At 47.7% G+C, this 144,179-nt stretch overlaps 2 protein-coding genes across 2 annotated transcripts; both read right to left on the reverse strand.

Moving 5' to 3' along the window:
* Positions 1 to 16,807: 16,807 nt before the first annotated feature.
* On the reverse strand, positions 16,808 to 42,821 carry LOC149370621 (uncharacterized). The gene is made up of 10 exons (XM_089578249.1): positions 42,693 to 42,821; positions 33,877 to 34,261; positions 30,061 to 30,268; positions 28,695 to 28,898; positions 28,581 to 28,585; positions 26,780 to 26,978; positions 26,015 to 26,278; positions 21,681 to 21,911; positions 18,087 to 18,504; positions 16,808 to 17,200 (listed from the first exon to the last, which is right to left on the reverse strand). Exons 1-10 carry the CDS (start codon positions 42,819 to 42,821, stop codon positions 16,808 to 16,810), a joined length of 2,436 nt encoding a protein of 811 aa, XP_089434375.1.
* Positions 42,822 to 44,750: 1,929 nt separating this feature from the next.
* On the reverse strand, positions 44,751 to 81,472 carry LOC149370622 (sodium-coupled monocarboxylate transporter 2-like). The gene is made up of 13 exons (XM_089578255.1): positions 81,078 to 81,472; positions 77,156 to 77,221; positions 76,195 to 76,246; positions 71,991 to 72,058; positions 71,636 to 71,793; positions 70,772 to 70,912; positions 68,825 to 68,954; positions 67,369 to 67,467; positions 58,445 to 58,531; positions 55,279 to 55,451; positions 49,964 to 50,067; positions 45,105 to 45,205; positions 44,751 to 44,759 (listed from the first exon to the last, which is right to left on the reverse strand). The coding sequence occupies exons 1-13, from the start codon at positions 81,417 to 81,419 to the stop codon at positions 44,751 to 44,753; spliced, it is 1,530 nt and encodes a 509-aa protein (XP_089434381.1). The 5' UTR covers positions 81,420 to 81,472.
* Between the last annotated feature and the right edge of the window lie 62,707 nt (positions 81,473 to 144,179).

Consider the following 144,179-nt stretch of genomic DNA (forward strand, 5'->3'; position numbering starts at 1 on the left):
AGTGAGGGCGACGAAGAAGCTGGACGCGGCAGTTGATGCGATGACAACGAACACGAGTTATTAATTATTTCGATACACAACAGGTTCCTGACGAATAAATCTCGAATTGGCAGATTACCATTCGTATTCGGGTACTGATTCTAAGGAAAAAAACGCAAGAACGCCCTTTGTAACGCTAGCAAAGCGGATTCATTATGAGCAGGACATCGTCACACATTCCACACCTTGCAATCTTGTGCCTCTAGCCACTTATGTTGCACAAAGATAAGAGACTGACCACAAGTGAAGCATGCTGCGAATGCACCCTTCATATGAACACGGAGGCAGCATCAATAAACTCCTAATGTGAAATGAAACTAATGACATTGTCATTATTCTGCGATGTTATGGTGACAACCAAATGGCTTCAACAAGTTACGTTTAAGGTCTTTTACCGAAACAGTCACCAAGAGTGAGTACACCTGTGTCCAATGTTGGTATGCGATCTACATAGTCGTAGTTAGGGCTGCGGTGGGCCGGAGGAGAGGAGGGCAGTAAAGCTATGTCTCACACTCTTTTGCCCTGCAGAGGAACAGAGGTCGGGGAGTGACTTCTTCTCCCTTCTACAATGCCACTCTTCCTTGAGGACGATATAAAGTAAAGTAGGTTATATTTGGTATTGACGCAGATCTCATAAATAACAATGAAAACATAGATAAAAAAGCGTTAAAGTGATCTCCACCAAGATGAACATTAGGTAAGAACAAAAGCAAAGAGTACGTTTCGCGATTGTACTGCTAGTATACTGCTAGTATAGGTTTGGTTTGGTTTGGTTTATGGGGTTTAACGTCCCAAAGCGACCAAGGCTATGAGAGACGCCGTAGTGGAGGGCTCCGGAAATTTCGACCACCTGGGGTTCTTTAACGTGCACTGACATCGCACAGTACACGGGCCTCTAGAATTTCTCCTCCAAAGAAATTCAACCGCCGCGGCCGGGATCGAACCCGCGTCTTTTGGGTCAGCAGCCGAGTACCATAGCCACTGAGCCACCGCGGCGGCAATACTGCTAGTATACTAGTACTGCTAGATTGTACTGCTAGTATAGTAGTAGGGAGGGAGCCGGTTCCGATTCATTTCAGCCTCATAGGCTCTTCAAGACGTCAGTAGAAGGAAGCTTTAGGTTTTAACCGAGATCTCTACTTGAGAGCACGTTCCCAGAAGCACAGCGCCGCAACCTAGAAAAAATAAAACTGGCTGTTTAGGACCAAGCTGAAGAGCACGTCACTGGTAATGATTCTGGGCCGCTACACTGTGTGCGAAGAGTGGAATTAAAGAGAAACGCAGCAGTGCCAGGAAGTTCACTCTTGGCAGCGCTTCTAATGTTGAACACTGTGCGCCTGTTTATTGAAAAAAGCGCTCTGCCTTGAACAATGCAATGACGAATCTTTGTTGGCTGCACCGCTGCATACAACACTTGTGTCTTGCATACAAATATAGCTGTAGTCTGGTAGCATGGTCTTCTGGACATACATAGAGAAAGCGAACACGATGGAATGGCTGCCCTGTGCTTACTGTTCTGCGGTAAATAACATAGAAAATATGCAGGAGTTCTGTAAATGAAGCTAGTTTTTCCCTATAGTAGAGGTGCCGAGAACAACGCCATATGTGAGTGTTTCCATTGTGCAGGGAGGAATGTATTATATCAAGCTGATCGATGCCGCCGTAAACGTGAACATGTTGCCGTGGATCGCGCTGGCCGAGGTGGTCCTCATCACCTACGGATACGGTGAGAGATTCAACTCCAAAACTGCGACTTCTTTGCCTTTGTCTTATTTTCGCTCCTTTCCCTACACGGAATGGCTGCGAGAGGCAACACAGACTGAAGGTTTGCAGTAAAACTAGAATATGTGTCTTCTGAAGAAAAGGCACTGCAGCAGGCTGATGAGTTACAAGTCAGTGCATGACAAATGCTCCAGAACAGCACAATCGTTGAGAAGTTCCGTTCATGCATCTGGGTTCCAGTAAAAAAAGTAACGTTATAGGGACACTGTAGACAAATGCATCCAATTATTGGTCTCTGTAAAATTTGACTCTGTCGTTCTTTCTTGGTATGCTCCCGTTCATTCAGAAGCGAAAGGATGAATTTATCGCTCATAAAATTGGATTTCAAAATGTTTCGGCTAGTTTACTCAAACTCATGACGCGCTTTGAAGGAAATCATGGTGTAGCGTAGCATCTGGGATCCGCATTAAAAAAAATGGTTGCGACACGCGCTATTTGTGAGTGCGGCCGGTGCTGGCGGCACTTCTATTTAATTTTTTTTTTGTATTTGATAGCTTATAAATCAGAATGCTATCGCTTATCGATACAGCCCAACTTCGAAGCTCAGCTGAATGGCAATAAAAGGACACCCATTTGTCCTATCGCGCACAGTGTAAATATATGACCGCATTTAGCGTAAACGGAATAAACTGCCGCGTTGATGGGGTCATACGTTGTCCATGCAATCTAGGTGAGCTTGGAAGAAGAGGGGAAGGTTGTAAACAAAGAAGATATTCCATCCGAGACATGAGCTCTGTGTGAGTCTGTTACTAGTCGCAAGTGCAATTCGTGGGAATGTAGCAGGGCTTAGTCAGCGCATCCCAGGAGTGTCTCTAATTTTTTACAAAAATTTCATGTGAATACAACGGAAAGGTAGAGCTGCGCGAATAAGACAGAACAGGAGAGAGAGAAACAAAAACGGCCCCCGGTGTCCTTCTTGTTTCTATGTCTTCTGTCCTGTCTTATTTGAGCAGTTCCACCTTTTATTGGAATGAACCAACTATGAGTCCACAAGAATGTTGCACTACAACGGAGAGCGAAGTGTGGTTCCAATCCCGCGCATGCAAACTGACCTGAAGCGTCCAAAGCGTGTTACTCGCAACTCCTGCCCTCTTGCGGCGCTGCTTTCCAACTCGCGCGTTGTGTGCTACCGAGAGCTGCGTGATCATTCATGCATGCCGCATAAGTTCCTACGTGCACCCACTTCTGTCACGTCATTCGCACTAATGTCGTCCTGTCCTGCTGCTTCGTCCCGTGACTTCGAACTTCGCCATCCCCAAGTCGCACAAGGAACATTCATTGCACTTTTCTGCGAGCAGTTGCCGGCGCCTCAGCCCGCCTTCCTCGATGCTCACCACGTGCTGGCACGCTACTTCCAATGCGCACGGAACAGTTCGATGCTGAATGAAAGATGGGTGAACTGTGCGAAAACATGGCAGGAAACCATGGAATGCCAGCATCTTAGCAGTGATTATGGTTTATCGTTTATTGGGGTGTTTAACGTCCCAAAGCGACTCAGGCTACGAGGGAGGCCGTAGTGAAGGGCTCCGGAAATTTCGACCACGTGGGGTTCTTTAACGTGCACTGACATCGCACAATACACGGGCCTCTGGAATTTCGCCTCCATCCAAATTCGATCCCCGCGGCCGGGATCGAACCCGCGCCTTTCGAGTCAGCAGCTGAGTGCCATAACCACTGAGCCACCGCGGCGCCTTTAGCAGTGATTAAAGAGGTGATTGGCTCATACATTGCTCTTATTCTGAATGCCTTCCTTACATTACGCATACCCGTGGCTGAGCATTGTACTGCGTTTGTTTGGTCCTGATGATGCCTGGTATGCTGCCAGTGTGTTTTAGTATTTTTTTTGCGCATCGCCGCGGCCTCATTTAGGCGGACTACTTGAAGGCGTGATCACTGTTGTATAAACTGGTCCATGGTAGCCGCTCCGAGGTACGCGTGCGATGCCTGGCGCTGGCCGCCTGGTTCGAGATTGGTTCCCCAAGAGCGCTACGAGCGGGGATGCTGCTTGCACCGGTTTCCGTTCGAGACAGAGGTCTAGGTGGAATGCGGGTGTCGAGCGGCGACGCTAAATCATTGCATTAGAACTGCATGAGCGCTGAGCATGGGTCATTTCATTCTGGAGCCGCGAACAGCGCTACGTGCTTTGTCATGCTGAACAGTCATTTAGACAGCGGCATATCACTGATGTCATAGACACGTGGCGCACGCTTAAATCGAATCTTGTGACTCTGGAATCAGGGAGGCTTGCATCTCATTCACCCACGAATGGAAGCAGCCTCCACCCTTGGCCAGCCGATCTCGTGCACAGCGGGTATACCATCAGGCATTGCACGCGCAGTTTCGAGCGACCACACTGCGCATGCGTCGACAAGGCTGGCACCGGTGAGGACGGTGAGTGGACGCGGATGCCAGCTTTCGTATGTCGTCTTGAATGAGCAAAAATCTCCATTAGGGAAGAATAAATTCTCGTTCGGGGCGCTGACATGATTGGGATAGCCATTCGAGTGAATATGCAATCAAGTAGAACAGGCTTTGTAAATTTATCTCACTTAAAACATAGAGTTATGATCCTATTCATCGACAAAATAACGCCCGCAAATTTCCGCCTTGCAACGCCGTTCGAAGAACGAAACGAAACGAAAAACGAGCGGAATAATGACGTGCCTATAACATGCCTTTTTCACTGACTGCGTGTCGTATGTGTAATTAAACAGATTTACCACCCCCGACGCGTATTAGCGGAGGCTTATACCGGTTTACCGGACGCCGGCTGTGTAAGAGCAGCAGAACAGGTGTGGCCAGGCCCACTGAACGTGCGCAGAAGGCACCCGGTAAGCTGCTGTACGTCTACGCTAGTACGTCTCCGCAACCCTAAATCTCCATTGCGATATCGTTAAAGGTTCGTTTCGGCGGAAAACCTGGTGTCGGCGTTTGCTGTGTCTCGAAAATTCTGAATGGTGGAGAGAATAGCGGCGCAGAAAAGCAGTTTCGCTGTAAAGATTAAGGGAGTCAATCGGAATCGAACCGTGGGGCCGCGAGCCGTGCACACGGTACCTCTACACCAGTGAGGAAAGATCGTTCCGTGCGATAAATCAAGGCCTTGTACGAGAGCCTCACACCGGACAGCAGGCGAATTGCAATAGAAGAACATTTATTAATTAGTGTCACTAATCAGCATCACCAAATATTATGGACATTGATGTGCAACAAAGCGATGTATGACGGTAACAAGCGTGCCAATCTCTGCCAAAGGGTGCGCCATGTGGCACTCAAGCGAACATAGGGGCCGTTGAAAGCTGTGTTGTAATACCCTTAAGGGGCAATCAAGTGTCACCCAAGGTTTTCTTACGAGCTTGCGGTCAAAATGTATGTTTTAGCATGCTGCCGCTATAGAATGGAGAGCGGCGGTGCTCAACAGTGCCATGTTTGCGTTGTTTGCGCATGGGTGTAAGTACTTATATAAAATTAGAACGTACGACTGCTGTCTCAGCTCGTAGGCGCTAGGTTAAGTCTCCCACTGCTGTAGTTTTGACTACTACTTTGTCAGTTTGTATACTATCCGAAAAGACAGATCCTTGCATGGCTTCCTTGCCTTCAAAGCTAGTGTGCCTTTTCTTTGCAGGACCTGCCTTGATGACTTACTCATTGACGCGTAACTCAATGTCCGGTGACCGATGGTCATTTATTTTTTAACAGTTTTAGGCCCCCTGCATTATATGAGTTTTTAAGTCATGTCGCAGCATCCGCCCTCCGATAGCATTGCATAAGTTATACTGAACGTTTAGGAGGCCCCAGACACAGCTGTTCCTAGTAACATTTTAGGCCTACGTTCACCATTAACATTGGCCTTGGCCCCTCTACAACCACGGATTACATTGCGCCATGAAACTGCATCATCACTCAGTGTCTAGTTTCAGTGGTATGGCTGCGATAAATGCAAATAATAATTGCTGCGTACAAAGTGGTGTTTGCACGAGCGAAAAAAATATTTTGACACAACGCACTAAACGTAGTAACAGATAGCTCAAAGCGTGCACTGAAGTTGGTTGAAATGTATACTAAGCATGTTAAACGCAACGTTAACTTTTTCACTTCAGCTATACGCCATATCAAGAGCAGCCTACGTACCTTAGAGCTCAGTGTTGGATGTTGGAAACCCTAGAATGAAAGCCGTTTAATTAACGAGTCTCTATAACCTCCTTTCCGGTCACATAGCGCGAACTACGGTTAGATAAATTTTCAGCCTCTTAACGCTTTGGCTTAACACCTGGCTTGGTGTGATCCTCCTCAGCTGTCTGAAGAAATACGAGCTGTGTCTCCGCGTCATCTCTCTCTGCCAGTGGTGCCCTCGTTTGTCCATCGGCCCTCATTTTAGGGACGTACAGGCGGCGGCAATATGAAAGGGAACACGGGAGCGCGTGGCCTCCGCGCATCGCGAAAGCCGGCGAGAATGGGCGGAACCAGGCGCATGCGCGGAAAGAGCAGCCGCCCGTGGTTACTTTGCATGCGCCTTTGTCGTCGATTCTGGCCGGCTGTCGGCGCTTCGCGAAGCGCCAAGGCCAGGAGCTCCCGTTTTCTCTTTCATACCTGCACTTATGAACTGGTCTTAGGATACCATGAACATTAAGCTCTCGTTGACATAAGTGGTTGACGGATCACTGTCCCTTTTTCTGCTGCAGGTATTAGCCGGCTCACGACAGACATACACTTCATGACGGGGTAGCCTCCAGACGCCTACCTCACCGTGTGCTGGCGCTTCGTCTGCCCCGTGGCACTAGTGGTAAGCTGCAGAGGCGGCATAAAATTGATACACACTGATGACTGTGCCGCCACGCTCGATATGTACCGTTCTTCAATGGCGTTCTCTCGCTGCTAGGGAACATTTTTGCTGCTGTACAGTGCCTGTCATATCCTCTAAAAGTAAACTGCCCACCGTGGCTGGTGGCAGTTAATGATCAGCCGTGAAAGGTTGCTCGGTGAGAGCATCCTGGATCGCACAATTCCCACCGGTGGCAGCATCTGACATAGCAGGGCAGTGGCGCATCGCTTAACCGCCGCATCACTGCGCCAGGAGTGCATGAGGACTGCCAGTGATCTGTGAATATAAAGTAGGCAATGACCGATTCCACATATATGGGCACTAACCCATCAACGCTATAGCGTTACACCCTTAAGGCGGAGTTTAAATGTTCCCTTCAATTTTTTTTTTCATATTATCCCAACGTTGTCGCACGCTTGAGGTCAAGAAACATCGTGTAGGCAAGGTGGCTGCAAGGTGGTCGAGGGGTGGTCATTAAGAAAAACCATCAAGCCATACTAGATACGCATAACTGCGCCGCATCCGTCCCTCACGATCCCAGAGACCAGCGTATGTCACAGAATACTGTTGAAATTTCTCCAACCCCTGCTTTTATATACCTATAGAAATTTCACAGCAGCCTCATATCCCTAATAAGAACGGTAAACTGGGCTAGTTGGTAGGAATTCATACTGAAAACTGCGCAAAAAAACGAAGACACAGAACGAGAAGGCACGACACGGGCGCAGACTATCAACTGAATTTTTATTCAATGAAGAGGCCTATATGTGTATCTTCTACCCACAGTGAGACAGCACAAAAACACAACAACCGCGATAATCAACCCAAAACACAATCACCCACTATCCCTTCGCGTGCACCGTGATGCACCCGTCAATTACACTTCCATAAAACTGCGCACGAACAAAATCACGACAACCTTAACGGTCACGCTGATGTCACGCCAAAGACCCATATCGCCTGCTCGCCTTAAGAAATCTGGCCAAAAAGGTTATCTCCCTGTCAAGCAAGGCCACAGATGGTGATGCCACACAGGAATCCGAGTCTTTCTCGATTAGGTAAGCCTCCACCATCTCCGCCGGCGGATGCGAAGCATACCGCCGGCGGAGGCTGCGCGTCCGCAAGCGAGCGCACGAGTTGAGCCCCAGCTTTCACAGCTGTTGTGACGTCAGCGCCCCTAGCGGAAGGAGCGGGAGTTAGGCCGCCGGTGCAGGCTGCGCGTCCTCAGGCGAGCGCACGAGTTGAGCCCCAGCTTTCACAGCTGTTGTGACGTCAGCGCCCCTAGCGGAAGGAGCGGGAGTTAGGCCGCCGCTGGAGGCTGCGCGTCCGCAAGCGAGCGCACGAGTTGAGCCACAGCTTTCACAGCTGTTGTGACGTCATATCACGTGGTGCGCCGATGTAGGTCAAGTGGTAGCTACGCGGACGCGCGCGGCGCAGCAAGGAATAGCTCGGTTGTGCGGCTAGTATGCTTCGCATAAAAGGTAATGCACGAGTGCGTGCTCGCGCGTGCACAGCGTTTCTTATTGTCCTCGTCTGTTTGTGCTGAAGTCTATGAAGTGACTCCCACATGTCCGGTTCACAATACAGTGCCTAGGTGCCGTGTGCACATAAGGCACAATGTTGAAAGGATCCACTTGCCGGCACATCTGGATAGCGTTGTAATTGCACCGTATGTGGTGGACGCAGTTTTCGATTCGAACCTTTACAATGACGGCGACAGCAACACTACGCAGACATGGTGTGCCGCACGAGAAGCCCCGGACTGAGCGGTGGTTTTAAAAGGGAGCTTAGCCACTGCGACGTGATGCGGTGTTTCTAGTGTTTCTAGAATTGGAGACAAGTGCAGCACGCACGACTGCGCTGTTCGCCGCAAGTGAACCCGCAAAACCGCCTCCGCTGCTTTTGCCGATCTCTTCTCCTGGCCGGAGTAATTCTTCTCGGGGATCAAACTCGAAACATCGCTCGAGGAATTATTAACCTATCGCAAACACTACAACATGTCGTCTTGATATTATACCTTCACTTCAACACCCTTGAGGACTTGGACGAGCCAGGCTCGTCGTAAGTCGACTTCCATTTCTGGCCCCCGACGAGTCCAGCTTGGCGTTTGTTTTCTGCTATTCTGTGTTCAGTTTACGAAGAGTTTGGCTCCTCCAAAGAATTTTTTGGCTTGCTGAAAGATTGCATCACGGGCATTAAATGGCCATTTTGTTATCATTAAAGAAAAAAAATGCGTTCATTAGAGCATAAGAGCTAGCTGCAACAAAGCTCACCAGGGCAGCTGTCAGAGCCAGTGTCCCCCTCCCTTCAAAAGGAAAAAAAAAAGTTGGCCTTTCTGATAGTGGCGGCTGTGTTCGCAGGATATCTACGCAGCTATGGAGCCCGAAGCAAACTACGGCCCCGCCGATTCCGAGGTTCTGATGCGCTACCAGGACTTCCTGGTGGTGGGCGACGTGCTTCCCTCCTTGGCCTTCAAGCGAAAGAGGAGCGGCACGCGCACCAGCGTGTCCCTCGGTGTTGTCACCGAAGGCACCAGCACTGCGCCATGAGCGCCAGACAAGGGGGCAGCGCTGTATCCTGGGCGCACAAGCAACCTCGTATATTTATGTCATGGCATATCTGCATATGCTATGTAACCTGCCGAATGTAGCTGCACCTCATAAGAACTAAGGGAACGCTGATAGTGTTCTGCGAACTTATAGTGAACTCATGCGCTTTCGTAGCAAATATGTTGGTAACGATAGGCATGTACAGTACGTGCGTTTATTGTGCTCTGTCAATAATCGCACAATGACTGCTTGCTACTTTTATTTATTCCTGAAACGCTGGCTATCCGCTTCCTTGTTCTGTTATGGTTGCCTACTTAAGGCTGTATCGCAGTGTGTAGCCAGCTTGCCATTGCTGTCTCCGGAGCCAATAGCAGCAGTAATACCACGATCAGGCTTTCCGCAGTGTCATCTAGCGTCTTTATTATGTCTGGTTGAATACCTATTGCATCTTGCCGGCGCTGTGAAGCCTCTACATGGCCTATACGGCAGAACTCAGCAGTGGGGAAGAATCTGATTTTAAAAACATTTGCATGTACTTGCTCAATACAATAGGACGATATAGACAAACTGTTGTAAGAAGCACTGAAAGATCCTCAAAGAGGCAGTTTGTGCCTCTTCAGTTGGTCAATAATCATGGCAGGTACAATGAAATTGCCGCTTCGTACTCACTTCTCTTCCAGATCTAGAACTACTTATTCACAAACATAACCCTGATTTCGTGATTTTACAAGAAACTTGGTTATCACCTTATAAATCGTTTTTAATGAGAAGCTTTCGAGTTTTAAGATCAGATCGAAATCTTAGCAGGGGAGGTGGATGCTATCTAAGCATATATATCAACCATGCTATCTAAGCATATAATCATCAAGCATCTATCTCTAAGAAAATCCTTCTCCTCGACTGAGCTTCTAGCGATCAAAATTTCCTTTCTGCAATGTGCCGATATTACAATTGCTAATGTCTATTTTCCTCTAGCTGTACACAGGGCAGAATATTTAGGCAGCTTGGTGGCTGGCGCAAGCAGTGTAGTCATTGCAGGAGATTTTAAGGCGAAAGCCTTTAATGGCTCATACTGTCGTCCGTCCGTTAACAAACCGTGTCACGCGCGTTTAACTCGGAAACTCAAAAAGAAGAAAACCAATGGTTGCTTCAGATATATGAGGAAAAAATAAACCTAGAAGCCAAGTTTGATGACTGTAGAGTGATTAATTAATTAATTATAGTAAAAAAACCGACCAAAAGCGCCCGTGGTCGGGGCGGAAGAGGTGTGAAATTTCAATCGCAGGAAGTGCAGTACCATGTGACCGGAAGTGTTGGCGCAGTCAACGTGTGGCGCAAAATTTGAATGTTTAGAAGAGTGTGTAGATGGAGCGAGGTGGTTCGAGTAGAGTAACTGTGAATTAAGTATAATTATTCGGAATCATTCGCAAAAGCAGCATGCCAAAAAGGCTTTCGCCTCTCAACACTTTAGTTGCCAAAGTGTCGTCAAAATTTTTAATTCCCACGATAGTGATTGGGGAAGTCGTACTGACTCCTGCGGCCAGCTTCTCTGGTCGTGGTTGTCTGCAAATTCTGTACACTGCTGCCATTCCAGAGAAATATCCTTTATGCCAGAAGTTGCTCGCTCAGCCATTGGCTTAACATAATTAGCAGGTGGGCAGAGGTGACTGATTGGTCGACAGAGGATTCGGGCACATCTAGTGACCACTTTCCTATAACTTTCGCTACGCTGTTATCTCCACTCAAAAATAGTTGTGTAACCCATAAATTTGCCAACCAAAATAATTAAAAAATTTGATGTCCGCCTGACTTGCCTCTATAGCTAGTACAAGCCGGGATGAGAGAGCTCAGCAGACGGTTCGTTGCATTTTTACAAAATGCAGTAGACCACTCATTCACTGTGCCCGAAGCAGCCTCTAATAAACAGCCGTCTCATTTGTCGACAGAAGAATGTGAAAAGGCCTATCGTCGCAGAAAGCGGCCTAGAAGAGGCTACCCTGCAACCAGAGTCCAGCAAATTGGTTAAATTACAAATTTTTCTCTGCATCTTTCAAAAGAACAATCGCAAAAGCCACGGAGGAGTATAACCAAAATTTAAACTCATATCTTTCAAGTCCTCGTAATCGGAAGGACCTGTATAGATTCATGGAATGTAACAAGAGTTCTCCGGTACCTCACCTCACTTCAGCAGTGTTATCACCAGATCAGGCTCAGGCAACCCTGGAGCGTATTGCTGAGGGATTGGCGTTACATTTCCAGACGCAGAGAAACGTCCCTTTGTCTTCGGAGAAACGTCTTCGTATTATACCGAGGTTGACGGATCAAAGCTCTTCTCAGTCCTGGCAGTGTTGCATCCTGCAGCCCCAGGACAAAATGGTCTCACTGTTGGTGTGATTAAAATTTTAGCCCAAGATTTTACAAGCGATCTCTTAAATATTGTCAACGCTTCGTTGAAAAATGCATTAAATCCAAGCATTTAGAAGATAGCGAAAATTATTTTATTGTTGAATGATGCAGAGAAAGGATACGTCTTAGATAATATTCGGCCAATAGCGCTAACTTCAAATTTAGTCAAACTAATAAAAGGAATAGTGCATAGTCACCTCACAAAACATGTTCAAAATGTTAACCGTCTCAGCTCAGCACAGACTGGCTTTCGTCGCGGATACTCTATATGGTCCGCGCATGTGGATCTAGCGAGTAGAATCAGACTTTTGATACGCCGAAGGGAAGTGTTTGCTTTGATGACTCTTGATGTAGCAAAGGCTTATGATAGTGTAGAAAATACTGTTTTACAGACTTGCTCAGTTACATCCTCCAAACTACATTCATGCGTAGTAGTAGTAGTAGTATGTTTATTTGGCCATATTATACACAATATGCCCTCGAGGTGAGGCTAAAGGAGGTAGACCAAGCATGCCTCCTGACAAGGCCTACACCCCGATCACACATCATGGAAACGGGAGCCGAATGGACAAAAGATAAAAAACAATGAGCAAACATGATCACGATAGAAAATAGTTAATGATACACAATAATAAATATCAATTTACAATAAACAAAACATTTCATAATATGCACATTAAAAAAAAAGCAGAACACAAACACACACTAAAAAAAACTAAGTATACAGAATTAGCTAAATTTAACCGAGGGGGAAAATAATCGTCAGTTTTTTCTTGAATACAGACACACTATAACTTTCTAAAGCAATCTGAATAAGAGACTGGTAGGCATTACACAATGTTATAATTTGATAATCGGTTGTTTGTTTACCATAATTTGTTCTGGGTCTTGCAGTAGATAGGGCAACAGAACGTAGACCATACGCAACGTTTCTTGAATTTAAAGTCATGCTTGACTTTATAAAAAATGTGAAGAGCCAAACTAAAATTGTATGAATGAAAGAAATTGCGAACATGAAATGTTTCGAAAAGATTTGCTTCAACAGATGAACTTGAACTTAATAAACGTAGAGCTCTTTTCTGGAGAGAAAGCAATTTGTATGTCTGAATTTCTGATCGTATATTTGAGCAGCAGAAAGTGAACAAGGACGTTGAAGGAACATACAGACGAGGACGATGCTGCAATGACAAGTGAAGAATTTATTTGCAAAAACCGCATATTTATACTGAATAATAGGCATTGCTTCGAAAGCTAATCTATCCACTTCTGCTTACATCGCCGCGCAAATACTTGATCTCTTTTTTCGATAGGCAAACTGATGGCTTGCTGACGCATTGCTCACCCGAATCACGGGTGGCCCAGGCTTCCAGAATCTCTCGTGCCAGCTGGTCTTTGTTCTTTTTCAGCACCTGCACGTGGTTAAGGTCAGCGGAGCATGTGAGCTTTTTGCATGATTCGCAATCCCTGCAGTGGATCGCAAGGTTGGTGCCGGACTTCCCTGCTGTCGCTGTGGTGTGCTCTCTCGCTCTGCCATTAACACACCTCCCTGTTTGTCCGATGCAATGCTTTCCGCAGAAAAGGGGGATGCGATACACGACGCCTTGAATGCGCTCGAAAAACTTCGTTCTGGGCCCGATTTTACATGCGCATTTGTTTTCTTGTCCATTCACTCGCGTACACATGCTCTCCGGTTTGTTAGGCACCGAGGGAATGATCTTGATGTTGTATCTCTTTTTTCCAATCTTTTTGAGATTGTAAGTCAGCCCATGGACATATGGAACCACGGAAAACTACTTCGTTCTCTCCGGGGTTGTTTCCGGAGCTATATTCTTTTTGTTGCCATGCTTCTTCGGCCGCACGATGTTTTCTGCTATGTTGCATAGCAATGAATCCGGGTATCCCGCTTCTTGCAGCCCAGTAATTTGCTGCTGCAAGCTGTGGCTCATCTTATGGGGGCAGGACTTGTTTAGAGCAGACACCAACTCCGCCCTCGCAATTCCTCTTTTGGCCGTCTTGGAGTGGTTCGACTTTCTCCTCTACTGTCCAAGGTTCGCACTTCGGAGAAAGAATTACCTTTAGGTCTCTCTCTCCAGGTTAGGGCTCCCGATAACTCTGCCAGTGTTGTTATCGTTCGGTGCGAGCGCCAAAGGATCTACATTGGGTTCAATTTGTGGGTTTCTTCATGATTACATATTTGCAACTGGTGGGTTTATTTGCTAACTCTATTAAATTCATAGAGCTCTTTTTTCCACAAAATGCGGGTTATTATTTCACTTTAAATATTTTTCTGTCGCTTTTCATCGATACATTTTTCAAAATTAACACTCGGCGCTAATATTTACTCGTAATCGCTTATAGAAATATCCTTGCTAAAGCCGAAGAAGAAGAATCGATACAGAGATAGCCTTAGAATGTGCCATTGTAAAGAGGATGAGGAAGAAGAAGAAGAAGAAGAAAAGAAGGAGACAGCCTTGTGCTATCGCGGAGCGGCCCGCGAAGCTGATAATTTCGCTTCGCCGTGGGCTCGACTTCCAGTTGTGGATATTTGATTTCTTTTCCTTTGACTTGGAACACAAACCCAAATACACCGCAAGCATACAAACAGCGCGAGCATAGAAAAATCCCAAAATCTTGCTCGGAGTTGACCCATAGGACTAGTGCTTTCGCACTGACGGCGTTGTTCCAGCGCTACCATCCTCATTGCATGCATGCGCCAGACCGTCCTTACCTGCTGGGAACTCAGCTAATTCCAACCAGATTCCGGCGAATTATGCGCTAAGCCGGTAAACTTACGTCTACTAAATTTTCAAAGCAGGCGTTATTCTAAGTTTACGTTTGAAAATGCATATAGTCTGCAAATTATATCAGCAAAAATGGCTGACCTCCACGACCCAGCACGACGCCTGTGCCATTAACATGGTAGTTTTTGATCGGATTAGTATTTGCATCAGGAGTTTTATGAAAGTTAGCGTACGATAGTTTTTCTGTCGCAGCGCGCCCACGCATAAATGCAAGATGTAGATTATCGCGCACTGCCGAAACGGAATGCGGCGAAAGGCTCCGGCTCCGGAAAGGTTCCCGTCCCCGGCTTGCACTGCTTAAGCTGCGCGCTGCACCACAAAACGGCTCCCGTGACGTCACGTGAACACTTCCTATACGCCTCCAAGTAGAGACTGATCCAGAAGCGGTAGCTTCCATAGACCAAAATTCGCGACTTAATGAAGGTTCACAACCACCACGATACCAATTAGGCTCAAACCACAGTCATCATCATCATCATCAGCCTGACTACACCCACTGCAGGGCAAAGGCCTCTCCCATGGCTCTCCAATTAACCCTGTCCTTTGTCAGTTGCCGCCACTGTATCCCCGCAAACTTCTTAATCTCATACGCCCACCTAACTTTCTGCCGCCCCCCCGCTACGCTTGCATTCTCTTGGAATCCACTCCGTTACCCTTAAGGACCACCGGTTATCCTGCCTTCGCATTACATTCCCTGCCCCAGCCCATTTCTTCTTCTTGATTTCAACTAAGATGTCATTAACCCGCGTTTGTTCCCTCATCCACTCCGCTCTCTTCCGATCTCTTAACGTTACACCTATCATTTTCCTTTCCATAGCTCGCTGCGTTGTTCTTAACTTAAGCTGAACGCTCTTTGTTAGCCTCCACGTTTCTGCCCCATAGGTGAGTACCGGTAGGATACAGCTGTTGTATACTTTTCTCTTCAGGGATATTGGTAAGCTACCATTCATGGTCTGAGAGAACCTGCCATATGCGCTCCACCCCATTCTTATTCTTATTCAATCTGCAGTAGTCCTTCGTAACGCCGCCATACTGGATAAGTTGAGGCACCCTTTCTAGATCGTGAAAATCGCCAATGCAAGTACGAAAGTCTGCGTCGAGCAGATGCCATAATGCAGAATTTCCGCAGGACCCCCTTTTGCGCGGAATACTTCACACAATCCTGCCTATTCGGGTGCTGGTAACAGCATTAACTCTTGCGTTATGAACTGCTACACAATAAAGTAAGTCCCGAAGACAGGCGTGTAACGTTGAAGTGCTTTATGAGCTATAGCATGAAATGTAAGATGCAAAGGAAACCACGTAAAAAACTGCCTTACTGCACATAGAACAACACAAGAACACCAGAACACAATAACAACAAAATACGCTTTCACTTCGAGGTGCATGCTCGCTCGTGAAGGTAGTGTTCAGTGCACAAACTCCCTTGCCTCAGTCTTTTAGCACCCGCTTTTCCTTAATAAAAATTGTTCTACAGGCTGGCTACTGCGCACAGCTGAGGCAGGTTCAGAATTCCTTTTTTTCTAGGCAATCAGCAGAGCAGGCAAATAAAACCGTTCCATTTCACAAACTAGCAATAGTCGTGTTGAACAGGTAGGACAAATAAACATGCCTATGCGCTCCTGGCGAGTAATGCCCATAACACACTTCGAAACGACTCGCTCGGTTTCTTAGCACAGCAAAGGGTTGTCTAGCAATGGGCAACGCCTGCGGCTTATGGGGACCTAAGAGCTTGCGTATATGACAGCAAAGGTGCAACTCTCCGGACCATTTCCATTTTAATAAAGTAAGTGCAAGGAGAATGGGTCCGGCTTTACGCTATGCGTAGAGAAAGATCCTTTCCATTTTCAGAACCGTCAGATACAGGAGGCGGAGCCTCCGGTAGCACGAAACACTTTCCTTCGAAATCACTTGTTCCTCAAAGGTTCTGCCAGTCCCCTATTGCAGAAAGCTTGAACAGTCTTGGACGCGCTTTTAGGCTTAACATCGTGCACAGGGGTGGGGTTACTAGCAAACTGGGAAGTAGTGTCGTTCTAGAATGTGATATAAGAGAACGCTGTACTTTTCACGGAGAGGGTGTTATACTCATTTAAACTATACAATAACAGACAAGCGATATTTAAACTATACAAAAGCAGACAAGCGATAAAAGCACATAGCAGTTGCGGCACGTATATTGCCACGAGTGATGGTTTTCTCAAAGGTTTTGTGAGCTGCAGCAGCTTTCATGATTTAAGATTTATGCTAAAACACGTGGCCGTTGTGACCGTATAAAAGAGCACAGGACGCGAGACACATAAGAACGAAATGCGAAGAAAACTAAAAAAAAAGTAATTAGAGCATTAAACTGCAGCAACCGGCGATAACTAATAGAACACTCCCTCGTGGAAGATGTCCAATGCTCCACGCCTTCAGTGTCCAAAAAATGAGCACTTGGACGTCGAGGACGTCATCTTCGACTCTCTGGGACACTGGAAGGCTGCACCGAAGGGCTCCAGGTGCTTGAGAACCTCACCACAGCGCAGTCGTGATCCGCAGGTGCCGCGGCAGTAGACGAGAAAAATGAGCATCTCCGGAGAGAAGGCTCCCTTCACGCCCGGGAAAGAGAGGCGCTCGTCTCGCTCCTTGCTGGCCCCTCCGTTGGATGAGGCGCGAAAAGCGGTCAGCGCGACCTCCAGCGCGGCAACCCGGGTGAGCACACGGCTGTCGCCGCCGGTGCAGGCGATCTTGCGCTGGTACTCCTCGCGGCTCTTGTGGCCGATCCAGTCGCGGCGTTTGCGCTGGGCGTCTAGAAAGGTACCTCGCTGAGGGAGTGAGAAAAAGGAGTGGGGAAATATGTACATTAAAAAAAAAAACCCACGTTTCCCCCGGGTCGACAGTCATTCCGAAGAAAAAGCGGTCCCTCAGGCCGGCCGGAATGACCCAGTGAGAAAAAGAAACACATGTTTGCGAGCCAGTGACGAAGTACGCCGTGCTAATATCTAGCATTTCAGCTTCAGTCAAGCAGGCGTCTTTTTAATCTCTTCTACCCGCTAAGATTAATCCCCTCCCTCCCCTTCCTACCAAAATCTAGTGTTTGTCTTCAGGCCTTAGCCAGGCAGCTGTACAATGGTCGGCTTTCTTATCTTTCAAGAAGAAACAACGGCATTCGAGGAGCGGCTTGCGGATTACATAGCACTGTTTCCTCAAAAACTGCAGAGTCAATGTTACTCTATCGTAAAATATTTTAGACAAGAGGGAACACTTTTTACCCTCGTTTTTAGCGACGGCACATGTCTTACGTTACGAAAGGCATATATCTTACGTTACGAGCAAAGGTTGAGGAAACGTATTCGCCGTCAGGGCGTATAGCACGGGCACTGCCTGTCCTCTGTTAACCTGTGGGCTTCTTTCTATAAGGAATAATTGAAGACCGCATGGCTTCGGGCTGCCATAATCTGCTCATTACTTGTAATTTCACAATTCAGTGATAAAACGGCTTCGAGATCGTGACTTGACAAGCACAAAAGATTACTTATGCTGTTTTTCAAATCTAGCGGCTTTATAATACAGCCAACCTAGCAAAAACGCATCTGCGGCAATAGTACTGATAATAAACGGCCACTAGCAACCTGTCCAGAAGCCAGAGCTGTGCAACAAGTGATTATCCAAGAAAACAATGCTCCGGAATTAATCAAATATGATGCGCACCGTCATATCGAAGGCCGTGACCAGGTGTCTGGCGACCACGTACCCCAGGCCCCCGTAGCTGGCCGACATCGAGCTGTCGAGGTAGAACAGGGGCTCGGCGAAGGCGGCCATCTTGAGGAACAGCGAGTTCCACCAGTAGTGGTACTGCGCCAGGAGCGCCGGGGACAGGTGCCGATGAAGCAGCGAGTCGTCGAGGGGCCAATTGGGGAAGGTGCGCTTGTATTTCACTGCCGCCCGAATCCAGTGCTCGATGGCCGTCGCATGGAGCGGCGTCGCGCGCTGGCGGTTCCAATCGAAGGCGTCACGGTCGAAGGCCGCCGATCTCGCGAGGGCCTCGGTAAACTGGTGGTCAGTGTGGGGACCAGTACCAGGCTCCAGAGGATCAGTACCAGTCCCCTGGTCCGCTCCGGTTGGTGGACTGTGAAAAAAGCGGATATGCGCTCTATACCTAGGCCATTTGCAGAGCCTCAAGATATAACCATGACGCGATGTCTTTGTAAGAAAACCAGGGCAGGGTCACGTGACCAGTGGGTCCTATATAACCGATGAGTTACAATACATGCCCGCTTTGAAAGTTTAAAGTGACCGTACTGAGAGTCTCTATACTATGGCTTCCTGCGTGTGATACTGCGTGTGATCTTTTCACGAGTGCGCAGGTAACTCAGCCCTGCATATTTGTATCCTGCAATCTAACCTGTATATCTATACGCGCTAGAGCGGCCCTTGCCCATGAATTTCCGATATTGGGGCGATTAGCTATGGTGCTGGGGATTGCATGGAAGAAGGAAAGAGCAAAGGCCGTTACGTCACATTTTTGAAGCCGCCTCAGCGTACTTGCGCATGTGCAGGAGACAATGCAGCAGATGACATATCTCTGTTGCCTTAGGCCAAAGGCTTCCAAGTAGTCCTCGCAAAAACAGTTTCGGCAGCACTTTTTGGCGCGCAGCTGGGATAGCAAGGGCTCACCTCCTGAGTTTTCCTTCATCCATGATTCGTCTTAATCCGAGTTGCCGTCTCTGCCTAAACTAACGCGGATGCTCCCGAATGCCTGAAGCAGCCGCAGTTATTGTAGGCTTTTGCCTGTGTTTTGCGCCTTTTTTTCTTCTTTGTATTGACACCTTCGGCGGCTTAGGTTCGATTTCTGATGGTCACCTTAGCCACAGCTCCGCACTAACAGAGGGGCGCGCTGCGGCGGTTTTCCCGCTGTTTCCCTTTCGAGATTCCGCCGTGATTTTTTAGGGCGGAAACGGCACGGTTTGATTCCTCAGTTTGTTTGGTTTGGTTTATTGGGGTTTTATGTCCCGAAGCAACTTAGGCTATGAGGGACGCCGTAGTGGAGGGCTCCGGAAATTTCGACCACCTGGGGTTCTTTAACGTGCACTGACATCGCACAGTACACGGGCCTCTGGAATTTCTCCTCCAAAGAAATTCAGCCGCCGCGGCCGGGATCGAACCCGCGTCTTTCGGGTCAGCAGCCGAGCACCATAGCCACTGAGCCACCGCGGCGGGGCCCCTCAGTTTGTGTTAGGATTGCCGGATACACCGAGTGCGCAGTTGTGATAAAAATCACTGCGGATCTGCGGGCCCCTCTCTGCGAAGGCAGCATTCTTAGCTTCCTGACTTATTTGAACGCGAGAGCGTTAAAAGCTTCACAGGGAAAAAAATGTTTCGCCGTTCATTAAATTCGCCTATTGGCTGCACGAAAGTGACGTCACCAGATTGAATAATTATCAATGGCTGGAGGGAAATGACGTCACCAGATGGAAAGTGGCGTCATCAGACTAGACATGACGTCACCGGAGGGGGAGTGACGTCACCTTCGGGAAAGGCAACAACAGCTTCCAACAATATCGCACGGCCAACACAGTGTAATTGGTTGTAGCTGTGAATTTTTTTTGGGATGGGTTTAGTTTGCTATGCAAGCGTTCTGAACAATCGGCCGGTGGCTCCGAAAGCGCTTGCCGAACCCTCGGTATCTACGAGGCACAACATTGACTGGTAAAAGGCACGTGTCCTTGCAAAAAGAAAAGAACCGAACATCGCAGCTCTCTCTCGAGTCGCAGATTATCCAAACGGCGACAGATACGCTGAACCGTTGTGATGGCAATCTACCCCAAGTATACGATAGGTGTCTGGGATCTAACATGCGCCGTATTAAAGGCAACGATTTTCCGTTTCGCCTTCAATGTGAACAAGGCACCCGTGTGGGAGCCGAAACGTCATTAGGTTTTTTTGTTGGCCAGTGGATTTTATTTTTATTTTTTCGCCAAGCGTTCAGTGAGACGTTGATTTTTATTTTTGGTTGCACATTGATCAGGACTGCCGAACGCTTCGAGTACACTAATGAATGGTTTGCATGAGCTTCCTAATTGAGTAATTTTTTTGTGTGGAGGAAATTCTTAATAGCGATGGCGACCAATATTATTGGCTAATTGGCACTTCGGTGTGTGGCACGCTTTCCTGCCTCTACCTTTACCACAGCTTTTGTTTTCCCTTGAGGTTTAGTTAAAAGTACAGAAGTCTATAATCCCTTTATTTCGCACAGACTACTTGTAAGGTCTGCCTGGCTTAAAGGCGTCTCATCTCTTGGTGCCTTATCGAGTTTATGTATAATTTGAATACGATACTCCACGTTAATCTTGGCTACCACATTTTACTCTAATTGCTTGGGAGATACCAAGCTGTAGGCTAATGACATAACACTGATGGTAGTTGCTGCACCGTACGGACACTTCCAAAAATTACGCGGACACCGGCGAACACAGAATTCAGCAGTAAAACTTGACCCGTACTGCGGTAGTTCCTGTTGTCTTTGGTCAGTTCCCTTAAAGGGGCTATGCAATAAATTAATTGAGATTACGTAAAACAGACGAGAGATAGGCATTCCATCACTCGTCACCCCAGCGCAAGAATTTTTGAGCTAGCATCAATAATAACTAAGATATTGACGATTAAAAATTACGCTCCTCCTCTCCCCCCTCAACTCGTACGCGCGGGGCACCAGAAAAAATAAAGGAAACAGCTCTGGGACTGGGCCCCACCCATGAATACGTCGCTCGCTGACTGTCGCACCCAGCACCCCAGCAGCAGAGTCGGCAGCTTCTCTCCGGTCTCTCTCCGCCTTCCCGGAGAAGCCGCAGAGGTAAATTGAAGCCATATGCGCGAAGGCAATGCGCTGGCTCGCGCTTGTCGGAGGGGGTTGCGCGGCGGCACGAGCAGACGGTTTTCACGGCTACCGGAAGTGTGCCCGTGGCGTCGTGGCTGCCGTGGCTCTAGCGAATGACAGCGTGCGGTGGCCTGCCAACGTCCCGGGACTAGTGATGTCTATTTTCACGATTTTAGTTTAAAAATCGGTCACTACGAACACACCAATCGGCCGGCGATTTAAAAAAAAAACATATTTTTTAAAAATTCATAATAAATTGCCGGCTCAGTTTCGAAGACTCTTACTTGGCGTGAATGCTTCTTAGCATTAATTGTAAGCACTGAAAACATTTACAAGCGACTTAATTCTTTGCATAGTCTCTTTAAGTTAATGCTCGTCAGACGAAGTGTCGTCTCTTAAAGGGTGACTTCAGACGTCCCGGGACTTACATTGCTGCCTGTGAAGATTCCATTACGGTTCGGGAAGCTGTGGAGACAAACGAAGCCGTTTCGCCTGCGTTAGGTATTTCCGTCTCGCTGCTGTCTTCTGGGCCGCTGCGGGGCGGCAGCGGTGAGCCTGCGATGTTGAAGCGGAACTCCGAAGTCCAGGGCTCGAACTCCGTGGCCTCCACAACGGCGATCGCCTCCTTGCGGGCCTCCTCGTCGAACCACGGCAGTGACCTGCTCGAGCGGAACAAGGACATAGCTGGATTACGTAACCAGAGTAATTTGCATTATTATGATGAATTCCAATGGCAGATCGCGACCGCTCCGCCGGATCACGAACGGAGCGCGTAGCTCCGGCGGAGACTGCTCCCTCCAAATCTGCGAATGGAGTGCTTGCGCACCCCCAGTTAATGCAATAAAGGTTCTACGTTCCGGCAACATGGCCGTGTCCGTTGAAGCGGGGCCTCTGGCTTCACTGCTAAACTTGGCACCAGCGTAAGTAAACGACAGACACAGAAGTGGCACACGGGACAATCGCCGCAGCCGGTCGTGATGGGAAGCAAACGCGGGGAAAGGATATGCATACGAAAAAAATTTTGCGCAGAAACACGAAGACCAAGCATAGACGAGCACAAGGATGGGAAAGGAAGACGTCACGCGGGTCGCTGCTCTACGGAGCGATCCGGGATCGACGCCTGATCCCGATTTGCCATTGGAACAGACGACTCGCGCGCTCCCATTTTTCCATTGCAATACGATTGCTCCAAACAGAGCAGAAAAACTTGGTCCGCACCTGCTATTAGAATTCAACATAAATCATGACCGCTTGAAGGTGGGCCCACGCGATCCGGAAGGAACCGGAATCGTCGGCCGGAGTCTCGGTTCTTCAGTTGTTAAGCCTAAAATGCTTTAAACTTGGATTTTGAGCAGTCTCTCTCTAATATATGACCCAAAAACATCGAATGCATAGCCAGAACCGAACGCTGAAATAAAGCCGGAAATTGAGAGCATTTTCATCCGAAATGAAGTCATATATCAGAAAAAATTGACGGACGATTACCATAGTCCGTAATGCGAAATTTGAGCGCAGCTCTTCACACGCCACGAGCCAACAGTTGCAGGTGACATGTTACACTGCTAGCCACTCCTCCGTTATCTTCTCGTGGCAGCCACCTTTTGGTTGTCCAGTCCTCCGCTCTCGCCGTCGCAGGTGGCGCTTCGCTGTCACGTGGCATGATACGCCGACTACGGCGACGCCGACGACGATGACTACGATGCGGAATCGAAAAACTGGCGCCTATTAGCTGCGCTCTAAAACAAAACCAGAGCGCTCAAAGCTGCATTCGAACGGACGTCGGTGCGAATCCAGTAACTTGCTTTACTGACACCACCCGATAGCAAGCCCTGTCTTCAACTGACGGTACAGCTCACCACGGTCTTCTCTTCTTTAGTCTTCATCCACTTATTCGTGGGACATTAAACCACCCATTTCTTTCCACTGCATCGGCTTCTCCCAGGTGCTCGTTCCTCTTCTTTTTAGCACCAGCGCAACTGTTTCTTCCCAGGCCACTCTCTCGATGCCTTCTGAACTTGCGTAGCGTGCTGCGACCTCGTCCTGACACCCAGCGTAAAACAGAGGTTTTCTACATCTCGATCCTATCGGCTGCACCAATCGCGGTGTTAATTTACTTATGACGCCGCTATTCCCCCCCCCCCTTCAGTGATTTCATTCGATGTTCAAGCGAAGGTGTAGAGCGTGGGTCCCGTAACGAACCTTGGAGGCGCACTTTGCGACTGACGACTTCGGCACATTGCGCACGTCTTCTGGAGGTGATGCGGTCCTAAGTGTTTCATGTAGTTTATTATGATGTATACAAAACTTGATAACATTAAAAGCGCCTCATGAAACTCGCTTCAAAACTTTCCAGGTAAATAGTTCAATTTCACTCCAAAACCCACGACTCCCGACCACTGCCGACTCCACAAACGACAAATCCTTCCTGACCGGTGGAAACCAGCTTCCTGCGCTCTTTGTCGTGCACATCCATTTTGTCACCCTCCCTTCCTGTGTTACAAAAACATAAGAGAGCCGAATCTGCATCGCTTCGCTCATTGTTTGAAGGAAATAAAAGAAATTGCGACGACACTTTGGCAACTAAAGTGTTGAGAGGCGAAAGCCGAGGACACTATGGTGTGACGACTTCCGGTGGATGTGACGTCACACCGTTCGCGTGGCTATATTGATACCCAAATTATACATCTTTCGGGGATCTTAAGTGTCAATTACGCTTAATTACACATTTTTTCATCTAATTTGACACAGATCCGACGTTTTTCCGACCATTCTGTGACAATTTGCACTATGCCGCGATGACTTCCGGTGGATGTGACGTCACGGCGTTCCTGTGGCTATATCGATACCCAAATTATACATCTCTCGGAGATCTTAAGTGTCAATTACGCTTAATTACACATATTTTCATCTAATTTGACACAGATCCGACGTTTTTCCGACCATTCTGTGACAATTTGCACTATGCCGCGATGACTTCCGGTGGATGTGACGTCACACCGTTCGCGTGGCTATATCGATACCCAAATTATACATCTTTCGGGGATCTTAAGTGTCAATTACGCTTAATTACACATTTTTTCATCTAATTGGACACAGATTCGACGTTTTTCCGACCATTCTGAGACAATTTGCACTATGCCGAGATGACTTCCGGTGGATGTGACGTCACACCGTTCCCGTGGCTATATCGACGTCCGGGCTATTTCGACGCAATTTCGCCATTTTTGCCTAGTATTAACTGATTAATCTACAGTCATCAAACATTGCTTTTGGGTTCATTTTTTTTCTCCTCTATCTGTGTAACCATAGGTTTTCTTCTATCTTTTTTAGTTCTCGGGTTAAACGCGTGTGAAACGCTTGTCTAACGGACGACAGTAAGAGCCATTAAAGGCTTTAGCCTTAAAACGGTGAAGAGGAAGGGGGTCCGTATACAGGAACGGGGAAGTGAAGGCCCGTGGTTCTCGTGGTCCCAGTGGCTGGACCCATTAGTCGACTTCGAAACGGGTTTAACTCAAACCTCTACGACTGGGCGCACTCCTCTGGCTCAAAGCCCGAGCAGCCCGACTGTACGCACAAGAATTCAGTGCAGCACAGGGTCGTTTTCTTTCCAGCAAGAGCCGCTTATCCTCGGCGGTGCTTGAACAGCTGAAGTTGATTAGTGCCTCACTGCGCAGTGACGTCTTCACGTCGGCTGGCGCTAAAGAACGCGAGGAGCTTTCTCATGTGCCGACCACAACACCACGCAGTTAGTCCTCAGCTACATCCCCGCTTTTCCATTTGAGCTTGGAGTTTACTCAAAAATACGAGGAGGAGACAAATAATACATAAACGCGAACTCCATTTTCACACGCTCGGGACAAATGACTAAAAAACAAATACAGCACCCGTCTTCGCCACTACATGCACTAGTTTTTGTACCACCCAAGAGCTCGGCAGGGCCAAGAAGCGAGCTTCTAAAACACTTCGAATTCTTGGTAGCCTACTGTTCCCCACATTGGTCAGCAGAGACGCGAAAACTCGATAACGCGGTAGCCCCTCTGGGGGCCGGTCCATAGGTTTGTCGACTTCCCCTTGCTTCCTCGGGACCACCATATCGGGTCTCCAGCGTGCTTCGATTCAAAACTGGAAGAATGAGTTCATGGCCAACGACGCCAATGACGGCTTTTCTGAGACAGGAGCTCCTTAACGCTATAAGGTTGAAACCGGCTCCTCCGTGTTACATGCGCCCCAAAAAGTAAACTGCAACTCGATAGCGATGGAAGAAGTGCTTCCTGCAGCGCCCTGTAGCAGCGGAAGTGCGTAGAGACAGCAACGTTCCGGTGGACTCATCGTGCGGGTTTGATTCTCATCATATCCCCGCCATGGACGAAGCCGCATTCCAATCCACGTTTGTCAAGGAGACGTTTAATTCGCCATGCAAGGATTTATTTTTGATGTATTGATTCTTTGCCGCTTACTGAAAACTCAAGAGAACAACTACTTTCCGGGAGTGTCCTCGCTTGCCCTCCACGGTGTGCTATTGATAAATACTTGTACGAAGAGCCTTGAAAGCCCCCCTGACGAACACTGATGGAAGTACCGCGTGACGGCGATAAGGCAAGCATAAAAAACGCACGACGGGTCCGCCGTGTTCTCGCTTTCTGCTTGCAGAAAGCAATTTGGCCACCGCTAGCATGCTCCATTTTACTTTTGGGGGCACCTCTATAGGACATGTAGAGATCGTACAGAGGATCTCCAGAGTTGCGCGTGAACTCGCGTGTACCTTAGCAGCGCTGTGGTCGTGTTCCGGATATGCGCGAGCAGCTGGGCCGCCTGACGCATCCCGTCCGTTCCCAGCGACGCCTGCGCCCTCTCAGCGAAGAGCTGGCGGCGGAAGCGGCTCTCGGCGAGCGCGTAGCAGTCCATGGGCCGATTAGACTGCGCCAGGCTCATGCTGCCGTACGAGGCGAGGCCCCCGTCCAGCGAGGCGAACACGGCGAAGTGCTGCGCGAACCACCAGCCCAGCGTGTAGAGCACGTCGTCGTTGCTGAGGGTTGGAAGAGGAAGGCAAGGGTTCGGTTTTGCCTCAGTCGGTTCTCATTGGTGTCTAACTACACGCCCGTGGATAAACGCTCGGTAGCTTATGTGAACGAGTCATGAATCTGACGCTAAACATGCATGTCCGAAGCATGAACTAAGGGTTTATGTTCATGCTTTGACGCTTCATGCTACCACGCGAAATTTCTATTACAAACTTTTTCATCCTATGGAGACTTTGACCCCCTTGACAAAGCAAAGTATATTTGCGACGCCAAACACCAGCTGTTAATTTCTAACAGGTATTCATAAAACCTTAAGCATAGCATCGCCGCCTTTGAAAATTCTAACCTCAAAACACCTGGGCATTATAAAACAAGCACCCGACAGGATATTTGCTGTACGGCGCCGGTGTCGTCCAATGCGTGTTTCGTGGTGAATACATTCATTGTGCAGTTTGACTTAATTTCAGTGACTCCATTCACCCTAGGTTTAAGTTCGTGATTCTCACCTGAAATTGCCAAATATCTGGTTCATGCTGACGGCCAGATCAGCGTCGTCGACTAGCACGTTGTCGTTGGCCTGAACGCGGTGCGGACTCAAGAACTCGTTCAAGTACGCAAGCCAGGTCTCCGTGCCGATGTTGGGCGTGATCTTTGTCGCCAGCGCGATAGGCACCTGAAGCACCGTCAGCGCGTCGCCTTGCTGGCCTTCACTGCGTCCAAAGGCGTAAGAAAATGTTGGGGAATTAGTGTTTCGCCAACCCGCCTTTTCACCTAAGTCTTCAAAACGCCAACAAACAATTTATTGTTCAGCCACCCAAGATCTCAATCACTGTGCACTTTACAGGCCAGAAGCAATTTACAGTTGAGATGAAACATGAGTAGATTGTCGCAGTTGCTTGGAATTATTCAGCACATTAGCTTACAGAAGTTTTCGAAACATGGAAGCCGGTAAGAAACTCGATTTCTTGCTGATCTAAGCGTGATCTCTTGGCCAACTAGCTTTTCACGGGTGGCGTCAGTGATCTTAGCAAAATACGAGTGCATCGTCATTAGTTGGGAAGAAATGTGGAATAATTATCTACATGCCTACGATGTCTGTCAACTAGTCTGTCAACAAGTCTTATTATACATCTTTCAGACTTTCATTGTTGAAACTTCTGGCCTCCTACATTGCGTTCCCTTTAATATTCTGAATGCTATAGAGATGAACATCGATGGTGAGGGGGCACTTGGGACTACTTTATTACTTTCGTGTAGCTAAATGCTGGCAATGCCATGATAACAAAAAACAGCTGCATATCAGGGGTGGAATTTCAAGAGCATTGACACGTTAGAGATGTCCGTGAGGGCCGACGCTTTGGGTTTGGTTTGGTTTCGTTTATGGCGGTTTAACGTCCTAAAGCGACTCAGGCTCTGAGGGACGCCGTAGTGAAAGGCTCCGGAAATTTCGACCACCCGGGGTTCTTTAACGTGCACTGACATCGCACAGCACATGGGCCTCTAGAATTTCGCCTCCATCGATACTCGGCCGCCGCGGCCGGCATGGAACCTGCTTCGTTTGGGTCACCAGTCGAGCACCATAACCACGGAGCCACCGGGGTGGACGTTCTTAAGTTGTATCTGACTGCAGTCAAGTTTCAGGCTAGCTCATTACAGGAGTCACGGCGAAAGCCTTTTATGGCTCACACTCGCGGTGTTCGTCCATGCGCTGGAATTGTGCCAACTGTGGCCTCTTCTCCGCGCAACGGCGCAACATCTACCCTCCTTAGCAACCGGCACGTCGATGGGACACAGTAGCGGTAGAATGAGCGCGCACGCGTCGGCGGTGGCAGCTGCACCGCTGCTCTTTCGACAGACGTCTCGTTGCAGTCGAGTAAGTGAGACGCATGACTCCGAAGCGGCCCAGTGATACCGCTCCAAGCAGTTCGGGGAAGCGGCAGCGGACACCGGATTCCCCCTATACCAAATGCCAGAAGAACAAGGAGCGAATGCGCATGCACCATCTGAACATGTCACCAGATGCGAAAGAAAGGGGGGCAGAACGGACGCGGCTTTCGCAAAGCACACTTTAGAATTTCCGAAGTGTTTTCGATAATTTTTCGAACCGAGTGTCCGAGTGTTTCACTCTGATCTTTGTGGATTCAGAATTTGTTGAATGAGCGCTCGGAGGCGTGTCCTCATTTTTCAGTGCGCAACCTGCATCGAGGTGTAACGCTCACCATGAAAAACTAATGCTTTAGCCTTCACAGCATGTAAGCAGTCTTAAGCGTCCCCTGATATTTTTTCCCTCTCAGCTAAGATGAGAACTTCCTCTTATAGCGTGTCTTTATTTGTATTAGCTTATGTGCGCCAGCAAGGCTTCGGTTCATTTTAAGGAGAGCATTCCGAGCAATGTTCGCCTCATTTGTATCTACCACGCACCTCGTGCCCTCCGCCCTGATGATACTGTCCATCTGGGCCTCCAGCTTCAAAAGCTTTGGGATCCGAGCACGCGATGCTTCGGAGGCATGAAACACGTTGTGGAGGTCCTTTGCGTACTGCAGGAGGCTGTCCACGTCGGCGGAAGCCTGCTGGCGCTTCTGCCACTTGTCCATCGTCTTCACGTGGGTGAAGGAGATGCTATACCTGCAATAACGCGCGCATGTTAACAGAAACAAATTATATTTACCAAGACGGCTTATTCAAGCTGTTCTGATTGGAAGAGTTGTGCTTGGGAACTCCGTCGCGCGCTCAAAACCCACCTCACCCATGACGACGGAAAGTAGACCGCAATGGCAGCTTTTCGCCCAATATGTTCAGAGTATAATGAAACTGCGAGGACCGGTAAAATTTATAGCAGTTACTCCTTTCCTATGTTTTCTTTTAACGGTGAATAACATGCGAATAAAACAAATACTCTACGTAGCGAGTTTTGCCAATGGCCAGGACGGCCACTGTGCACAAACGAAAAACTTCTTGTGTCGTTCCCTGTTCGGTGTAAAAACATTAGACTAAAACAAAATATTCGACAGAAACACGCCTGGTAGGGAACGCACTGATTACGCGGGAGTGCTGTGCTTGAGACCCAATCCCGCAAAAAAGCCCGCAAAAAAGGCTGCTGCTTGAATCCAAGCATAGTCAGTCGACGCAGAGAAGCGTTATTACTTCCCTAGGCTGGATTCTTCGTGCGTACGCGCATGCTTAATGCCGACAATCAAGCAAGCAAATTTGGCCGTGCGCGTGTTTAAAATCCTGGCTTAACCTTGCCCCAACCACGCACTGATGAGAGAACCGAGCAGGTTTCGAACGGTCCGGTTTTGTCTCAAGAGTCTTGGTTGGCACTAATTTTCTTCTTTATTACCTTAGTTATTTGGCGACACTGCGCAGCGTATTAAGGCACGTGCGGCCAGCACGCATCTCCCGCGCATATGCTCTGTTAAACAAATGTTGACAAGAGAGCAAAAGAAAGGAGCTCGAATCGACAGCTTCGAGACGTCTCAAGTTGGCTCCCGAAAAGGCTAATTGCGGAAGCAGTGTCCCCCCGCTGCGCAATTTTGGTACACAGCGAGCACGTTGCAGGCCTTGGCATGAACTCGCAGAAGACCGCACATGAAGGGCAGACATGGCATCTGCATGCGACCATGCAGATGGCGCTTCTGAACTGCCAAGTGATCATGCAGCATCTCTGCCGTGATGAAAACGAGAAAGTGCAGTCTGACGCTACGTCTTCACTGCAGCATGCACTCCTTAAGGGTCCGGTTTAGCTATTCGAGCGTTCACTAATGTCGAGCGTACGACGTCCGCGTACCGGGTCTCGTTGGGCAGCTTGCGCAGGCTCATCTCGAACCAGAAGGGCACGCCCCAGTTGATGACAAGGTCGAGCACCACGTAGAGCGCGTGGCGGCCGGTCGAGCCGTACTCGGGCCACAGCAGGCCCCGGTCCAGAATGAAGGCCCTCAGGTCAGAGATGCCCTTCTGGCTGGGCTCCATACACGCCTGGTACAGCGCGAAGGCCGCTGCGAGGTCCAGGCGATGGAAAGCGGCCAGCTGGGCTGCCATTACTTGCACTACTGAGAGTGTACTCTGAACTCAATGAACGCTCGGGGATACTCACTGAACAGACCCGCTACGAATTGCTGCTTATTTTATTGGCATGTGTACAACCCTAAAGAGCTCCTAAAAGTGTCACTAAGGATTTTTACACCCACCACTACCGTGGCATCTCTCTCTTCTTTGAATCTCACTTTCATCCTACACCCCCCGCGGTTCTGCGTCTTTCCTTTCCTCCCTGTTCTTCTCGCCATGCCAGCTCAGGCGGCGGCTGGGTCCACGGAGATACGAGGCAGTTACTGTGCACTTTATTTTCCTCAAAAGCCGCATCCGCGCTGTTCAATGTCACGCTTTGACGAGCTGCGCAGCAGTCCACAACAGACGTTTGCGAAAAGTGTACGCCCTGCAGTATAAAGAGAAAGGAGTGAAAAGGGATTAAAGTTGTCCTCTAGCACATTCCTTTCTATAAGAGGGACTGCGCTAGAGGACACAGATTACTCCCTTTTACCCCCATATAGGCGCATTCGTGTTTGGAATGTGGGAAGCAGCGACCTTTTTTTCAAGAACGTCCGAAATTGCACCAGTTTCCCGAAGACAATATTTAAAATAGTTTGGTAAATTGTATGAACTTGAACTAACTTTGGAGAACGAAAAAAGTGCCGTAAACTAAGATACGCTGCTCTGAACAGCAAAGAGGTGGTGTCCCTGCGTTAGCCATGCCGTCTTTTTTAAGAACTTGGTTACATTTAGCCGGGACAATACGCATTTAAATTTGATGTCAATGTCTTCTCTGTTCCCTTACTAAACAATTCTGGAGAAAAGCATTTTTTAGCTGGAAACCGTTTAAGAATGTAATTTTTCACATAATGAAAGATTTCACTGTAACAATCCACATATCCGCAATGTAGCGAAATACATTGCAGCTTAACGGCTCTTGACGACAACACAGTCTCTAGACGTTACCGAGAAATACTTGTAACAAGAGAAATCTTCTATGGCTGCTGCATTTGCCACTCCTTTTTCCAGGATAGTGGACAAATTTCTCATTGGGTATCAGCAATTTTCACGCACTCTTACCGATAAGTGGAACATCTACCTTCATTCGCGATTTCCACGGCCCGTCCCTTCTATAATAGTAAGCAAAAGACAAATTCATACAATTTTAATGCGTGAGCAGTAAAGTCCTGTAAAGAGAAAAAAAATCACGGTATGTGTGAAGCCTTTCACATTCCGGAAGCGCCCACCGGTGGGTGCACAGCCGGGCATCCTCCGGGAATAATACATCCGGGATTAATAAATCTCCCATTTCCGTGACTTTGCCAAACCGTGCCCTCCTAAAGGCCTCCCGCCCACGCACCCATTTACTTATACCCTCCAGAAGCCCAGGGCGCACGAGACAAAATCAAACCTCCACCCTCTATACACCTTCCTGAAAGCCTTCTCGCACATAGCAGAGAGGCGAAAAAGTGCAGCCCAAATCATATTCAAAGACGCAATGGGCCGCCACGGTGGCTCAGTGGTTATGGTGCTCGGCGGCTGACCCGAAAGACGCGGGTTCGATCCCGGCCGCGGCGGTTGAATTTCTTTGGGGGAGAAATTCTAGGGGCCCGTGTGCTGTGCGCTGTCAGTGCACGTTAAAGAAGCCCAGGTGGTCGAAATTTGCGGAGCCCTCCACTACGGCGTCTCTCACAGCCTGAGTCGCTTTGGGACGTTAAACCCCAATAAACCAAACCAAACTAAAGATGCAATGGGAGACGGTCACTATAAAGCCGAAAATGAAAAAAAGCGCATAGAAAACCAGTACTTAAATGCATATTTGTCGCATCACATCGTACGGTCGCCTACTAATATTTTTTTTCTCAGTTAAAATCAGTTGTTAGGCTTGCTGTGGCTATGTTTATGGTTGTTCAGCAGAAAAAAAAGAGAGATTTATTACTGAGAGATATCGATTTCTAAAAAGAATGTTTTTTTTTCGGAAAACTCGAGGCATCAAAACCAAACAGGATTCGGTGACCATCGTAGCGTAGCCTCACATATCCGGCATAGAAATAGCTTATGGCATCGCCGTAGTAGGTATGCAAAAAACCGCCGATGGTGGCGATAGCTGTACTTAAAGGCGCAGTGAAGAGGAATCTGAACTCGTCTTTTTGCCGCGGCAACTCGATCTACACGTTCCGAGCATTCTTAGAAACTTCGATTTATTGCCCTGTGTGGCCGATTTCCCTAATTAAATCGGATTAACATCCGGCTCCCGCCTTTCTTTTTTTGAATTCCCCGCGTTCGGTGGGAGTCGACCAACGCGTGGAGTGCCTTTCAGCCAGCTCCGTGGAGGCTTTACTTTCGCTTTATTTTGTTTTTTAGGTTTCCGTTACTAAATAGTTTCATTCGCAGATAATATAGCCGCAAAATAAACCCGCAGCAATAAAAATACGCGCGGACTATTTTCTACTACGGATTACTACGTATTACTCCGCCGATGGCAGAGCGGCAAGCCTCCACGGAGCTGGCTGAAAGACACTCCACGCGTTGGTCGACTCCGCCCACCGTACGCGGAGAATTAAAAAAAAAAAGGCGGGAGACGGACGTTAATCCTATTTAATTAGGGATATCGGCCACACAGGGCAATACATCGAAGTTTCTAAGAATGCCCGGAACGTGTAGATCGAGTTTCCGCGGCAAAAAGACGAGTTCAGATTCCTCTTCACTGCACCTTTAATTTTCTCCTCTTTTTTTCTAGCTATTGAAACCTCTGCTTTCAGCCAACTTACCACCTTATACTTTGCGGTGAAAGTAGCAATTTTCTTTTGTTGTCATCTGCCCAACCATAGCATTTGTTTGTCATTTCAAAACAGTAGAATCGCGATAGAGAACTTCAGTTTGTCCTGAGCTGTTTGATAAATTTGGGGGGACACAAAGTCGCTGATTACGCGCTAAAATGCGATATCATGGCTCTGCATCCACCAACCAGCTTGCGATATGGGACTGGCCCACTCCCATAGGCACCACCTTTCCATTAGTTCGTCGATGGTTCGACTGCAGTTTTACGGTTGACTCAAATTACGACCTACAATTCTGTGCTAAATTATACGCAGATTAGAGAGTAACCCTCCCCGTACTTGTCCGACAATTTGGAGAGTTACGATCTTTGAGCCGAAGGCACAGAGCTGGGCAAGGTGCATTATCTAGGAAGCGATGATGCGTAACATCTGAACGGCAACGGCCTCTGTCATTTTTGGAGTCGACTGACGACATTGAAATTCGATCGGTTTAAATTCTATTCTCCTTATATTCCTTCGTAGTTGGCGCAGTCGCCAGTACCAGTACTGGCTATTGTCACATAGTGCTGACGGCAGTCCAGCATTCAGGAAGGCAGCGAAGCACAAAGATTCGTGGCGCTGTTATTGGACTTTTCGTAGTTTGCCGCCTTTGATGACGTCGCACCGTTTCGACCCATCGCGACTTTTGTATCGCCACTTTTTGGGTGATGCCGAGTTTTCGTCTCGAGGAGTCACCTGACTATCTCGAAATAATAGCACTGCCCACATTATGCTCCTCAACGAGCGCGAAAGCTCACCTTCGGGCTTCCGCCTGGTCTCGAGGTAGGCGGCCCCGCGCGTCTGCCACTGGGCCACCATGTCCGTGACCGTGTCCATGGCCAGTCCGCTGCCCCATCGCAGGTGGCTGCACACGTGCGCCTCGATGTCGTCGCAGGGGTGCACGCTGTGGTTCAGTCGGCTGAGCACAGCGGCGGCCAGCAGGTGGCACGCCGCGCTGTTGCACGACGAGCTGTGCGCCAGCTTCCTCGCGCCGACTGTCCTGCGCATTGCGAGGTATGCCGGCAGCAGGAACAGCAGCAGCGCCACCCCCAGCGCAGAGGCCAGGGCTACGGCCTTCCAGTGGATGCTGCGACCTAGGCTGTGGTCCTCCTTCGGACTGCTACCGTGCGCCCCCTCAGTGGCCTGCAGGAGGGTTCGGGTAAAATGATAGGCACGTTGGAAAATGCGAAAAAGGGTTTAAGACTCTCAAAATTTCGACCATGTGGACATAGCATGGCAGTTTCTGCCCTTTCAACCCTCCGAACAGGATATCTTGCTTTCTAGCCATGTTGTTTATTTACACTGAGTACAAGCTGCTCGTGCGATGCACATTTGGCGTGTGCACAGGCACTGCAGGTGATCGACACAGTGCGAGGTAAGGGCTTGCACTACTGCGAGAGCCACCTCACATCAATATTCTTTAAAAGCCACCAGCGAGGAAAGAAATGCACAAAAGTCACTAATACACAGCGGAGGTAGGGGACCACTACACCTCAGGCAAATGAAGCTACGGCCGGCCCGCCAGCCCGCCGCTCATGCCAGCATGGCGGTTGTGCTCGGGATAGTAACGCAATGGGGCTATTTATCCAACATGGCGGCGCCCACGAGAAAATGGCGTTGGCTTGGTGAGAGCGGAGGAGTGTCAACCGGAGCGTGGTTACCAGAGGAACCATTCGGAAAGTGCTTATCGTCGAACGAAGAGATTTACCGCGTAAGCACGAGGGTATGGAGGGAGCTCAGGAACACTCAACCAGGCGTATTTGCCAAGCAAACCACCCGGGTGATGGTTACGTTGGTAGGAGAAAGAGGAGAGTTACTGTTGAAGGAAGAGGCTGATAAAGTATACTGGTCACTGACCATGGCCAAAAACAAATGGCCTTTCGGAAGCGCTACGGCTCTCTTGTTCACAATGAGGCAACCGGCTGGATGCCGCCGGTTTTTGTAGCTCTTAGTAGTGCTTTTAAATAATTTGTTATATATAGGGTGCAGGGTGCCATCGTTCTTCTTTAGTCTGTTAAGTGTCTGCATGATAAATTACTCGAAGTTTCGTCGGTTTGACACAATCTTTTCCATTGTCACTACCGTTGCTTCGTCCCAGTTAATCTTGAGGCCAGTTTTCTTCGCACGCTCGGCGATTGCCTTCGTTGTTATTTTTGCGTTACGTGCGTCGTTGTGGTGTTCTTTCAGGCGTCTCGTGAAGTCTTTTGTTTCTCCTGTGCACACTGATGAGCAGTCGGTGCAGGCAGTTGTGAAAATGACGCCAGGAAACTTACCACTAGAGGGCCGATCCTTCACGTTGACAAGCTGAGTCTATATCTTGCTCATTGGGACATGCGCAATAGTGACACCATGCTTGCGGGAAATAAGCGCATGCTACATGCTGATTTCTGGAACATACGGTACCGGAGATCGTTTCGTTATCGTTGTGTCATCACTTCAGCTTTCCCTGGAAGCAGGCTCCTTCGGAGGAGCCAATCTCCTTCCCGAGTTCCAGATGAACGGAAACGGATAGCCGTTCCTTTCCAAGTCGTTTTCGATTATTTCCATCTCGTGGTCTAGAACGACGTCTTCACAGCATACTTCCCTAGCACGGTAGATTAGAGGTTCCACCGCTAACCGCTTGTGATTGACTCGGGTGCACTAAATAAAGATACAGTGCACTCTAGTGCACTGTATCTAGGTATCTTCCACAGTGCGTCGGTTTCCGTAGACGGGAAAAGTAAGGCCGGTCGGAGTACGGGTTACCACAGTGTCGAGGAACACAAGGCAGCCGTCGGCCTCTTGCCCAATAGTAAAGTTGGCTGAGGGTTCATATGCGATGAAGTGATCGAGAAAAGGGCCCATGTGCTTTCGGTCTATGACGCAGAAGCAGTCGTCCATGTACCTCAGAAATATTTTTGGTCGCGGCTGGAAGGCGGCCAAAGCTTTCCTTTCGATGGCTTCCATCGCTATGTTAGCCGTTGTGACCGAGGTGGATGCCTCCATTGCTCTGTCAAAACAAAAGTCTATTGGTGGAAGCTGCTGCTGTATGTAATATAAGTGTTGCCGACACAAAAAAGCAAAAGTTGGCAAAGTTTCTCTGCATCGAAAGGCGTCCGCTCTTGCCACGAGCTATCATTTTCGAGTCGTTGCTTACATGCTTCAACTGCAAGATCAACAGGTGCGCTTGTAAACATTGAGCAGACATCGAAAGAAACCCACTACTTGGCGGAGACGAGTCTTAGGTTTATGCACCTTTTGACGGTGCACTGTACCGTTCATACACAGCAGCTGATAATAAATTGTTTCACGGACTGGAGAAGTCCGTTCAAGATTTTTTGCGAGCCTCTTTTGAAGAGACATGTGCACGTTTGTCATAGGGCCTTTAGGGAGCCGGCAGTAAGTGGTCTCGTTTTGCAGCATGGCCTCCATTTTTTCTTTGTATGAAGATCGGCCAAGGATAATGATAACTTTACCCTTATCTCCCCTTACGATGGCTATATCCTTGCTAGCCTGCAGGCTCCGGATTGCCGAGCGTTCATCTTGATCGAGAAAGTGCTTTGACGGCGTCTACTTCATGCAGGACAAGAAATCTACCGCCTTCGTCCGAATTTCGTCCAGAACGTTTCGTTCCAGAGATCGTACTGCCCCTTCTATGGCGCACGCAAGCTCCCAAGCAGCGCAGATGATCGGCTCAATACTGGAAATGCATGGTTTCACTCTGGTCCTACGAAGGACCGGAATGAAACCATCCATTTCTAATATTGGGCTGGTTATCCGTGCTGCTTGGGCTTTCGTGATTTCGAAGAGGGTACGAGGAGAGAGGACCGGAGTGAAAGCATCCATTTGCAACTCTGAGCCTATAATCAGTGCTGCTGAGCAGAGCGCAGGAACGCGGAAACGAAGGGCAGCTGCCGTGGTAAGAACCCGGACGGTAGCTGTCGTGGAAGGAGGTGGAAGAGTATGCCGTCAGCGGAGGGCTGGCACGCTCCATCTGCGGCAGCTCTGTCAAACGCGCCGCCCGAGTAGAGCCTCAGAGGTGATGGCAGCGCACCCGGAGTCCTAGGAGTCCTAGTAGGAGAACGACTACGTGTGTAAAACAAAAAAGAGTGTTCTAAATGTGTACTTTTATGCATCTCGCTCTCAAATACTCTGCCTTAGTTTATAGAAAAATGAAAATACCTAGGCAGCTGTAGCTGAATCTCAGGTCGCGGTGTTAACCTGACGGAAATAATATACGTTTTTTTCATTGCAAGGCTGGGCCGCGCCTGCAGGAGCTCCACTTCATTTGTAGGGAAATAATTGGAATTTCGGATGCACACCTGTCTTCTTCTGTTTTGGAATTATAAAGAAAAGCTAAGGCTGAAGTAGATATATTCGTCTATCATCACAATAAAAGTCAATAAAAGTCAAAGCCAAAGCGGATGACATGATAACCTTGATTGACAGCTCTTCCAATGTTATTCCAGCTAACGAATGTGCGTCTGTACTTAACGAAGTTTTCCTGCGCAACTTTTCTTCAACTGCCAATATTACGCTCCAATCTACGCACAACAATGTTTATCCAGCAATGTTTCCCATAACCATTGAAGCAGGAGGCGTCGAATCAATAATTTCATCTCTAAAACCATCTTCCGCTCCTAGGCACGATTTAATCAACGCGAAATTTCTGAAAAACACGAGCTGTTATTCTTCCATTTTTCTAACAAAGATATTCCAGCAGTCGCTCGAAAAAAGTTCTTTGCCGGCTGAATGGAAGGTAGGGAAGGTGATCCCACTCCATAAATCAGGTGACAAGCATTGTCCTTTTAACTACCGGCCTATCTCGCTCACTTGCATCCCATGTAAAATTCTAGAACATGTCCTTGCCCCAAATCTAGCTAGCTTTCTCGAATCTAATTCATTTTTCTCACCATCGCAACATGGCTTCCGCAAGACTTATTCATGTGAAACACAACTAGTATCATTCACGCATCAGCTAAACGTCATCCTTGACCGCTGTTCACTTGCCGACTGTATATTTTTAGATTTCTCAAAAGCATTTGATAAAGTATGCCATAACCTTCTAATGTTTAAGTTACATCAACTTAACATTGATCCCAAACTGCTTGCTTGGATCGAATGCTTTCTTTTTAACCGTTCGCAATTTGTTTCTGCTAATGACTCAACCTCGCAGCCAAGTAAAGTACAGTCCGACGTACCTCAAGGGTCGGTACTTGGTCCTCTACTTTTTTAATTTACATAATGATCTACCCTCTTGTGTTTCCTCTAACATTCATTTATTCGCAGATGATTGCGTCATCTACAGGGAAATAATTTGCGACGATGACATATCTTCTCTTCAAGCAGACCTTAACGCTATCTGTATTTGGTGCCAATCATGGTCAATGGAATTAAACATCAAAAAATGTAAATTTCTGCGTGTGTCAAGAACTTCCGGCCAGCTACCTTCCTATCACCTTAATAATGTCCCTCTAGATCCTGTTTCTTCTTACAAATATCTTGGTATCCATATTACTAGCAACCTCACTTGGTCCATTCACACTTCTTACGTAATTAATAATGCTAATCGCATGCTGGGATATCTAGAACGTAATTTCTCTAAGGCACCTTCTTCCCTAAAACTACTTCTATATAAGACACTGGTCCGCTCAAAGCTAGAGTATGCTGCAGCAGTGTGGGATCCCTTTCAACAAAACCTAATTCACTCATTAGAAATGGTCCAGAATAATTCTGCTCGTTTTACTGTATGTAATTATAACCGAACTGCCAGCATCTCTGCAATGAAATTAAATCTCAGCCTGCCATCTTTAGCAACTCGCCGTGAAGCCCTTAGACTCTCACTTTTTCACAAGATATTTTATCATCCTTCACTTCTCCACGAACTGATCTCCCCTCCCCAATACATTTCATCAAGGCTAGATCACAATAACAAAGTCGGAATTCCATTTTGCAAAACCAATGCCATGTTTCAGTCATTTCTTCCGCGCACAGCTGCTGAGTGGAATCACCTTCCTGCATCTACCGCTACCATTACTGACAACCAACGCTTCAAAACAGCATTAGAAAACTTTGTATAAGTAGGAGCATCATCTATTTTTTTTTAATTCTATATTCCTGTTGTTTTTTTGTACGAGCGTTTTGTTTGTTTGTTTTTCACTGTATTGCTGCGCTGTATTTTGTGTATTATATACTATTAACCAGCACACCAAGAACCCAACAGCTAATAATGTATAACTAGGAGCAATCATTTTAGTATTACTAATTAGTTTGCTGCACTGTACATTTTTTTTCTGAAATTTTTGTAACCACTCCCCTCTATAATGCCTCTGGGCCTGAGGGTACACGAAATAAATAAATAAATAAATAAATTGAAATTCTAGCCTGTCTCATCCGCTCGTTCAGCGCAGCGGTGGCCCAGTGTTTGAGGTGCTTGGTTCTATCTCCAGTAAAACCGGGTACCCATGGCTGAACCAATGAGTACAGGCTTTCCCCTGGCCTGGTACTCGGCTCCTTTTGGGTGATCGCATGGCGTGTGGGTCTTCCTTGAGTAGACGAAACACACCTTGTGCCGTGGGGCTGTCTGGCTACAGATGCCCTTACGCCACAAAAATTGATGATCATCTTCGTCAGCCCGCTTGTCTGTGTCGCTTGCCATTAGCTAGTCCAACCGCCGGACCTCGAATGCATTTTCCCAGACAACAGTACGTACCCCTCCGTATGTCTCAGTGGTAATGGGTTGCCTGCCGGTTCTAATGCCATGTTTGAAAAAATCAAGATTGGCTCATAATAAGTGGAACTCTCCTTGAACCAACATGCCATGCACAATTAACTCTACCTACACTTTTTACTAAAGAGTACATAAACAAAGCGGACCCGAAGCAAACGGCAGCTGCTATGATCCGTGTGGGGACTAATCAGAAGGCCAGATTATTAAGCTCTCAGTAGCGTTTGCTTGCACAGTAACATCTTTAATGACCCGTATTGATTCTAGTGAAAAGATATGCAATCGTGCCAGGAAACCTAACGACCATTACAGACTGGGGGTTCGAAACATTGAAAACTGAAATCTGGAATGGTAACTGCAAATTTTTATATGAACTGGTTCGTTTACAATGGTGGTGGTTAGGCTCGTGCATCAAACACTATTAAGACACTTGGCTGTATTGCCATTTTGGTAGGACCGCATCTAAAGTTCTTTCCGCTGCATGTCGCTAAAAATGTCAGCATGTCCTTTTTAAGAGGAGGAAACTGATGCAATCTCTTTATGAGGTGATGAAAAATGACGAAGTTATTCTGATAAAAATATTGCAAGATTCTACCATGCTCGTCAGTTCAAATGTGTCGGAAAGAGGGGGGCATTATGCGGGGTTACACGCTACCAAAACAACACTATGGAATGCTAGCATTTTTTTTTTCCAAAACTTTTGCCAAACATTGCACATCACGTAGTGTCAGCTGAAGGATGACTCAAAGAAGCGGAGCTTTACTAAATCTTTTAGGCGAAAAAGTTGCCGTGATTGAGACAAGACTGCAGAACGAGGGTCTTTTTCTATAACCCTAATCGCCGATTTCCAACAACGTTTGCAGTCACCATCATTGTGCGAAGCACCCTACCTCACCACCGTAGCGGATTCTCTGTTGTTCTTTGGCAACGTTTTTCTCATCTGTGCCTCTGTTTAGTGATTCTTCCTAGCTCCGATATTTACCTTTCGTACCAGTTACACGTCCTGGCAAAGGACACGTAGTATTTAAAGGCTTATTACACAAAAAAGACGAGCGAAGCTTGAGGATCTACACAAAGGTACCAGGCCTGCGCTAACATCGGCGAATATCTAGACCCTCCTTTCTAGCGCAGCTTCAAAGCCAATGCACCCACTTTCATGCGCTGCAGAAGGCGTTCTTGCTATGAAATGACCAGCCGTTTCAGCGATGGTGGCGGCACCACACGGCCTATTTCTGAAGCAGCAAACTGGCGATTCGTATTCGTGGCGCGAGCGAACGCAGGGCTTCGAACTGTGACCATATGCGCAAGAAATTCGAATATTCTTGCTACTTAATTTGGCATGAATTATCAGCGGTCACATAAGTAGACGTATTGTTCCTCTCACTAAGACAAAAAAGTAGAAAAAGCGATCATAAAGTAGGTAGGAGCGCAAAGAAGCTTGTTTCAGTTATTTAGAGTGTGTACGTCAGCGATGTTTCTTGACGCCTTAACTGCTGGGCGAGTTGGTGCAAGAGAAAAGAAAAAAACAGCGAAAAAGGACGCAGAACCAGAAGAAGTGCGTGACTGGCGACAGTCTGTGCGTGTCTTCTCATGGTCCTGCGTCCTTTTTCGCTGATTTTTCTCACGTGTACGTTCTTGACGCCGCGTAGCACGTTGTCGTGCTTTTCTGTAGAGTGTACTGTTTAAAACGAACGCTCATACGAAAGGTATGCTGGTGATGTCATGATTTTTCCTTCAGTTTAGTGTGTGCTTGACTGCGACGTTATCGTGTCGCAGTTCTGGCACGGCTGACATGAAGCTGCAGTCCATTCACATCGCGAACAAAAACATCTGATCTGCTCGGCCCTTCCACTGATCCGGAAACGTGATGTGAATGGCGGGAATTCGGCAGTTTCTCGCATCATATGCGCAAAGTGGCTGAGTAACAGCAAATGTTTCTTGAGGATAGCGTCACTCGATCACGTCCTCAAGTCCAAAGCACATTACGATCGCTGATTCATATTGTCCAATAAAGCTCGAACAACTTTCTTCACCACTACTTCCCGGAATAAGATGTGGTATATGGTTTATGGGGTTTACGTCCCTAAGCGAATGAGGCTATGAGAGACACCGTAGTGAAGGGTCCCGGAAATTTCGACCACCTGGGGTTCTTTTACGTGCACTGACATCGCACAGTACACGGGCCACTGGAATTTCGCCTTCATAGAAATTCAACCGCCGCGGCCGGGATCGAACCCGCGTCTTTCGGGTCAGCAGTCGAGCACCATAACCACTGAGCCACCGCGGCGGCTGGTATAAGGTTTATTTTTTTCTTCTGTTCCCGGAAACATGACCGCTCTACCCTCCATCTAAACTAACAGCAGCTATGGTTGGTATAACATCCAGCGCGCACCAATTATAATTAATTGCTTCACGGGAATGCGCCAGAAAACGAAAATGATATAAGCTTAGGTAACATGCGCTTTCAACGTTTTACTGTGCTTAGTTTGGAGCATATGTCAACCTGGCAAAAATGTCTCTAGCACTTCCATGCTAGTGATTCGATGCGCATCTCGGCAAAGATTTGTTTAGAGCCTGCAGTTCTGCCAAACTGAACCGTAAGCAGTTTAGGATCTGTGGCGATGACTTATGCTGCTGACGCAGCCACTAAATCTCCCCAGAATCCTACTAGGGCGTCAAGCAACCGCAACGCTTCTCAAGGCGCACGCTTTATCAACGCCTCTAACGGGGCTATCAACGCCTCTACCGCCGTGCCGTACTGAAACCGCATCACCTATGGGAGCTGGAATGACCGATTGGTGGATGAAGGTGCCTTTTCTCTCTGTTACTGCCGGGACAAACAAGAGCTATTGTTTGCGGACGCCTCACCAGGTTGCGTAGTCGGCTTATCACTGCCTCGTCCAGGGCCGTTTGTCCTGATGACGCCTTGTGGCGGGCCAATTGGACGCTGCCCGCGGACCGGCGCCTGCTGCGGTCCGGAACCAGCAGTCCCTCCATGTCGCTTGCCGCGTTGCGTCTGCCTCCCACTCGGTCTTGCGTCTCCTTCGCCCCGTGGTGAGACCGAGAATCGCTGTCTGCATGTGGCGGTGCCGGCGACTTGGCGTCGGCGAGTGGAACAGCCTCGGAGCGACTCGAGGGCTGCGTTCTGCTGCGCTTGCTCTTCTTCTGGTCTCGGCGGCACGCGCGCACCGCGTGGCGTGATGGCGATGCGAATGCACTTCTCAGCGTGAACTGCGCTTCTCTTCTGAGAGTAAATACATTTAATTGCAAAAATATACTGTATTGAAGAGATGGCTATGTATTGACCTCTTCTTAGTTAAACCTTCATTCATGTTAAGAACAATTTTAACGCGTTAATTTAAGGAGCTCGTGTCACGGAAAATCCGGCGTCGTCGATGTCGTTGACCGTGAGCAAAAAATTAAAGAAAAATTCCCAGAGAGGCAACCTAGGAGGTAGGTGGGCATGGGTCAACTAACCTTGTGGTGTCACCATCACAACCTGCCCACCGGATTATGAGCGAACTGCGCACCGTGGAACGTGGAAGTTAAATTAATGATCGGTCGCTCGGGAAGTGCAAGCCGGATCGCACAAGCCCCACCGATGACAGCACCTGCCATCGCACGACAGTGGCGCATCGCTTAACCGCTGCACCACTGGGCAATGAACGGTATGAGTATTCTCAGGGATCCATGAATGTTAAGTAGGGAATGACCAATTTTGCATATATGGGCATTAACCTATTAAGCTGTCACGTTATACCTTTAAGGCAGAACCTATGTGTCAACTCCCATTTCTTTTCTCCGTCTTTGAAAAGTTTTTCATTAGGTGTTCAAGCCATCGGGAACATCATGTTGCCAGAAATTCTAAGTGATCTTGCGTTTTTAATGTATTGCCTTTCCGACCTCACAGTCAAGTTTCGCCTAAAAAAAATCAAAGGAAGAAAGAACAAATCTGGCATCATCAAGCCTCAAACTGCCAGTCGGAAGTCCCAAATGCGCTCACGAAGTACAGGGCAGCTTGAGTGCACCGAAGCTCAGGTTTTGAAGTGGCCGTACTGCAGATTTGAACAACACGGAAAGACTGGGACGAAATGAGCTATGTGCAAGGGTAGAAGAAAGGAAAAAGAGGAAGAGTGAGGTGAACTATAGAATCCGTACAAGGAGGGTGGCGGGGAAAGTCGAGTCCGTCCTTGCGGGAAGCGGCTAAGGGCGCGGACACTTCGTGAACTCAGTGCTCAGTCACGTGAAAAGTAAGGCTTCAAGCGCATCACATGCACGAGTTCAGAACGCTCACGCAGAGGGCCAACGGTGACAGTTACATCAGGAACAACTTCGCAGTTGACGCTGTTGAGGCGGTGCAGGACTTTGTGCCGACCAAAATACCTATGAAGGAACTTTCGGCATAGCCCCTTGCAGCGCACTGTGGTCTACACCCACACCTGGCCGCCCGGCTCGTAGTGCACGCCCCTGTGCCGAAGGTTACAGCCTCGGGTATCGGCTTGGCTCCTGAAGTAAGCTGTGGCCGGTAATAGCTTTTCCTGACTCAGGATAGGTTGCGAGTGAAACCAAGGTGGCCATGAAACTTGCTATTGTGAGAGAGGTACAACAGACCACTCATCCTATCTCTGCATGTTATACCACACATGAAGATTTTCTTGCGGGTGTTGTTTGGTCTCCAATCCACGCTTTTTCCTTCCGTGAGCTTATTACCATGGTGAAAGTTTGAACTGTTGCTAGACTGTTGAATTCTCTTCACATTAATCATTAGGCTACAAGCCGTTTTCACCAGGTCGGAAAAAAAAACGAGCCCAACTTTGGTTAGTTTCCTATCGGCGCAATGTATGATAATGATACAGTAAAATCGTCTGACGCCGTTAGCAGTAGCAAAGATAAAATTCCCTGGTAAAAACTGATAAAACGCTTGAGTCAACACACCTGTAAAATAAGCGGGAGTCGACAACTCAGAGCCCGTTTACGCTGTTAAGTGGAGCTTTGTTCCTATCAATTTGATGGCCGTAGCAGCATGGGCAACAGAACGAATACAAGTACGACTGCATTTGTTAAAATGACTTTTATTTTACACGTTATCGGTGTAGTAGGATAGCAAATCCAGCTTGCTTTTAAACATCAGTTTCTGTTATCTTTGCGATGAGGTTTTCATCTTCGTTATGTGGCCCTTCGTTTGTCGTCTTCTTGAACTTTTCTGCGTTCACTCTCTGGAAATAATATGGACATCATTTTAATTCCTTTGTTCAACAGTTCTATTTGTCGGCCGCTTACCTCCGGTTTCGCTTCTGTGGAAGGTTGTCGCTGCTTCTGCCATGAGCTTGTAAGAAGGTGGCTGCACAGCTGTGGTCGCGCATTCTCGTTTCTCATTTCGCCTAAAAGAAGAAAGAGGTTGATTTCACCTTTTTTTTTATACATTCTACGAGTGGTTCCCTGGCATGGAATATTGTGCCCATATAGCGGATGACCAGCTGAACTGGTTATTTTTTATATAGTTCAGGTTTGTCGCATTCTCAGGATGCTTACGTTCAGTTTTCTGGTTTTCCGATCTCATTGTGATCGCATTTTGATCACATTTGATAGACTGCAGCAAAAATAACACTGCATGGTTGGTTGTTAGTACGTCATGGAGGAACGGAAACGCTGCAAAACTGAAAGTTTTTTTTTTGTTCAAGAAGCAATGCACACGTATCGTCTACTAATAACTAAAAGTCATACTGTAACAGTTCAAGGGTCAGGTAGCAGTTACTTTACTGCGGTACCTACCGTTCAGGGTAGCCTCGCAAAAATTGTTCATATGTAACGGCTGCACAGTCACATTTTCTGTTTTCGTGAACTCTTAGTAAACTCAGCCGACGACGGGGATGTTTTCGCGTAATTTTGTCGTCTGTTTAGCGTTGAGGCAGCTCATTTAATTGCCGGCAACCTGTTAAGTTGTGCGGAAAACCCCAACAGCGTAATGCAATATGTTTGCTGTTATTTTGGACATACAAAAGCAGAATTGCTGAAGGAAAGTTCTGTATTCAGCAGGGAAATAATTGTGTACCAGCTCTTGAAAAAAGCAACCTAAGTTGACCTTAAGAGTACGACGTGATAGCATTATTGTGACGTCGACACATTTGAATAAAAATTTATTAGTAGTGATATTCCACTTCTCTTCGTTTGAATTTGGCTTGAGCCACTAGTTAGCCTCCCAGGGCCCTATTACAGCTGCTAAATTTACAGGCGGTACTCTGGTACTGCTGCGCATCCTGCCATGCCAAGCGCTACGGCACACATCAACATAGCGAGTCGACGAGCTCGTTAAGCTGTTCCTTAAAACTGCACTCATGACAGAGATAGCACAAAACAAGTCAAATGCTGTCATCAGTCGTTGAAATATTTTGCTTGGATGTGATAGGAAGCGGAAACAGTCCTTTCAAATTAGAGCATCTCTCAGGCCACCCTTAAAGCAGCAGGGTCTGCCCATCCAAACTCGTGCCAAACTGAGCCTTCGGTTTCTTTGAGCTCTGCTCCGCATGTGCCTGTTCATCGAAAGCGGTGGAAAGCTGCGCAAAAAAAGAGTGACACGCAGCATTCCTCTTTAGGCAACCGTGTACGGAAGTCGCGTGGCTGCGCATTTTAGCTGGTGATAAAGATCGAGTTTTCCAGCCAACATTCACTGCACTTTAGTTGTGCTACGTTATTTGGTAGCATCTAGCTGTCAAATTGCTTTCCGCTGCAACACGTCTATCTGGCAGCAGCTCGGACCTTGAGAAAAAGCGGCTGCTATATCGAGTGGCACCGTCCTGACCTCGAACTTCACATATTTTCGGTGACGTAATAGCTGCATGTCTGTAATGCATATATTCTAAAAAAATCTGGACACATGCACCTGGTGTCAAGCAGACACACATACAAAACTCATATCATCATGTGTGTGTGCGTGCGTGCGTGTAAGCGTGTGCGCGCGTGTGTGTGTGTGTGTGTGTGCGTGCGTGCGTGCGTGTGTGTGTGTGTGTGTGTGTGCGTGTGCGTGTGTGTGTGTGTGTGTGTGTGTGTGTGTGTGTGTGTGTGTGTGTGTGTGTGTGTGTGTGTGTGTGTGTGTGTGTGTAAGGAGCAGCACTGTAAGGAGGCAGACCAGCTCGGAGAAGGGAGGAGTAGATAGATGATCTGATGTCCGATGAGCAAAGAGATTTTAAACGAGAAACTAAATGAGCACTAAGGTAACAATCCCGTAACAAGTGACGGAGGTCTTCACATAGCACTTCACAGGAACAAGTTGAAGACGGAGAGCGGCCAAATGTATTAAAATAGAACGGAAATATACCACGCCCAGTAAGTGAAGTAAGGAGAGGATTGCTGGGTAGACGAATGGGGGGAATATTGTGTATCACGGATCCATTTCAATAATTCAGTGCCGCCGTTGCACTCGAGGCAAAAAATGCGCCAAGAACTATGTAAATGGGAATTCACGCAACGGTGTAAAGGGTAGAAGCGTGCAAACTGCCACACTGCGCTGCGCTACGAGCAGCTTGGTCGGCTAACTCGCTACCGAAAATTCCGTAATGACCCGGGATATGAAAGAAAAGAAATGAGGAGAGAGAAGACGAACGATAGAGACCTTTCTTAAAGAAAATAATTGTCGGGTTGTAAGACGTACCGAAGACAGGCCAGAAAGCAGAGATAGAGAATCAGAGTAAAAATAAACAGGCGTAGAGGGAGGGTTATGAATAGCATAAGCAACAGCAGAATGAAATGGAACAAGCACAGCGGCGTAGGTATTAGAGGGTGGTTCTAAAGAGAGATGATGAACGTATACAATCTTTTGTGCTCAGCTAACAACAACAAAAGGAGCACAAGCTGAGCAGCGAGTGAAAGACCCGTTAGTGTTAACATGCAGTGCTCGTTGACAAGAAAAAGATAGGGCTTCCTGAGAACTGATTTTAACAAAAGAAAATCTGAATTTCAGTGAGGGATGGTCGGACCAGGGATTAAATAAGGGTTGAATTTCAGATGGCTCATAAAGTGTATTGCCATACTACGGACTGCCGTAACATGAAAAGCATGAACTCTGCACATAACTGGTCTAGATAAATAGGAAAAGGAAAAATGTTTGCAGGAACATGAAGAGCAGCGGTTCGCGTAGTATTATAGGCACCAGTAAGAGCCAGAAGGAAGGGAAATTAGTTGAAGCGATAAAACGCGATCTCTTATTCGGGAAAGGGGGCAATGAAACTACCAGTCTGGGGCGGCATACGTAAATGTGAGAAGAATAATCTGATGGTAAATTTTGCGCATATGAGAAGGAGGAACACGAAAATAGAAATGGAATCAATAAAGTAGCTCGAATGTACATGCCAGAATTTTCGTTTGCAAATGGTTGACATGGGCAATAAAGCTTAAGCGAGAGTCAAAGAGAACGCCTAATTATTTAATACTCGGTTCACACTTGAGACTCTAAGTGTCTAGTCGAATAGTAGGCTTACGTTTCTGTAGCGCCGGGACTCCAAATAAAAACAAAACATGAGAACGATTTTCTGGGTTTAACTGAACGCGGGATATGGTACACCAGCTTTGGATTGAAGTTAAAACATTTGAATCTAGCGTTGACAAATCGAGGCTAGTTTTACCAGAGACAAGTATAATGGTTTTGTCTGCATATGCCTGAATGTAGATAGGTGAGGAGACAGGAAAGTTAATGCGACCGTAAAGTAAAATGTTCCAAGGTAATAGCGAAAGTGGAGAACCCTGAGGACGGCCGAGGGAAGAAGGCACAGAAAGAGTACACGAAGGAGATTGATAGGTCAAATGGCGGCTACGAAGGAAAGGCGCCAAAAAGGAATATAGACTTCCGTAACAACAATGTTTTCGTACAAAATACACAACCAAGGGGTGCCAAACACTACCTAATGAGCCTATAAAGTGCAAATAAATTAGAACCACAGAAATTTTTTTGTTTATAGTTATGCAAGAACTCCCGCGAATAATAGAGAGCCTGAACTGAACTTCGGCCATGCGTGAAACCATACTGATTTCTGTGAAGTAGTTTATTTTGGAACAGTAAGTAATGCAGCCGACCATATAGTAAACGCTAGAGCACTTTACCGAAAGGCGAAATAATGCAAATTGGTCGGTAAGAACTCGGAAGGTGCTTTGGCCTGTTTATTTTGAGAATAAAAGTAATCCTGCCAATTGTCCATGTCTCAGGAAAGTGACCCAAGTGGAAGGCAGAATTAAAGAGCGAGACGAAAAACGAGGGATGAGCGTTAAACAAGGCCACAACAAAACGAGGAGATATAAGATCGGGCTCAGGAGAAGACGGCAAATCTTGTGAATTGATTATAGCTTCGATCTCCGCAGCAGTGAATGGTAAATTTTGAACTGAGTTATTTTAAGGCTGCCCAGTAATGTCCCGAAAGTGTGGAAAGGAAGATCGTGGGAAGAATCACCTGTAGCGACGTGAGTACGAAGGAGCAGCTTTATACCATCAGGAATGTGTCAGTAAATGTGCCATCGGCTTACTGTAGAAGAGGAATAATGTAAGGGCAACTGAGCTTGCCAAAAGCATGTTTATATGGCTTACCAAAGAGATATTTACGTGTAGCTGTGGAGCAGCTCTGCTTTAATGAACTGTCATGTGTGGTTCTAATGTTAGATCAACATTCTGCTAGAGCTTTATAATAAATTGTACAGTGGAAAGTTCTCTGTGGAGCAGCTCTGCTTTAATGAACTGTCATGTGTGGTTCTAATGTTAGATCAACATTCTGCTAGAGCTTTATAATAAATTGTACAGTGGAAAGTTCTCTGCTAAGGGTCTGAAATGCTTTGGAAACGGTGACGAAGAGCGCTCACACGGGACCTCTCCATGCACAAATTAGACGTCCACCAAATGCGTGGCAGTCTAACGCAAAATGTGTTCGGTTGTACATCCATGCAATAAAGAAAAAATGGCGGCGATAGCACAGTGCATTCGTGCAGTGGCCAGCGAAGCTGACCTGTTCGCGCCACCGCGGGTTCGAAATCCAGGTGCAGGAATGTTTATTTTGCTTTTGCAAGTGTATGAGAGGCTTCAGACAAACATCGGCATTTTCATGATTGCTAGTGTAGTAGCCCTTTCGCACTAAAAGATTTTATGCGCAAAACTGAGGTACCTGTGAGAGCACTGAGCAGCACGCCGATGGCAACAGTTCCGACGAGAGAAAGTACACCGCTCCATAGGTACGATAGCCGAAAAAGGAAGAATGTCTCCTGTGATCTAAAAGAGAAGGAAAAAAAGCTTACTGCGTTGGTTTAAGCAACCATGGGATACTTAAAATTGTATTGCAGTCCTCTCATAGCGAGAGACCAAAATATAAAGGTTAATAATAATAATAATAATAATAATAATAATAATAATAATAATAATAATAATAATAATAATAATAATAATAATAATAATAATAACAATAATGTTTATTGCCACTTTGTAGATGATACAATATGGTTCAGGCCCGTCAAAGCCAACCAGTGCAGTGGTTGTCGCGCATAAAATACTGACAATACACAATTTAGTTTACAGTGAGATCGAAAAATGGACATCTTCACTTCTCTGATCGCCAGCAAGGACAACATTCATTCATGAAGATTATTCAGGAACCTCGGTACATAGCGTTGGGTCCGCCGTGATGGCTCAGGGGTTATGGTGCTCGGCTGCTGACCCGAAAGACGCTGGTTCGATCCAGGCCGTGGCGGTCGCATTATGATGGAGGCGAAATTTTAGAAGCTTGTGTTCTGTGCGATGTCAGTGCAAGTTAAAGAACCCCAGGTGGTCGAAATTTCCGGAGACCTTCACAACGGGGTCTCTAATAACCTGAGTCAATTTGGGCCGTTGAACCCCATAAACCAAACCAAACCATAGCGTCGACGATCATGCTCGGCGTATATGCTGCTATAGTTTCGGGCAATAAATATCGCTGACGGGGTCGTAGCAGGAGTACAGCACTTTGCGCAGTTCAATATTCTTTAGACCGTATGTACCTTAAAAGCAATTTCATTGAATACAAGATCACAGTCGAGCATATTTAGATACTCATAAAACTTACATTGGGAGCAAGAGATACGGTAGCTAACATTGGTGAAAACATCGTTTCAAATCTGTCTAAATGAAAGGAACAGCAAGCATGAACGATCAGCTTGCGTGAAAGAAAATTATGACAGTGGTTTATTAGCAGAGATGCGCGTAAGGCTGTGCAGGCTTGCGCAATTACCCGAAATCTTTCTCTGATTGGCTATACCGCGCCATTCAGCAATAAAAAATGACAACTTTTAACTATTACAAGTATTTCACACTTTTCGAGTATTCCTAAGGTGCACAATCACAATATTAACACGTAGGCACATGAAAGAATACAGCAATGGTAGAAGCAATATGTTTTCGGTAACTATACGCTTTTCTTTTTGTTAACAGATATGAAGCTATAGAAAAACTATTTCAAGACATTCTGACATTCTACATGTAATTTGGGAGCAACAGTATCATACTAGGTATGACTCCATGGCAAAACGGTGTCACTGGTATAGTGAAATACCCCCCAGTTGGAAAACCCATCCCTTAGATCATATGGATAAACGTTGCGGAGCCAGAATAGAACCCTGTGGAACACTTTCGTTTAGCAAAACACTTTGGCTGGCAATCTTTTGAAGCCACCTTGATCTAGTGCGATCAGGCAGGTAGTCATTACTGAGACAGGAGGGGACCGGGGAAATCAATGGGTTTGCGATTTTGTACGCAGAACACTCTGATCAAGTGAATAAAAGGCGAAGAAATAGGGAACAGATTAACCCTCCCTGATCGATCGCATCCTAATAAAATCGCAGTGCTCGTAGAGCGTCTGGTGCGTGCCGGGATCACTGGTGAAACCGAACTTGCTGCGTGATAACTTGTTATGAGCCTGAAGACAGCTCTGCATAATTATGGAGAGAAGTTTTTCTAATATTGCGTCGATAGCTGGCAAAATTTCAGCAGCGCGGAGTTGTTCTGTTTGTTTGTTTTTTGTTTTTCTACAGTATACCTTTGACTTCTTCATGCCGGTCCGTACAATCGATGTAGTAATAACTATACTGACATCTGCAAGCTTTAGTGCTCGACATTACGGCGCATTACATCATCAGACACATTACTTAACCCCAAAGACTTCCTTCTATGAAAACTAAATAAAATGGCAGGAACGTTTCTATACATTCATGCAAAATGGCCGAACCCGACATATATTTCATTTCATTTCATTTTATTACCTTAAAGACCCCCGAGGGGTATTAGATAAGGGGTTGGTACATATATTTTAGTGATCAAGTGTTAACACAACGAAACATGACTGGTGACATTACTGGCGAAGTTGGATGAGCACATCATGGCTGCGATGTCGCTGGGCAGATCTTTCCAGTCTGCTACCGCACGGGGAAAAAAAATGATGCGGTAAAGGTGGTAGTACGGGCACGAGGTCTGGAAACGAAATGGATGACGAGTGCGATGAGATATGTGGGCTGGAGGGACGATGTAGGGTGCGCGGCCTAGTGAACTATGGAAAAATTTATGGAGCAAGCAAAGGCTGGCAATGCGGTGACGAAGTGATAAGGGCAATAAGTCGGATTTAGCTTTCAACGCTTATACACTGATGTATTAAGAATATGATGATGGATGAATCTGGCTGCTCTGTTTTTGACTGGTTCAAGTGCATTTACAAGGTAAACTTGGTGCGGGTCCCAAATGAGTGAGGCATATTCTAATTTTGGTCTGAGAAGGGATTTGTATGCTCATTACTTTAGATCCTTAGGGGCTTGGGGGAGATGTTGTCTTAAAAATCCAAGTGTTTTATTAGCAGATGAAATGATGTTCGTAACTTGTGTGCTCCAGGACAAATCGCTACACAAAGTAATGCCTAAGTACTTGAATGATAGAACCGGGTGTACAGGGACGTTAACTATTAGGTATGGGAAGTGAAGCGGGTTGCGGCGACGCGTAAAGGACAAGATTTTATATTTATGTGGTTTAAGTTCCATTATCCAATCGGCACACCATTCCTGAATGCGGTTAAGGTCGTCGTAAAGAGATAAAGACACATATCACAAAGCATAGCGGCAACTGTATACAAAGGCGATGACAAGAACGAGTATAAAATGATAAGGACGTAGCACCGAAGTTTTGGCTGGCATTGTCTGAGGCAAATGTCGAATGACAACCTCTTAGTACGCTGATAGAGGACCAACTTTTGGATTGGTTGACTTCGACTATTTTTGTTTTCGTATAATACCGACGCTGTTCGGCCCAGAGCAAAGCAGAGGCGTGATTACGAGCCATCTAATAAGCTCTGCGAAAATTTCAGTTTTAAAACACCGATGGCAGCGCATCCTGGCTGGTTCAAAATTTTTGTGAATGCGGAAAAAACGGTTGAAGTTAACAAAGGCTCCGCTGTCTTTTCGGTCAAGATCCGAGTTTTTTTAAGTGACTGAGCCTTTTCCCTTTGCTACGCAATACACAAACCATTAATTTCTCTGTCGTCAGGACAAGTCAAAAACACATTCAAGTCGCAGCCACCTCTTAATGAGTGTATCACTAGTATATCGAACAGTTATATCTTCACGAGCTCCTCGGTGTCACTCCCGTGAGCATTATTGTCGCACAAAGTATGACACCTAAAAAGAAATAGTCTGGTATCCTTCACTAAATTACAAAACTGAATGTATCGCTTGGCTATGGCACACACTTGCCTAATCAGGATATTGAAACACAAAGGCATCGCCAAGAAATTAAACTTTAGTGGTGCAGAATTTATGGTTGCTTCGACAGCGTGTCTACCTCTCTGGTGGTCAACTTCCCGAAGCGACTCGTCGGCTCTGAGCAACGTTATGTGGAGGGCTCCGACTAATTAAAACCATGCTGGATTTATTTACTGCACACTAACATCGCACAGCACGCAGACGTTTTTCCGCCTCACTTTTTTCAAAATGCGGCCCCCACGGCGCCACGTTTGATCACAAGCTGTAGTTGATGTCAGGAACAAGGTCGAGAGGCAGAAGAACAAAACAGGGCAGGCGCCAGGAGAGGCGTTCTTGTTCCTCTCTCATCCTTGTTCCTTTCGCGCCGTCCTGACATCAACTACATCTATGAACTAACCAGCCCAAACCAAAGTACTACTCGATCACAAGACCATGGGATCAGCAGTGAATACAAAAGTCACTGAGCCCCACCGCTGCAAATCTGGTAGCTTTCATGTCTTCCCCCCCCCCCCCCCCCCCCCCAGCGCACACACACATCCTTTTATTTGTGGAACCTTTGCCGTAATTGCCTGCTTCCTGCTCTGCAACCTGCTCGGCTCATCATACGCATATATTGCAACGAGGCTTTCTTATGTTTGTTCATTTATGTTCCCTGTTTACGATTCCGGTACGCGGCCTTGCATAAAGTGCTGTGGAAGAATCCCAACCACGCGCGGAAGTTTCTGCAATGTTCGAGATATTTTTTAACTTTTCGCGTGTGCTATGGCGAAACTGCCTGGAACAATGGACATTTTTATCCCGATGACCGTAGAGTGCGCTTGCTACTTTCGCTGCCACTAGGTTGTGTTCGGTTCCTTGTCTTGCGGCAGCCTCACTTCATTATTTTGGGTCCCTCTTTGAGAGTGAAGAACATGACACCATGCTCTCTCCTCTCTCGTAAGCTCCAAGGAGAATGCATACCCGTCCCCTAACAGTGTATTTGTCGGTTGAGGTCTACCGTCGCTAGTATTGCCTATTAGATGCAAGGAAATGTCTGATAGCTACTGAAAGAATTCATCTCGGATAGCCTGAAACGCGTGGTTTTTGTGTTGAACACATCGAGCTTTTGTTTCCAATCCCTTTTCTGCAGTTCAATGTCTAAAAATCCTGAGATCATTGGCGCCCTCTACAGCATCGTAAGTCTGAACCGCGCCTTGGTCAGTTACTGAGCACCCGATGGCACCTGATGCCCCAGGTTCACATGGGAGGTGGCGGCCAAGTACATCACCCGGCGACAAACTTCCATTCTGATATGGAAGCGCGTTCAAGCTGTTAATGAATATCTTCAGAGTGATTGCGCCGAGGCTAGCACCGCCTCGCTCAACTTGGGCCCCGTTTACTGGGATCAGGCCGTACCCGAGAATATTTACATCGATACTTGTTTTTTGCTGCGAATATTTTGTCGCTATCAAGTCTTGACACTGGTGCAGGTGTGGCAGGTGCTTTACCTTTTTGCGATTGTTGCTTTCAAGCTATTTAACGTTAATGACTCCTTCTTAACCCGAGTTCTTCTAGTTCAGTAGCCTGCAGCAAAAGAATGCTTCAAATTTCACAAAGTGAATAGAACAAAGAATAAACGTGTTTAATGGCTATATTGTCCGGAGTTGTTCGTGTTGTTGCTTTGCTGGGCAAAGAATCCCCACAGTTATAATGCTATACGCATTGATCTTACGGAAGGGGTGATGAGAAATTCACGGTGTTCAGTGCTGATGCGTTCGCACTCCTGTTCCCGGGGCAGTAGTCGAGCGACATCGGCATTCGTCGAGGCTTCCTGCCAGTTCTAATCACCTGCGCCGTGTGCCAAAGCTGATAGATGACTGTTATCAGCGTCGCCAGGTCAGCACTCTGCAAAAAGCGCACTTATGATGATCTCCAGGCAGTGCTTACACTACAGAAAGTTAGTAGGCGTTGTTATATGAGTTTATTATCAGTTGCGTCTTTACTGATGACCGTTATCGAAAGGTGTAAGGCGCTTGCTTGTTTCAAACACGCTACATTGATTACTTTATTACTTGCGCAGCCCGATTTGAAAAGGAATGCAATAAATACGCAAAATAGAGTGCGAGGCTAAAAGTAAAACCTTTCCTTCAGACGACCTGCTTAAGCAAACAAAGGATCAATTGGCTCTATCGTGCATTAAACTGTCTTTCGTTCGTCATGGGTACGTTTTGAAGAGAGCTAAATTCAACTTGGGTCCTCAGCTGCATGTAGTGGGGCACAGACAATGCCGCTGTGCCTTTCTCGTCAATGCTCCAAACAGTCAGCGAGAAGACTCCCGTTGGCAGCGGCGCCTTCCAGCTGTGTGAGCTACCCGATCATCCACACGGCAGCAGCACACCGCGACGAACGGAACAGAAATCGGTGCACTAACTGTTCGGTTGGAATCGGTGGCACTAGCGCTAGAACTCGCTACATTAGAAATAAAACGTGTTAACAGTCAGCAAAAAAAAAAATCCAGATCATTTACAGCGTACATGGTAGTGACGTTCCCATCACTGATCTAATGAGGCGATCTCGCTCGAAGCGCTTTCAATCTTGCCGCAACTTTTTCATCCTCTTACAATGCTGCATTGTTCCATCCATGTTACCACACAAATAAATAAATAAGATATCTTGTGGAACGGACAGAAAACATAACGCAACAATTTTGCCACTTCGGTGCAGAGAAATATTTTAGCACTTTTCTTTGTCCCAAACACGATACAGCCCTGGACGATATCGGAATGGAAATCGCATCTGCATGGTATACTTTACTCCTCCAATTCTGAATCCTATCCACACTCATGCTTTTTTTTTTAAACATAGTGCGTTTGATTTTGCAAATTTCGCTTGCTGAAATTAAAACACACCGTTCTTTTTTCATTTTGTGCTTACTTTTTTGTTTCCTTGCGGCATCGCGACGTACAATGCAGTCTGCTTCTGCACCTCCTATCTTTGCTACCAAAGTGTGGCTAGCAGTAGTGGACGAATAAAATAAAAAAAAATCCGCTTAATTGCAAAAGGTACAGATTATCTTGATCTAGATGTTCTGAGCCCGATGACTTAGCGCAGATGTCTCAAACTCGTTTCACACTGCGGGTAGCACTGAATAATGTTTTCATTTCATTTTTGGGTTTAAGCTAAAAATTTTCGCCGTTATAGTGATTTATGTTCTCTCTTAGGTGTATTTTGTTATTTAAGCCACTGCTTAAGATTCTTATGAGCGTGAAATGTCAATGCCTTTTGAGGCCGCGTGGCTGTAGAGCCCGCAGTTGGCGATTACACTGTCAAAAAAGTGGCAGTGGTCAGATTATTCCCTGTTCGAACTCGTCAGCGTTCAAACGTAGGCTCCAAGTAAGGGCAGGGGCGGTGGGGCCGCACTTGAAGGGCGCGGTATCCATATCTTTTGCAGTTCTTCAGCCCAGACAAGTAGTAGGGTGTATAACTCTTTTTTGTCCAGCCTGAGCGAGTAATTTATAAAACCAAAAAGCAGATCTCTGCTTTTGGATATGTCCTAGTTGGATATGAGATTTGAGGCAGTACTACGGACGCAAATTCGCTCACGCACACGAAAGAAAAAGCCGTCGCATAGGAAAGAATTACCCTCCTGCACAATTTCGCAGGTCAACACGTTTATAGGCATCGCACACTCATCCTGGTGAAAGGACGCCTTAATTTATCAGCGCACTCTAGGCAGAATATGGAAGCCTCTTTGCGATTTACCCTTTCTGAAAGTACACTTGCCGAATAACAGTCATCACTGACTTATTCTAAGGCAACGGCCTCACTACGGTCGCTTATGTACTACCTCGGAAGGAGAAGATTGGTTACAGGCGACCCTTAGAATTAAAAAATTCAGAAATTTCATAATAGTCGGGATACGCAACACGGTCCTTTGGTCGCTCAAAAATGTAAGTGATGATTACACTAAACCCTAAAGAGAAATTTGACGCTTAATCTGGTTTTGAGAGCACAGTGAGAAGCATGCCGGTTTTTCGCACAAGGCCTCTAAACAATCGCACCGAACAAATGTTCCTCATTGGTGTAGAGCGGCGCGTTAGAACCACTTCCCGGTAGCGGCGTCCTGTCCAGCCTTTGCTGCTCCCTGCACGAAAGCGTTGTAGCGCAAAGTCTCATAGCTTCAAGGAGGAAAGCTCAGGCCACAAAGGACACGCCCGTGTTTGGAGCGGGTCACAAGGCGCGTGGCCCTAACATTCAGTACAACGCCTGCCGTGGGCGTCGCAAACGGCGTAAACAGCGTGGTCTCTACAAACGGCGCAATAGACGCTCATGTATGTGTTGGTTGGCGGTTCGAAAGCCGATTAATGGCGTACTAAAGTTGCGACTGGCAGTTTTGTGGTGAACCTTACGCTCATACAAACATAATCAGCCACGCACCTGTGTGGCATTAGAGGGGCCCACAATCTTTCCGCAAGTAATTGCCTCATCTGGGCAAGGCAGTGCGTCGTTTTCAAAAAATCCTCCACCGTGCGCCATTGTTAAACGGCGGGATTGTTGGGGTATCTGCCTGCTACCGCATCTTACGTAGTCGCTTTTGCGCAGGTGGTTGCAGCGCACGTTCTGAGCATGACGGCTGCCTGTAAGCACGTTGTAGGAAGTGATTACGCTACAGCCGGCGCGAACTGAGCGGGACCCCTCTCCCCTGCTTCACCACACCCTCCTCTATGCGCTCCTCCACCTTTCTATTGCTGCCCTTGCCTGGTTATTACCCAACCTATATGATTCGCTGTGCTCTTTCCTTTGCTATAGAAGCGAATTTTATGCTTTCCACGAATACCGAGATACATTACTATAACGCAATAGATTAGACGGCAACAGAACACAAAAAAAGTACGTACCTTTGAATGGACGAATGGAAACAACACCGCCAGAATGCACAAGCCCACAAAGGGTGCTGTCAACCCAGAGTTCACCATCATGAATATCTGTCGAGAAAGAAACTACTGATTGTCGTGCCAGTAAGCGGGCTTCAGGCAAAGGTGATAATGTCGGCACTATGGTCACCGCCATCTCTCATCAGCAGAGAACACAGATAATTGCACTTTACGACTGAAAACAGCTCCTACGAAAGCCCTTTTATAACAGCCACTCAGTAGCACTATGTTGAGGGCTTTACACCGTCAGGTATTAAACAGTACCATTCTGGCATAATGTCATGACTGACAGCCGTTAAAACAGCCTTTGCAGCAGAGGAGACTGCAATGTAAGTAGTCCACGCTTACGCCCCGGACAACAGCAAAGAAGAGAACTTTATTAGTTGGATGGGGGATGGCGAGATATCCCTCCCTTGCAATACAGGCTTTATTAATTATTTCATTCATTGGTGAGATGAGGCGTCGTAAGCAGCCTTGTGTCGAAACATTTTACTTCGGGGTTCTTTTTAGGACAGGCCTATCCGAATGGCTTGGAATGTCGAACTCAACGAAGAGCTCAAAACAAAGCATTGTTTCGTCTAAACAGTTACTACTGCTTCTTTAGCGCGTGTATTAGATCGACAGCAAAACCTCCTCTCTGCTTCCGCAGTCTTAATGTTCCCGAGTCAAATGTAGAAAACTTGTTTCACCGTTATAACTGCCGAAGCGCTTCTCGTTGGTGCCTTCTTCAGGCGTCTCGTCTTTTTTTTTTTGCTTTCGCGCTACTGTGCCAGTCATATTTCGCCAGGATTCGCAAGCAATTTTGGAACGCTGAAAACATTTTGTCGCCCAGTGACATAATAAATGTCAGTCGACTACTAATATCTCCACATAAGTCCGCTTTTTGTGCTTAAATAAATGCCTTTAAATCTCCGATATCGCCTGGCTTATTTACAAATCATCGTCAAGCAACACAGGTCGCTCCCTGTACCTCCTCTGCCGGAGTAATAGAAATAACCGGTAAGCCCAGCTGTCATCTATTACTCTGGTTATATGGATACCGTATAGACGCACACTTGCGAGGCTTCCTTCCCTCGCGACTAAGTGGAAGTACACAACCTTTTTTTTTTGCCCAGTTCTAAAACTGACAAGAACCTGACACCTGGCTGTAGTGGGTCTTTCACCAGACAGTTTGCATTCCATCATGCTCGGACGCAGGCATCGCGTCATCTGTGTCTTCTATACCTGATTGAATCAGCTAACCTCGATCCCGGCCGCGGCGGCTGAATTTCTTTGGAGGAGAAATTCTAGAGGCCCGTGTACTGTGCGATGTCCGTGCACGTTAAAAAACCCCAGGTTGTCGAAATTTCCGGAGACCTCCACTACGGCGTCTCTCATAGCCTTAGTCGCTTTGGGACGTTAAATCCCATAAACCAAACCAAACCATCGTTTCCTGCATATAACCCGCACCCTTATTTCACTGATGTACCAATTTCCCCTTTACGCGCAGCGTCAATAAACAGGGCTAAAAAAAGGTACGCAAGAGGTTTCTGCCTTTTGAAGTTTGAGCAGCCTGCAAATAGTATGAATGCTGAGATCACCTAAAAGAAGGCAAAATTCAGGACGGCTACAGCGAACAGGCTCTGGTCGGAAGTGCGCCTTGCTACCCTCTGTTCGGCGATGTGCTCAACAAGCAGCTATGCTGCTCATGAGGACCGAAGGAAAATGCTGGGAAGTATTCTTAGCTTTTTTTTTAAGTGGTTGCAAATGCGGCTCACTCTGCAGCAACGTGCGACTCCTGGGGCTTCAGTGCCTGGGCACAGCGACCCACCACAACAGCGCCAGGGTAACGGCAAACGAGAAGAGAGATTGAAATTATTGTTTCACGTTTCGCACCTCATGTGTCCTGCTCTGCGCACTCAATATTTTTTCCAACAACTCTCACCACACCTCTGCCACCCTGTGCCGACATTAAGCGCCTGATTTTTTGTTTTACATTCATAGATTTATATTAAAAAAAAAGCAAAAGAAAAGTTGGTGACGTCTGTGCAAGTGGACTGCACTGCATGGCGGACGTTATGTATGTCGCAGAACTGAATAATTAGAATCATAATTAACTACAAATAACTACTCGGGACTTTTGTTTGAGATATAGGAGCCAAGGTTATACAGCGAAATGGAAAGCCGGCTACATCGAAGATAAGCTTATTTTTTAGATTTTCTTAATCGGCAGTGTACTTCGAAATACCAGACTTCAAAAATATGCATTTGAAAGCTAGTTGGGTTGAACTTCCCGCATTGGATATATAGGGTGTTTCAGCGAACGCTTTCAAAAATTTTCAAAGATAAGCTTTTTGGGGTGAAAATATGGCCTTTGAAGCATAGAATCAACAGTGTTGGCGGACGTCAGAAAACCGGTAACTCGTCTCATGTATTAAGCTGGTTAACTAATTTTTAGTTTGATTTGTTAGGATTTAACGTTCCAAAACGGCTCAGGCTATGAGAGGCGCCGTAGTGAAGGGCTCCGGAAATTTCGACCACCTGGGGTTCTTTAACGTGCACTGACATCGCACAGTACACGGGCCTCCAGAATTTCGCCTCTATGGAAATTCGGGCGTCGCGGCCGCGATCGAACCCGCGTTTTTCGGGTTATCAGCCGAGCGCCGTAACCACTGAGCCACCGAGGCGGGTTCAACTAACAAATTTTTTAATAATGAACTTTTTAACTGGTAAAGTTAAGTGCCTAGTTGCGATTAGAGATTTGTAGCCAGCCGTTAGTAATAGCCTTATCAGTTTTTAAAATTTCGAAAGCGCGACTACCCCGATTACCATTGGAGGTGCAGCTCGACAAAATTTGGATTTTTCGACTAGTCAGGTGCACTGGAGGGGTTGCTTTGCCTGCGTGCTTTCGAAAGCGCATGAATTTTTGCTTGATACAGTCAAATTTTGTCCAGCCACAGCAGCGAGAGTAATCGCGTTTTCGAAATTCTAAAAACTGATATGCCCCGCCGCGGTGGCTAAGTGGTTACGGCGCTCGGCTGCTGGCCCGAAAGACGCGGGTTCGATCCCGACCGCGGCGGCTGAATTTCTTGAAGGCGAAATTCTAGAGGCCCGTGTGCTGTGCGATGTCAGTGCACGTTAAAGAACCCTAGGTGGTCGAAATTTCCGGAGCCCTTCACTACGGCGTCTCTCATAGCCTCAGTCGCTTTGGGACGTTAAACCCCAATAAACCAATAAACCAATAAAACTGATATGGATATTACTAACGACCGGCTACAAGTCTAATTAAAACTATTTGCCTATAAATGACAGTTAAAAAGTTAGTTATCAGAAGTTAGTTAACCAGCTTGCTACTTAAGTCAATTCTCCGGCTTTCCGGTGTCCGCTACCACTGTAATACTACGCCGCAAAAGTCATAATTTTACCCTAAAGAACCTATTTTTGAAAATTTCTGAGAAATGTTTAATGTTAAATATTTAATGCTTGACTGATGCTTGGGCGAGTTGGTATGCCGTGTTAAAGAAGAACAGCGCGAAATAGACAAGGACTAAAGGAAGCGCCTGTCTGTGTGTATCTACCTTTAGTCCTTGTCTATTTCGCGCTGTTCTTCTTGGAGTTGCGCGTGCTTTTGTCGGGAAAGTTAAGTTCTTCTACATCGTCAAATACAGAAACACCGTCTGTATTTGATGCATAAAAAGTGCGACAGACTGAGTTTTAGAAATATGCTAGGCGGGAAAGCCACCTTCATGAGTTTAAAATGCGCATATTCGGCCTCCGATATTTCGAACCATACTGCGGATTAACAATATTTAAAACCAGGACTCACCTGCAATGCAGGCGGCCTACAATTTCGTAATATAGCCTCGTCCCGTAAATCCCAAATAATGTCCACCTTGCTACAAAATCCGCCTGCACAAACTGCAGCGACGTATCTCTTACTGTTTTGTAAAATGAAAATCTGTACTGTAAACTTTAAAAAAAATAGCAGAGTGTATTTACTTTCTTTCGTGCTTTGACACAGTTTTACGCGTAAATAACGATGCTAAAGTTTTCATGCAGAAATATATTTTTTGGCTCATGTTACGCTTGATTTCACAATGTTTACATTCCCAGCAATACTGCTTAAAAAAAAATTGGAGCTAATAAATAAAATGCATATTGTTGCTGTCTCTGCTGACACACTGTGTCATACGGTTTCTTCTTGTCACACGTGTTACAGGTTAAGGAATGAAGGAAACGCATGTATTGTAGGGTGTTTATATCTACGAACAAATCCGCTTTCGATCAAGGCCATTTTGAAAGGGGGCCATTAAGATTACGTGCAAGAGATTGCTCATAGTATCTGGTAACGCGTTCGTCTTACCCTTGTGACCGATCCCATGTATACGCACAGTGTGCTGTAGATGGTCATTGTGACCCCCAAGATCAGTGCTTGAAATGGAAGAAAATACAGCGCTGTAAAAACACGAAAGTTTAAAGCAAAAGACGACTGAAAACTCAAACACTTGGAAAGTTACTTGGGAATATTTGGCACATGTTACACGGCGGATGAAACAGCGGTTGCGCTGACAACCACGGTTATCAGGAACCCAGCTTTGCTACCTCGGTTTTGGCCTTTAACCGAGGATTAGTGATTGTACAGCCAACTACTGAGAAATTTTGGGGGCTAACCAGCAAAAGTGTATTGTCAGGGAAGAAACTGTGATTTTTATTTACTTTTCTTCTTCGATCCCGGCCGCGGCGGCTAGAATTTCTTTGGAGGAGAAATTCTAGAGGCCCGTTTATTGTGCGAAGTCAGTGTACGTTAAAGAACCCCAGGTGGTCGAAATTTCCGGAGCCCTTCACTACGGCGTCTCTCATAGCCTGTGTCGCTTTGGGACGTTAAACCGCATAAACCAACCAACCAACTTTTTTTCTAACATTTTGAGGGGTTTTCCATGTATTTGTATTGCATTGTATTTATTTGCATTTCTCGTGATAATTTATGAAGTGAAAAGGTGATGATTATTCATGCGTTATCTTTCTATTGCCTTTTTCCAATGCCTCTTCAAATTGTCCCCATAATTGTCACTGTCCTTTTTGTAGTCTTGAAATAGTGTTTATGACTGGTCGACTGCGGCCAAAACCCACTCCTGTAAAAATCTCTGAAGAAGGGATTGGCACTATAAATAAATAAATAAATAAATAAATAAATAAATAAATAAATAAATAAATAAATAAATAAATAAATAAATAAATAAATAAATAAATAAATAAATAAATAAATAAATAAATAAATAAATAAATAAATAAATAAATAAATAAATAAATAAATGGCGGCTTTGTCGACAGAGCTTGATCGTCGGCGTCCGAGGGCGAAAAGCGCACACACTGGCCGGCTTCAACAGTGCGCATTTTTCACACACTAAAATGGGTAGCGTCTAGAGTGCCGTCCGACGGCGCTTTTGTAGAGCCTTCGACTACCGTAAGACGGCGGAGCAACAGGGTGCTGCAGCGCCGTTCCATAGCGCTCAAACTAAGCGTTCTAGCTCCGTAAAATCGAAAAAGGTCCTGTTCTTGTCGCATCATGAAAGTAGGCGGCAAGATCGCAACGCTCGGTGCGCAGGATGCCGCCATCTTACCGCAGTGGCGCAGCCCGTACGCATGGCTGAGGACTGCGCGCTGCCTTACATTGCTTTTCTCAAATAGTGCTGCATGTGAACGTGCTTTTGTTGGATATTCAATTGCGCGGTTTGATGTGTCATGAGTGGTTTTCTCCATATTTGCCGGTATGCATCTGAAGTCTGTAGTGAGGCACCCGTAAGAACCTCACTCCTCTACGCGCACGCAATGAACTACGTGAAAGTGAAAGAGATAAATTAAATTCATGCATGCATCAAATGCTTCTGAGTACCAAAGGCAAAACGTAGGCTAAAATTGTTATATCTTCGAGGACGTGTGCTAATTTCAGAAGTCTTGTTTGTATCCAGAACGTCAGAAGTTCATATAAAGCGAATGCTGTCCTGCCAAGCAGGAATGATTCTTGATTCTACTTAAGCCCTGAAAACCGGAAAAACCAGGACAGGGTTTAAAGAGCGAATAAAAGTCGAAACTTAAATTACCTCTCGCCATCATGCAGTTCTTAGACAGAAGCAGACATTACTTATTGGAGTCACGAAAAAAATTTCGTGCATGCCGGATGCGTTGCAAATGTGGGATGTGTGAAAGCACACTTGTTCAGCATGCAGTTGCACACCTAGAAGGTTCAACTGGGACCAGCGAAAATAAGGAGGCAGGCGCAATGATGCACTTAAGGCGGGTAAAACCCAGTGCGACCATTCCACAGAGCAGCTTGTGACTAGGTCTCCTGAAATATGCATCGGTATCTAATCATTCATGTGTAACCTCCCTAAGCCGTAGAGGCTATGTGCAGCGTCACAGTGGAGGGCACCGGGGAAGAACTTCGACTTCTTGAGCTTTTTTTTTTTTTTTAACGTGCGCTACCGTCGCACAACAAACCAGTGTTTTTTCATTCCGGCTACAGCGAAATGTGACTGCCGCTACCGGCATTCAATGCCGGATCCAAGGGCCCAGCAACCATATGCCAATGCAACTGTTCTACCGCAGTGGGTGTCAGCTATTAGGCTAAAGCAAAGTGGAGAGCAGAATAAGCCGTTAAAGGTCCTTTTGATTGTTAGGGATGATATCAGCCAAGCAAACGAAGGGAAGTAGCTCCTTCCACAGCACATGCTTCTCAGCCTTTTTGCTTCGCGGTGAAATCACATCGACGTACAAGATGGCGGCTTGGGAGTTAATCGTAGATGAGACGGTGCTGAAAGGAGGGGAGGTGAAACATAGTCAATAATGCTGAAAGCTGCTCGTGGAATAATTGGGATTCAACGTAACATGTACTCGAAAACATGAAAAATAACATTGCACATGGTGGGCATATTTCGTTTCCTTTGGAGATGAAACTCTTATTTTTAAAGAAAAGAATTCCTGGAACATAACAACATGGAGGGCACAGTAGAGTGTGGCATATATTTATCGAGCGATAGAAAGAACCCCCTCCCCAATTCCCGATATCACCTGACTACGTGGCAAGTAGCAGCAAGCAACACCACTTATATTATTAAGCTGAGCATGTTATACAACAAATAGCCTAGGCAAGGTTTCATGTGTGATGGTTAGCAATTACTAACTACGAAAACTACAGCCGATATTACACTGCGGCTAAAGGGCGCAAATGGTGTGGATTTCCGAGTCACTCCGTCGTATTGGTACAGATGACTAGTTCCTCAACTGTTGATGTGTTTAAAAGCCGCCGAGAAACACAACATTCTGATGGAGAAAACTGTGAATAAAACCCCGTCACAACTGCTGTTTTACAATTTTTGCTTTGCTCAGGAAATATTTGAAAAGTTTATTTGGTCGATCAAGCAGCTTTCGAAGCACCATCTCATTTCGCAATGGTGTTTTGATCCTTCATGCGCAAGCCTTCGAAGAAGTTAGTCCTTAAAGTGTTTAGCCTTCGTGATAGCCGGCTCCTCTAGCATTTATAAAAACCACGAACAGCCGAGCGCACTTTGGACGGTCATGTGTTCGGGCCATTGTTGTTCCTACATACGAGCATTCCCCCTACGTCCTTGTCTCTTTCTGGCGCGGCTTAAGCGTTGAGCACAGACACACCACTCAGCATTAATGTTCCCGTCCATATTCAGACACTATAGATTATATATTATGATGCGAATGGCTCAATCGTCGACGTTGCCATCTCACGCTGAGAACAAAAATTTGCGTTCCCCTTTCTGCAATTAATGTCACCAAGATGACCACAGGCGCAAGGAGCAAGGTGTCCTGTAATTTGCGAAATATATGTGCGATCTATCATTTCATGATACAGATTGACTTTGGAGCGGGCGCTGCAGAGTTGGGGGGGAGGGCAGGGGATGTATAGCAGCTGTAAATGGCATGCTCCTCGCAAAGAGCTACGGGGAAAGGTTTGGGAGCTCTTCTATTCCTCTCCCTATAATTTTAAGGATGAAATGCTTTTAGCTCCCGTTGTCGGCAGTGTGGTGACGTCACGCCGAGACCGAGAGCCAACATCCGGACACTGAATTCTACTCATCCGGGCACTGAAACGAGAGCAGCTGGGCACCGTACGAGATTTAACGAGACTGTCTAAGAGAGGGCCTCTTAGAGCAAGAGGGGAGCTCCAGGACGTGAAGGGCTTTGGGCGGACACGGCCGGGCTGAATGCAGAGGAGCGCATTCAGCCTTCAGCTCATGACACTTCGCCCTTTGGCAGGCAGATGTATACACGCTCGCGGGGTATTCGAACGCGCTGCATATACATTCTTGTCAGGCCAGCGTCTCGTCGTGTCCGCCTACGCTTCTGCCTCGTCCTGCATTTCAACGCCGCCACCGTTAGAGCTGCTTAAGCCGAGCAATGGAGCCTGATAAAAGGAGAGGTAGGAAGCGTCTTGCGGAAAGCGATCGCTTTGCGAGTGATACGCCACAGCAGAAGAGTGCTCGCCGTAAACATTTCATGCTTACTCTACTCTCGGTTACGGGAGAGGCAGAGATTTTTTTTCAGTGTGAAGTGACGCCAGAACGGCGGCTTGATCTTGAATGCTTCACGTTTATGACCTTTCTTGCTTCATCAAATGATGTTTCGTTTAGCTAGCCCCTAACACGAGCCAAAGCGAAAATCTCTTAAACGTCTCGAGCTCCTCATACGCGTCCTTAAATAAGCCGAGTAACTTCAGAAGACACGAGCTGCGAAAACGATCAGCAAAATGACGAAACGGGAACTGATCCAATAACGCGGGGATTATCGCAGTTTGAAAAGAACACGTGATAAAGAACAGTGCGAAATTCCAGAATTCCATCGCATCCTCCCAGCGCTCAGCGTAACGACGTTTATCTTACGTATAAGCATCTTGTTGCAGCACTGACAACCCCGGCGAGAAAAAGGCCGACGAATCCAGGAATATTAACCAGATAAGTGTTGATATAATACGGCAAGATCTGTAAAGAAATGTTTCACAACATAAAACACAAAGGTATGGACAACAAGGCCTTACGGCAGAACCCGTTCACAACTTTCTAGTGGCCGAGGGGTTTATGCTGTGCTCTTATTTTACTCTCGGTGAAGTAACCTTTTTGCGTAGGAAAAATAACTGCCTGTACGTTAGAATTTCAGCTATTCATGGCTGCAAAGCACTCCTGAGAGAACATCAGATAAAAAGAGCATAAGATTCTAGAAACAGAATGCCGCAGGAAAGAAAGAAAATTCGGGGACAGCTAAGCTTCGATCTAGGGCATGCCCTGATACCGTTAACGAGTTCCTTCAGCGGCCTGCGGTCATCTCAGCGTAGCACTTCGGATACACGGACTCTGTTTTTTTTTTCGACGCAGGTTCCCCATTCGAAAAGACTTTATACTGCTCGCGCGCCATCTCTTGGTGGAGCGACGTACACGAAATCGCGGGGTTTTTCCGGTGGTCGCCGCATGCTGGCTCCTTTATGCCGCGTCATGCAAGGAAGGTATAAAACTCCAAAATGCACTTTGCTACTCGCTCAATAACTGCTGAAATAACCTTTCTAATTACACACATACTCATTAGCATACAGTTACGTGAATGACCACACGACATACATATACATCCACGCTTGTACCCACATCATTCAAGCGTGCCTGCGAGGCGTATGGGTTGCGTGTTTGACTAGCAACCCAAGGAACGCAAGATCGAAGTAAAATTGTTGAAATCTTTCTCTATCCGGAAACCATTAGCTTTCCAAAGCTACGTCATTTAGAGATACAGTTACCTTTAGCCCACATTACATGTCATGTAATCCCTTCCATGTCATGTAATGGAACGTAATCACTTTCGTCCCATTGAACCGCGTGTGACGTCATGTGCGACGTGAGTTTCGCTGCAGAACGACGCCGAAGGGACGATGCCGCTTTTTCCCCTGAACGGAAGCCTTAACGCTGCCGATTTTTTTGTTAAGGGTTATGTTGCCCTGCCTTCACATAAAGGTATTAGCGACTGCCCGGTCAATGATTTTTCACAACCAGTCTACCAAAGGTTGTTTACTGTGCGTATGCATCAGATATAGGGCGTATTTGCACATTTTGATAAAGCTACTCCAGGAATGCAAGTGTCTTTCATCTCCTCGTAACGTCTTCTTCTTTTCAACACTCTTCTTTTCTGTCTCGGCTTCAGGCGTGGCTAATCTTGCAATACACAATTAACAGAGTTTGTTCACGACTTAGCCTCGGTAGCTGATAAGCAGCAAGACGTTGACTTCGTTCTCTTATACTTCCGCCAAGCATTTTGGTTTACGACATAATAGAGAAATGTGCGAAGTTTCAAACTCACTTGATCAATGCTCTGGATTTCTCCCAGCGGAGTCGGATCGCAGCCACGAAACCAGACTGTCAGTGCCACTCCCATGCCGAGGCCCACAATGTACAGCAGAACGAGGAGGACTGCACTCGTGACGGCAGTTCTGCGCAAGAGATCAGAAACACAACTCTGGCATTAGTTTTGCGAAAACGCACCTGAAATACCTACGCATTTTCTATAGAACGGACCTATAAAATGCGGCATGCGACGATCGGTTTGTGGTACTGCTTCTGTTCAGAAAAAATGACGGTTGTTTGAAGTGAAGGGCAACTTGAAAGTGAAGGCGGAAACATAGAAAGGTGCAGGATGAGACATCAGAAGAAAGCTCAAGACGGCATCGGCATCTGAATAAGCGGGGCAGACAAATAACCGTGCACGAATGTCACGCTTGGAGTGATAGACAGCTCAATGTGCCTTAGCAGCAGATGCATCTTTGACAGAAGGCTGCAGGCGGAGATCGTGGTAACTAGTGCAAACTTTGAATGAGTGCCACAGAAAGTGGAAGAGAAATTTTTCATTGCGCGAAAGGTGCCTCAAGCGCCTTTACTTTAACGAAATACGTCAATTCGGTTTTACTCATTGTGCGCCTTGAATAAGGATGTACACGAGTTACCCACACCCTAGTCGAAACCAAGAGGAAGAAATGTGCTTGGGCAGGGCATGTAATGCGAAGGCAGGATAACCGCCGGTCCTTAAGGCTACGAGTGGATTCCAAGGGAAAACAAGCGTAGCAGAGGGTGGCAGAAAGTTAGGTGGGTGGATGAGATTAAGAAATTTGCAGGTATACGGTGGCCGCAGCTGGCAAAGGACAGTGTTAATTGTACAGACATGGGAGAGTCCTTTGCCCTGCAGTGGGTGTAGTCAGGCTGGTGATGATGATGATGACGTGAAAGTCGGGGTCGCGCAGAGCGAGAAGAGCATTGATGAAGTTGCCACGGACATATTTTATTTTATTTTTTATTTTTATTTACGACGCACTGCAGGCCGTGAGGCCCAAGCAGGAGTAGATACAGAAACAGATCACAAATTGAGCAATACCAAAGTGCCAAAAGAACAAAAACAGCGGGAAATGACATTGAAAGGCAAAAAAAAAACTATGAAAAGAAGCTAAAAAGCGTGCTTACAGTGGTCACTTATCATGTCAAGAGACCGTACGCATAGCGTATATGTGCGGATTTCATTCAGATGAATGTAGCTAATGTGACGTTATGTGAGAAGGGATTCGAAAAAACGGCATGGCGTCATAAAAACATCATAAAACGTCATAAAAACACTTTCCGTTCTTTTAATATGTTACACGACAGCGTGTTCAGCTCTTTCGGTCGAAAAGCCGTCGGCGCTGTCGGCACCGCGTATCGAAAATAATTGGGGGGGGGGGGGGCGTAACGGGGGGGGGGGGGCGTAAAAAATCGTATCATGCCAACCGCCTGGCGCAGAATGTTCCGAATGCTTTCATACGATTCAGCGTTTCTTGTGACATAGACTGACTAGTTGAGTTAGATAGACCCTATCTCGCGGCAGGGATTAGAACGACTGACCTATGATCGGGGGCTGCGACAGGTGCCCGTCGAGGTAAGTGAGACAGTTAGTGCGTCATTTCTCTCACTCAAAACCTCGAACGGGCGATGGTGTTCCGTGCACTCCCTGGCAGCGCTGCAGCACGCCTTCGCGTTCCACTCTTGAAGGCGAAGCTTAAGCGTCCTCCATTTTTTTTTCTCCAGCAGTACCCTAACTTAGGTTTTTTGAGCAGGTGACGCCTTAGTACAACAGCAACTGAGCTTTTCTGGATTAATTCGCACAATATATTTATACAATTCAGTTTGGTTAACTTAGCAAGCCTTATGCTGCACTACCCCAAACATCTTTCAAAAGGCACCCTAGCTTCCACAAGCGACATCCTCCACACAAAACGTAAAATACCTTCGGGCTTCCTGGAGTGTCCGAGAAGCGAGGAGTCTCTGAGCGACCATTTGATCGAGACACAGTCGATAGATGGTTGCTGCCATCGCACCCCAGAAGCAGGACCAAACATTTTCGTCGTTGGTCAGGTCAAAGCTGAAGCTGTTGGAGAAAGATGAAAGGGATTCTCTTCTGAAAGTGAAATGCTGTGCGTTGATCTCTTAGTTCTTCGAGTTTATTAAATTAAGTGTAGATCTAAGCGCAACACAGATTCGAAGAGCGCGAAAAGGGATTATAACAGGCGAAATACCATTACATTAACACAATAAATTAATTAATTACATGAAGTTACAAGAATCGACTACAAATACTTAAAATAGACATTGGATTTCTAGCGGCTTTCATTAAAAAAAAAGGCAATTTTCGAACAATGAACGCCTACTCTATATCAGATGCTGGGAAATGTCTTTTTATCATGCTTTCATGCCTTATATGTGTCGTATTTCGTTTTTGCTGTCTTTCTTTTGTCTTGCTGGCTCTATTTTATTTCACTTAAGCTCTTCTAACGATCTATCATTACACTGTGTTGTTTTCTACTTTGTGAATAATGTTTAATTTTTCATGCATTGTATATGCTGCATTTTCAAGACTACCAATATGTCATCCTACTGAGCACAGTACGGCTGGTGAAGCCTGGTCAGCCAAAAGTCGTTCGACTTTGTCCTGTCACCCTCGACCTAGTGTGCCGGAATAAAATCTCAATCAATCAGTTAAATCAATGGAAAAGTGGCATCTCCGTGCGCGTGGAGAAACCAGAACAAATCTCCACCTTTTACAGTGTGATAACTGCAGATCATGCAGGCAAAAAAAGGGAAACAAACTTACTCGGCAATGTAATCTCCAAAGTTCAGATCACTTATTGGCTGAACTGTTGAGTTTGAAGAGAGTGAGTCTATTATAACCTTCGCTATAAGAGTGGTCGGAGCGACCAGAATAAATAAGAACTGCATGCAATCTGTCCACACCACGCCACGAAGTCCACCCTGGGTACAGAAAAAATAAAACGGGTGGTTTCGGCATGATTTGCTTCAGTGAAATAACTGAATACACAGATATATTTTAACAGCTTCAGGATATTCTGCAGCAGCTCGAACATGGTTTGAAGCCATCGTGGTGAAGCATTACAAATGCATCTGAACACAGGGGAGCAAGCAAACAAAAAAAATCGTTGCATTCTTACCAGTGCCGTGTACAGCGTTCCCGAAAGTCCTATGAGTACATTGCACCAGAAAAGAGGGGCTTTGAACACTGCAATATAGAAGAAGAGCAATTGACAAAGGCCACAAAAAGGGGAAATGGCATGCATTTCATTATGGTTATTGGTGGTGTGATATACAAAACATAACGTTGCTAATATTGCGACTGGCCTTCAAAACGAACGCCTCAGATGTCAGGAAAGTAAGACAGGTTTTTCAGTTCGGAAGTTCATAGCAATTTCTTTAATGTATTTCATCTCTTTTTTTTTCAACACATTTTTCTGCTTTTTTCACATGTGACGCTTATTGTCTTCTGCCTTTGCATTTCACTCTTCTTTTTTTATTTCACTCACTACACTACAATTCTTGCAAATATTTTCCTGAGTGCGTCGGGAGTAAAAACATTTTTTCAAGAGACCCACATGTTGTGAGATCTGCACAAGGAGTGTAGGGAAGCTTTCACTACCAAATCCGCCGCGAGCACAAATGTATTTCAGGCGGCATCAAGCGCGCAGTTGCCTCAAGGTATGCAAATCCCTTACGAAAAAAATAGACGGACTACAGAGTTTCTATGGACTTCTGTGTATAAAGTCTATAGACTGTCTATAGATAAATATTAGAGAGCAGTCTATAGGCAATACAAATGAAATAGTCTATAGACAATCTATAGATTTATGGCCACACACTTTTAGTAGAGATTTTTCCTATAGACAGTCTATAGACTACGAATAGACAAAAAGCAATATCTACTGGAAGTCAATAGAGTCAATAAGAAGTCTGTAGACTGTCTATAGACCATTTTTATAAGCGCCGCGCTTCGCGTGAGTATTGCGCGAAATCTCCGTGCTGACGCTGATATGTTTTGTCCGGCTAGTAGCGTGTTCCACCAGGAATCGGGTCCAGGAGCACCGCCGCAATGCCGACGGAGGAAGGAACGTGGGCCGGAGACAGGGATGAGGAGAAGCAAAGGAAAAACTGTATTCACATATTTACAAAGTTATTTACAAGCAAAGACAAAGAAGGTAAAAGCTGAGAAGTCTCAGGGAAACGCTGAAGGAATCGCTCAGGGAATCGCTTATGGAATCGCCTCGGGAATAGCTCCTCGATGAACGTGACGAGCGCTTTTAAATAGACCCTCCCGAGATCTTCCCGCCTTTTCCGACCAATCGTAAGGACTTCGTCCGGGTGCCCCTTAAGGTCGTTCCCCGCTTCGTCGTCTTCCTCGGCTGAGGCACTTGGATACTCGGAAGTGTCCAGAAGAGCGTGTTGTCCGGCTAGTCGGATGCCATATCTTGTTTCAAGGAAACGTCAAAAGGCGAACACCTGCAGCGTCGTCACCCCGCTTCATCCGCTGAGGCACTTGGATACTCGAAAGTGTCCAGAAGAGCGTGTTGTCGGGCTAGTCGTTTCCGGCCAGGTGGATCCTATATCTTGTTTCAAAGAAATTCCCCAAAAGGCGAACATCTGCTGCGGCGTCACCCTGCTGTTGACAAAAGAGCGAGGCGCGGTTGTATGGCAGACGCTCGTCTCCTCAGGTGGCAGCTGGCGTTGAGTCATGTCACCCTGGCAGATGCATACACAAAGTCGCAGGGTCAATACTGCTGCGTTGGGTAGAAGTGGTGGTACGTGGAATCCAGGAGTCGTATCTGTCCCATCGTGTCTGGTTCCACCTTTCAGGAGGTCGCATAGAAGCGCGTGCATGAGGAAAGACCACTTTCGCAGAACCACACACTGCCTCTGGGAATGGACTATGTGGATACAGGTGTGACGGGAACACACAAAGAGAGCTGGGGGGGGGGGGGGGGGGTAGAGTCATAACAACGCTCACTCTGCCTTAAGGATGGAGACTGCAACGTTTTGCACGCAGAAAAATTGGGGGCCTTATTATTCACATCCTTAAATGTTTCTTCTTTCGTCGTCATCATCATCAGCTTGACTACGCCCATAGCAGGGTAAAAGCTTCTACCGTATCTCTCCAGTTATCCGCGCCCTGTGCTGGCTACGGCCACCCTATCCCCGCAAAACTCAATCTCACCCACCCACCCAACAATCCCCCCACCCCTGCGACCGCAAGCCTTCCCTGTCTTGACCCGCAAGAATGGCGACCTTGACTCTCTGTGCATTTTATAAAGATATCCGTCGTACAACACTTGCAGCAGCAATGCCGACGGGGAGTAAAGTAGCAAAAACCAGCGACTGTGTGTTTAGTTTCCGCACTTGAGTTGCTACAAACACAGTATACACCTCTGTATAAGAAGGAAGAAATTTTTGCGCGATATGCATTGCAAGGTAAGGGTTTTTAGTCAGCCTACCGCGCAACTAGGAGTAGTTGTACGAAATGGACACAATAGATATTGTCACAAACGCACAACCATACAGATATCACAAATTTCGACGCTGCCTCAAAGAATGTTAACATAGAGTTTCCATGTCGGTAGATCTCACTTATTTGGTTGATTCCTTAATACCTTAGAGGTTAAATATATAGAGAGTTTATTTGTACTCTAATACCGGCTCAGTCTTCTAAACCTTTTCCGTGCCGAAGGCCCTCCTTAAAAGTTTTGCCTCAAGCGACATTGTTCTTCATATGTCTATTCTTATCGGCACGCTCATGGTCATTTTCTTTTCTCGGATTTGTTATCGCTTTTTTGGTGCCTACAACATTTATTAATGAGACTATCTTTGCAGCATGAAGCGGCCGCTTTCGGGAAGATTCATCATGCTCCGGGTCCTTCAGCGATCGGTGCTATTATTAATCGGCTAAGACAGGCTCTTCCCTAATTTTAGTTCCTTTTGCTCGGGCCAAAATGAATGTTATGCAGCAAAGATTAAGGCAGATTACCTGACTGGCCCAGACGATCACCGAGGAAGCTTTCGCTCTTTCTTTCTGATATAAGGTGAAAGGTGAACCCCTTTGTTATCTTTGAAAAAAGCGTTTGCATGTTCACATGCCATCTGGTCACGGCTTCTCAAAATTTTTGTTGTAGTCAGCAAAGGCTGCATGGTTTGTTATGCTTGGCTTTAGAGCAAGCGGAGCAATGAGGGGAAGGGGGGGGGGTGTAAAATATACTCTGCATTATTTGCCACACAAAGCTGTCGTTCTCTTAGTCGTTCATTACGGTTATGGTCGCTGTGGCAGAGAAGTTTCTGCAGCAGTTGAAGGATAGGCCATGAGAGGAAGATGGCCGCTCCAAATAATTACTTATTTGGAGCTGGCCTGATGGCCAGCGGTTCTTCGCTATGAGTGTAGGGTTTCCCACAATGTGAAGAACGTGCCGAATCAGTACGGTGCGCTCGTGGTGTTTCCTGCTCTGTGCAAGTTGGTCTCATCGTGCACAGATCATGCCAGAAACGATGAGCGTTCTGGACAGTATGAAGCCTTATGCCACTCGGGATGTAAGTGCTTGTCTGGGGCTGCATATGAAATCCCCCTATCCTTTGGAAAATCATACAAAAGTCTAAAACGGACCGCTGTAGAAATCAGTGGCTGAGGGAACACCAGCTTTCTATGGAAAACAGCCAGGTACTAATTTGCCCCTGCACTGCTGCGCACGTTCTGAGGCTATGCGCAGCAAACCATGCCAGCCATTGCCGGCCAAGGCAAAACTTCAAACAACATGCCTTGACCAGGTGGCACGTGAACTTCCCGAGGAATTTTTTTTTCACGGAAAGGAATTGGACAACTGTGTGAGCGAACCGTCTATCATCCTGTATCGGAAGACGGTTTTTGAACTTCGCTTGAATCATGATTGGGCATATGTAGGTACAAAATGCATTTTCTTCCCACTAAAACAAGTCACGAGTTTTGCATGACCCATACCGTTCACTTCCATGTTTATTTTGCATAGTTCCTTTGTTAATAATGCATGAGGCTTGCCCTTCAGCGCGTTCTATTGTGGCTTATATCCGCCCTTGTGTCTTGTTATTTTTTCTTCTGTGGTTACATGCATTAGCGCTGCTATTTTGCTTAGACTCTCTTCAGCTTAGTTAGAGACGAGGCGATTATAGCTTACTTTTCTGCATCCTTGCCTCCGCCAAAATTACAGCTACTAAAGCATTCTGTGACCCCACTCCCATTTAGCCCAATACGTGCGTGAGTATGACACCCTTGTAACGAGAAACAGTTCCCACATTTGTTACTGGTAAACTTCAAATCATGACCGAACGCAAAAATCTGCTTAGCCTTACCGGTGACAAGTGTCAGTGACGCTGCGAAAATGGAAATGGCACCGATGCTTTGCTGAAACGAAAAAGTATCGCGTGAGTAACTCTTACGACACATGTTATTACTTATGAGCTTTCAAAGACAGGAAGGCAGTGGTTTAAAATAAAATGGTCAAGTGGTCGAAATGGTCCAATAATTATTCTCCTGAAGCAATGCCTACCAATTCAATATAGCGTACGAGTAAATAATAACTTAATTTTTACGCAAGCAACACCCCATAATTAGTAGCAAAAAGCATGCGATTTGCACTATGGGTACAGAAACTGAATTTTGCGCATTAACATGTAGAGGAGAGTTCACAATTTTAAAAGAAACCTTGATTCTTTTCATCTGCAGAAAACAGGTATTGTTATTTGCAAGCAAATTTCCGCCCGGTGTATACTTAGCTGCTTTCAATTACGTTTTTTTTCTTTGGCACGGACTAGTGGAAACACCCTCAGCGCAGAGTGACACAGTCGAGATAAGCGCATTTGCATCTGTATGCGCGTGCCGCATTTTTCATCGAGAAATGTAGCCTCTGATGCCGGAAACAAAAAACGTTATCGGTCAGTAAAATCTGTACTTCGCTTTATCCAGCAAAGCCGTCGACAGGAACCACTTTGCACTATACGAAGCGCAAATTAAACAATGAATTGAACTAGACTTAAGAATTACATTTTAGATTCCATCCAAATTGCCCCAGCCGCCTATCACATTTCTCGCACGGAAGCGGACACTTTTTTGGAAAATCTTCCGCAGTTTCCCTTTTGTATAAAGAAACTCACTAGTGATTGCAAACCAAGAAAAATATAATGTGCATCAAATAGACGGAGGCGAGAATTCTTGAACGGAATTCACAAGCTCGGATAATAACCTATGATATAACTCGCCGTCACCCGACCAGAAAAAAAAAGCCAATTAAAAACGTAATGAAACGTCGATTACCGTGAGGAAGATGTATATAACGCATGCCGTCAGCGAGATGGTGGCGTTAAACCGCAGCCGGATGTACTAAAAAGAGTTAAAAAGCAATACCTGTATGAGTATACGAAAGGACCTGCCCGCACTGAAACACCCATTGCGGGAGTAAGCAGATTTAGCGGACCGACAAAACACGAGCCGAAAAATGTTGCATTTGCAGCTCTTTTGAAATCTCTAGCTAACATGAGGGAATATTAATAAAATTAAAAACTTCTGGCAATTGCTCTGTCGCGCTGTATGCGCTCTTCCGTTTTTTTTTTTTTTTAATTAGCGCCTACGCAGTCATCGTGGCAAGCGTATCACGACACAAAGCACTCACCGTCTGCCACTCCACGAATGAATAAAGGAACAACATAGAAAAGCGAGCGTTCAGTGTGAGCTTATTCTGTGCCTACATGTTGTGCGGATCTAGCTTCAATATGCCTTCCACGACTGTCTCGCACAGCAGAGTAGATGCTCAACTAAACAACCGCAAGTGGACTCTTTAATAACATTCCCGAGGGAACCTTTAAGGAACTTACGCGTGATAAATGCAAGTTCAGTGCAATTCAATTTAATTCAATTCCAATTTCACTGTAATTCAGTACCAATTCCATTCTAATTCCATTCTATTCGTTTGTAGTTGGTGCAGTTGTAAGAACTACTATTAACTATTACTGGTTAACGTTTCATATTTTTCGCCCTTGACGACATCAAACGCGTGAGTTTTATAACGCCACCACTGTTTTGGGCGATGCTGAGTTTTCGTGCCGACCAGCGCACGCCAACCGACGTCCCTCACAAGTATGAATAGTGTCCGTGCGCAGATCCGCTTCGGCGGCGCGCTGTCGGGTTGCAGTGGACGTCAGGTGCGTATTTGCTCAGGGAGGCCAACACAGTGCTTCTATTTGCAACACAACTATCTGTGTAATGGATTCGTGCAATGGGAATGTTTCTAGTTCTCTCGGAGAGAGAGCGCACGAGCGCGGCAAGACCAGACCGGATCCATTTCGGCTCGGTACTCGAAACTCGTAGAGAATCTTTCTTCGCACGCCGCGGGGCGTGCAAGGACGCCCCATCTTTAGCTGCATACTGACACCGTGTGCCGAGGCATTTAAGCGCAGGCCCACACCACGAAAGGCAAGTCGACTTAAGAGCCATGGCTGCTCCCAGCATGACGATGAGGAGCTGCAACGGCTTCGCACGCTCCACAGCTCCCTGGTATGTCTTGTTCCCTGGATGCGACGTTGATTCCAGTGAAGCGCTCAGCGCGCTCGACTGGAGCGAGCAGGTTGGGATTCGGCAGCTACGTGTTCAAATCAGCGCCGCCTCGGACTTGCCAACGGCGCCGCTCTCTTGCGGTTTACCGATTCCTTGTAAAACTATATTTCCGGACTCCAGATACCGTCTTAAGTCTGTGCTTTCTCTTCTACAAGCCAATAGCTAGCTGTAAGAAGCTTCCGTGTATGGTCGCGGTTGTTCTCATTTATCGTATGGGGCCAAACGCGTAAGAACTAACGGTAGCGCTTATACAGGAACCGTTTTCTGGAGATAAAAATATGCTTTTTGATCAGTGAGCAATGTTGGACTCATATTTCGTTCGAAGAAACTGATCCCTGCTTGTGCATAAGGCAATCGGCACAGAGGATATCTCAAACTGCTTGGAGGTCTGGCAACATCATACCCGCAGCTTTCGGTCGCCATCTTGGCTTGGCACAGCCGGTGCGTAGTCAGCTATGCAGGCTATGCTGATATCACTGAAGCTGCCATGAATCTTGACAGTAGAAATTCAAAAAACCAGGCTTCAGCCACTGCGCTGTCTCTATTCCTCACATCTTATCAAATGTATGCGCATTTCTTGTCGTTAAACGAGATTGAGGTTTAGCTACTGTTAAGACGAGAGCCTTTAATGCCTCATTGTTATCGACAGAAGGTTGTCAGCAGAGGTGTCACGCTTTTCTAGTCAGATCACAAAAAAAGATCTTTGTGCACATCAGGATTCGAACTGCCACCATTCCGTTCCGCAGCTGAGCGTGCTAATGGCTACGCTACTTCCTGCCAACGCGTATGTATTTCTCCGTGTCTAGGACGGTGGAGAGTGTTTGCAGAAAGGCGTCGAATTAGGCAGATGCCCCACAAACTGAAAGGCTTTCGCCTCACCGCACTTTAGGCCAGCAAAGTCCCCCCTGAATTTTTTAGCTTCCGATTATACACTGGCGATTGCTCCACCGTAGCGACACTTAGATGTTAACAGAAATCGTCAGTTTGCGGCACTGAACTGTGACCTCGCAGATCTACGTCCCCACGCCCACAATCCACAAATAATCATGAACTGCTGCTGTTACCAGCTGCAAGGAGTCCATATTAGAATCTCGAATGAATACTAGAATAAAATGGGAAGCTTCCTTTCTATGGGAGTGGTGCCCACGCTAGCAGGCTTCTACCGCGGCCTCGACGTCGGTCGGGCTGGTGCATAGTCTGATGCTGCATTTTCTTCACATCGGTGAAGCTGTCATGAACCTCGCGAGTAGAATTCCAAAGACTACCTTCAGCCGCTGCGCTGCTTGTATTGCTCATACCTTACAAAATATAGCTCCTTTCATGTCGTTAAGTCAGAGCCAGCCCGCTCGTCTACCATCGTCGCTTGAAAACAGGGGCTGAAGATTGTAAGAATCGACGCTGGTAACTTCATCGGCAGTCGAACTCGTCCCTTCTCATTTTAATGCACGAATCTGGGCATGTGCTCTAGCAAACTTCATTACCACCGCTGTTTTTTTTTTTTTGTCAGAAGTGAAAGAGCGTTTGCCTGGTAAAGTACTGCGCAGCTATACTGGTTGTGCTTTGTGGACAGCTGCGTTGGCCGGGAGCAACATATTTCTATAAACGTCCGTGCGCGCCGGCGTGTGCAGCTGCATATACCCCTACACAATCCTCTGCCAGCTGCCTAAGTTCATCCCTTCAGCAACACCGTGCGACGCACATCCGCACTTTTCCACGTGACGATTGCAGAGCGCTGCGGAGTTGCCAGCGTTGATTTTCGCAGTCGTAATTTCTAGCGCCACATTTTAAACGAGGCTGCAGACGCGTGTGGAGGAGTTTTTGCACTGCTAGCAGTCGATTTAACAAGAGGAAAGCAGGTAAATATTGTTAATAATACGTTACAGCCAGTCCTGTCTTGTGTGTGTTGTCTCCGTATTTTGGCGCCATTACGCTTTTTGCGTAAACATGTCATGTTAATAATACTACGCGCAAGAAGGAGGCCTTTTTTTTTTTCACTCACATTTCCTTCTTGAAATATTGTAGCGACCTTTCTTACGGCCATGAAAAGCGCGCTTTACTGGTGAAAGAGCCTACAGCAGTTACTGCACGGGCTTGGTACGCTGGTCGAGCCGCGGGTGCAGGCGTGAAGTTAGCATTTTGTCCTCCGACACTTGGCCGGTTCCCAAAGCTGGACAAGCTCTATACGGTTTCCTCGCAGAACAAGTTGTCGCTCCTTGGCACAGCGGCAATAGAATCGATAATAAAATAAACCTAAGCAACTGCGCACGCAGGAAACTAAGCAATAAAAATCGGCACATGGTTGCCCTTGAGTGAACTGTGGCCTGCCAGAAGAGAAACTTTTTGAGGACAGGAAAGACGCACAAACTGGCTTAGTTCTCGGTGGCCGCCTTAAGTGCCCACCGTAATTAGTGCTACAGCACGATATTCCGCGCTAACCATGCTAAACCGTCTATTTTTTTAGGTTACGACACGCACTAGCTGTTCGAAGAGCGGAAACGACGCCAGTACAGAACGGTCGTCGCTGACCGACTCAACTTTTCTGTACTACGGCCGACAAAGATTACGTCATTATTAGCAATGCTACTAGCAGCGAAAGGTAACAGCAACAACAACACGCACCACTCACCTCAAATATAGACGTGACGCCGGCTCTGTACAGCAAGGGTACGAATACCTTGGTGACCAACGGAAGGAGCAAGAAAGTCATGACGATTGCCCAGTTTATGTGCCAGCCGTAGGCGTAGTAATGCGCCGAAAAGCCGACAAGCCCCGTCGCGGAGAAGAGCGACGCCACGGAAGATGCAGCGAGTGGAAGGGTCTTCAGTGATCGGCTTCCGAGAAATATCTCCGCCTTCGCTGCGGTGCTCCCTTGGGGTGCGGATCTCTTGCGACAAGAGAAGAACATGCCGAGACAGAAATTGGCACAAATCAGGACTGCGAAGAGGACCAAGTCGAGAGCATGCAGCATGGCGAACACCGCTGCGCTGCCACAGAGCGCGCTGTACTGCACGTCTGACGGATGTAGGAAATTGCTCTGTTTGCGGTCGCTACCGTCGACAAGCCCGTAAAGCTGGAATAATGAGGAGACCTGGTCGCGCTTGTCGTCATCCCATTTGTGAGCGCGGCATCCTCTCTGGGATACATGCAAAGGATATTGAACTGCATGCTATAGGCGCTGCGTCTGCTTGGGCGTCGAAGCTCTTAGGAAATGGCACAGGCAGCGCAGAGGCTCCCATTAATCTCTCTCCCGAAATGGAACAAAGCTGCGCCACCCGCATTCCTGAAAAACGATGTACGCGGTTATGTTCCACACGTGTGAGTCTCATGATTCGAAGCTAGCATTTTGCTCAACTTTGAAACATTTTGAAGTGACCTCATTTTCTCTCTTTGTTGCTGGCGTGAGGACGAAGCACCGGGTCTTTACAAAATAGAGCCTAGAATGAGCGGAAGGAAGTTGAAACCTGCAGTTACCTGCAGCTGCAGTCAACTGCGCACAGCTGTTGTTTTTTTCAATACCGATACTCTGCTATTGGGACCGAGCCACGTGATGTAATTCGTGCACTAATTATCCCAGACATCGGTAGCTCAAAGTTGCTGTGCGGCTCACGCCTGAGGATTTTGAACTTTTCTCTTTGTTTAGTTTTATATGCTTTTATGGGGTTTAATGTCCCGAAGTGAATCAGGCTATGACAGATGCCGTAGTGCAGGCCGCCGGATGATTTCGACCACCTGGCGTTCTTTAATTTCCACTCGCATCGTACAGCGCACGGGCCTCGAGCATTTAGTCTACATGCCACCGCCGCGGCGAGGATCAAGCCCGCATATTTCGGGACAACTGCCGACCACCGTAACCACTGAGCTACCACGGCGGCTCAGTGCCTTTTTGGGCCAGTGTGACCAAAGGCGTCACTCTGGACACCGCTGAACCTCTTCTAATATCCATGAAAGTCCATGTGGTTGCCGTAACGCCTGTCCTAGTCCCAACTGCAATGCCTTCCCCCCGCCGTGACCACGTAACCACCTCTGCCCCACACGCTTTTACGCAGCTAGGCTACCCCTCCTTGGCCTTTGTTCTGCTCCGGCTTGTGGGGATACTTCGCCGCATATATTGTTCACGATTCTAAGATAAACGTCGCGGCAGAGATATACACTATTCCTGAGTAATCTACCCTTGCGCGTTCTTCGACTCTCTTTCCGACAAAAGAATCGAGAAAAGAAAAGAAAAAGGAAGAGTCTGTGGTACCAAGCATGGGCCACCATTCATGAGGTGTGCCGAAGCGGTAGTTTATGAAATTTCCCTCTCGTGCGGTCGTTCCTATGTAGGACAAACAGGGCGCTGTGTTAATGAGCTAATCAGGAAACATGGACGAAACGTAGAGCAAAATAAAGAGGGCCCAAGTTTGTCGAAAGATATCAGATTCTGCCCTTCCCGCTCTTGTGAGGCATGCTTCTCAGCCGTGCGGATCCTTGCTAGAAGCAGCAATATCAAAGCCAGAGAACTGATTGAAGCATTCAGGTTTAGGTTTGGTTTAGTTTATTGGGGTTTGACGTGCCAAAGCGACTGAGACCATGAGGGAAGCCGTAGGTGACGGGCTCCGGAAATTTCTACCACCTGGGGTTCTTTAACGCGCACTGACATCGCATAGTACACGGGCTATATCAACAACAAAGGCAGTTTGTGTGTCAGCGAAACATCGGTACCTCTGTATCAGGCGGAAAAAATGTTTTTTGAGCGTTCGTTATCATGTAGAAATTGATGCGCAAATTTGTTCCTTGCGCAGGCGCTGGCCGAGTGCATATATGTATATGGGTTCTGCAAAATAAACCGGTTGTGAGTGGCGCTCTGTCCCGTTCTCTTGTCTTGTGTGTGTGCGTGGTTTTTGGCGCCTTTGTGTTACATTGTTCTCAATCATCTGACGACCCGGACACTCCTCGTACTTAACGTTCCGCAAAACGAAACTGCTTTCGTGGTAGACGGAACTGGTTTCGCTGCGCTTATCCAGGCTAAGCTGTACTAAGCCACTGCCAATTTGTTTTCCCTGTCGTGCCACCTGCCAGGGACGCCTCTCTGCCGTTTCCGCTGCAATCAACCCGGATATGGCACACACGTAAGGAAAATTGCTCTTTATGTAGCCTTTGAAAACGCTTCCTCCTGCCTGTATATGTCTGGGGAGGTAAGTCTTGCTTGTGCAGGTTTCTTAGCGCTGAAATGTTAGGAGCAAGCAGCTCCAGGTTGTTGACTCCTACTCTTGCAACATGTCATTCCGTGCTACACCTCTGGGTTTACGTACTTTTTAAAATCGTCCAACCATTCCGACAAGGGCAAAGCAACGTAGCTCACGAAAAATAAGTCTCGCTTTACCAAAGTTGCTGGACAGACTTTAATCTACCTCTGTAACTTAATCACGTGCTCTAAATAACAGCTAAACTCAAACAACTAAACTTGGGTAAAGTAGAAGTGCGGAAACAGCACAATTCGAGGAAACCATTCCTGAACGGTGTTCAGAACACTGGCCCCCTCTGCGGAGTACAACTTGACCTATCAACTATGGTTGGGTTCAGAGGCCTTCCTGCTCCTGCGAGAAGTGCTTACCAACATCCCCTGAGGTCACGAACATCTCATCTTGGCCTTAGATTTAAAGGGCGCATTTGACAACATATCCCACGAGGCGATCCTTCTAGCCATAAGTGACCTTAACGGCGGCGCAAAGGCCTTTGCTTACATGCGTGCGTTCCTCACGGGCCGCACAGCCACAATAGGCATCGGTCAAACCCGCTCCGACGTCAAAGGTATGCCACACAAAGGGACTGTTCAGGAAGCTATCATTTCTCCCCTTTTTTTGAGCATTGCTATGCTCAGGCTATCGAGGGCACTGCAAGCACTTTCAAAGGTAGGCTTTACCATATACGCGGATGATATATATGGGCCCTGGGCCATAAAGAAACCACCATACAATACCAGCCCGGATAATCGAGGACGTCTCCTCTCTAAGTGGCTTCCATTGCGCCCCGGAGCAATCGGAGGTCGTACGAGTACATGGCCTGAGATACGTCTCTCCAGGCTCCATCAATCTCACAATCGAGGCTAAATCCATCAGGGAAGTTAACCTGATCCATATTTTTGGTCTTTGGATATCGGGAAACCTAAGTGTCACCCCCGCCATCCAGACTGTCAAAACCATCGCAAACCAGATAACTCGCATGATCAACCGCACTGCCAAGCGTGGTCAAGGGTTCCGAGAAGGAGACACTCTTCGGCTAGTGCAACCACTGGTACTTAGTCGAATCACATATGGACTACCCTTTTACACGCTAACAAAAGGAGAGGAGCAACAAGTTGACGCCATCATAAGGGGGTACACATGATGGCCCTTAACCTTCCCACAAACACCTCGACGGAGTATTTGACCGCCCTAGAAATCTTAAAACACTTTTTCAGAACTTGCGGAAACCATCCATGCATCTCAAACACTAAAAGACTTCAGTTCACCCAAGATGGACGAGCTACCCTACGCCGAGTAGGCACAATTGCGGACATAGGCGCACTGGATGCTCAATCCTCTGTAGAAAAATAGTACAGGAAATACATCGGCGTGGCCCCGATACCGAAACATATGCTTAAGGACGTTCAAACAAGCAGACGACAAGTGCGAGTATCCTGCACTGTTAATAAAAAACCAACCAAATGGGAGTAAATAGCTTGCCATTAACGTACACCCAAAAGGAGGTTTTATTTACTCCTTGTAAATGGAGTATTCTATTTACTCTTTTATATAAAGAAAGTATGTAGGAGTACAAAGGAGTAAATTTTTTATTACCCACAGAAGTGGAGCCCAAAACTGGCGTCATGTTTAATTATCTTTATTCAGGCTCACTTTAAAAGCAATGACAGAAGCGGAAACGGGCAGTAGGTGCGGGGGCCGCTGGCAACCCAACTTCGGAAACTGCGCTACCTTAATGTGACCCCTCCATTACGCATTCTTTTCGGCGTCTGCAAGCCCAACAGCGGCGTATAGGCGGCAGGAGTCGTCTGCTTGTCGTCTGCTTTTGCTGTACGAGCTCGATTGGTTGTTCATGTTCGTAGATAAAAAGATGTAACATTATAATCAATCGTTCAAAACTGAAAAGGTGTCGCTGGGTTGTTTTCACGGTGATGCACCACGCTATAAGTGACTAAAAACACGCGCAAAAAAAGTTGCAAATGAGAACACCCATGACGATATTTTGGTACGACAGCTTTTGCTTACATATTCACTTCTTTAATGCTTGGCTTTTCAAGATGACTTAGAAAAAGTGTAGCCTCATCACCTCAATCAAGAGCTCAGCGTTGAAACTATGTTCTGTCACAGTTCCATGTTCATGGAACGCACCATCAAATCAAATCAAATCAAATCAGTTTATTTTGCCACAGAGGCATTTCCAGATGAAGGGGAGGTGCAAGAAAAAGCTGCCCGTTGACAGCTTGACTGGCCCGCAGCAGCCAGTTAGGCACAGCGGCAGCATCCGTTACCAGCACACATACACGTAAAAAGAGAGATAACTCAGGTACAGTACAGCGTTACAATTCAATAATCATATTGAAATAATATCGAAAATAGAGCAAGAGACGAAAAAAAAAAGGAATGAAACGCAGACATACACGCTCACCATGAAAACATTCAAGTGTCACAAATGAAATAATAAAAAAAAATTCTCTTTACTCATGGATATGTTACAGCACCCATGGAGTTCACAGGTAGGTAGCAATGCTCAAAATATTAGTTATGCTAGAATGTGTTCGTGGACAGCACGAAGCTCCTTATACGTGCACGAAAATAAATTAACGCAATTCAATTCATACTCGTTTAGTAAACACATAAGTAGATAACAGAGCCCTTCTTTTAACAAATTTAGGCGAGGAGTGGGCACGAGCCAGGTCTCTTTATGCCTTGTTTTATACGCGCAGTCTCTTGTTTGCATTGTGGCTATCCTATGCAAGCTGTCGGTATTGTTTCTTGTTGCTCTTGCAACTCTCGAGCTTAACCGATATTTATAAAGGTTTAAGATTTTCATTACTCTTGAAGCACGGAAAAGGTTCGAACTGTGCGCTGCATAAGGGGCATTGTATATATGACGTGTGTATTTCTTTTGCAGTAGGTGAATCGTCTGTAGGGTAGAAGGTGATGCTTTTGCCCAGATCAAATGGCAGTACTTAATAAGATGAGAGCAAAACAGTGCGTTGTATGATAACAGTTTCACCTGTACAGAGAGTAGGGATCGCATGCGACCTATAATTCCAGTAAACTTAGCTAGCTTTTGTGATACATGATTTACATGACCATCCCACGACATATTGAATGAAAATACCACTCAAGGACATTTAAACTGTTCGACAATATCAATTGTATTGTTATTGAGCAGATATTTAGGTTTTGAGGGACATGCTTATTTTTTTGCTCGAAAGATTACTGCTTTGTTCTCTTTTCATTAATCCGCATGGTGTTAACAATGGCCCAGTCATGTAATGATTTCAATGTAATATTGCAGAAATAAATTATTTCTTGCAAATCAGATCCTGAAAAGAAGAGGCTTATATCATCGGCATATATTACATATTTTGCAGTCGTGTATATATTAACAATATCCTCGAGGTATATATTGAAGAGCAACGGCCCTAAAATGCTCCCCTGTGGCACTCCGCCATCTAGAGACGTAATTTCAGAAGTTTTGTTGTCTATCGGAACAACTTGTTTTCGACTGGAGAGGTATGAGTGAAATAGTTGCAGTGGTAGTCCACGGACACCGTATTGTTGAAGCTTTTGGGGCAAGATATTGTGATTGAGAAGATGAAAGGCCTTCGAGAAATCTACAAACACACCAACCACAAATACCTTATTCTCAAATTGAGACACGATATATTATTTTTGCTGAAGCAGTGCCAGTTCTGTTCGATTTATTTTTACGAAAGCCATATTGGAATGGTGTCAGCAAGTTACAAGATTCAAAGAGTGCTGATAGCCTCAAATGTAAGATTTTCTCGAACGCCTTTGAAAAAATAGGCAGAATGGACACAGGCCTGTAGTTGACCAAGTCGTTCCTGCCGCCGCGGTGGCTCAGTGGTTACGGTGCTCGGCTGCTGGCCCGAAAGAGGCGGGTTCGATCCCGGCCGCGGCAGTCGAATTTCGATCGAGGCGAAATTCTAGAGGCCCGTGTATTGTGCGATGTCAGTGCACGTTAAAGAACCCCAGGTGGTCCAAATTTCCGGAGCCCTTCACTACAACGTATCTCATAGCCTGAGTTGCTTTGGGACGTTAAACCCCGTAAACCAACCAAGTAGTTCCTGTTACCTTTTTTATACAAGACACTAACCTTCGCTATCTGCATTATATCTGGAAAGACTACGGCAATCAAACACATATAAAAAAATCAGCAAGAATCGGTGCAATGACATCAGCTGCGTACCTGACAGGCCGTTTCTGGATGTCATCGATATGACAGCTGGCAGAATTGTTCATATTTTTTAATAGGTCTATCACTTCCTCTGCGCTAGTAGGGTGAAAGAAAAGCGACCCGCCGTTCGTAGTATGCACATATTTGACCGCTTCAGATGGTACTCGATGCGAACCCATATTTGAAAAGAAATCATTAAATACATTAGCTAGTTGGCTGCCGCACAAAAGACCATCATTCACTTGCAATTTCATTGGGACAGCATGAGACTGGCCGCGGTGAAACAGCATGTTTAATCGAGACTGTAATGTATCAAACCGCCCGTTTTTCACCTGAAGGAACGCAAACTTGTACGCTATTCGCGCCGAGCGCAACTTTCGGGTTAATTTTTTTCGAAACTGTTTAAAATGTTTCAGGTCTTCAGGTTTACGCGTAGTAAGAAATTTCTGATACATCCTATGCTTAGCGTTAATTTCGCGATAAAGTTCAGGGGTTATCCATGGCTTACGTATATTCCGATGTTGTCGGCGCTGCTTTAGAGGAAAGTGGATGCTGTAAATGCATTTAAACATTGAGAAAAAAAAACAGTTATATTCCTCATTTGCTTCACGGTGATCATCGCTAATATAGCAAGACAGGACTCCCGCATGAAGGGTAGATGATAATACAGAATCGGTGATAAAAATGTCTAATACAGATTTGCAATGCGTAGTTACCCGAGTGGGTTCATTAACCACGTTAACAAATCCATTGAAAAGTATAATTGTATTAAGTTCTCTCTAAAGAGAACTAGGACAACTCATGTCTATGTTGAAATCACCACCTGCGATTAAAATGTATTTATTCTCAGCAATAAACTGAAGAAAGTTGTCATAAAAATTAAGGAAAGCTCGAATATTACCCTGTGGTGGGCGGTAGCAAACTGATGATACTGTGAGATCAGTACACAAAGAAAGTATTTCATAGTCAGCAGTAATTGTGCTATGGGGTTCAAGCAAATGGCCAGCAAAACTGTCGTGAAGTAGAAGCGCCATTCCGCCTCCGCGACTACTACACCAGTTAAGAGAGAAAGAACTGAAACCAGTATTCTCAAAAACGTCATGATCACACGTGCTCCACCAGGTTTCAGTCAGCATGATGCAAGAAAATTGAAAAGAAAATCCACCAAATAATTCCTCTAGGCAAGAGAACTTGTTCCTTACAGAGCGTGTGTTTAATTGCGCACATTTTAGAGACCCGAATGGAAGTTTATCTGCAATTGGATTAAGTTCTGCTTTAACACACCGCGAGAACCACACTGAAAAAGCCTGTGTTAATTAGGCCTAAGCGGGGCTTGTAACGGGGTAGCGACACTAACAAAGGAGGGTCCGGTATGGTTAGAGCACTTGAGGCTTCGCAGGACCAGTTCAATCATGTAACGTATTGTGGCTGAAAATGGCGACAAGCCGATATCTTGTACCGCAGCAGGCGCCCGTGAAGGAGCAGAAGTGAGCAGAGATTCAGCGACGGTGGTAACCAAGGGGTCTTCACTCACCGCCATTATCAGACGACTGGTCAGAAGCAGACGAGACGCTAGGTGGCGGGGCGGATTGCGGGAAATGGTGTTTTTTTAGTCCATTCAGGACTTGGGGTGCATTAAGACTAAGAAACTCCATTTAAAATTGGGAGTTACAAGGAGGAGAATCCTGATTTATGTCTCATTACTGAGCGCAGGAAGTAAAATAGGTCATTTAGCGTATTTTTACTCCATATTTTGGAGTAAATGTTTCCGCATATGGGGTTTAAAGGTGGATGCTAACCATTTAAACTACGAATTGAGTTGATTCTTTTTTACAGTGTACCTATGCCGACGCCTAGCCAGTTCCCCGAACGTGGTTTACGTGGACGCCGCAGCATACCCGGGCCATGACAAGTACGCAGTGGCGGCAGTAGACCACCGCTTCTCCACTCCATTCACTGCTTCTGTAAGAGCCGAAACACCAGCGGCCGCGGAGACAACAGGCGTGTCCATTGCCACTAGGCATTACGAGTCCCCAGGCCAAAGCGCTCATGTGTTAACAGACTCACAACACGCGTGTCGAAACTTCCTGAGAGGCCGAGTTTCCAAGCATGTCAGCCGGCTCATGGGCACTTCACCCCTCACTAAGCACTACCAAGTCACCTGGACCCCAGGCCACAAGGGACTGGAGGGAAACGAGAGGGCACATGTTCTAGCGTGAGGCACCATCAACCAAGCGGGGCCATAAACAGTGCCCGCTTTTACTCCTCTACATGCCAGGTATACCGAATGCCTCGAGTTTCAGCGTCTTGAAAGGAGACACTTCCGAGACCCCATAGGAAATTAGACACCCCAGATGCCATCTCTTGGCAGCAGATACAGCGCACACATTTCCAAACCTCCACAGAATACATCTCATATACTCAACATTACACCCCGACACGTGTCCCTAGTGTCCTGTCCGCCCTACACACTTCTACATTTCTTAATTATGTGGGGCCAAACCAAACACTCTACAGACCAAAAAAGCGTCTTTTGAGCGGTGGGAGGCGCTGCTGACCCGCGATAACCTGGAGGACCAGCAGGCCCTCATACAACAGGTCCTCAGGGCAGCTGAAGCCAATGGAGCCCTGGAATGAGGACCCCACCCATAAACTCGCACAACTCCCCTTCAGTTTAATAAAGGTTTTCCTCTTCCTTTTCCTCCCCGACCAAAAAAAAATGTACCCGTCGTCAGCGGTACGCTGGTTCTATATTCACTGATTGTCGACAGCTCATCCATTCGGCAGAATCGGAGGCGTAGACCACACGAGCCTAAAATTCGTGGCCCATATTTAAGCGGATTCTCTAATGCTTGCCCTAAATCTGCTCCTTTCAAGGTCTGAAGCCTGCTGAGCGTTTTTATTTGCAGGTCGTTTTATGACACCTATGCTTCATTTTTGAGATACACTATTTCTTTATTGGCTTAACTGGGTTGTTCAGTGGTACACCAGGACTAGCGCTTCACTGCTATTTCTCATTGATAGTGGTCAAGGAACTTGCAAAGCTGTTCAAGAACTAAAGCTCTAAGTTGAGGCTGCAATCAAACATCTAAGAGACACTAGTATTCTATACACCAGAAAGGAAATTAGAGTCCTTAAATACAGACTTCTCTTCATAAATAACCCATTCTGCGCGAATTATTATCAAATGTGGAGATTTTCCAAATACCTAAATTTTAATGATCATTCCATGGATTCACAACAATATAGTGCGCGTGTTGTTGAGTCTCTAAAGTCTTCTACGAGGAACTCCTGCGGTTTCTGGTGGCATGTTGTTTGTTTTGTTTTTTACTGATCTACGCTGCATTTCAAACAGTTTATGTTGACCACGCCAGTGGCGCAGGTCGTGAAGGAGAAAAGTTGTTTTTTGCGGAAAGAAAATAAGGCAGTATCTGTAGGGTGGCTTTATGGGCTTGTTTGTAGTACATAGCTTCAGAACAGTATAGCGCAACCAAAGACGAGGACAAGAATGAACCGAAGGAACACCACTAGCGCTCGTAGTGTTCATTCTGTTAATTTTTGTCCTCTTCTTTGGTTGCGCTACAGTGTTTTGAAGCATTAACCGTGTCACATCCCGGTGGACACGTTAACCGCGCCGTAAGGATAAGGATAAATGAGGGAGTGAAAGACGGATCGAAGGAAGAAAGAGGTGCCGCAGTGGAAGGGGCGTGCACGCTTTACGACCAGCCGGCTGTTGTGGCGCGGTTCGTGGCACTCCTGCTGTTTCCGACAGTGGCAAGGGGGGAAATGTTTTCACCCAACTGCTCTCCATTCAAAGCAGTTGAACAGAGCACGCCGGCCAAGCTGGCAGGTGTCACGAACTTCGCAGTTAGCCGGTGCCCGCTGGCAGCTGTGACGAAGTGGTTTAGCATTGGCTTTTAAACAGGGAAGCGACATTTTTTATGGCTTCTGGAAGTGGCAAGTTAAAAATTTTTGTTTTTTTTTCTGTCTGTACGTTGAATTGTAAGCTATTTACGCAGAGCATGCCACCTTGCCGGTTGGTGTGAGAGACTACGCAGTTAGCCAACGCACGCCATAGTGGCGGTGGTGGTGTAAACTATTTATTTGTACTATTTTAAACAAGATGTATTGCTTGGAAGGGGCCTGAAGGGCCCGGCCCTCACAATCACTAGGAGGGATCCCTGTGTCCTCTGCGGCGGTCCATGGCGCGTCGGCTGCTTCGATGCGGGTACTTTTGCTTTCACTCTTACGGGGATATGCTTTGTTTTACGACCCCACTAATGCATAAATTGTTTTAGTTCATATGTTCATGGTGGGGCAAAATGTGGTGAACTTGAACAAAATGGGAAAACGTGTCGAAGGCAAGCGTTCTGTGGCAGCACAGCAGTGCGCTTTTCAAGACGGCCGGAGAAAAGATGACATGTAAGATTAAAAGCAGTACAACCGGGAACTTATGCATCGAAAATTTCGTCGTCTGCGCTATTGAAAACATGCATTTGTTCTCAGTCTCCCCGGAGGCATTATGTGAACGTCTGGCTGGTAGTCAGTGTTGCGGCCGCCCGTCTGTGAGATATTTTTGTCGGACAAAACGCGCAGTCAGCTGTCCATCTAGCATTTAGGGTGTAGAGAATAATTTAGGGGAAAGAAGGAATGCTTAAAAATCATTGGGAGATGTCATCTTGCATGTGGTTCATCTAAGTTCCGCATGCGAGGTTCGTAAAAGCATGTTGTCCGAGTTCGTAATTCCATTGCTTCAATTGTTTCTGGCGTTTCGCGTGTTAGCAGAGTTTTGGTATAAGGTTTGTCACAGTGACACCTGCTCGTAGTTTACATTTTCCAGCTGACGGTGGCCTGTGGGAGTGACAACCGTCGCTGTATACCGTTATGCTGTAACAATGGAAGCACCAGAAGCCCCGAAGACGCTTAGTGGTGTGCCAAATGGCGACGTCAACTGTGTCGGTTTGTTTTTGTTTATATGGAGCAAAATAAATGTTCATTTCACAAAGCATCTGCTGTCTTTTTCTTGAATGCCACTATTTGACAAAGGCTGTGGTGCAGTTGCGCTAATGGCCCATCAAGAGCACTCAGAAGCTGATTTTAATTTTCCTAGAACGAAAAGAAATAGGAAAACAACAGGAGACCATGCAGAACGGAAATAATGTGCTAGGGCGCGGCAGGGAACAGCGCTTGCTAGCATTTAAACTGCGCGCGCCTGAATCTGAAACCGGAAGTTGTTTCTAGCTTACATGCCAGGCGCTTGGTGCTCTACAGTCAACTCGGCTGCTGGGCCCTACGGGAGTGCCCGCTCTCTATGATATTTCTTTATGCCACAGCTACAACTAGCACATGTCTCTACGTTAACTGGATGGTCATTGCGCATGCATAAAACGACCGTTTTTTGTGCACTGCCAAAGAGTTTCAATGTAAATGCTGGCATTGCTTCAATATACGAGAAACACTAACGAATGCGCCAAGTTTGCACTTGCCTAGTACAGCACAGGCGAACCATGGGTGTCATAAATTCAATCTCACACTTTTGATACAAACCTGAAAGTTCAGGGACCAAACTGCTAAACACCAATTATTATTTTCGTTGAAGGAGCATGGCTTGCCTACAGCGGCCACGGCTTGCTGTAAGTTCGGCGCTTTGTGAACGCCTCGCCAGAAGATGTCAACTTCGAATATTCGTCTTCGCATTAAGTTAATCCTCTGGGGCCGTATTCTATCAGGTGTCCATTTTCCGTTGTCCATTCCACGTCCATTGAGTTCTTTCTCATTGGTCGCTATGATATACCCGCTTCTTTCAAGCGTCTGTGGCTAGCGACCCAGCCATTGGGTGGTTGGTGACCGGGCCTCACCATTGGCTGCATATCACGGCCAATGGCAGGTGGTGGTCAGGTCCAGTTGTCTGCGGTTGACAGAGCGCTGCGATGCACGTCACCACTGACGGCATATTGCATCCAATTTCAGCCGATGGTAAGGTCCGGTAAGGTGCAACCACCCAATGGTCGTGTCGCTTACCGCAGATGCTTGAAAGCCGGGGGTATATCTGAGTGACCACTGGAAAAGGACGGAATGGACGCGAAATGGACTATGGAATATAGGTAGCTTATGGAATACGCCCCTGGCGCCTTTTCGTCGCTACAAGTTTAGCGTTACGCCGCACAAAGGTTTACAGCTGCACTGAGAGTGGCGTGGTGAGCTACAGAATGAAAAGTAGTATAGGTAACATTTAAAGACCGACACAACAGCCTATGCTAAATAGATGAGGGTAAGTTATAGCTTAGCTAACTGCTATCTAGACTATGAAATGGGCGTAGGTGGGTCACGTGATGCTGGGAAGAAATAATCGATGTTCTTTCAAGGTGTAAAAGGGTCAAGACGAGAGTTGAGATCTCAGAATAGCCTAGAATAGGATGAGCTAGACTGGCACAGGAGGGGGCTGGGTGACATTTGGCGGAGAGGCATTTGTCTTGCATTTTAAGAGACCTGCTTGATTACTATGACGATAACAGTCGTGGTGCGCTTTACGGCAAGAAAGGGCAGCCTTTCACTTAAAGCACTTTAATATAGGGAAGACATTGGCAGAGACCGGTCGAGCCAGTGGTCAGAAATGAAGACCTAAGAAGACGCCGCTGCTGGAGAGAAAACATAGTCTCTGGAAGAGGTCGGTCAGTTTGCAGTAAGAGAGGGGGCCGCGGCACTCAAAACACTGAGAAAGGAAACCTGAGATAATTAAATGCAAGATTCTGGCAGGCTCTGAGGAATGTGGACATTGAGAAGTTTGGCAAGGATGGATTTTTTCGGAAGTTAATTGGTGTAATGTTAAGGCAAGAGCTGTGGTGCTCGTCGGCGAGCTCAAACGAATAAAGCCTGGCCAAACATGTCAAGAAGAGCCATGTAGAAGCGCTCACCGTTTTCTTTGCTGCCAAAACACAGAAGCTGCAAGATGTGACCTTTTTGAGCCAATGTTAGAGAAGGAGACAGCTGACAAGCTCAAGTCGGCAAATTTTTGGCACGCCAATCACTTAGCCTAGTCCAAGAAGTCCTATTCAAGCTGAGCAGCTCGAAATATTTCATAGGTATCCTAAAGGAAGGACTGCCTCTTGGCAACAATGAGTTTTGTGCTGACGTTGAAGATTTTTTTTTACTAAGTACCACAAAAGGACCCATAAACCACAACGGATGTGATTGAATGGGCGGGCGCTATCACCATTCAGAACGCGTGTGAATGGTAAGGACCTTTTTAGAACTTTTACAGAACTGCCTCGGATGTACAGTTGTGAATTTTAATGACAAGGTACGTACAGGGTGCTTCATCTATGAGTGTACACAATTTTTTTAAAAATAGGCTTTTTGAGTTCGGCATAGCATTGTCAGCGGTTTAGTACATCAGAATACAGCAAAAACGGGCTAGCCAGCAGGCTGGTTAAGAAATATTCAATACTTGAGTTTTCAACTGTTACCTTTAGCCTTTAGGCTTCTTAATTTTGAGATGCGCATAGCCCACCGCCAGAATGATCCATATTATTTTTTTTTTAATTTAGAGAACGTGATTATCCCCGGCGCTGTGGCCCTTCAAATTTTGGCTATTTCGACGAGTTACGTACACTGGAGAGGTTGCGAGGTTGCGAGGTTCTCGAAAGCGCATGTATTTTGGCGCGATGTAGGCAGAATTTGTTGGGCCACAGCGCCGAGGGTAACTGCGTTTTCGAAATTCTAAAAACTGATATAGATTTTAAGGTCGGCCACACACCTCTCAATAATTAAAGAGCCTAACCGTAATACTTAGAAATTTCACCATTCAACATTAGTTAACCAGCCTGCTAATAGCACGCCTTGGCTGTATTCTGATGTATTGCACCGCTGACAATGCAATGCCGAAGAAAGCGCTCTCCTAACTCAAGAAGCCTAATTTTAAAAATTGTGTAAAGTCTTAAGTGAAACGACGTGTATACAAATAAACTCCTTTCCAATGGTTCCAGTGTGTCACTGTTCCCTGTGAAATGTTTCGCGCACTACCTCACTGCTAGATTTCAGTTCGCTAACATACCATCTTTCCGTGAAAGTATTAAGCTATGTTGACGAGTTTCTTGGTTGTTTTTCGGAAGGTGACCGCTTGGAATCTATTGCTTAGGTTTGTCGATGAATTTCTTGCTATCCGTTTGTCTTAAGACGACTGCTTGGAGTCCATTGCCGATTTTATTTTAGATATGTCCTAAAGGTCTCCAAAACAAATTGAAAATTGGTTTTGGGGCGAAGGAAAGGGCGCAGTAATTGTCTCACATCTCGGTAGACACCTGAATCGCGCCGTAAGAGAAGGAAGGAAGGTGGCAGTGAAAGCGAGAAAGAAATGTCGTAGTGGAGGGCTCCTGAAAGATATCGACCACATGGGGATCGTTAACGTTCACTGACATCGCACAGCACACGGGCGCCTCTTGCGTTCCGCCTCCATCGAAACGCGGGCGCCACGGCCGGGTTCGAATCTGGAAGCTCGGGCTCAGTAGCCGAACGAGGTTTCTTAATTTTACGCATGAACTCCTCAAAAATAGGTACGTGCAATTTTTAGATGTTCGTTGAGTATTTCAACATGGACAGTCATGTTTACTGGTAGCGCGAAGTGAGATCAACAAAGGCTATTATTCTACCATATGCATCAGCGCACTATAGGTTACTAATGTGCGGCGTGGTCTTCTCTTGTCTCCAGGCTACACTCGAAAAATCCCACCTTTTCTAAACAACTCCAAAGGCAGCAGGATGTGGTACCCACCACCGCACGAATGCTTAAACAAAGAAGAGGCTGTCACATGGAGACAACTACAAACGGGGTTACATCCAAACCACAACACACCAAGTAAAATTCACCCCACACTTTACGAACACAATTGTCCGTGGTGCCATGAAAAACCTACACTATCACATAACATCGGCATGTCAAAAAGTCGACGTTGTTCCAATTGTACCAAACCCAAGTGCGGAGCAGTGGGAGGGTACGATCTTCAGTGACTGCCGCGATGACATCAGTCTGATACGGCGAGCTCAGCTGACGGCAGCATCCAGCGGAGCCCTGGACTAAGGGCAACCGACCGTTGCGGAGATGAACTCATCTGAACCGCATAAAAGCCCTTGTGCGAGAGCTAAATAGAGTTATCCTATCCTATCACAAGGAGAGCGAGAGCTCTGCACTGAAGCTGCGACGCATCTGTTGGCGCGGTCGTGGCTTCCGTCATACGTTCTCTGAGTCATGGCTGAGCCGATATCAAAGAAGCTGCAAGTGGGAGCTATGGTCGGAAAAAAGTAAAGAAAAAAGCGGCTTTTCCCCTTCAAAGCACCGCCTTGCAGCGAATAGCGTCGGTCGATTCTCATGAACCTGCTAGCGTGGGTAGAAGGAGTATGCAGGGAGTACCATGGTGGGGAAGTGAGGGGACTGTCCCCGACAATGCAGGGAAGGTACTGTCCCTTTTCATCTGCAGATCTCTGCATTGCAACGCTAGCAGGGTCATGAGAATCATGAAATCATGAGGCTGACGCCATGGCCTGGAAAGGGGTCATTTGACGGGGAAGTCACTCTACTGTAATAGAGCGCTGGAAATGAGCGGAAAGAAGCCTGTCGCCCCACCATATGTGCAAAAAGTATCGCATAACCTAAAACAAAATATCGTCTGTATCATTTGTTTCGGGTGATAAAACATGACATGATGTCAGGTGCGGCGAAATGGACCCGAAGCATTTATTGCCCGCCAGATTTATAGCCGCTAATGGTCGGGGTCTGCCTTTCTCTCACCGAGAAACCCATTGTGCGCGCATGGCACGTGGCTTCCGGAGGAGTCAAGTCCAGGATTCTTGGTCATTCATTTTAATTGTGAGGTAACTGTTCGGTATTTTAAAATAGTGTTACGAAAATATTGAGGGTAATGGTCGAGTATTCATATGCGTATCAAAATATTTTGTTTAATCTTTGTCCATCCGTTGCATAAAGTAATTACGACTGCCGTAGAAAACCGATTCCGAAGGTTTTTCACGACAGCTAAAGCGATATTAACAAAAAAGCCTGCTGAGGGGTTGATAGGCAAATATATTAATTGCTATAGTGCAATCTTGCAATATATAAAAAATAGCGTTCATAAACAATTTCCCGTTGAAAAACGCCCTTGTTGACAATTTCTGCGTATGGATTGAACTGCCTATACAGTATTCTAGTTCCAGCTAGATGTTTTGCTTAAGGAACATTTAATTTTTAAAAACTGTACGCAGTGATGAGCTTTAAAAAGGTCAGAAAACTTTCCTTCACCAAAATCCCAAGGCGCATCAAAAAACAAACTCTCCTGTTCCAAATAAATTTTTCACTACCACCACCTTGAAATTGGGTGTTATTTGAAAATGAAAATGTATTTAGGCCGAGCCTATATAGCAAAAACGAGACGTTGTCTAAATCACAGGCTCAAGAACATGCGTTGTCCCTTGGGAGAAATTATGGCTCACATTTACCAGCGCCCTGCAAGCAACTACTCTTTAAATGCGAGGTAATTGCCCGCAGGAAAGGAAAGCTGGAAGGAGAGATTTTGCAGACGGCCCAACTGAAGGAGCGTGGTCCAGAGCCGTGCATTAGAATGGTGTCGGTTCAGGTGTATAAAAATAATTCATGTTTATTCATTCAGATTGGCCAGTCACAAAGGGAACTGCCACTTCTTTATTAGCTGTAGTACATTAATGGTGCATTCCATTTGCAGAACCGGAGCAGAGGCAACGAGCTATAGTTCTATCTCGAACGTGTCATGAAGTAACTGCAACTCGCGTTGCACATAACCGTCTCGCGGAAAAACGACAAGCTGGCTGTTCCGGCGGCATAAGCGTGTTTCATTAAGTTTTACTTAAGAAGGCGAGTAAGAGACAGCAAAAGTATGTTCGGCATTAAAAATCTGAAACTAGCCAGGGTCCATACATGTGGAACAGAGGTTTTAACTGGAACCTATATGGAATCAGAAAAGTTCACATGGAACCTAGATTATGAGTGTAGTTGCCCATATTCGTTTCTGCTATTTTTTCTGGCTTTGCCTCCTATATTTGTCCTCTCTACCTTTCGTCTGCTCCTTTCATGTCCGTCAACTGCTGCCCTGTTTCTTAACATAGATGGCAGTAGCTGCCACCGGCAAACATCTTTTCCCTCTTCTTCGTTTCACTTTATTTGCAGAAAATGTGGCCACACACAGTGTTTATGGAGCCTCACTTTTCGTTCAGTGATTACTTTTTCGCCGACAAGAGCTCCGATGAGACACCGCACGTATTCAAATTATATGCATCTTGACACTCTCCATAGATGGAAGTGGTTTCAGTAGTGCTTACACGCGGGCACTGTGGAGAGGTACTCAGATTTTCCTGCCTGTCTCCTGACAGTTGGCCGTAGTTTGGACAAATGCTTGTTTTCCATGTAGGTTCACCTTATCTTGTTGCTGAGAAGCCCTCTAATACGATGGGCTCGACAATGGAACTGTTGAAATGCTACAATGGGCAGCTGAAAGATGCAGGCAAAGATGGTCTATACCCAGCGGTGCTCAGCGAGTTATTGCTATTGATTACTTGAAAGCGGTTTTAATTGCCACCACACTGCTTAGGCCTGTGTGTCCAGAGAAGAAAGTTTTGTACATTACGCGAATGTCGCAAAAGCCGCCAGCACACGTCCAGATAACAGGGTGGGCGGAAGCCGCCCATCACACATGCATGGCCCAAGAACGTACAGGGTCGTCCAAAAGTTCCCAGGCCACAGGGTCTGCTTTAGAGCGCTATAGTTGGGCAGCTACGACACCCCTGGAGCCAAAAATCTCTGTAGAGGATAGTAGAATTACTATTCTCACCTCTGAGAACCTTGATGTCTTTGATGCTATCGTAAGTGGCAGTATACGCCGCTTGAAAGCAGACCCTGTGGCCTGGGAACTTTTGACAGACCCTGTACGTGCTTGCGACTAAATGCCGACTACAACACTGAGCACAGAACGTCTTATAGATGTCTATAAAACTTCTTGCATTCCTAAATATTATAAAGCTGCATAGGAAGTGAATAAGAGAGGTTTTTTTCGTCGGCAGTAATGCATCCTTTGCTCATGTGTACAGGACGTTTTAGTAGACATTTTATGTATAATGCCTTTGGATGTGGTTATAAAAGAGCACCTTTGAATTTTGAGTTCGTTTATTTTGTGTTAACGCTGGAATGAAGGCTTTCAGTCAAATGAATTTCGCATTTGAATGTAATTAATTTTACGGCACAAGGAAAAAATTATACCACAAAAATAGAGTACATAAATTTCTTGATCAGTAATTCTTAATGTGCCCATATAAGGACGAAATTTTGATCAGGAGTATAAGGATGAGAGATGGTTTCCTGCTAGTCTAATGTGAGTGTGGGGCTTCTATTTTGATGCTTCGTGTGCTTGCGTGAACTATTATGGTGTTGTTTTTGTCTGCGAAATCAGGAGTTTGTATAGTGAATCAAGAAGGCATGACTAGCAAGGGGCGGCAGAAAGTAGGTCATTGGATGAGACTAAAACAACAAGAAACATGAATCTAAAAAAAATTGCCGACGATTACGTTACTGCCTAATGCTAAATTTCAGCTTTCACCTTTTAGCTGTCTCACCTTTTTGATAGATTGAGGCAAATAATTCGATCATAACAGGGATATGTGTGAAAAATAACAGACCTTATTTTTCACACACATTTCTTTTTCAAGAAACAGTTCTTGATTATCATGAAGGAAGCTTTGGGGTCGGAGAAATAGATGGATATATGCTCGAATTGCTGCACCAATGCCTGGTTCTCAAAGACGAGGTCTGCACAAGTATTTCGCGAGGTCGTCAGAGCATTGGCAGGCGTTACGAGCGAGAGGAACAGGATGTTCTCCCTCATAAATGGTAAGAAATTCCTGTTTGTCTTTATATCGACCTTAAAGTCCCCACCCACCCTGCCACCCTGGCAGGTGGCAGCTAATGCGAGGTAGATGTACTATGGTAGCGTAGGCTGCATAGAAGCCCATACGTTCAAAACATGGCGGCTCATGGTGCGCAGCCAGCGCCGTCTTTGAAATGTGTGGACAACTAAAAAGTGACGTCATAATTAAAACAAAAATGCGACGTTGAAGTCACGTGTTTTAGTGACGTCATATTCGTGACGTCAGCGTCACGTGCTGCTTGGCGGGAAAATTAAACTGCTGAACGCCGCGACGCTTCAGCGCGACACCCGACACGAGAACGAAGAAAGAAGACACGACGAGTGCCGACCACCAACGCTATATTTAGGTAGCCTGTTCTCGTTGTGCCTTTTTCCTTCGTCCTCGCCTCAGGTGTCGGGCTGAATGTCGCAGGTGTAGCGCTGAAGCGATGAAATGTGACGCCGCCAGACAGGTTATCGCTCGCACATCATGCAACCGCACACCTCTTTTTTGCGTACGGGGGCCCCATGGCCACAGACGATGCCCTTTTGAGGCAAAAGCGACAGAACTGCACCCAACCGAACGAAACTACACAGAAGCGCTGGCAAAAGGGAAAAGCGGAAACTGTACACGAACGATGCACACCAAGAACTCGAGCAACAAGCAACGAGGAAAAACTAGGGCTAGCAGAATCGAGTTTCAAACAAAAGCAAGCAGAATGGTCAAAAGATATGACAAGGGTATGACATCAGAGCACCGTCAACCTTGGCATCGTCCCGCTACCATTGCCGCTGCTCTGAGCGAACGCTGTCATAAAAATGTTTACAAAGCAAGCGCTTTACTTTCTAACAAAATGGACACAACTAGAACATTTTAAAAAGGAATCACTGCAATTGTTTTCGAATGCTTTTGGATGTATTTGTCTTTCAGGGTAGCGAGCAGTTCCTCATTTGTGCCCTGAAAAGCGTGTATGACACGGGTGAGGTTCTTGTGAGATGTGGATTTGGTGTGAGTTGGGTCCAGTAGATGTCTGAGCAAGAACCACGAGTTTTTGCATCCTAACTGGCCGTTAAGACGGTCGCAGGTTTGATGCCATTGCTCCTGACTCAGTTTGATGGAGTAAGCTTCGATCTCTCGCTCGAGGCGAACGAGACGGAGCTTGAGGGATCGATTGTGTTTTTGGCTCAGCCAGCGAGCGCTAAGACTGCGCTGGGCCTCCCACGTGTGTATGAGTTTGGCGTCGGGAGTGGGGCCATCCTCGTCCTGGGTAGTCGTGGAGGTGGCATTGGCGGTGTCTTCGAGCAGCGAGTTTGTCCATGTGTCCAGGTCGTCTATGGGGGCCGAAGTGCGTTTGGCGCGCACGTATCGGAAGGCGTCCCAGTTAGTGTGCCTGATTGTTCGGTTGGGGGCTTTGCTGTGTGTAGCCGTGAAGGTTGTGCTGAGAACATAGTGGTCGCTACCTATGTTCATGCCGAGGTTTTCCCAGCGTGCGTCTGGGATGTTGCGGGCGAAAGTGCGATCGGGGCAGCTGTCCTGTGTGACACTGTTTCCAATGCGAGTAGGCCTGTCGGGGTCTAGGAGTAGTGTCAGGCCCAGTGTTTGGGCTGTCTCCCACACTTTGGCTCCCTTACGACCGCATGCTTTGCGGGGGTAGCCCCACTCGGTATGCGGCGCGTTGAAGTCACCTAAGATGAGTAGCATCCCTGTTTGTGCAGCCGCGCAGGCCTTACGAACGAGGGTTGCCACTCGTGTGCTTTTGTCGCTAGGGGGGCTGTAGACGTTGAGGATGTGGAGTGGGGCTTGTGAGCGGCTGTTCGGTAGGACCTGTACGAAAGTGTGCGGAACCTCGGGGTAACTAAGGTCTATATGATTAGCTGCTAAATTTCGGTGGACCAGGATGGCGGCGTTGGGCCGTTGGTCTGGTGCCGTTTGTTGGTTATATGCGGCACAACATTCTCAATACCTGCAGCCCACAACTCTCTGTTATCACCCAACGTACCTATAAGCGCGATTCAGGTGTCCAGTGACCCAGTGAGCCAGTTATGCGCGCTTCCTTTCCTTAAAATTATCGGAGTGTAAAACGCTGTCAACGCCAACGCCAATGAACACAATGAACGCCGACGGCGTATGGCATCAGCGCCGCGTTTCTGGCACAACATTCTCAATACCTGCAGCCCACAACTCTCTGTTATCACCCAACGTACCTATAAGCGCGATTCAGGTGTCCAGTGACCCAGGGAGCCAGTTATGCGCGCTTCCTTTCCTTAAAATTATCGGAGTGTAAAACGCTGTCAACGCCAACGCCAATGAACACAATGAACGCCGACGGCGTATGGCATCAGCGCCGCGTTTCTGGCACAACATTCTCAATACCTGCAATCCACAACTCTCTCTTATCACCCAACGTACCTATAAGCGCGATTCAGGTGTCCAGTGACCCAGGGAGCCAGTTATACGCACTTCCTTTCCTTAAAATTATCGGAGTGTAAAACGCTGTCAACGCCAACGCCAATGAACACAATGAACGCCGACGGCGTATGGCATCAGCGCCGCGTTTCTGGCACAATATTCTAAATACCTGTAATCCACAACTCTCTCTTATCACCCAACGTACCTATAAGCGCGATTCAGGTGTCCAGTGACCCAGGGAGCCAGTTATACGCACTTCCTTTCCTTAAAATTATCGGAGTGTAAAACGCTGTCAACGCCAACGCCACTGAACACAATGAACGCCGACGGCGTATGGCATCAGCGCCGCGTTTCTGGCACAACATTCTCAATACCTGCAATCCACAACTCTCTCTTAACACCCAACGTACCTATAAGCGCGATTCAGGTGTCCAGTGACCCAGGGAGCCAGTTATACGCACTTCCTTTCCTTAAAATTATCGGAGTGTAAAACGCTGTCAACGCCAACGCCACTGAACACAATGAACGCCGACGGCGTATGGCATCAGCGCCGCGTTTCTGGCACAACATTCTCAATACCTGCAATCCACAACTCTCTCTTATCACCCAACGTACCTATAAGCGCGATTCAGGTGTCCAGTGACCCAGGGAGCCAGTTATACGCACTTCCTTTCCTTAAAATTATCGGAGTGTAAACCGCTGTCAACGCCAACGCCACTGAACACAATGAACGCCGACGGCGTATGGCATCAGCGCCGCGTTTCTGGCACAACATTCTCAATACCTGCAATCCACAACTCTCTCTTAACACCCAACGTACCTATAAGCGCGATTCAGGTGTCCAGTGACCCAGGGAGCCAGTTATACGCACTTCCTTTCCTTAAAATTATCGGAGTGTAAAACGCTGTCAACGCCAACGCCACTGAACACAATGAACGCCGACGGCGTATGGCATCAGCGCCGCGTTTCTGGCACAACATTCTCAATACCTGCAATCCACAACTCTCTCTTATCACCCAACGTACCTATAAGCGCGATTCAGGTGTCCAGTGACCCAGGGAGCCAGTTATACGCACTTCCTTTCCTTAAAATTATCGGAGTGTAAAACGCTGTCAACGCCAACGCCAATGAACACAATGAACGCCGACGGCGTATGGCATGAGCGCCGCATTTCTGGCACAACATTCTCAATACCTGCAATCCACACCTCTCTCTTATCACCCAACGTACCTATAAGCGCGATTCAGGTGTCCAGTGACCCAGGGAGCCAGTTATACGCACTTCCTTTCCTTAAAATTATCGGAGTGTAAAACGCTGTCAACGCCCACGCCAATGAACACAATGAACGCCGACGGCGTATAGCAGAGAGAGAGAAAACTTTATTTACAGAGGAATTCGGAGCACGCCCCAGGGTCCCCGCACGACCCCACTGCACTCAAGTGTTTATGTTCCGAAGGTCCATAACACAGACAGCACGGCCGGTGGCGATGGTCTGCACGGCCGGGTCCTCCGAGCGCAGCAGGGTCTCCCAGTCCTCCCAGGTCTTGAGGTTCTCTAGGTCCCGCGGGGGAGGGTCCGCCGGGCAGAGGGAAATGATGTGCAGGGAAGAGGCGAAGGGTTCTGGGCATAGAGTGCATGCCGGAGTGGGGAAGGAGGGATGATAATGGGCTAGGGTAAGGGGTGAAGGGAGTGTGTGTGTCTGTAGTCTGCGCCAGAGTGTTGCGTGTTTGTTTTCTAGGGAGGGGTGGGGCGGGGGGTAGAGCTGGCGTAAGGCTCTGTGCGCCTGGGTCAGCTCACTGAATGAGTGCATGCGCTCCTTCGTGAATCCCCGATCAGAGGCCACCTGAGCCCGGTTTAAAGAACCTCGGACTAAAAGGTTGGTGGCCTCGTTTCCGGGATTCCCGGAGTGCGCGGGCACCCATATCACCTCCACTTGGCGGGGCGGGGGGGGGGGGGGGGGGGGGCATCGGGCGAGTCCAGTATGCCAAAAGCAGCGACATGGACTCGGCCTCGAGCAAAATTTAGAATCGCAGTTTTAGAATCGCTTAAGGTGGCGGTTCCACTGCCGCCATCTTGCGAGTAGTTCATATTCTGCCACCAGGCTACGACACTGATCCATCACTGAGAAAGTGTCTACCCGTCTTGCCCCCAGCGAACCGAGACTGGTTTTGGTTAAGATGTTGAGATACGTGTCCGGTCCTTTCTTGACCCGTGCACCTGTGCTGCGTGAGGGTTCTTTTGTTGCTGCGCCTGCCTTCAGAGGATTACAAACGAACCATGGCAAGCCCGGCTGCTAGTCCTCGTCGTGCGTGGGGGGAGGTGTTGGCTGGGGTGGTTCCGCATGCTTCTTTCTCTGCCGGTCCCTTGCCAAAGCCAAAGAGAGTGGGGCGAGCCGGGGCAAAGAGGGTACCGTCTTTGTCCAAACGGCGTCAGAGGTGAGGTGATCCTTGTTCGGGATAAGGATGCCAGCACGGGAACAGAGGACCGTTTCCTTCTCCCTCTTGTTTAGCCTTGGCTAAATAGCCGCAGAAAGCTGTACCGTCGATGTTACTATCTGGAGGGCCTCCTTTGAGGGAATGTGCCGTTTCGTTCTTGAGTTTTACGCGACTACAGACTTTCCTGTTTTCAATGTCGTGACATATATTAGTGGGAGCAAAGAAAAAGAAAAAATAATGCTGTCCAGCCCGCATCGCAAAAGGCACAACGTCGACACAGTGGAAACTTGGGAGAGTTAGTGATAACTGTCGACATAATTGCACAGAGCAAATTAGTAAGTAAGCGAAAAGAGGAAGCGGACGCCAAAAATAAGGAAGGTGTGAAATAAAGAAAATTAATTATGTTTATGTCCCATGTATATATTTCTAGCGTTTTTTTTTTTTTTCAATGAACCTTATAGTTGAAATCGGTGCCTTTCTTGTGTCCTTCCTTCTGCCCTCGTCTTTTGCGCGTTCAATCACTTCGTCACTGTTGATGCATAGTAATATTAGTAGTAGTCGGAACACTCCTGGTCTAGAGTGTAACCTGCTAACTATAGCGCTGAAAAAAAAATATATTTTTTTATCAAATGATATTGCATCTATGATAAGAAAACTATAACAAAGACAGCTATACAATTTAGTCAACGCTCAGCGTATGCCTGTCCAACCTTATAAACTATGGTTGGTAAAGAAAAAGGCAGAGAGAAGTGGGCAATTGTCAATTTCTGTTTACCCTTGAGATGAATCGACATTGCGCAAGAGACGTGAAATTGCTATTGAGAGGGTTAGCACCGCAGGGTGTCGGAATGTGTTTACCTCAGAAGCAAATATTCGTCGTACATGCGGCGGCACCTTGCAACCAATCCGATAGACTTCGACGGAATTTTGCCAAGGCTCACAAAAATGCAGTATACAGATGCATACCATTCACGAGGCGGACTCGAGACTTTTTTATAGACATTGTACGAAGAAGAACGGGGGGGGGGGGGGGGGGGCGAGGTGTGCAGGAATGCTGCCAAAAAAAAGGGGTCGGCTACAAAGCGATAGTTCTGTAGGCACTTAGGGCGACCCCCTCCCCTCTCTCGTTTGGACCCTCAACTGCGTGCTCTTGTTCATTTTAGACGTACGTCTTTCTTGTATCCAGTTTGCATCATTAGGTTGCTTATTCCCTCCAGAATTTTCCATCGTGTGTTGAAATGTATATCTTTCTAACCTTGCGTCGATTTGCCTCGATTTGGTTGGGTCAAAGATTGAAAAAGTGCGCCCGCGTATGTGTGTGTGTATGCGTGCGTGTCCACGCGCGCGTACCTGGAAACTGTAGGAACAGCTGCTATTTTCACACCGTCTATTGTCAGGAAACTATAGCCTTGTTTACATGAACCCGACTTCGGCGGGTCGAGCCAGGAGATCGAGTTGAGCAAGGTCAGCCCAACTTGACTGCATGTTTACATGAACTCGATTTTAGCGAGTCGCGACCGGTTCAACAGCAGCGGCACCAAGCGTCGAACGGCGCAGCGGGAAAGGGCAGTGGCAGCCGGGAAGATTGCGGCATGCACGGCTGCCTCGCAGGCGCTACGGCGCAAGCGAATAACAGGTTCGCATTTATCACCCCTCCTTCCACTAACCCTACTCAGACCGGTTTACGTGCTGTCTGCTGTTGGGGTCGAGTGAGTCAACCCACCCCCTGCAGCGGAGTTGACTGGACTCGCTCCCTCGACTCCCGGACCCGACTCGTTTACATGAACCCAGTAACCGGTTTTCAGCTCAAATCCTCCACTCAACCCGTCATGTAAACACCGCTTATAACGTGCTTGTAATCATTTTCCGAGAATTCCTTTTCCTGCGGCGCTAGTCTACCCCGCCTGCAGGAGGGGCGCGCAGCAAGGGGAGGGGGCGGTCCTTTGTGCCAGTTCCCGAAAAGGGGACTTCTCAGCACTATAGTCGGTTACAACAAAAGAACGAAGCGGCACACGCAACTCAGACGGAGCTCTCCAGCCAATCACGTCGATTTGTGTGGCTGTGCATGCAGCCAAGTCTGCGAAAGAGAACGAAGGAGTCGGCGCTTTGTCCCCGTGTCGCCAACGGTGGATGTCCTTTGTTCAGGATAAGGCTAAAAGAATAATAACGCAAAAAGAAAGGAAGAGATTTTGCTGCCCCGGCATCCGCCATCGTCTCTAGGAGCACCTGAGCAGGAGCAGGGGAAAAGACAGGGAGAAAGGCGAAGGTACTAGTAGGTGTGGTGCCCCCGTTAATTGTCCCAGCTGCACTGGCCACTAAAGGGGGAGGGGGGGGGAGAGGGCTGGGCTGCTCACCTTTCGCATAGATCCGCGCGAGAGCGTCTTTTTCGCAAAAGCGCTGAATGCTACAGGTGGGGTCATATTCGGCAACAGACGGTCGTGGCAGCTTCAGTCTCCACTGCTGTCGCGGCGCACCTGTGGTGACCGAACAGAAAACTGTTCGGTCGACGCGCTTGGCTGGGCGGTCTCCTTTGATGGGCATGTGCTGCTTCGTTCTTGAGTTGTACCCGACTTATATACCACATGGATTCATTTCAGCGGTGGAACATGGCGCCCTCTGAACCACGGCATTCGTTTGAAAGAAGTGCGAGTCTAGTTCAGGAAAACTGCACCTGCTCCATGGTTAGTGCTGAAATAGTGCAGCTGCAGCCGCCATGGAAGCAGATGATGGTTTGCGGGTTGTGATAAACGGCGGAGACTCAAGTAACTTTCACTCGTCGACAAGCTAGAACGCTGCTCGAGTTCTCCAAAGAAACGGATCGAGGCTGGTTCATGGCAACATGTTATTGTGATGTGCGGTTTGCACATTTCTTCATGAGATACGAGAGGTTGGCTGCCGCTGATGTAGGCTGTAAACAGCTGGTTCCAATTCATTGGCATCGCAAAGGCTAGCGACGACCAGGCCTGCACTCGACCATCCGTTTTGGAAGCAGACAGTGCCAAACTGCGCTCAAAGTGCCGGAACTAGCGGTACACACCCGCCGCACCGCCGCTGCCGCAGAACTTTGCCGAACTGGTGCATTGAGTGCAGGCGAATCGAGCGCTCTCCAACTTCCCCTCCACAGCGCTAGCCGGAACAACGAACAACCGGCAGCACGAAGCGAAAGCCTGTCTCTTCCCTTTCCTGTCGCTTTAGCAATGCCAAAGCTGTCCTCGAAAAATAATACGACGCCCAGAATGCGTTTCGTAGCGTCAGGTGAAAAAAATTTGCAGTGGCTTAGCTCTGCTATTCCTGGATATACGTAGCGTCAAGTGATCCGGTGTTTCGGCCGCACGTTTCGCCTTGGCTGCTCGACGGCAAACTGCCAGGCGACAACCTCGGGATCGAAAGAATTTACATTTTCCAGTCTTCTGCGCCGTTTGGCAGCGGCTCGACTCTCCTTAGCTTACCAGAGCTTACATGTTGAGCGCGACCGTCATTTCTCCGCGCACCCTCCTCGCGCATGCGCAGTAGCGCGCGGCGCAACTGTCGTAAACACGAGGTCACGCGTCGGAGAGGAGCGCACGCCGGCGGCGCCGACAGCGAGGAGCTCGCACCGGCGGACCTGCGCCTCTCGTGACGTCACGCGGTTCTCGCGCTGCGCATAACAGGCGGCGCACACTCGCGCAAAACTCGGCTCTGACCCGCGTAGTGTGGCTTTACTAGCTTTACGCTACAAAACAATCCAGCAAAGCAATATGGCGGAAATCTGCTTGGAAGTTCGACACACACTACATAGGGCAAAATCGAGGGAAACGTGCGAACATCGTAGAGGTATCGTTCCCTCTCGTGAACACCTCCTGATTGTAAATGTTTAGCAGCGCCACATTCGTTATTTTTTTGAACTGTGATTATTTAGTACACGTGCATGTGTGTAGATGGCGCTACTTACTAAATTTATCTACATTTATCGCATGTCGCTGCGTTATTGCTATTATTGTTTGTATTCTGCGGACTTTGTTCTTGGCAATTGTTACAAGTTGATTAAAGGAATGAGAGACCGACATTTTAAGAGTATATTTGCCAGAAAAAAAGAAGCCGCGGAACGTTTCAAGAGCTTGTGTCCTTCATGAGGAGAACAAAAAAGGTAGCTAAAATCAACTAGACATTGCGCATTCCCCAAAAGCCGTAGAGTAAAGGCGATGCTTAGCCGCGTAGAGCGAAGTATTAAGTTTCTTCACGCAAAATCTCAAAAATGCCACGCGCAGGTTACCTGAACAATTTTGCATTCCGTTTTTAACTATTTCGAAAAAACGCTAATTTTGATCAGGAATAACTTTTAAACTAAACAAGGCAGACGGATGAAATTTTCAGAATGGAAGGGCGATTAGACGATCTCGAACTGTACAAAAAGGCGCCGCAATGCAATGCATATCCCAAAGGTTATTGCAGATTACATTGTTCTGTTTTCTATGCTTTTCAAACATGTGTGGCTAATAAACTAATCTATACACGTACTTCTAAATGCTTAAATATGTTGATTAGCATCCGATCTCAAAGTATCTCGAAAGATATTTCTCTAGGTGCAAGAGGTTTTTCACAATTTTGCATTTCCTGAGACAAGTTGAGCTCAACTGCCAGTTTTCATCTTTGCGTTTTCTTTTACAGTTGAAACAAATTTGCAGCTACCGTTAAACAAAATGCATCTTTTGAAAGCAGAGAAAAGTAGCTTTTCGGAGATATCTGAACCATATTTATGAAGCGAACGAGCGAGGTACAGTCGACGTACAAATATCACCAAAAATGGTTCCCGCTCACCGTCAGAGTGGGACCGCCACCTTAAAATGTACCGGGCTTCCGTGCGGGTTATAGCAAGGGCAATGGCGGCTTCCTCTGCAGCCTCTGGGGACGTGTCTAGAGGGAGAGGTAGTGTGAGGAGGGCGGATAAAGAGGAGTCCACCACAGCTGCTGTCGCTTCATCACCCGTGCAGGCAGCGTCCACCCACACGGCGTCCGGCTGGGGGCCGTACGCTCGATGAAGTGCCTTCGCACGGCCTCTGCGGTGCTCCTCATTGTGGGACGGGTGCATATTCCTCGGGAGCGGCCTGATGAGGAGCTCTCGGTGAAGGGATCGTGGGATGGGGAGGAGGGTTGGGTCGTTGGCCGGTATTTTGATTCCGAGGGTGTCCAGGATATACCGACCTGTAGAGGTTTGTGTGAGCCTGATGTATTGGGCCTGTCGGTGGGCCTCCACCAGTTCCCCGATCGTATTGTGGAGGCCCAGGCCTAGTAATCTGTCTGTGGGTGTATTGAGGGGAAGGTGAAGTGCTACCTTGGATGCCTTGCGAATCAAAGCATCCAAAGCGTTTATGTCATGTTTGGATAGGTGTAAGTATGGGGTAGAGTACAGCACACGCCTGAGGACAAAGGCATGAATGAGGCGACATAGGTCGCGCTCCTTCATGCCTCTATGACGTCCCGAAACCCTGCGGATGAGGTGAGATATCGCGCCTACAGCCTGCTTGAATTTCTTGAGGGTGGTGGTGTTTTTGCCATCGTTCTGGATGTGCAGGCCCGATACACGGAGACTTCCAACCTCAGGTACCGGGTCACCATTCAGTTCAATGGCAATGGGGGAGCGTGGGCAGCGGTGGTTCTTAGGACGGATGAGGAAGAGTTCGGACTTCTCTGGGGAGGAAGACAGTCCGATGGTCCGTGCGTAATTTTGGGTGAGGGTGGCTGCTTCCTGTAAGGTGTTCTCTATGTCTCCGCCACTGCCGTGAGTGGTCCACAGGGTGATATCGTCGGCATAAAGAGTGTGCTTCAGGTGGGGAATAGTGGCAAATTTTCGGGCGAGGGGGATGAGGGTAATGTTAAAGAGAAAGGGGGAAAGGACGGACCCTTGAGGGGTGCCGATACTCTGAAGAGTGTAGGAGGGTGAAGACAGAGGGCCGAAGTGTATCTCAGCTGTGCGGTCAGTGAGGAATGCTTGAATGTAGGCATACGTGCGCACACCCACATTCAAGGGGGATAGAGCAGTCATGATCGCCTGATGTTCAATGCGATCAAAAGCTTTGGAGAGATCCAAAGCTAAGACTGCCTTGGTGTGACCCGGAAGAAGCGGGTCGAAAATGTCATGTGATAGTTGCAGCATAGCGTCCTGTGCGGATAGATGGGGGCGAAATCCTACCATGCTATGCGGGTAAAGATTGTTGTCCGCCATGTGGCTTGTGAGTCTCGCTAACACAACATGCTCTAGGAGCTTCCCAAGGCATGAGGTTAGCGAAATAGGGCGAAGGTTTTGAAGTGTAAGTGGTTTGTTGGGTTTAGGTATGAATATTACCTTCGCGTGGCGCCAGGACTGCGGGAGGTTACCATCCCTCCAGCACTGGTTGAAGTATTTCGTAATGTGGGTGATCGATTGGTCATCCAGATTACGGAGCATGGAGTTTGTGATTTGGTCTGCACCAGGTGCGGAGTTGGCGCGGAGAGTCAGGAGGGCCGCTCTGACTTCCGTCTCCGTGATGTCGGTGTCGAGTGTTGGATTTGCTTGTCCTGTGTAGTGTGGTAGAGGTATGGGGCCGCCTGGAGATGTGTACATGGTTTGAAGTGTGTCTAGAAGGGTGTCGGGATCGTCAATGTGTTCATGTGTGAGGCGTGTCACGTGGTGCTGTGTTGCTGATTTGGTGCGCGTGGGGTAAATGAGGTGTCGGAGGAGTTGCCATGCGCGTTTGCTGGACAGGTTTCCGGCGATGCCGTCACATATCAGTTCCCAGTTGGATCGGCAGAGCTCCTCAGAGTGCTGTTGGATTTGTGTCTGCAGCGCGGCCAGCCGCTTCTTAAGCGTTCTGTTGTGTTTGTTGCCTTTCCAGCGTTCTAGGATGCTGTGATAAGCCTCCCAGAGGTGGGCTAGGCGTGTGTCAAGGGTAGGTGTTTTGGTTGTAGTTTCAATGTCTCGCGTGTTGTGGTGAACGTCATGCTTGAGTGACTGCACCCATTCGTCGATGTCTGCGATGGGAGTGTCTGGGAGGGCGGTGCGTACAGCGCGAAAGGCATCCCAGTTAATGAGTTTGTGTGTTGTATTTGCGTGACGGGGTGCTTTGTACGGGACAGTGATTTGTATAATGTAATGATCACTGCCCTGTGTATATTGTGTTCTTTTCCAGGTAACGCCGCGGATACAGCGGCTCAGCGTCAGGTCCGGACTGGTGTCCATGCTGACACTGTTGCCGATCCTTGTAGGCGTCTGAAACGTGTTGTGCACAGTGAGTTGGAGGTTCTGCAAGAGCAGCCAGAGCCTGCGACCTCGATGTTTCATGGTTGTGTATCCCCAGTCAGTATGCTGACTGTTGAAGTCCCCACCGATGAGTAGGGGATGTTTCCCTGCTAGATGGTGTAGCTTTCGCAGAAGTGATTCTAGCGGGGCCATCGGCAGGGACGGGGGGTGGCGTATAGCATCAGCGCCGCGTTTCTGGCACAACATTCTCAATACCTGCAGCCCACAACTTTCTCGTTATACCCAACGTACCTATAAGCGCGATTCAGGTGTCCAGTGACCCAGGGAGCGAGTTATGCGCGCTTCCTTTCCTTAAAAAAATTCAGGGGCACTTTGACGATCTAAAGTGCGCGAGGCGACAGCCTTTCCACGCTACTTTCGCTGCTTCTTGGATTGGTCAGTCATGACGAATTAGTCATCACCCATGACTAAGTAGTCATGATTAATTAGCCATGATTGGTTAATGACTAACTAGTCATGGCTGGTTCATGATAACCCACTCATGACTAACCAGTCATGACTAGTAATGACTAATTAGCCTTGACTAACTAGTCATGACTGGTTAACGACTAGATAGTCATGGCTAACCAGTCATGACTGGTTAATGACTAGTTAATCACGACTTGTGACTAGTATTGACTGGTTTCACTCCAGATGTAACGGACGGACGGACAGAGTCATGGCCGCGAGTATGAGCGCTAAAGGCTTTCGCCTTAAAATGATCAGTGTAAAACGTTGTCAGCGCCAACGCCAATGAATACAACGAACGCCGACGGCCTACGGCTTCGGCGCCGCGTTTCCGGCGCAACGTTGTCAATGTCAACGCATGCAGCGCTCATCTGTCACTACCGCCATAACACGTAGCATAAAGCACGATTGAGGTGTCCACTGTACCAAGAGGGCCGTTATGCCCCTTCGCTCTGGTTGAGGTGTCCACCGAGATGTGTGAGCCAGGTAAGATATTGCACATTTCGTTTCCTAAAAAACCAATTTACCTATTTTACCCTCTGCTTTCCAAGCTCCCGCTCAATTGGATTCGCAATTTAAAGCGTGACTAAGGTGTCCCACTGGTGGTTACAACGGACAACGGCGACGCCGCGAAACGCAGAAACGGGCGCCAAAGAGCTTCGTTCTGAAAAGTAAAACGATAACAAGCACTACTTTGACAGAGCCCATGGAAGAACTTTGCGGGGATAAGGTGACCGCTGCTGGCACAGGACAGGGTTAATAGGAGAGGCCTCCGTCCCGCGGTGGACGTAGTCAGCCTGATGGTTGATGATAGAGACCCAATTCCTGGGATATCGTAGACATAAGCAAAATCTCGGGCGTAGGGGAAAACATAGCACAGAAACCCCTTCTGACGACGTTGGACAAACAAACCATTGCTGCTGGTGACGTCGGCGCGAAATTACGAACGTGGGCATGAAGCAATAGTCTAGGATCAGAGTGAAGCGCGTAAAAAATTTCTGCTATTTTTCAAAAAGGACATTTTGAAGCGAACGCCTGCATCTTCACTGCCAAAATTACACATCTTTATAATGTGACCTGAGCAAAATCTGCGGTTATTTTCACCGTGTGCGCATATTGATTCGTGATTCCTCTCTGCATTGTAAATCGTTGTTGTTGTTGCGACTGAGAGAAGGATGAAAAGGAAAGTGCACGGGCCTGCCAACTGGCTCAAGCGGACCCACCACCGCTGCCACGTGCAGATAGAGGAGAGTTAAAACATCAGGGGAAAAAGAAAAAGGAAAGAAAAGACGCGCGTCTCAGCAACAACCGCGTCCGCCGAAGCGGACGCTGGCTGAAAAAAACAGATAAGCGGCCGATGTGCCTCAAAAATTATAATGACGCAGTACTCTTTTACTACTCCGTGGACGCCTCAACCAAGAGAATGGAAGAAGGGGAGAGCCAACGATACAATGGTAAAGTGGTAAATTGGTTTTTGAGGAAAGTGAAAAGAGCAGTATCTGTCTCACACGTCACGTGTCACGTGTCGGTACGCGGAAACGTGAACCACAACGAGACGGCCAACTCGGCCGCGCGAGGACTAACCAACCGCGCGGCTGAAAGTACGGCCGACTCGGAGTCCTGGTCGCGACGCAGTGCCAAGGACAAGATGACCACCTTCAACGAAATAGTGAAATGGTACAGACTGAACAGACAGACTATGCCGCCACCTCACCCGGGGCTTACCCGGAAGGAGGCAGTGTTATATAGACAGTTACAGACGGGGTCCCTGCTCACCCCGGTGCTAGCTAAGCACGTGTGTCCGAGTGTGTACGCGAGTGACATATGCAGACTGTGCGCGAAGGAGAGAGCCACCGCGGCTCACATCCTTTGGGACTGTAGCGTAAATCCGCGCGAAGCCAGCGAGAAGACGACGATCCCGCCGCAGCTAGAGGCTGCAACGAGGAGCTGTGATCATAAGACACAACTCAAGGCCGTCCAGCAGGTCTCGGCAGCTCTCGAGAGGCAGCGACCGAGCGAAACCGAGGAGAGGGGGGCGGCACCCCCAGGAAGGGGGCGGCGGCCCTCTCGAACCCGCGGAAGTAGCGAGGGACGTAACAAGACCTCAAGGAGCACAACGCACGAGATTGACGTAGTGGCCGCGTCGCGGTAAAAGCTTGTCCTCCCTGCTTGGAGGGAGCCTAACCGACTCTGCAGGCTTTCTAAATAAAAGTTGTTCTCTCTCTCTCTCTCGGTGGACACCTGAACAGCGCAGCAAGGGAAGGAAGGAAGGTGCGAGTGGAAGAAGAAAGATAGAGAGAGGGATGCCGTAGTGAAGGTCTGCGGATTAATTTCGACCTGGGGTAGCAGACTACGGCGGACATGTTTCGATGGAGGCGAAACGCCAAAGCCGCCCGTGTTCTGTGTGACGTCAGTGCACGTTAGAGATCCCTAGGTGGTCGAAATTATTCCGAAGCCCTCCACTAAACCACCTTTAGTACAAGAGCTCTAGTCCTCGGGATACAACTTCCGATTTCGATGTGGATGAGGCAATGACCTTCAATGCCTGACAAGGTCAAACCGAACTTAACTGCGTGGTGGTATGCCCGAAACTACGGTAGCATGACCATTAGGGACCTGACCTTGACCCTTGACATTTGATTTGAGACTGTGGAGACCATGCTTAACAGACCTTTCGCTCGTATAACTAGCTGCAAGCCACGTTGAAGCACGGCCATTTTTTTTCCGCTTTTAATCCTTTCTTCTTTCCTTCCCTCGCGGCGCAGAAACCACCACCTGGTAATTAACGTGCGTTGACATCGACAGCACACGGGCGACTTTTGTTGCGAAAGCAACACTACGCCAGCAGCTCGGCTCGTCGCGTGGTCGCACATCAGCCGTATGCTGTGGCCCACGAACGACATTAAGCAATACCTCCTAGAAAGACTTCAAGTCTTTCTAGGAGGTATTGCATTAAGACACCGTTGCCTAGCAACGCCGCAACAGCGCGCTCCAACAATTGGTGCCGTCGCCGCTTGCTCCTTCAGATGTGCTCCGCTGGGGTAGAGGGAGAGGATCTGTCGCCTAGCGGAGAGTATATATATATATATATATATATAGGTTGCGAGAGCATGAAGTACTTGACTGCTTACAGAAGTATATAGCGAAGTATGCGCTTCGTTAAAGGAAATATATTTATTCGACTCGACGTTTCGATCGGAAGACCGATCTTCTTCAGGAGTGATTTTACTTTGTTACTACACCCCTTATATAGGGGTGGGCACAGAACAGGTGAGAAACACAAAGCACATAGCAGAGAAATACACATAAAAAATGTAGAGGGAGTGCGATCCACACGAAAAAAAAAGTTCGATGAACAGGTACTCAGCAGGAAAAGACAATGTCCAGATGCGGCCTCTGCTTTGAATATGCCACTGAATATGCAAGCCTGTGGTGCTTAACAAAGCAGAGGCCGCATCTGGACATTGCATTTTCCTACTGAATACTTGTTCATTGCACTATTTTTTTTTCGTGTGGGTCGCACTCCCTCTATATTTTTTATGTGTATTTTTCTGCTATGTGCTTTGTGTTTCTCACCTGTTCTGTGCTGCATTTTCCTACTGAATACTTGTTCATTGCACTATTTTTTTTTCGTGTGGGTCGCACTCCCTCTATATTTTTTATGTGTATTTTTCTGCTATGTGCTTTGTGTTTCTCACCTGTTCTGTGCCCACCCCTATAAAAGAGGATGTAGTAAGAAAGTAAAATCACTCCTGAAGAAGATCGGTCTTCCGATCGAAACGTCGAGTCGAATAAATATATTTCCTTTAACGACGCGCATACTTCGCTATATATATATATATATATATATATATATATACGCGGTACGGCGCCACCGTTCAGTGGCGCCGCACTGCGTAGCTGCAACTTGCCATGCCTTTGGCATTCGAGCGGCTCGAAGATCGTCTTTTTCCTCGCTCGAACTCCCTGCTGTCTGGAACGCCCATCTTGTCTGATTAAACCTAGCTATGCTCTTCAACTGTTTGTCGGTGACATATTTGGTGGAAGAGCGGGGTAGCGTCCCATGTACTCGGACTGCAAGGACACTCTCGACGCCTGTTCTCCACGCGTGGACACAACACCCGCCCACAAATCGAGCCGGCGTCTGCGAGGCCTACAACCGGAGTTCGGTCAACTGGCAGCGCCGGTAAGAGCGGTAAGAGCACCACTGTGGCTAGCCAGACAACTCAGCATTCCGGGAATTCCCAGCCATTCGTCCTTCACGCACCTCGGTCTCCGCCACCGTTCCACGGGGACAGGTTCGAAGACGTCGAAGACTGGTTGGCCAGCTTTGACCGAGTGGCGGAGTTCAATGAGTGGGACAGTGAGCGCAAATTGCGCAACGTTTACTTTGCGCTGCAGGGCTCGGCCAAAACATGGTTCGAAAATCACGAAGCTTCCTTTACCACCTGAGAGGTTGTTCGTCGAGAGCTGCTAGTGACATTTACTACCAGCGAACGAAAAGAGAAGGCAGAGGTCGCCCTGCACTCGAGATCACAGCAGGAAAACGACAGCGTCGCGATGTTCATCGAGGACATGACGGGACTGTTCAATCGGGCCGACCCTGCTATGCCCGAGGCCAAGAAAGTACGCCACTTAATGCGCGGCGTAAAAGAACAGCTGTTTGCCGGACTGGTCCGTGACCCGCCAAGAACAGTGGTCGACTTCACAAGTTAGGCAACGGGTATCGAGCGCTCTCTGCAGGAACGAGGCGCGCACTACGGACGTCACGCAACACCAGCAGCCGCTTCCCAGTACACGCCTCCGTCGCTGCCCGCCGAGGAGCTTCGGGAGCTTGTAAGAAGCCTTCATCGCGAGGAGCTGGCGAAACTTCGCCTTGAAGTGCCACCGGCCAAAGTCGCTGCCGTAACGGACGTGGTCCGTGACGAAATCCGACGAGTTGAGCAGCCGCCCCCAGCTCCACACCCGGCGCCCTCCGTTATAACGTACAGCGAAGCACTACGAAGTCCTGGGCCAGCGATGCAAGCCTTTTCCCCCGTCGTTCCCGGGCCAGTACCATCTCTGCATTACCCAACCGCAGCAGTACCATCCTTGCCGCAGGAGTCCAGGCCCCCCACGAGCAAAGCGCACGTGTGGCGTACGCCAAACAATCGGCCGCTCTGTTACCATTGCGGGGAGCCCGGCCACATTTTCTGCCACTGCCCCTACCGCAGAACGGACTTAAGGGGGTTTTCACCTGACGCACCTCGACCGCGCTACGGTGAAAGACCACGGGATATCGAGCTGTACCTGGCTGATAACGTGCAGTCCTAGACCCCGCAGCGACGCTAGTCCCGATCGCCATCCCCAAGGCGGTTCTCTTCACCCGGCCGCCCGTCGTCCTCTGGCCAGTTCAGAGGCGCGTCCCCACATCGGGAAAACTGAAGACGACGTCCTCCGGGGGTAGGGCTGCCGCTACTGGAATGTGTCAAGAGCCTCCACCCGAAGATTCATCGCGACGCTCCGATCAACGACGACCTGACCCGACGACCTCAACGACACGCTGCGACCGACTGGTTTCCGCCGAAATTCCGGTATCCGTCGACAACCATGACGATACCGCACTCGTGGATACCGGCGCCGATTTTTCTGTAATGAGCAGTCGGTTAGTCACAGCCCTGAGGAAGGTTCTAACCCCTTAGTCCGGGCCGCAGATCCGGACAGCTGGTGGCCATGTCGTAACTACGACTGGTGTCTGTACTTCGCGAATCCAGGTCATCGGTGTTACTTTCCCTGGTTGTATTGCTGTGCTACCCGAGTGCCAAGGACCTCATACTCGGTTTGGATTTCCTTCAGGAGTACGGTGCCGTCATCAATCTTCATGAGCTACTCGTGTCGTTTTCCACCCAAGGCTCTGTCGACGACGATACCGTGCCACGCAGGGCTAAGTTGCGCGTCGGTGACGACCAGGTGACGACCAGGCTCTTGGCGGGACCAGGATCCCGCAAAGAGCCAGCATGTTTGTTACCGTAGAGAGCGATAACAGCCCCAGTACTAGTGGCATCGCTGAAACCAACGTCTCGCTGCTCCTGGGTCGGCAAGTGTGTGTAGCTCGCGAAATTATTGAATTGAACAGTGGGCGAACCGAACTTTTGGGGACCAATTTTGGTTCTGAACCTCAGTGTTTGCCTGGCAAACCAGCTATTGCGTATTCCGAAGAACTTTGTGAATTCGCGGGACAGCACGCGTTGTCCGAAATCCCGGCATCAGTGGAGGCGCCAGCCACTCCCATAAAGACCGACGTGAACCCGAACCTCCCGTCTCATAAGAAACGCTGCCTGGAGAGCATTATCGAATCTTTCCGCGACTGTTTTGCCTCGACCTCCAAGGTTAGGCAGACTCCGCGCACAAAGCACGCATTATAGTTGACGCAAACCAGCGACCGTTATGCCAGCCGCCTTATCGGGTCTCTTCGCAGGAAAGTGACGCCATTCGCCGACAGGTTCAAGAAATGCTCCAGGACGACGTGATACAGCCGTCGACGAGCCCGTGGGCATCGCCTGTTGTTCTTGTGGCAAAGAAGGATGGAACCCTACGGTTCTGTGTTGATTACAGGCGTCTAAACAAAGTCATAAAAAAGGACGATTATCCTCTTCCACGGATTCACGACTCCCTGGACCGGCTACGCCACGCCACGTACTTCTCATTGCTAGATTTACGTAGTGGCTGTTGGCAAATCGAAGTGGACGAGCGCGACCGGGAAAAAACCGCCTTTATTACACCGGGTGGTCTGTACGAATTCCGGGTGCTCCCTTCCGGACTGTGCTCGGCTCCTGCCGCCTTCCAGCGGATGATGGACACCGTGCTTGCCGACCTAAAATGGCAGTCCTGCCTCGTGTACCTGGGTCACGTTGTCATCTTCTCCGCCACGTTCGAAGAGCACCTGAGGCGTCTGCGCGCCGTGTTCGCCGCAATTCGTTCGGCCGGTCTTTCCGTCAAGCCCGAAAAGTGTCACTTCGATTTTCAGCAGTTGAAGTTTCTGGGTCACATCGTGAGCGCTAAGGGAGTTAGCCCTGTTCCCGATAAGACAGCCGCCGTCGCTGCTTTTCCCATGCCAACCGATAAGCGAAGTGTGCGCCGCTTTCTGGGTCTCTGCGCCTATTATAGGCCTTTTGTGCGGAACTTCTCCCAGATCACAGAGCCCCTCATCCGCCTCTCGAAAGATGCCGAACTGTTCTTCTGGGATCAGGAGCAACAACAGGCCTTCGAAGACCTCCGCACTCGTCTGCAAAGTACGCCCATCCTTGGCTACTTCGACGAGTCAGCCGACACTGAACTGCACACAGACGCCAGCAACATCGGCCTCGGTGCGGTCCTTGTGCAGTGGCAGGATGGTCTCGAACGCGTAATCGCATACGCAAGCCGCACATTGTCACGCTCGGAGGCGAACTATTCCACCATTGAAAAAGAATGGCTGGCAATTGTGTGGGCAGTGGCCAAATTTCGCCCGTACTTATACGGCCGCCCTTTTAGAGTCGTCAGTGATCACCATTCGCTGTGCTGGCTGGCGAAACTCAAAGATCGCTCAGGGCGGCTTGCACGCTGGAGCCTTCGCCTTCAAGAGTTCGACGTCACTATCGTTTTTAAGTCCGGTAGGAAGCACAGCGATGCCGACTGTCTGTCTCGTGCTCCTGTTGAGGGCAACCGAGCTGATCCCGACACCGATTTTGTTTTTCTCGGCGCCACCTCCACGTCAGTCCTCACTCAACACCAAAGAGACGACAGTGAACTACGGCCTCTCATTGAGTATCTTGAAGGAAGCGCTGAGTCTCCACCGCGAATCTTCTCTCGTGGACTGTCGTCGTTCTGTTTGCGCGATGGCGTTCGGTATAAGAAAAACTGCCACCCGACGGAAGCTGTCTATCTGCTCGTCGTACCTGCGACCTTGAGCGACGAAGTCCTGCAGGCGCGCCAGGATGACCCATCTTCTGGTCACCTGTGTTTTTCTGGTACTTTGGCGCGGATACACCAAAAGTACTATTGGCCCAGGGTTGCTGCAGTTGTACAGCGTTACGTCAGAAATTGCCGCGAGTGCCAACGGCGCAAGACGCCACCGACTAAGCCAGCCGGACTACTTCAGCCCATTGATCCGCCATAAGCCCCCTTCCACCATGTTGGCATGGACTTACTCGGCCCATTTCCACAGTCCTCGCTGGGTAACCGCAACGTTGTGGTCGCCACCGACTACCTCAGCCGGTGGATGGATGGATGGATGGATGGATGGATGGATGGATGGATGGATGGATGGATGGATGGATGGATGGATGGATGGATGGATGGATGGATGGATGGATGGATGGATGGATGGATGGATGGATGGATGGATGGATGGATGGATGGATGGATGGATGGATGGATGGATGGATGGATGGATGGATGGATGGATGGATGGATGGATGGATGGATGGATGGATGGATGGATGGATGGATGGATGGATGGATGGATGGATGGATGGATGGATGGATGGATGGATGGATGGATGGATGGATGGATGGATGGATGGATGGATGGACGGACGGACGGACGGACGGACGGACGGACGGACGGGTGGACGGGTGGATGGACGGACGGACGGACGGACGGGCGGGCGGGCGGGCGGGCGGGCGGGTGGGTGTGGGTGGGTGGGTGGATGGGTGGATGGGTGGATGGGTGGATGGGTGGATGGATGGATGGATGGATGGATGGAAGGATGGATGGATGGATGGATGGATGGATGGATGGATGGATGGATGGATGGATGGATGGATGGATGGATGGATGGATGGATGGATAGGAGCGCCCCCTTTGAAACGGGGTGGTGGCAATTGCCACCATGCTCAGCTTTTCTTTATTATTTTTTGTTTACTGTGTTGGCAATTCTCATTAAGATTCGCCATCATCTTTACGTACGGCTTCCTACAATTCTAACCTTATGCCACATCTCTGCTTTTCAGCCACCAATCCTCCAATCGCTTTTTGCTAACTTCCACTGCAGATTTATTTACATGACCATTGTTTTCTTTAAACCGTAGGGCCTCAGAAAGAGTGACTGTGCCTGCATCGACATCCGGATGGATACCATCACATTTGATTATGAGGTGTTCAATTGTTTCCACAGATCTACCACACACCGCACATTTGTCATCTTCTTCGTTAAATTTCTTTTTGCAGCTGCGTGTTCTAAGACACCCTGACCTAGCTTCAAAAAGTAGTGCACTGCCTCTTGAGTTATCATAGAAAAATTCTTTCCTGATCTGCCTTTTCCAGTATCAATATAGTTCTACACTATGTTTCGTTTCCATTAAATTCATCCAATTTTTAAATTCCGCGTTTTTAACCTGTCGTTTAATGCTCTTTCTTTCTCCGTCCTCATGACCGGCATACTTACTGGTTAGTTTTCTAGTTCTTTTCCGCCACTGTGAGTCAACGCTCTTTCTGTATAAATATTTAAATACCTTAACTGCCCACCTGTTATCGTCCAATTTCCTCAGGCGTTCTTCATATAGTATTTTACTCTTAGCTTCCCGTGCTTCGAATGATGCCCAGCCCATATCCCCTTGTACTGCCTAGTTTGTGGTTTTGCCGTGTGCACCTAGTGCTAATCTTCCAACAGCTCTCTGATTTATGTCTAATCTCGACTGAACTTCCGCCCTTAAGCACAGAACCGCATTGCCGAAAGTAAGTTCCGGCACCATTATTCCTTTCCAAATACCTCTTAGTACTTCATATTTGTTGTACCCCCATAATGCCCTATGTTTCATTATCCCTGCGTCTCTTCGTCCTTTTGCCCTGAGAGCCTGTTCATGCTTTTCCGTGTATATCTGCCCTTCGTTTAGCCATATCCTGAGGTATTTGTATTCGGCCACTTTGGATATTTCGTGGCCTTGTATTGTAAGCACATGATCAGTTATATAGTTGAAAATCATCACTCCTGATTTAGTTGCCCTAAAACTGAATCCTAGAGCGTCTCCTTCGTCTCCACAGCAATTAACCAAAGTTTGTAAATCTTCCTGGCTATCTGCTAACAGTACAATATCGTCCGCATACATTAAACCCAGGAGTAGTGTGAAACTAAAACTCTTCCTTGTGGTACAGCTGACGAAATTGCGAACTTTTTCGTTCAAAGCATTGTGCTTCGTCACGGTGCGCCGACTATCGTTGTAAATGACAGGGGAACGGCGTTCACCTCGGCCCTTACGCAGGAGGTTATGAGCCTTAGCGGCACCAGTCACCGCAAAACAACCGCTTACCACCCTCACACGAACGGACTCACCGAACAGCTCAACAAGACGATCGCCGACATGATTTCCATGTATGTTGACGCAGACCACCGGAACTGGGACGCAATACTCCCTTACGTAACATTCGCCTATAATACTGCTCTACAAGAAACGACGCGCTTCACTCCATTTCGTTTAGCGCATGGTCGAGAAGCCACAACCATGCTGGACGCAATGTTGCTTCCGTCCAGTCCTCCCTCATCTGTTATGGGTGCTGCTCACTTCGTACGTCACGCCGAGGCCGCCCGCCAACTCGCTCGACAGCGCATCCGGCACCAGCAAACCCACGACGCTCGCCGCTATAACCACCGCCACAGAGCTGTTAGTTACCAGCCCGGCGAACAAGTGTGGGTTTGGAGCCCAATCCGCATGCTTGGGCGCTCTGCAAAGCTTATACGCCGATATTTCGGCCCCTACGAGGTACTCCACCAAGTCAGTGAGGTGAACTATGAAGTTCTCCCCCAAGGCACAGTTCGCTCCTCTAGACGCCCGACCTCCGAAGTTGTCCATGTCGCACGGATGACGTTGTACCACGCCTGCTAGCGCTTCAGGCGTGTGTACACCTGCCGCCGAACACATGTAGCGTCTCTTCTCTTTGCGCTTTTCATTGCTGCGTCACCGAGTCGGTGCCCTTCAGAGAGGGGGAGCAATGCCACTGTACAAACCATTCAGTGGTGCCGTACCGCGGCCGAACTGTTGTAGCTGCAACTTGCCATGCCTTGGGCACTCGAGGGGTTCGAAGATCGTCGTCTTCCTCGCTCGAGCTCCCTGCTGTCTGGAACGCCCATCTTGTCTGATTAAACCTGGGCTGTGCTGTGCAACTGTTTGTCGGTGATAATATATATATATATATATATATATATATATATATATATATATATATGTATTCAGTAGGGGTTCCAATGGCCCAGTTTACTAGTTTAGGTACAGTATTACGACAAACGCGACTGTTCTTTTAACGTTTATTTTGCCAACAGTTTCGGGAATGGTATTCCCTTCGTCAGGGCAGGCTTACAATGAATCCGTTTCGTCAATATAAGGACACAGAACAAGCGAGGAGGTATAATCTCCGCCCTCTAAACAAACTTGAGAATGAGGGCAGGGGACCGTATAATAGGCAGCACGACAAGTCTCAAACGGGCCGCGGCTGAACAACAACCAGAAAAAACAAACGGGGAGGTGGAAATGGTAAAGTAGTAGCAAAGAACGAGCCTGAACAGCACAGCGATAGAAGGGGCAAAAGAGCGTTAGACCCGGCTCTCGGCGCACACGGAAGCCGCTACCCCCCCCCCCCCCTCCGCCCCCCCTCCAAATACGCGCACACCCCCGCAAGACGCCGCCGGGTCCGAGCGGGCGGCCCGTATCAGGTATCCTGAGACGCTTGCAAGGGACGCGTTCGAGAGACGGCCAACACACACTTGTTAACCGCTGCAACGGCAACTTGCGACTGTGCCCTCTGTGTATTTTTGCTTCATTTCGTCGCTTTGCTCTGCTGTCGGGCCTTTCTACCAGACAATCTGGCGCCCCTTTTCCCATAAATATACTAGGCGGTCCAAAACCGCGTCCCGCAGTGAGCTTCCCGTGAAAAAACAGCGTCCGTCGGGTAAAATACTGAGCTAGCCCGAGCGCGTAATGGTGAATTTGGGGGGAACAAAACAAAAGAAGGGAAGAGCAGAAAAAAAAATAGCTCTAGAAATGTTTAAAGAAAATGTAACACAGAAAATGTTAACGCACACACAGGAAGAGAAAAGAGAAAAAGAAAAACTTCTGATTAAATGTGGCGCCAAACAAGTATGACATGGTGAGAGCACTTTGATAAAGTTGGGCGCAGTGCATGTGGTTTCGAGATTTGCATGCACACGCAGGTTAAATCATTCTGAGATTATCGAGTTGAGTCGATGTTGGTGTAAGTAAATAACAAATGACAAGAAATATGTAGAAAAATGAAAATAAAAATGGCACGGAGAATAAAAAATTGAGCACAAGAAGTTATACAAAGGTTAACAAATTAAAAATAATAATAATACATGTGTGCGGAAAACGCGAAAGGTCTGCGGCCCGCGGAGCTACCGCGTGGTCCCAATGGTCTAGGTGATATATCAAAGGTGTCTATTTGGAATGGAACGTGGATGCTGGCAGGAGGTTGGACAAAAAAGTACTCAGCAAATAAACTGCCAGATTCCCTGCCATTTCAAAGTGTGTCTGCAGTTGTCAAGAAAAAACAAGTTCAGGCGTATTCTGATAATAACGCTGTCCAAGGCCTATGACCTTCGGAATTTCCTACGTTGGCTCCTTTAAGCAGGAAAGTCTCCCGGGAGTAGCGTTCATGCCATGAGAGAACGTGCCGAATTTATGAATGAAGTACGATTCCCTTTGTTCCCTGTAATATGTGTTAGGGAACCCGGACTGGAGAAGGATTACACGGATGTTTTCAAAACTGTGCAGGGGCAGACGCAGGTGCCTGGAAAGGGGCAAGTTGGGCAGGGATGACACATGCGCTTTGTGGTTGTTGAAGCGGAAACGAAATGTTGTCTTGGTCTGACCAATGTACCCCTCCCCACACACCTCGCATTGAAGTTTGTAGATAACATTGCTCGAATCGCAGTCGAGGTCTTCATTTATGTGAAACGTAAAGCCATCGGACTTGGATTTTGCCAGTTTGGTGTCGCAAATGTGCGGACACACCTTGCAACGGGGTTTTCCGCATGGGTGGCATCCACTTCGGGCAGCGGTCTTCTTAGTTTTCGCGTTGACAAGCAAGTCTCTCAAATTCTTGTCCCTGCGGTACACCACTCGGGGTGGTTCCTGGAATATTAGTGACAGCCTATTACTCTGTCGGATTATATTAAAATGACGGCTTAGTATGTTGTTTACCCTGGGAGCAGTTGCGGAGTAAGTAAGGATTAGGTTTGTTTTGCTGTCTTTTTTCACCTTGTTCTCTGCCAAGATGGAAGAACGGTCTAGGCTGCGAGCGCGTTGAATCGCGTCTTCGACTATTTCCCCCGGGTATTTTTGTCGTGACAAAGCGTCCTTGAGAGTCCCCGTATGCTGATCAAATTCCTCGGTTGTAGAACATATTCTTCGGTACCTGTGAGCCTGAGAATATGGAATACTTGTTTTGCAGTGCTTCGGGTGGCTGCTGTGAAAATGGAGATACTGCTGCCTATCCGTTGGTTTTCTGTATAGGGTAGTCGAAAGGCAGTTGCCGTCTACCGATATTTCCACGTCGAGAAAGTTAATCTTTGAGTCGGAAATACAGTGGGTAAACCTAATGGAGGGATGCAGGGTATTAAAGTGCGCAATGAAGTCCAGCAGGCTCGCTTCATCATGTTCCCATACAAGAAAGATGTCGTCTAGGAAACGCTTGTAGAAAAGTGGTTTTTTTGGCTGTTCCTCAAGGAAGGGAATTTCTAGTGACGCCATAAAGATGCTGGCATAGCTAGGGGCCATTTTTGTGCCCATCGCAGTACCGCTTGTTTGAAGGTAGTGCTCGCCATCAAATTCAAAATTGTTGGAATTTAGGACCAGTTCAAGAAGGCCAGAAAGGGTTCCACCGTCCAAATCAACCAAAGAGTTTGAGCTTTCGAATGCTGCCAGCGTTGCTGCTATGCCGTCTGCGTGCGGAATATTTGTATACAGGGAGCAAACAACCATGGTCGCCAGAAGGCCTCCTGTGGGGATGGTCAAGTTTGAAATCTCCCGAAGGAAATGGCTTGTGTCTTTGATGTACGAGGGAAAACGGGGAGGGATGTCCTTGATGAGAAAACTAATGAAATTTGATATGTTCTCCGTCACTGCCCCGTTGCTGGACACAATTGGACGGCCAGGATGGTTAACTTTATGTATTTTAGGGAGGAGATAAAACCGGCCTGGAGCTGGATTGCTCGGCGACATTGATTTTAACATTGCCTGAGTTATTCTACCGTCCTTAGCGAGTCCAGCAAGAGAGTCCTCTATTTCTGTCCCCAGTTGGCGTGTGGGGTCGTTCGGAAGCTTTCTGTAAAACTGAGGATCATTGAGCTGGCGGTGGCCTTCTTTTAAATATTCTTTTTCTGTGTTACATTTTCTTTAAACATTTCTAGAGCTATTTTTTTTTCTGCTCTTCCCTTCTTTTGTTTTGTTCCCCCCAAATTCACCATTACGCGCTCGGGCTAGCTCAGTATTTTACCCGACGGACGCTGTTTTTTCACGGGAAGCTCACTGCGGGACGCGGTTTTGGACCGCCTAGTATATTTATGGGAAAAGGGGCGCCAGATTGTCTGGTAGAAAGGCCCGACAGCAGAGCAAAGCGACGAAATGAAGCAAAAATACACAGAGGGCACAGTCGCAAGTTGCCGTTGCAGCGGTTAACAAGTGTGTGTTGGCCGTCTCTCGAACGCGTCCCTTGCAAGCGTCTCAGGATACCTGATACGGGCCGCCCGCTCGGACCCGGCGGCGTCTTGCGGGGGTGTGCGCGTATTTGGAGGGGGGGCGGAGGGGGGGGGGGGGGGGTAGCGGCTTCCGTGTGCGCCGAGCCGGGTCTAACGCTCTTTTGCCCCTTCTATCGCTGTGCTGTTCAGGCTCGTTCTTTGCTACTACTTTACCATTTCCACCTCCCCGTTTGTTTTTTCTGGTTGTTGTTCAGCCGCGGCCCGTTTGAGACTTGTCGTGCTGCCTATTATACGGTCCCCTGCCCTCATTCTCAAGTTTGTTTAGAGGGCGGAGATTATACCTCCTCGCTTGTTCTGTGTCCTTATATTGACGAAACGGATTCATTGTAAGCCTGCCCTGACGAAGGGAATACCATTCCCGAAACTGTTGGCAAAATAAACGTTAAAAGAACAGTCGCGTTTGTCGTAATACTGTACCTATATATATATATATATATATATGTATATATATATATATATATATATATATATATATATATATATATATATATATATATATATATATATATATATATATATATGGGCGTGTTCAGAGAAGAACGGTAATCGAGGTCCCATGACCATTTTTTGTTTTCAATGAAATTTTTATATAGGATGGGCAAATGTTTCCACACAAAGGAATTAAGCTTAGTTTTACAAGAAGTTTCGTAGTTTTCTCGGAAAAAAATCGCATGTCACAAGAGGTGGAGAATGCCGTTTTTGGCACTTCGCAAAGTTGCAAGTTTGAAGCCTCATTCCATGCACAAAAAAATTTTTCCCGCGCATGAGCATTTTTTCAGAACTTCTTTACAACTTGTACAGTCCGAAAAAATAAAAAATGTTTTCTTGGTTTTTCAACCTTCCGAGTAAAAAAATTCAAAACTTAGCTTCTGGAGCTATGCGGTGCAAAAAAGGCACTTTTCAGGGCAGCCTTAGGGCAAGACGCCTATAGATCTTCCAACTGAATATTTTTCTCAGTATTTTTCCGCTGCTTTTACTCACCTCAGGCAAGTTCTGTTGCTCTAGACTCGACAGATAGTTTTCAGTACGGTCTCAAAATTGGCCGAAGTTCAAAAACGCCAAAAAAGTGACAACTTTGACTTGGGTTTAAAAAAAAAGCATCATCATCGAATTTTATTAAAATTTGCCTGAATAATCCTCAATACATGGTAATTGTAAGGCACTAGAAAAGTGTTGCATTATATTGTTTTAAAATACAAAAATAAACACAAAACTGAGTTCATGTTTTTGTTATGTACAATTGCTTATTACTCCCTCTTAGAAATAGTAGCTGCCAGAAATTTGACTTAGCACTCATTGAACGTGGTTACATTTTATTTACCCCAATATCCGAACCATTCTCAATGCTTATAGAGCTTCTATTCGCTTGTTAGCGGCGCTCTTAATGCGTGAAAATGGGAATAAATGCGCTATTTTGCCTGAGGTCATAAGAATTGGCTGGTGGCGGTCAAACGTTGTTTGTATTCTCCAATTTATTCGTCGTACGGTCTGTTGGTATATATAATCAATTCATTAAAGATATTAGATCATTTCTCGGTTCTTATCAAAATTTTTATATATAAAAGTTAATATTAATGCGTTTCTGAAGTCGGCGTTTTCGAACCTACATCTATTTACCTCTGTGTTCAAGGGTTCTACAAGGCACTGTCAGGAGACAAAACGTCGTCTCCTGAGGGGAACGATTTATCTGCAATGTTTTTAATCATGGGGAGTTTTAATCAGGAGTCAATTTAAAAATGGGATGCCGCTTCATGCGCACATTGCAATTCAGAAAATCGTAACAAGAAATAAACGGCGGCAGTTGATTTCGGTTTTGCGCACGGTATATTGTCCAGCACGAAGCACTAACCAGATCACAGTCTCTTCCATTCAGAAGCAGCGGTGGAGGCCACGTAGGATGCACTGCCTTCAGTTGACTGAACCTACTTCCACAGGTGGAGCGTCTGAACTCCAGGCACTTTCTTTGCCAGTTTCCATTGTTCCTTCTTCACTTCGCGAAAGTCTGCAAGCTGTGGCAGCTCCAGAATGGTGGTGTTCTTTAGTGTTTCTTGAATTGCGTCTACGAAGCCTCCGGCTCTGTGTATGGCCTCATTTGCAGGCTTCCGCAAGTTGCGTTGTGATCCTCGATGTTTCACTAGCCCACCAACGCCGTCGCAAGCATTTTTGCAGTGTCCAGAGGCCGAAAACATCAATATCGTCCGTTGACATTCAGTGCGCTGCAGCTCATGAAACTGGTATTTATTCCTGAAGTGAGCGGGAGCCCCGTCGCTCATACATATTATCTTTGTAAAGATTGGCGCGTTTTCTTCGAGATGTGCTTTGATTTTCGACAGAGCCAAGCATGCATGAGCGGAATCATGAGACATATCGTCGAAATTAACGGCGTACTTACGAGTCGATTTTCTTGACATTCTAAGAGTGGCCATGAAATGCATTCCCTACAACTATAGTACATCTGTGCAAGCAAGAGCAATACATGAAAAAACACACGGCTGCAAGAGAGGTGCAATTGTTTTACATTCTGATTTCGCCAAAAAATGAAAGTTGTGCTTCCAGACTCAGTACAAGCGTACCATTTGCAGAAAAAGCAGGTAATCGTGTTTACCTGCGTTGTCATGTCAAGAAAATCGACTCGTAACTACGCCGTTAATTTCGACGATATGTCTCATGATTACGCTAATGCATGCTTGGCTCTGTCGAAAACCAAAGCACATATCGAAGAAAACGCGCCAATCTTTACCAAGATAATATATTTGAGTGACGGGCCCGGCTCCCGCTCACTTCAGAAATAAATACCAGTTTCATGAGCTGCAGCGCAGTGAATGTCAACGGACGATATTGATGTTTTCGGCCTCTGGACACTGCAAAAATGCTTGCGACGGCGTTGGTGGGCTAGTGAAACATCGAGCATCACAACGCAACTTGCGGAAGCCTGCAAATGAGGCCATACACAGAGCCGGAGGCTTCGTAGACGCAATTCAAGAAACACTAAAGAACACCACCATTCTGGAGCTGCCACAGCTTGCAGACTTTCGCGAAGTGAAGAAGGAACAATGGAAACTGGCAAAGAAAGTGCCTGGAGTTCAGACGCTCCACCTGTGGAAGTAGGTTCAGTCAACTGAAGGCAGTGCATCCTACGTAGCCTCCACCGCTGCTTCTGAATGGAAGAGACTGTGATCTGGTTAGTGCTTCGTGCTGGACAATATACCGTGCGCAAAACCGAAATCAACTGCCGCCGTTTATTTCTTGTTACGATTTTCTGAATTGCAATGTGCGCATGAAGCGGCATCCCATTTTTAAATTGACTCCTGATTAAAACTCCCCATGATTAAAAACATTGCAGATAAATCGTTCCCCTCAGGAGACGACGTTTTGTCTCCTGACAGTGCCTTGTAGAACCCTTGAACACAGAGGTAAATAGATGTAGGTTCGAAAACGCCGACTTCAGAAACGCATTAATATTAACTTTTATATATAAAAATTTTGATAAGAACCGAGAAATGATCTAATATCTTTAATGAATTGATTATATATACCAACAGACCGTACGACGAATAAATTGGAGAATACAAACAACGTTTGACCGCCACCAGCCAATTCTTATGACCTCAGTCAAAATAGCGAATTTATTCCCATTTTCACGTATTAAGAGCGCCGCTAACAAGCGAATAGAAGTTCTATAAGCATTGAGAATGGTTCGGATATTGGGGTAAATAAAATGTAACCACGTTTAACGAGTGCTAAATCAAATTTCTGACAGCTACTATTTCTAAGAGGCAGTAATAAGCAATTGTATATAACAAAAACATGAACTCAGTTTTGTGTTTATTTTTGTATTTTAAAACAATATAATGCAACACTTTTCTAGTGCCTTAAAATTACCATGTATTGAGGATTATTCAGGCAAATTTTAATAAAATTCGATGATGATGTTTTTTTTTAAACCGAAGTCAAAGTTGTCACTTTTTTGGCGTTTTTGAACTTCGGCCAATTTTGAGACCGTACTGAAAACTATCTGTCGAGTCTAGAGCAACAGAACTTGCCTGAGGTGAGTAAAAGCAGCTGAAAAATACTGAGAAAAATATTCAGTGGGAAGATCTTTAGGCATTTCGCCCTAAGGCTGCCCTGAAAAGTGCCTTTTTTGCACCGCATAGCTCCAGAAGCGAAGATTGCAATTTTTTTACTCGTAAGGTTGAAAAAGCAAGAAAACATTTTTTTATTTTTTCGTATTTTACAAGTTGTAAAGAAGTTCTGAAAAAATGCTGATGCGCGGGAAAAATTTTTTGTGCATGGAATGAGGCTTCAAACTTGCAACTTTGCGAAGTGCAAAAAACGGCATTCTCCACCTCTTGTGGCATGCGATTTTTTTCCGAGAAAACTACGAAGCTTCTTGCAAAACTAAGGTTCACTCCTTTGTGTGGACACATTTGCCCATCCTATATAAAAATTTCATTGAAAACAAAAAATGGTCATGGGACCTCGATTACCGTCCTTATCTGAACACGCCCATATATATATATATATATATATATATATATATATATATATATATATATATATATATATATATATATATATATATATATATATATATATATATATATATACACATGCGCTTTGCCATACAGCGAAGCGCGTCTTTTCTTTCTCTTGCTATCATATCTTTCGATTCCCTCCCGGCCGCGGCTGTTGAATTTCTTTGGAGGAGAAATTCTAGAGGGCCGTGTACTGTGCGATGTCAGTGCACGTTAAAGAACCCCAGGTGGTCGAAATTTCCGGAGCCCTTCACTACGGCGCCTCTCATAGCCTGAGCCGCTTTGGGACGTTAAACCCCATAAACCAAACCATCTTCTGTCTGCACTTGGCAGCGGTGCTGGCTCAGCCGCAGCCAGTCGGCACGCCCGTCCAGTTTTCCTTTTCATACTTCTTTATCAGCCAGTCAGTAAGTCAGTGGATGCTAGTCGTTATGGAGAGCGCGAAAGAGAGGCAACAACGAAAGAACGAAGCTAGGAAGGGACAACGCGCTCAAGAGACGGCAGAAGAACGCGCGGCACGACTCGAGAAGCGTCGTAACGAAGATGGGGTTAGAAGATGTCGTGACACGTCCCGGAGTGACTCTTCAATTGCGGAAGACACCGGTTTGAGTTTTCGAGAGCGTCGGAATGAGACGCTGCGTAGACGACGTGCAGAGGAAACGGGGGAAGAACGTGCAAGATGGATGGATGGAAAACTTTATTATGCAAGCGACTTTGGACCGTGCACGGTCTCAGGGCCACCCCATAGCCCTCATATTACACGCATGTGTGCAGGCCACGTAGGGCCATGACACTGGCACTCCGGTTCACACAGCGAAGTTGCGTGTTCGGGTCCTGCGACGCAAGGAGGGCCTCCCATTCGTCCCATGTTCCGACGACGGGCTGTCCCTGCGGGGGAGGATCGGCAGGGCAGCCGAAGAGGATGTGGTCCAGGGTGGCGTGCGGAAACAGGGCGGAAGTAGGATGGAAGCTAAGGGGTAGGAAGAGTCCGGGTCTGGAGTCGCCTCCAGAGGATTTGTTGGTAGTGGGTTAGGCGGGTGTGGGGAGGGGGATAGAGTCAGTTCTGAGAGCGTGTTTGCCCGTTCCCTAGAGAAATCCCGGCTGGGGTCGCCATTTTCCCAGCAAATAAGTCCTCGGGATATGTTATCAGCGATCTCATTTCCGAGATTGCGAGAGTGAGCCGGTACCCACACGAGCTCAATACGCCTATCGGAATTTAGGGAGCACATTCTCAATATCTGCCACGGGGGGGGGGGGGGGGGGGGGGGGGAAGGACGCGTCCGGGGGCGATGTTAAGAATGGCTGTTTTGGAATCGCTAACTATATAAGCCGCATTGGTTTGGGCAATGGCTATTGCTATAGCTGCTTCCTCTGCTTCTTCCGGGGTACAAGGGGGGTCTATGAAATGGGTAAGCTGCTTGATGGTAAGCCACAGCTACTGAACGGTCTGGACAACACGCGACGTCCACCCAGTGCACATCCTCTGAATTGCCATACTCTTTATGGCGAGCTTTGGCTCGCGCGACTCGGTGGGATTGATGATCTTCAGGGTGGACATTCTTAAGAAGGCGTTTGAGGATAAGCGCGGTGTGTATGACGCGAGGAAAAGAGATGAAGTCTGTAGTGTGTACAGGTATGCGAATTCCCAGAGAATCCAGTATATATTGTCCGGTTTCCGTGCTAGCCAGGCGAACGCACTGCGCGTAGCGATGCGCACCTCTAAGTTCTTGTATAGTGTTGTGCAGTTCTAATTTTAAGAGCCTGTCCGTGCTAGTGCTCTTTGGTAGGCTGAGCGCTGCTTTGGTAGCCATGCGGATTAGAGTATTGATCATATCTTTATCCGCACTGGAGATGTTCAAGTAAGGAGTGGCGTAAAGAATGCGACTAAGCACAAAGGCATGCAGCACCTTGAGGTTGTCTGCTTTGTCTAGACCGGCTCCTGAATGTGAAACCCTTCTAAGAAGATGGATGACCGAGTAAGTGGACTGTTTTAGAGCTTTCAGGGTAAGGTTGTTTTTCCCCCTGCCCTGTAAATACAGGCCAAGAATGCGGAGGGTAGGTGTTCGCGGTATGGGAGTGTCATGCAGGTAAATCGGTATGGAGGAGGAAGGGACGCGCCGCGGCGGATTATGAGGAGTGCTGACTTTGTGGGGGAGCATTCAAGCCCAATGTTTGCCGCGTGAGTAGCTATAGTTGTGGCTGCTTCCTGAAGGGTCGATTCTATATCGCCGTCCGAGCCGTATGTGGTCCAAACCGTTATATCATCCGCGTAAAGTGTGTGTCCTAAGTGCGGGATGCGGCTGAGAGCCTTGGCCACAGGGATGAGGGTGAGGTTGAAGAGGAAGGAAGATAACACTACCCCTTGCGGGGTACCAACGTTACCAAGCGTGAAGGAGGGTGTCTGTAAATCATCTATATGCAGGGAGGCGGTGCGACCGTTTAAGAAGGCCCTGATATAGTCGCAGGTCTTAGGCCCCAACTGCAGCTCTTGGATGCCCTGCAGGATGGCGCTGTGCATAAGTTTGTCCAGTACTTTGGTGACGTCGGCTGCCAGGATTGCTCTGGTGTGATGTAACATATCATTGAGGATAACGTGTGAAATCTATGGTAGGATTTCGAGCCGTGCTGCAGATTTCACACGTGCAAGAAGGCTCTAGACTCGAGGCTTTGGCAATTCAGCTAGGGTTAACCAGTGCTAAACCACAGCAAATTTTTGTGTTTCGTACCGACATCACGGAGACCGAAGTCAGAGCGGCCCTCCTGACTCTCCGCGCCAACTCCGCACCTGGTGCAGACCAAATCACAAACTCCATGCTCCGTAATCTGGATGACCAATCGACCACCCACATTACGAAATACTTCAACCAGTACTGGAGGGAGGGTAACCTTCCGCAGTCCTGGCGCCACGCGAAGGTAATATTCATACCTAAACCCAACAAACCACTTACACTTCAAAACCTTCACCCGATTTCGCTAACCTCATGCCTCGGGAAGCTCCTAGAGCATGTTGTGTTAGCGAGACTCACAAGTCACATGGCGGACAACAATCTTTACCCGCATAGCATGGTAGGATTTTGCCCCATCTATCCGCACAGGACGCCATGCTGCAACTCACACACGACATTTTCGACCCGCTTCTTCCAGGTCACACCAAGGCAGTCTTAGCTTTGGATCACTCCAAAGCTTTTGATCGCATTGATCGCACCTTAAAGGATTCGACTAAAAACTGTGAGTTGACGGCGTACAAATCTCTGGTAAGGCCTGTGCTTGAATACGCCTCGGCAGTCTGGTCACCGCACTTCGCTAAAGACATCACTAAACTAGAAAATGTGCAGAATAAAGCAATAAGATTTATATATAAACATTATGACCGCCAGTTCTCTCCCACAGCTCATGCCCGCACCTTATCACTTGACACACTTCAACACAGACGCATATGTGATCGCCTTATCACTCTTCACAAGATCATCAACAAATGCATTTATGTTGACGCACCGCTTTTCTTTTCATTCGCCAGTTCTTCAGCACGTGTCACTCGCCGTACTAACCCGCTTAACATTGTGCCGTTTATGCCGTTTTTGGACTCTTTCAAATATTCATTTTTTCCTTCGACAGTCGAGCTATGGAATAATTTGGATATTACATTACGTCAGATATCTGTTGACCGCTTTGCGCAAGAATTGTCTAATCATGTATTTTCCTATTAATAGCACACTTTTGTTTATGTAAAATGTCCGATTCACACTTGTTTATGTACTTTCCTACTGTTTTATCTGTTTTCCATCCACTGTACCACTCCTGCAATGTCCCAACTGGGATAGCAGTATTTGTAAATAATAATAATAAAAAAAATCAGGCGATCATGACTGCTCTATCCCCTTGAATGTGGGTGCGCGCACGTATGCCTACATTCAAGCATTCCTCACTGACCGCACAGCTGAGATACACTTCGGCCGTCTGTCTTCCCCCTCCTACACTATTCAGAGTATCGGCACCCCTCAAGGGTCCGTCCTTTCCCCTTTTCTCTTTAACATTACCTTCATCCCCCTCGCCCGAAAATTGGCAACTATTCCCCACCTGAAGCACACTCTTTTGCAGACGATATCACCCTGTGGACCACCCACGGCAGTGACGGAGACATAGAGAACACCTTACAGGAAACAGCCACCCTCACCCAAAATTACGCACGGACCATCGGACTGTCTTGCTCCCCAGAGAAGTCCAAACTGCTCCTCATCCGGCCTAAGAACCACCGCTGTCCCCGCTCCCTCATTGCCATTGAACTGAATGGCGACCGGGGTACCTAAGGTTGGCACCCTCCGTGCATTGGGCCTGCACATCCAGAACGATGGCAAAAACACCACTACCCTCAAGAAACTCAAGCAGGTTGTAGGCGCGAATTTGAACCTCATCCGCAGGGTTTCAAGGCATCATAGAGGCATGAAGGAGCGCGACCTATGTCGCCTCATTCACGCATTTGTCCTCAGCCATGACATAAACATGACATAAACGCTTTGGATGCTTTGATTCGCAAGGCATTCAAGGTAGCACTTCATCTTCCCCTCAACACACCCACAGACAGATTACTAGGCCTGGGCCTCCACAACACGATCGGGGAACTGGTGGAGGCCCACCGACAGGTCCAATACATCAGGCTCACACAAACTTCCACAGGTCGGTATATCCTAGACTCCCTCGGAATCAGAATACCGGCCAACGACCCAACCCTCCTCGCCGTCCCACGACCCCTTCACCGGGAGCTTCTCATCAGGCCGCTCCCGAGGAATATGCACCCGACCCACCATGAGCAGCGCTGCAGAGACCGAGCGAAGGCACTCCATCGAGCGTACGGCTCCGAGCCGGACGCCGTATGGGTGGACGCTGCCTGCACGGGTGATCAAGCGACAGCAGCTGTGGTGGACTCCTCTTCATCCACCCTCCTCACACTACCTCTCCCTCTAGACACGTCCCCAGAGGCCAACGTTCATGGAAAGTTTAGTTCCATTAACATTGCCAGAGGCTGCAGAGGAAGCCGCCATTGCACTTGCTATCACTCGCACGAGAGCCCGGTATATTATGCGAAGCATACTACTTTAGCTACCACTTCAGCCCTTCCCCGTGGTTATGCGCCTTCAAATCACGTGATACATGACGTCACACCACGTGACACGATGACGTCGCGACAGTAGAGAAACGGGGGGCCCATCGCGCGCCGTCGCTGTGGTTGTGCGCCTCCAAATCACGTGATACATGACATCGTACCACGTGACACGATGACGTCACGAGAGTGGAGAAACGGGGGCCCACCTCGCGCCGTCGCTGTGGTTGTGCGCCTCCAAATCACGGGATACATGACGTCACACCACGTGACACGATGACGTCACGACAGCGGGGAAACGGGGGCCCACCTCGCGCCGTCGCTTTGGTTGTGCGCCTCCAAATCACGTGACACGATGATGCCACACCACGTGACACGTGATACATGACGTCACACCACGTGACACGATGACGTCACGACAGTGGAGAAACGGGGGCCCACCTCGCGCCGTCGCTTGGTTGTGCGCCTCCAAATCACGTCATACATGACGTCACACCACGTGACACGATGACGTCACGACAGTGGCGAAACGGGGGCCCACCTCGCGCCGTCGCTGTGGTTGTGCGCCTCCAAATTACGCGACACGATGATGCTTCGCATTCTCCAGGCTTAACCAAGTTAAGCCTCACCCATTTTTTTAAGTGACTAAAACTGCGGTACAAAACTTTGCTCGAGGCCGAGTTCATGTCCCTGCTGTTGGCATACTGCACTCGCCCGATGCACCCCCGCCCCGCCATGTGGAGCTGATATGGGTGCCTGCGCACTCCGGGAATCCCGGAAACGAGGCCGCCAACCTTTTAGCCCGAGGTTCTTTAAACCGGGCTCAGGTGGCCTCTGTTGGGGGATTCACGAAGGAGCGCATGCACACATTGAGTGAGCTGACCCAGGCATACAGAGCCTTACGCCAGCTCTACCCCCCGCCCCACCCCTCCCTAGATAACAAACACGCAACACTCTGGCGCAGACTACAGACACAGTAGCCCACTATCATCCCTCCTTCCCCACTCCGGCATGCGCTTTATGCCCAGAACCCTTCGTCTCTTCCCTCCACATCATTTCCCTCTGCCCGGCGGACCCTCCCCCGCGGGACCTAGAGAACCTCAAGACCTGGGAGGACTGGGAGACCCTGCTGCGTTCGGAGGACCCGGCCGTGCAGACCATCCCCACCGGCCGTGCTGCCAGTGTTATGGACCTTCGGAACATAAACACTTGAGTGCAGTGGGGTCGTGCAGGGACCCTGGGGCGTGCCCCGAATTCCTGTGTAAATAAAGTTTTAAGGCGGAAGCCTTTAATGCCTCATCGTTGTAAGCAGGAGTTGTCGACAGAAATGTCACGCTTTTCAATTGGCCAAAATGCTCGTGACGTCACAGTGCGCGAATTTCAAATGGGGCCAATTGTACTTTGGCTAGTAACCACGCAACCAATTAAAGGGATCGTATAGTGAAGCTCCAACTAAGTGGGACTGAGTTTAGTTCATTGGTTAATTAATCAATTAGCCTAATTAGGAGAATCAAGAGGTTAGAAGAAGGAGGAAAAGAAAATAAATACGCGAGTGGCAGCAACAACTGCGTCCGCTCCACCACCACCCACTTCCCCGCCCAGTTCGACGTTGCTCGTTTCTCGTTTCATATACATTGCGTCGAACATCCTAGACAGTTTGACAGGTGAATGACAGAACACGATGGACGGAATTGCAATAATGTAAATATCAAATAGCCTAATTAACCTTTCTAGTCAGACCACATAAATCAATAAAACCGAGTACGAAAATAGTCGAGTTGGGGAATCGAACCAGGGTCTCCGGAGTGCGACACGAGCACGCTAGCCACTCCACCATGCCAGCTGAATGGTTTGGAATGAACAAAGGCGCGTCTAGCTAATACGGCGTCTTCGTTCACTTCCATCTTCCCCCCTTCCCTTACGGAGAGGTTCAGGTGTCCACCCAGATATGCGAGAGAGAGATAATTTCCTTTCCTCAAAAATAAATTTACCGTCCAGCAAGGTGTAGGACCTAACGGGAGATGGCGTTCTGTGGACTCCCTGGCAGCGTTGCAAGAATCTGTCGCGTTCCACTCTTACGGCAAAAACGCCTTTCAATACATTCGGCAATTTTTAACCGACAGACAATCTTACATTCGAGTCCAGGATAAAGAACATGGCCCTTTTCATTTAGGAACCAGGGGTACACCCCAGGGCGCGGTGCTGTCTCCCCTGTTGTTCAATTTGGCTATGATGCGCCTACCGGCCCAGCTGGGCGCTGTCGCCGGTGTGCAGCATGCGCTGTACGCCGATGACATCACCCTGTGGGCTACACAGGGTTCCCTTGGAGACATTGAGGCCAACCTGCAGGAGGCGGCGACCATAGTGGACCGTTATGCTCGCCGCTGCGGCCTCCAATGCTCCACCCAAAAGTCTGAATTTGTGCACATACGCCCCTCACCAAAGTGCACAGCCAAAATTTCATTGTCTCTTGAGACAGGTCCAATTCCTGAAAATATCGAAGTCCGGGTACTGGGGCTCTTCATACATCAAAACAGACGGTCAGAAACAACATTGGCCAAACTCCGTCAGGTGGGGGACCAGGTGGGCCGCTTGGTCCGCCGGGTTTCTAACAAGCGCGGGGGTTACGATGTAAGGACGCCTTGCGGCTGGCGCATGCATTTGTAACCAGTCGAATTCTATATTCGACTCCATACCTCCACCTGCGGAAGCAAGACGAGGATTCACTCGAAGTCATCCTCCGCAAAATTATTAAGCGAGCTCTTGGCCTCCCCGTGAACACCTCCAACAAGCGCCTCCTGGGGCTGGGCATGGTGAACACATTTCGGGAGCTCCGGGAAGCCCACTTGACCAACCAATACACACGTCTCTCAAAGACATCGTCGGGTCGCCGCCTGCTTGCCCGACTGCACATCCAACACACCACTCTTATGGAAGAGCGCGTACGTATTCCATCCCAGTGGAGATGCGCCCTCCACGTGCGCCCTCTTCCCGCGAACATGAACCGTGAAGACCATAATGGCCGGCGCCTAGCGCGGGCGGAAGCCCTGGCCCGCCACTATGGATCGAAACCCGGCGTATTCTACGTGGATGCCTCCGGCCCCCACCACGGGGGATGGTACACGGCCGCAGTCATCCACCAATCCAAAACAGTGAACGGCCTTACTTTCCGAGCCCGTGACATAACACACGCGGAGGAGGTCGCCATTGCGTTGGCTGCATCTGATTCCAATTCAAAAACAATTATTTCCGACTCGCGAGGGGCATGTCGGAACGTCGAGCAGGGCTGGGTACCATATCTAGCCTACCGCATTCTCCAAAACAGCGTCTACACCGGGGACCCCGCGCACCGGCGTATCGTTTGGGCTCCTGCTCACATGGGCCTTGAGGGAAATGAGACAGCTGACGCCGCCGCCCGCGCTCTCTCTCACCGGACATTCCCCTCCGACCCCGACGATCAGGAACTCGAATTCACTCCCGCTTACTCCTTTAAAGACATTGTTTTACATTATCAATCTGGCCATGGTCTTTATCCCCGCCCGTGTAAAGGTCTCTCAAAGGCGGAGGAGCGGCTTTTGCTTCGCCTGTATACCAATACTTTGCTGTGCCCGGCAGCTCTCAAACACTTCGACCCTTCTTTCTCGGGCAGCTGTCCGCACTGTGCGGAGAAGTCTTCGGACATTTACCACATGGTGTGGGCCTGCCCCTCCAACCTTGCTATCCCCCCTCACCCCAACCCAACCCGGGAGGACTGGGAGGCGACCCTGCTCGGCTGCTCTGACCTGCAGGCCCAACGGGCCTTGGTCGCGCGAGCCCGGGCGGCGGCCGACGCCACTGGGGTCCCGAACTAGGGACCTCCACCTAGTACTTGTAAGGGCTGGCCCCCTCTGGGTCAGCTCATGCAATACCTCCAGTAGTGCATGTGTAAATAAATGTTTTCCACCACCACAGGCGAAGCTTAACATCTTAACCACACATCTGCAGTGACACCAGCAGACAGCCAATGGACGCGTCATTCGCTGGCAGCACTTGAATCATCATTCACAACCCCATTCGTGGCAGAATGCTGTACTCAGGCTTTCGCCTTGCACCACTTTAGTCGCCAAAGTGTCTCCTAATTTTTTTTATGCGAAGCATATTGCTAGAGCTACCACTCACGCCGTCGCCGTGGGACCCCTAGCCGTGACACCACGTGACACCGTGACGTCACGCCACGTGACACCGTGACGTCACGCCACGTGACACCGTGACGTCACAACACGTGACATCGGATGAGAGAGCCGGCCTCCACCTCGCGCCGTCGCCGTGGGACCCCTAGCCGTCACACCCGCGCATTCCCGCGCATTTCGAACGCGCGTTCACACTCGGTGTAGGTGAAACGCTCGCTCCACCGGGCAGGCAGACGGTGGTGGTGGTGAAAACATTTATTTCGAATGAACTGGAGGTATGTTTGGATCAGCCCGTAAGGGACCGATCCTTACAAACACTAGGTGGAGGTCCCTAGTATGGGACCCCAGTGGCGGTTGCCGCCGCCCGGGCGCGCCCGACTAAGGCTTGTTGGGCCTGTAAGTCGTGGCAGCCGAGCAGGGTCGCCTCCCAGTCCTCCCGGGTTGGGTTGGGGATGCGGCTTCCGTGGCAATCCAGGCTCTCACCCAACGCGCGTCTCGGGGTTAGCGTTCCGCTGTATCCATGCCGTTGTCTTCCCCCACGACGAAGGCTTCTAGTGGTTGTATTAAAATGACCAAGTATTCAACCAAGAAAAGCCTTGTATTACCAAGCCTAGCCACTAATATGCTTCGCATTCCCCAGGCTTATCCAAGCTGAGCCTCAGCAATTTTTCTTTTCTCCATCGAACCGTGGCAAAAGTTAAATTGGTTTTTCAGGAAAGGATATGCGCAGTATATGGCTCTCATATCTCAATGGAAAACGAACCGCGCCGTAAGGGAAGAGAGGACGGTGGGGGGTAAAGAAGAAAGAGATGCCCTATTGGAGGTCTCATCACCTGGGGATCTTCAACGTGCACTCAGATCGCATAGCACTTCGAGCACCTTATGCGTTTCGCCTCCATTGAAACGCGGCCGCAGCGATCGGATTCGAACCCGGGTACTCGGGCCTAGTAGCCAAGGGTCCTAACCACTGAGCCTTTGCGGACATCATCGGAAACAAAAGCTAGCTGCGGTTCAACTACTACTGAACCTGGTTAGAGTGAGAAATCTATGGCCTATCGGGCAACTACTATACGCGGCTTGGAGTCGTAATGTCGACTGCGTTTCGGACACTGGATAGGCAGTGTGACCACCCTGCCACCCTGACAGGTGGCATGCAATGGTTGTTCGCGAGAGTTTGCTCACCCGATGAACGCTGCGGCCTATTGCTGCAGTGCCGCGTGTCTGGCAGGATGTTGTAAGCGCTAACGCATGCAGCCCGCATCTCTCACCACCCCTGGTACCTCATAGCTCGAGTGAACCGCCCACTTACCCAGAGAGCTAGTTATGCCCACTTCCTTTCCTTAAAATCCTCGGAGTCTGAAACGTGGTGCCACAAAGTTGTCAATACCAATGCATGCAGCCCACATCTGCCACTACCGCCACCTAAGAGGAGGGATAAATGAGGGAGTGAAAGAAGAAGTTAGGAGGTGAAGTAGTGGACGTCTCTGGAATAATTTCGACCACCTGTGAAAACGTGCACTGACATCGCACAGCATCGTTTTGCATCGATCGAAACGCGGTCTTCATCGGTTTCGTAGCTTAAAGGGCGACTAAGGTGTCAATATTACATGGAGGCCGGGCGCCTTTGAGTTTCGCCTGCATCGAAACGCGGCCGCCGCGGTCTGGTTCGAACCCGCCGAGTGCCCTGACCGCCATCCTAATAGCGTTAAGGTCATGTTGCAACATTTTAATCCCCAGTTTTTTAATGCTGTAATAGTTTTACTCCTGAAGCTCCATGTGTGACACCACGACCTTCTCGGCCAATCCGATATTTCCGCACGCACCTCCCAAGATACCAACTAGGACGAGTTTTCCGCTGAACGAGAACCCTGGTGCCATTGCGCTAAAATGAAAAGTGAAGGGCTCAGCTGAGTGGGGAGATTGGTAATTATTTTCGGTACTTTGTATTCCGTACGACAGGACTGAACAGGGCACAATCGACGAAGACACAAGGAAAGTAACGAAGAGGCTCACGAGCGCTGATTTTTGGTACAGGAGGCTTGTAAAGCTGTAAAGCGTTTATTTCATGCGAAACATAGCGTGCGGAATCCTCAGCAGAGGCACTTCGAGAAACTTGTCGGACAAGGGAGACGATCTCGGGGCTGCCCTCCTATCTTCGACTGCGAACTTTGGTCCCAAGGCGAGCACCTGCTGTACCTCTTGAAGCAAGCTGACTTGTTGAAGGACATATCCTGCACCTCTTGGTGCACTGCGCCATCGTGTGCTGTTCACTCCTGTCAT

The sequence above is a fragment of the Amblyomma mixtum genome, chromosome 1, assembly GCF_055824585.1.
Source record: "Amblyomma mixtum isolate Tamu chromosome 1, ASM5582458v1, whole genome shotgun sequence".
Taxonomy (NCBI): Eukaryota; Metazoa; Arthropoda; class Arachnida; order Ixodida; family Ixodidae; genus Amblyomma; species Amblyomma mixtum.

What these genes read in the sequence shown, in the direction of transcription:
- LOC149370622 (XM_089578255.1), bottom strand. Translation starts at nt 81,419, where the DNA reads ATGCTGCATGCTCTCGACTTGGTCCTCTTCGCAGTCCTGATTTGTGCC. An exon ending in TTTGGAGATTACATTGCCGA is followed by an intron (nt 70,913 to 71,635) that starts GTAAGTTTGTTT and finishes TTTCTCCAACAG; the next exon opens with CTTCAGCTTTGACCTGACCA. An exon ending in AATTTCTCATCACCCCTTCC is followed by an intron (nt 50,068 to 55,278) that starts GTAAGATCAATG and finishes CTTCTCTTTTAG; the next exon opens with ATCACAGGAGACATTCTTCC.
- LOC149370621 (XM_089578249.1), bottom strand. Translation starts at nt 42,821, where the DNA reads ATGGAGGGACTGCTGGTTCCGGACCGCAGCAGGCGCCGGTCCGCGGGC. An exon ending in CAGATATTTGGCAATTTCAG is followed by an intron (nt 26,279 to 26,779) that starts GTGAGAATCACG and finishes TCCAACCCTCAG; the next exon opens with CAACGACGACGTGCTCTACA. An exon ending in ACGACCACAGCGCTGCTAAG is followed by an intron (nt 21,912 to 26,014) that starts GTACACGCGAGT and finishes CCGCTCGAGCAG; the next exon opens with GTCACTGCCGTGGTTCGACG.